Source organism: Manis pentadactyla, chromosome 4, assembly GCF_030020395.1.
Source record: "Manis pentadactyla isolate mManPen7 chromosome 4, mManPen7.hap1, whole genome shotgun sequence".
Lineage (NCBI taxonomy): Eukaryota > Metazoa > Chordata > Mammalia > Pholidota > Manidae > Manis > Manis pentadactyla.
In genome coordinates, this window is record NC_080022.1 from 168,072,709 (window position 1) to 168,182,689 (window position 109,981).

At 51.6% G+C, this 109,981-nt stretch overlaps 4 protein-coding genes, 2 long non-coding RNA genes and 2 other non-coding genes across 19 annotated transcripts in view; 1 reads left to right on the top strand and 7 right to left on the bottom strand.

The window, feature by feature from the left end:
- Positions 1–233: 233 nt before the first annotated feature.
- On the bottom strand, positions 234–4,791 carry LOC130683572 (uncharacterized). Its single transcript, XR_008997370.1, has 2 exons — positions 939–4,791; positions 234–549 (listed from the first exon to the last, which is right to left on the bottom strand). It is a non-coding gene; the product is annotated as an uncharacterized LOC130683572 (long non-coding RNA).
- A 534-nt stretch (positions 4,792–5,325) lies between these two features.
- PLXDC1 (plexin domain containing 1) lies at positions 5,326–64,278 on the bottom strand. 3 transcript variants are annotated; one of them, XM_036930412.2, is made up of 14 exons: positions 63,686–64,278; positions 56,136–56,314; positions 37,340–37,483; positions 36,989–37,058; positions 36,217–36,339; positions 35,478–35,596; positions 34,440–34,539; positions 24,499–24,594; positions 20,329–20,410; positions 16,974–17,031; positions 15,668–15,800; positions 11,634–11,669; positions 9,432–9,592; positions 5,326–6,313 (listed from the first exon to the last, which is right to left on the bottom strand). In XM_036930412.2, the coding sequence occupies exons 1-14, from the start codon at positions 63,759–63,761 to the stop codon at positions 6,068–6,070; spliced, it is 1,623 nt and encodes a 540-aa protein (XP_036786307.1). In that variant the 5' UTR covers positions 63,762–64,278; the 3' UTR covers positions 5,326–6,067. The 3 variants fall into 3 exon arrangements, with proteins under 3 accessions (XP_036786307.1, XP_036786309.1, XP_057357418.1); XM_036930414.2 differs by lacking the exon at positions 5,326–6,313 and adding an exon at positions 6,870–8,176 and having other exon boundaries at positions 63,686–63,965; XM_057501435.1 differs by lacking the exon at positions 5,326–6,313 and adding an exon at positions 8,185–9,160 and having other exon boundaries at positions 63,686–63,985.
- A 1,278-nt stretch (positions 64,279–65,556) lies between these two features.
- On the bottom strand, positions 65,557–66,446 carry LOC130683693 (uncharacterized). Its single transcript, XR_008997577.1, has 2 exons — positions 66,339–66,446; positions 65,557–65,716 (listed from the first exon to the last, which is right to left on the bottom strand). It is a non-coding gene; the product is annotated as an uncharacterized LOC130683693 (long non-coding RNA).
- Positions 65,838–65,909, bottom strand: TRNAC-GCA (transfer RNA cysteine (anticodon GCA)). The gene has a single exon. It is a non-coding gene; the product is annotated as a tRNA-Cys (tRNA).
- Positions 66,447–66,526: 80 nt separating the features above from the next.
- Positions 66,527–66,598, bottom strand: TRNAC-GCA (transfer RNA cysteine (anticodon GCA)). The gene has a single exon. It is a non-coding gene; the product is annotated as a tRNA-Cys (tRNA).
- A 1,532-nt stretch (positions 66,599–68,130) lies between these two features.
- On the bottom strand, positions 68,131–97,884 carry CACNB1 (calcium voltage-gated channel auxiliary subunit beta 1). Of its 5 annotated transcripts, XR_008997371.1 has the most exons (16): positions 97,599–97,882; positions 95,075–95,161; positions 91,973–92,092; positions 91,122–91,244; positions 90,424–90,560; positions 90,126–90,202; positions 89,569–89,723; positions 88,387–88,467; positions 87,927–87,985; positions 87,634–87,743; positions 87,339–87,490; positions 85,230–85,325; positions 84,599–84,784; positions 71,458–71,605; positions 70,668–70,728; positions 68,131–68,405 (listed from the first exon to the last, which is right to left on the bottom strand). XR_008997371.1 is itself a non-coding variant. In XM_036930378.2 (14 exons), the coding sequence occupies exons 1-14, from the start codon at positions 97,680–97,682 to the stop codon at positions 82,395–82,397; spliced, it is 1,797 nt and encodes a 598-aa protein (XP_036786273.1). In that variant the 5' UTR covers positions 97,683–97,884; the 3' UTR covers positions 81,046–82,394. The 5 variants fall into 5 exon arrangements, 4 of the variants coding, with proteins under 4 accessions (XP_036786273.1, XP_036786272.1, XP_036786274.1 ...); XM_036930378.2 differs by lacking the exons at positions 68,131–68,405; positions 70,668–70,728; positions 71,458–71,605; positions 89,569–89,723 and adding exons at positions 81,046–82,859; positions 88,730–88,749 and having other exon boundaries at positions 97,599–97,884; XM_036930377.2 differs by lacking the exons at positions 68,131–68,405; positions 70,668–70,728; positions 71,458–71,605 and adding an exon at positions 81,046–82,859 and having other exon boundaries at positions 97,599–97,884.
- Positions 97,885–100,280: 2,396 nt separating this feature from the next.
- Positions 100,281–104,324, top strand: RPL19 (ribosomal protein L19). The gene is made up of 6 exons (XM_036930381.2): positions 100,281–100,334; positions 101,277–101,383; positions 102,536–102,658; positions 103,256–103,376; positions 103,750–103,860; positions 104,122–104,324. Exons 1-6 carry the CDS (start codon positions 100,330–100,332, stop codon positions 104,243–104,245), a joined length of 591 nt encoding a protein of 196 aa, XP_036786276.1. The 5' UTR covers positions 100,281–100,329; the 3' UTR covers positions 104,246–104,324.
- A 4,252-nt stretch (positions 104,325–108,576) lies between these two features.
- STAC2 (SH3 and cysteine rich domain 2) overlaps positions 108,577–109,981 on the bottom strand; it is an 11,964-nt gene continuing 10,559 nt past the window's right edge. For 3 of the 6 annotated variants that reach the window (XM_057501439.1, XM_057501441.1, XM_036930523.2), the window contains one exon: positions 109,527–109,981. This exon is cut by the window's right edge and continues 187 nt beyond it. Coding sequence is in view for 2 of the 6 variants with exons in the window: in XM_036930517.2 (XP_036786412.2) it covers positions 109,419–109,666 (248 nt within the window). In the remaining 4 variants the exon portion in view is untranslated. The other 3 variants (XR_008997372.1, XM_036930517.2, XM_057501437.1) reach the window with 3 other exon arrangements.

Below are 109,981 nucleotides of genomic sequence, written 5' to 3' on the forward strand. Positions count from 1 at the left end.
CTGCCCCACTGAAGGGCTGTTGGCGTCTGTTTTCATCCTGGGGTAAGTGGGAGGCTTTCTGAGGGGGAGATGCTGACTGCCTGCTGAGTAGCAGATCACCTAACAGAGTCTCCTTTTGGTGGAAATCATGCCCAAACATAAAGGCAGCAGAAAGCTCCAGAAAATCCATTCACCACCCTGGATGAGTTACATTCAGTTAATTAACAAGTTAAAAGGAAGCCAAGATTTTCAGATTACTTACTGAGTGCTATGCTTGGCTCCAAACACTGGAATGTCTAATCCTCACAGAGCCTAATGAGGCAGGTGTTACTATTTTCTTCACCTCCAGTTAACCAATGCTGAAAGTGGGCAGGGATATTGAGGACCTTGTGTAAGATCACAGAGGTGGTGTGTGGCATCACCAGCATTCAGTGCAGGCCTGGTGGCATCAGAATCCATGTGCTTATGCACCATGCATGCTAGCTCCAAGAACCAGCAGCCTGGGCTCTCCTGCTTTCTGGGTGGATGTGGACAAGTCATTCTTGGCCTTCCTGGGCCTCTGTCTTCCCTCTGTAAAACCAAGGGATTGGGTCATTGGACAAGAGAGCCATTCTTATGGACTGGGCTTTTATTTATGAGAACATCAGGTAACATTCTCTGAGATGTGTGGCCCAAAGGCTGGGAGGGTTCATTTCTAGAAGGCTAACACCTAGTGAACTGGGGGTCACCCTATCTGTAGGGCCTTGGAGATTTAAAACTTCCACTTGAAACTGAGGCAATGGGGGCCTCTTCCTCTCCAATTCCACTCCCAGGCTGGGAAGTGAGTCTTCCGTGGAGGACGGAGTCTACTGGGCCTTGGATAGAGGGCAGGTCAGGGTGTTGAGGTTAAGAAAGTGGACAAGCCCTGGCCTCAGGACCGAGCTAGGGAAGCAACCAGAAGCCAACTAATGTCTCCTTACCTTTTAGGAGTTCATTACCTTCCCTGCATGACTAACTGGCGACCTTGAGTAATTCCCTTGAGCTCGGAGTCTCAGCAGCCTCCTCTGTAAGGTAGAGATAACAATATACCTGCCCCCATAGGTGATGATACAAATAAATCTCCTAAAGGAGGGCCTGGAACCAGTCAGCCCTTAGTAAATGTGAGCCACCCCACTCTCTTACCATCTCAAAGGACAAAAGTAAATAGATCAGAGCCTTTTGTAAGTAAGCTTTGTTCATGGCCAATTTTGTTAGTTTTGGTTCCTCCTTCTCAGTGAAGAGAACTGAGTGCTTGTCTCTGGAGGCAAGAAGGAAGAGCAACTGCAGCTGGCAGGGTTTTTCTCGGTCCATAGAGGGCTTGGAGGAGAAAAGCCCCATGGAAGTCAGAGAGGTTTCAGCAGCTCTGGAGAGGGGAGGGGCAGGCCTTGAGGCTGGCTGCCCTGCTGGCCTGGAGTTGGGGGTCTTGGAATCACTGTTCCCTGGGGGAGAGGAGTCAAGGCAAAGAGATCACCACTAGGCACTCAACCCACATCTGAGCTGGTTAAGAGTGTTACTGAATCCAAGCTCATGCTACTCACTGCACAACAGGCCAGTTAGTCGAGAGACAAGGTGTCAGGGTGAGGAAAATGACTTTATTTGGGAAGCCAGCAGACTGAGAAGATAGAGGACTCATGTCCTAAAGGATCATCTTAACTCAGAATTGATTTCAAGCTTCTTTTATGTTAGGGAAAAGGGAAGCAGGAGGGGCTTGAGGTCCGGAGGTCAGGGTCAACTCCAGACACCTGGAGAGCCAGCAAGGGTCCGAGGAGGTTGGGAACTTTTTTTCTTGGTCAGGTGACTTCAGTCATTTTACTGCCATGGTTCTGGTGATGCTATTTCCATACATCTGTGACAGGCATTTGTTATTTTTGGACATACTTCCTTCCTTCCCTGGGCAAGTTTTGGGTAAGAGAGGGCTGTTTGCAAAAGTAGACAGGTTAAAACATGTCTACGTACAGGGCTGAGCAGGAGTTACTGGCTCAAAGGTTAGAGCAGTGAAGGAGGTGGGAACAACATGAAGGCAGAGGTGCCAAGCTTGCTTTCTCCCTGTGACGAGAGCAGCATGTCTGAATTCCCAGTGGGATCTGAACCCAGGGAACCTTCAGGAGGGTCAGTGCACAATAGGCAGGATCTGTTCTTTTTTAAAGATTTTCAGACTTTTCTCTTTGGGACGCTGTGAGTCTTACATTATATCATTTGGATGCTCCATCTGACCCCATGGTGGTGACATTCAGTTTTGGAATAAAAACTGGAGGAAAGACTGAAATTGTAAGGGAAAACTTTCCTAACTCCAGACTGGGAAGGTCTGATGACATTTTATTGGCCTATATTCAGTTGTTCCTTTGTCAGTGCTCTCAGCGTCGTGGAAAACAGTGGGCATTATTTAGCTTATCGCTAGGGACCAAATGTGAAAATGTTTTATGAACATCAGGAAAACTGTCCCCGAAGACTTTCTCTTTGGTTTTAGTAGTTCAGGTCAGGACTGGCCCTTCCCATTATAGCCCCATTAAAGTAAATGAAATAATCACTTGTCCTCCATTCAAGAAGATAAATAGCACAGACGCATGGCCTTGGTGCTTTGAAAAGCCTTGTGGACAGGGCTTCCAAATCTTCTTGTGGGAGGGTCACTGGAGAGGGGGAGCTGGGATGAGAAGGGGGCAGTTAACAATAAGGACATTTTCAAGCCTCAGTGACCTGTGGACTGTGTAAGTAAATAGCTGATAAGCTCACAGTTTCATGAGCCAAGAATGCTATCTGAAACTATCTGAAGCTCTCTACTGCCCGGGAGGCCTCTGTTTAATCTACAATCAGTTTGCATATTAAACTGTGGCCATGCAGTTTGCCCCCAGGTACACAAGGAAGACCTTGGCTGGGAATCTGAAGATCTGAGTTTGGGGATTGTCTGGACTACTTAATAGCTGTGTGACCTTGGGCAAGTCACTTAATGGTGCCTGGCACACAGTAGGTACTTAATGGATCAAATGAATAAATAAACCATCTATCTGAGCCTTGTTTTCCTCATCTGGGAAATGGGGAATAATGCTTCCTCAACCAGTTGTGTTCATCAGAATTGTTTCCGAGAAGCCCTTCTCACACTTTCTTGAGTTTCACATGAGTGACAGGGAGAGGGGTTGCTGCTCAAATGCAGATTCTAACTCAGTAGATCTGGGGTGGGTGGGCCTGAGTTCTGCATTTCCAGCTAATCCCCAGGGGATGCTGAGGCTGCCTGTACTGACCACGTTTTGTGAATAGCTAGGTCCAAGACTCTAAAGTGGTCTACAAGTGCTTGAGATTATTAACCTCTTTCTTCAGCCAATGGGGTCTGGGTAGGCTCCAAGGATAGACTAGCCAATTGTCCCGGTGTGCCCCTGGGGCACACCGATGGAGGGGTTTCCTGGGACCTAGGACTCTCAGTGTGAGAACCAGGAAAGTCCCGGGCAAATGAGAACAAGTTGGTCACCTTGTCCAGGGAAAAGCAAGGGATGCTCTGGTCTGAGCTACCGTGTGAACTGGGGATAAAAAGCAGGTGAGGCTTGTTTGCTCAGGAGAGGGGACTATTCCCACCTTAGATCAATTTATCACCCTACCTGCTTACTTTGCAGAGGCCCAGAGAAGTCGGGTGACTTGACCCATATCACACAGCTCCTTAGGGACATGACTGGGGCTTCAGCTCCTGCCTTCTGACTTGCTGCGTAGTTCGGCACCTTCTCCACCAATCTGCATTGCCTTCTCTTAACACATTCCTCTTTATCTGGCAAGTGCAGCATGTTTATTTATAAATTGTCCTGTTTGGAGCCTGAAATTTGGCATAGCTGATTTTGGCTGTGAGGACTTTAATTTTTTCCTTTGTTTTGGTTTGCTTAACCATGTTTTGTGAGCAAAAATTGCAAAGTAATAAAAACACAATGAGGCTGCTGAGGTGGTTTGAATGCGAAGCCTCCAGAAATGTGGCAGCATGAATTTACACAGATTTATTTTGTTACCTCTGGATAGTAGATGAGAAACCTATGAGGTTTACTTCCAGGGACTTACAAACCCCGAATAAATAAGTAACTGGGGTCTTTTTCCAGAGGGACCTAGGGGTTTCTTCTGGGGGTGGGAGGGGAGGTTGGGAAAAGCACCCATGGGGGACAGATTGTGGGAAGCTGTTCCTATGCTCCTTAATGCAGGTCCTTAGAGAAGATGCCAGTCATCAGGATTAAGGTCTGTGTGGTGATTTGCAGAATGTCACTCAAAATCCTTTGTGCTTTATTTTGCCCATAGCAGAAGTTGTAAAAGAATGTTACCATTTATTACTAACACTGAGAATCCATGCAGAGAATTCACACTAAATACTTGACTACATCGCATTTAGGACTGCTAGGGTGCCCTCGATCCCCAGGTTCTTCTGTTGTAAGTTCAGGTAGTGTTTTGTTTGGAGGGGAAAAGGGGAATGGAAAGAGCGAGAGAGAAAGGAGAGGGGGAGAGAGAGAAGAGGGTGGCTGCATCTTATCTGTGACTCTACCTGGTGTCAGTTCTCAAGGCCTGAGAGTCCGGGTCCAGCTCCTGGTCAGTGTGCTGTGTAAATCTGTTAATCTGTTTCGGGATCTGGAGAAGAGTCTTAGCCCTGCCCACAACCAGGTAAGTGATCGGCTCCAGTGGTGAAAAGCAGTGGTGACTGCTTTTCAAATAGTGTGGTTGGCTGGCAGCTTTTGCCACTGTCTTAATTTAATACACCAAGCTACAGGATGGGCATAGCTACGGCTTCATCCAATGTTTTAGCAGTGAAATGTACATATGTGTGCACACACATGTATGCATACATACATACATACATATATATATATATATATATATACATGCACCTAAATATATATATACAGGGGAGCCCTGGCAACACACACATTTAAGAAGTTGTCTCCAAACTGGGGATCAACAGAGGTGAGGCTTAGAACCTCACCCCCCCTGTTCTGAGAGAAATCTTCTGCATCCGTGGATGTTTTATTGCCCTTGTCTAGCTTGGATTAACACATAGTCTACAGGCACACACCTGATCATCTACATTTGCTCTCTTACAACACTTAACTATGTTTTCTACCTTTATCTTGCATCTACCTACCACTTCAGCATTTTATTAAAAATAATAATAATAAAGAGAGAAATGTGGTATCCACATAAAAATCAAGTATAAAAACCAAATGAATATTTATATTTGAACTGATTGTTTATAGTTCATAATGCATGAGCAAAACCGAAGGTTTCTGTGATGGCTGCCCTTGTACTGTTCACCATGTAAGAACTTATTCACTATGTAAGAATTTATTCTCCATGTAAGAACTTGTTCATTATGCTTCAGAAGATTGGAGACTGACGAAAATTAGGCTTGGGGTGGATTAATGATTGTGCATTGAGCATTGACTCCCCTATACAGAATTTTATTGTTGTTAACAACCATTTGATCAATAAATATGAGAGATGCCCTCACAAAAAAAAAAAAAAAGTTGTCTCCAGTGGTCCATGGAGAACCTCTAATAGTGACAAATGGACATGTTCAACCGCAGGCTCTAGGCTGAGACCTGAAGTGGCCTCCAGACTGAGGGGCCTTCTGGGGTGAGAGGGTGATACCTGATTATGGCAGGAGGGACATGGCCAGTCAGTCAAGCTTGGAAACCCCTCTACCTGGGGCATTCCTGGTGCTGGGGTTGATGGCTGGGCTCATATGCACTCATTTCTAGAATCAGAAACCCTGGGGACCTTACTAGGCAAGCACAAATCTAGGGGTGGCTGATTAAAGGAGAACAAGGCTGGGCTCACAGGCTGATAGGGGTCATGAGACCCCTAGGTCTGGTCGCCCACCCTCCAAGCTTGTCACTCTCAATGGCTACCCAGCTAACCTGCACTAAACCATGGAGTAAAACTCCTGGGTTTGTCTAAGAAACGCTCATTACATCACAGAACCTAAGGAGGGCTGGAGACCAGCATTAACTCGGAGACGCCTAGGCTCTGTTTCTTGGGAGCACTGGGCTATGTGCTTTGGCTTGAGAAATCCAGAGGCTCTTCAAGTCCAGGGCCTCCTCTCAGTGACGCATCTTTAATGTCTGGAGGCCTCTCTCAGTGACATTCTTTTTGCTGTAAACAGACCAGAGTACCTGGTACCACACAGCTCCACTGCCCTCACCACTGTAGTCCCACAGCTCAACCAGGCTTGCTCTGACCCACCAAGGCATCTGAAACCTTCTCCACCTGAAGTGGTTACAGCAGAAACCTCACCCACCACCACCCAGCTCTTCACTCTGTGTTCTTTCCCTTCAAGAACGCAGAACGGTTGGCAGAGCTCCTGGTGGGAAGAAGGATGCTGGAGTTTAGGAGTGGGACAAATGGTACCGTGCCATTTGGCCCTAGCGGGAACTGCCCCTCTGGCCATTTAGATACATACAGGTCACAGGAGCTTTGCTGGTCAGGCAAGGGCAGAAATCACCCTCCTGACGGCCAGGAGTGCTGGGAGCCTGGATCAGTTCAGCACCCGGCTGCTCTTCTCTCTCTCAGAGAGCTCTGTCACAGAACTTCCTGTCCTTCAGGAACCCTGTTCTCCTTGCTGTGTTATCTTTTTTCTTTCTCAAAATCTGACCTTCACTATAGCTCTTCCTTGTCTGGTTTATGAAGCATATATATACATGTAGTCCAGGTCCAGCTCACTTCCTACCCAGATTGTCATTAGCGGCCCCCCAGAGGATAAACCAGGGAACGTCTAGAAAAACCATCAGTCAGGTGTTCGGATGTGTCTGGGTATCTGTGGACGCCTGGGCCCCACCTCGGGAGACCGCATACATAACCAAACTTCTTTCTTTTGCAGCATCCCTCGTGACGTGCATAAAAGGGCATGACTAGGTGGGGACTGTGATTTAACATTTATTTGCTGCTGATATACTCAGCTTTGAATGGGGTTGAGTTATAGATTTTAATTTTAAATGCTCTTCAGAAGCAGCCCCCATTCATCCCCCGCAGAATTCCCTTAAAACCACATTATGTTTGGAAGCCTAAACTCTCTGCCCCAAAAAATTCTGGCTGAGCTGGGGAGGTAGAAGCAGCTTTCCAGGGCAAAGCTTTGCCTAGGAAGTCCCACCAGCTTGCTCTGTCCCAACCGTAAGGTGGCTGTGCTTCTCAACAGGACTCAGCTGGAGTTCTCTGCTGGGTTCGTCTCATGAAATGCTCTGGCTACTCTGCTTCTCTTTAATGACTATAAAAATCCAGCCCGGAGGAGCAAAAATATTACTCAGGCAGGCCCTGCCTTCGGAGGTACTGACTGGCACTGGCAGAAGAACAGGCCAGTGAAGGGGATGGACACTAAAGGTACCCTCTGGGTAAGAGTCCCACACTGTAGATGTGGCCGCGCACAGCACAGCTGCCAGGCCAAGGCTGGGCGTGGCTGGGGTAAAGCCAGAGACAGGATGCACACGTTTGATGCAGAAGTCCTGGCTGTCAGCAGAAAGGGTAAGTTGAGGGAGCAAAGCCTAAAGATGCAATTTTTCCCACAGGTTCTTCGCTCTTCTCTCATCTGGCTTTCCTCTGCTAACGGTGTGTCATTCAGCAGCTTGCCAAGAGGGCTGGGAGCAGCTGTCCCAGAGAGAACCTCTCCAGTCTCCACGGATGCTGGGGCTAAATATGCATGGTCCATAGCCGTGAGGACCAGCTCTGGAGTTATGGACCTGGGAATGTGGCGGGCCCAGTCCAGGGCTTAGTTCTCCTGTGTCATATGCAGGGGCATCAGGGGACTGGGGGGGTGGGCCTCTGGGGCAGCTACAGGCTAGACCACTGACAGACCCGGAGGGAAGGCCCGTGCATCAGAACTGAATGAAATTAGTCTGTTGATCCTTAAAGACTCAGTGAGTCCCGCTCTTGCCTCAGTCTCTGGGGTGCGATGGGCAAACTGCAGCTCTGGTATGGCACACGGTGGCCTCACCTTCCTGGCCCGATGTGCTCAGATGAAACAAGAAAAGCCACTTCTCCCCTTTGTAGTGCCTGGTCTTCGGTGGGGTCGCCAGGTCTTCTTCCTACACTTCTGAGGGGATCCACGGGGCTCTCAGCACTGCCCGGCCTCCACAAAGCCCTCCTTCTCGTGGCCTGAGGGCTCCACCTCCCTGTAGGTGGAGTGGCTGGGGTGGTTGTGGAACTTCATGGCCGGCCAACGGTGAGGTCTCCGCTGTGGGGACACAGACCACAGTGTCGGCAGATGGGACCTCGCCCCTGGGGCATCCCCGGGGGACAATGCTGAGCATGGAGACCCTCTTTACAAGGGTGGCTGGGGGCCTACTGTGAGCCAGGTGAAGTTCAGGACCCCTCTCCCCAGAAGACTCCCCACTGTGATCCTTGGGCCACTGGGGAACCTGTTGGGTGCTGAAGGAGGTTGGAAGGAGGTCATTTTATCCCTCACTATATGGTCTGCCAGACATAGGTGAAACCCTTAGCAACGTACCACAGGCTGTGGAAAGTGAGGGAGGGGGTGAGAAATGGAATGATATTGGAGACTCTGGAAATGCCGAGGGAGCCCTCCAGACAGTACAGGCCCTGCACCAGAGTCAGCTAGGGAGGCAATGAAAAATGCAGACTTCCGGGCCCACTTCGGACCTGCCCCATCAGCATCCCTGCGGCTGGGGATCTGCAGCTGTCCGGGTGAACCCAGGTGTGACTGATGACTGCCTGGTTAGGACTCACGGGAACAGGGCTGTCCAAGGAGAGGAGAGAACCACCGCAGCCTCTGGGTAATGAGATCAGTGGGCTTGTGACCCCCTGGAGAAGACAGCGGCACAGAGGCGCTACCGCTGTGCCACGGGGAGCACAGGTGAGAAGCTGAGAGTGACAGGTGGGGCAGGAGCTGCTAAGCCCTGGGCCCAGAGCAAAGAGGGGCTGGTTTTCTTCCCAACCCCGAGACATTCAAAACCGCAGCATCCTCCCGGGAAGCTCCCAAAGAGAGCAAATCTTAAGATTATTATGGCTTTTCAGTTCTAATCTAGGAAACCCACGCAGCAGGCAAAGAGGTAGAGACCTAGGTTCCATTATGCCTTGGCAGAAGCACCGGCCTGGGATTTGGGTGTGAGAGGCCATAAAACATTAGGGACTGCTGCACAGCTGTAAACAGCCTGGGTAGCACTGTGGGCCATCTTTCCTTCCGTGCAGACTCTTCTGACTTCACGCATGGGGAGTAAAAGCAGACGGGCTGTTCAGCAGGACAGGGGGACTGACGGAGTTCTGAGGAGCACAGCCCTCAGGGATAGGGGCTAAAAGGGCTCCCACCAGTGTGTGATGGGTCAGGGTGGAGTCAGTGAGGGTTCCTCAGGTGGGAACAGGAGCCAGGCATGTCGGGGTGAGGATGACATGGGGAGAGGTAGGTACCGAATGGCGGAGGAAATGTTGATTGAGAAGCAGGTGGCAGAGCTGTAAGCACGTTCCGCACTCACCTCAATGAAGAAGAGCGCAGCATTGGAGGTGGGGTGGCTGTTGATGTAAATCCCGGCCAGGATGATGGCTGCCACAAGGAAGACTGCCAGTACGATGCCCACGATGGTGCCCAGGTGCACGGGGGGGGCCTTTGTCTTGGGGGACAGGTTGTTCTGGAGGCCTGGGGAGAGACCGTTAGGGCAGGAGGAGCTGCAGGGGAGCAGGAAAGGTGGGGCCGTGGCGTCCTGGGTTCTGACAAAGACCCAGAGATGAAAGCCAACAGAACCTTCGGATCTACTTCAAATATGTGAAGGATGGGGCAGGAGGGGTGGGATCATGAGTATGGCATTAGTGTTATTCTTGGCATGTTTCAGATGGTTTTTCAAAATCACCTGGAAGTTGCCTGATAGGATCATAAGAGAAGCTCTCTCTTAAACCTGTGCTACTTAAGTGCTTTTAAGGAATCTACAAGGGATATGTGATGGTAAGGAGTTTGGGATATGGAGTCTGGCTGCCTGAGTTCAAGTCCAGGCTCTGCCACTAAGTAGCTGTGTGACCCTAGGCAAATTATTTAACCTGACTGTGTCTCAGCTATCACTTCTGTAGAACAAGGATAATAATAACTACCTGATAGGCTTATTAGGTCATCAGGGTTAAAACAAGATAGTTCACATTAACTGCTGAGGACCACAGCTGTTATTTTGGACAATTTCAATAAGTGTTAGTTATTCTGATAACAAAATGAGCATATTATACCAGTCACTGTCCACTACTAGACTGTGGCCTTCTGCAGGGCAGGGACAGTGTCTTATTCATCTCTGTGTCCTTAGAATACCCTAAGCATTTGAAATATATTCTAAGGAGGAGACTATTTCCATAGACTGTCAAGCTGGAAGCTCATCAAGTCCAACCCCTTTCTCATGGCTGAGGTCACGGAAATATAGAGGTGAAGTGATTAGCCCAGGGACACAGCCAGCCAGCCACTTGGAAGCCTAGCTCCCCAATATTACCTGAGGTGGCTATTTGTTTCTTCTCCCTACCCTAAAAGGATGTGGAGATAGTGACATAAAGAGGAGAGATGAGCAGTAAGAAATACTGAATCATTTTTACATAGCTAACCGGTGGGATGGGAATCAATGAGGGTGGGGGTGGGGTTTTAACAGGACATTGCATGCATGCAAAATCATTGTCCTGCCCAACTCCTCTTCTCTGGAAGCAGTAGAAACCCAGAAGAGAAACTGTCCTGGGGCACCCCAGTGCATCTGGGCCACTACCTGACAACAGGCAGAGTTGAATGATGCACCCCAGTAGCCCCATCTGACCTGGCCAGCAGCTGGCAGCCTGCAGTGACACTGATGATCGGACAGTCAGGGCTTGGGCTGATGATCAAATGGTGCAGAGCAAGAGGAATGTGGCCCAGCCCGGACCCTGTCACCCCCAAAGCCCCGCACAGCCACATGTGCACACACTCACGTGTGTACACTGAGGAGTAACGGCTCCATCTCTGGTGGAAATGTGACCAAACTGTGCTGCACTAATAGCCTCTCATCTCCTGCTGGAACCCCAGATAACAGCAGTCTTGCAGGCCCTGGAACTGGAGGCACTCCCATCTCCCCCTGCTGTGGCACCAGCAAAGCCTGAGCTGGCTGTGGGCAAAGGGCAGGAGAGGTGGCCACCTCATATCATCAGAGAAGAGATTACCCTTCCAGTTAATCCTGGGGGCCAGGGACCACACCTGTTGGCACCCTGTAAGAATTGTGGTGGACAACTCATATGTTGTCTCTGCCAACCCAGCTTGGGAATCAAATGAAACTGGATATGGGAGAAGCTGCTCTCCACCCCTAGGTGGCTGTGAAGCCCATGGGGACAGGAGGCCAGTGATGGCAGACCCCTTACTGTCATGCCTGCCCTAGCTCGGCCCTTCCCTCCTCTCTCACTCCTTTCAGGGTAGTGAGTATTCAAAACAGAAGATCTCCAGGAGGTTCCTGGTTGAGTGAGAAGCATCTAGATGTAGACGTTCCTTCCATCTAGGAGGCCTGTGCCCAGAAGCCCCCCTACCTTCCGACCCAGCAGGAGGTCTGGGGAGCTCAGGCTGCTGTTGCTCCCCTCCTCCCCACCTCGGAAGGGAAGCAGGGGCCAGGTGGCTGCTGCTCCCTCTCCTGGGGGCATCTATCTGGGAGGCAGTGAGTCTGACGAAGAGGGGCGAGCAGCTCAGTACTCACCATCTTCGCCCGCATAGGGATTCAACTTGGTGTCGTCTTCAAAGAGAAAGGAGAGAAGGCACAAGATTAGTGAACCATTATGGCCTTTGTCACCTTAGGTCCCGATGGGACTTTAGGGAGGTTCAGTCCAACCTTTCATTTTAGAGGCAAGGAAACTGAAGTGCAGAGAGGGGAGGTGACTTGCTCAAAGTCACACAGCAGTGAAATGGTAGAAGTCACAAACAAGCCAAATTTCCCTAGTTTTGTGTTTGTTCATTCAAGAAATATTTATTGAGTGTTCCATACCATGAGCACTGGGAGCAGGCACAGAGGGCAGACGTGGTCCCTGCCCTCAGGGAGTTACCAGGTGGGGAGGATGGAGGGCCAATTAAAACTCAGCAGGGAAGCTCTTGTGGGACCCCTGGAAGGTTAGCTTGACCCCTGCCTCCATTTTGTGTCCCCCATCGCGAATAACTATGTGCCTCCATTTCGTTCTGTGTCCTCCATCTTGAGTAAGAAGTTTCCCGCTCAAGCCACGCCCAATTTCCAAGAGTATAAAAGCAAAAGGGGAACTTTGTTCAAGGTCTCAGATTGTGTCCTGTGTTTTGACGGGCCGCTGGGACCCTAGCTGGAACTAGCAATAAAGACCTGTTTTGTTTTTGCAGCTTGTGACTGAGCTTGGTGACTGTGGCTCCACGCGGGAACTCAAAGAAACGGGGCACACTCTGAGGCGGCCGCCCCGAGACCGAGGGCCTCAAGAAGGAAGAGTGCAGTGTGGAGCTGGCGAAGGTGCTCCACTAGAGGAAGGTGTGTGGGCAGAGGCCCGGAGTCAGCAAGGACTTGGTCGGTTGAGAAATAAAAAGCAGCTCAGTGTGGCTGGAGGTAGAGAGGATGTGAGTGGGGCAGGGTGACAGGTGGGGCCGGGGGTTGGGACACGGCCGCCTAGAAAGCCAGCTCGAGGATCTGTCTCGGTGTCTGAAGGGGCAACAGGAAGCTGAGGAGGGACTGAGGAGGGGCTGTGTGTGTTCCGAGGTCAGATTTGGTTGAGGTTTTCCCCCAGCGTACAGCTTGGAGGACAGATTTTCATGCCGACACACTGTCTCTCTACATGTCAGGGCATGTGCCCGCGGCTTCCTAGGTAAGTTCTAACGGTTGGCCGTTCCTGCGGCTGTTCCCCACAGATTTATAAGGAGAAAGGCAAGCAAGACTTCCATGTCAGGAGAATGCTCTAAATGATTTAAGATGAAAGCTTTAAGCAGCAAACTTTAAACAAACTGAACTGTTCCACAATTTGGGGTTTGTGACAGGCATTCTGTTCCTCCCCACCAGCACCTCCACCATCCATGTCATTCTAGAGGCTCTTACTGGCTCCCCATTGTCCACAGATGTTCAAGGCCCTTTGCAATTTGTTACCAATCTTCTTTCCTCCTGTCACTCACTGCAACTCAACACTACGGCAGTAGCCCAAGGCTCTCCAGACCTTAGAGACCTTAGAGACCTCTGAGCTCAGGTCACTGCATTGACTGTTCCTCCTGCAGGGGATGCCCTTCCTCCCTGTCACTATTCCTTTTTCACTATTCCTCTGCAGGGCTGGAATTAGGGTGACACAAGTGAAGCAGGTCAGAGCCTGTCTTTACTTAGAATTTTGATATTTGGCTCATCATGGAACTTACAGCATTTATCTAGATTTGTATAAATATTGCACTAAAATATAATTGATCTGGATCATGGCTTTTGTGTATGTGGGTATGTGCCTCCTTAAATTTTAGGCCTGAGCTGAGTGCCTCATTGCCTCACCCTAAGTCCTGGCCCTGCCACTTCCTGGAGGACAGATGTGTGCATCCTTCTGTGTCCGACTGCATTTGGTACCTGTTTCTGTAGCATTTTGGGTCCCACTGTTTCCCTAGACTTGCACCCCTCAACACCCAACCTATTTGCATTCCCAGGGCCTGGACATGGCTTCTCGCTGAGCTATACATTTCCAATAAATGTTGAAATATCCCCCCAAAATCACAGTAGATAATGGAAGAATAAGCCAGAAGGAAATTTTGAAGTGGTTCCCTGCAGGGGAAAGAGAATAGAGTGGAGGGGTGAGAACGAGAAATGAAACTTCTTTGAATATATATCTTTTTGTAGGTTTGACTTTGGAACCATGTAAATCATCATTTATAATTACTGCATAATTATTCTAAAATGAACTAAAAAGCACCCCTAAAAATTGAAAGTAAAACAAAACAGACAGTTGTAGACTTGTAATATAAAGACATATTTTCTTCTGGAATTTCAATAAACAGGGAATTTAAATACAACACTGAGTCTATTTTGTTACTGCAAGTTGAAAATAACAAATTGGTTAATCAGAACTGACCAAAGTCACCCTAAACATCATTGGGCGAATTAACTTGATCAGAATCAAGACAGTGAAAATCCAGTGTAGCCCAGTCCACCACTACCACTGGCAGACAAAGGCACACAGTGCCACCTACAGCCGGTCCCTCCCACTGAGTAAGTGAAGGTGACCCTGCTGTGCCCACAGCAGCTTTTCTCCTGTTCGCCAAGGGCTGGTTCCCAGCTGCCATCTTGATGGGAGTCCACAGAATGCAGACTGGACCCCTAATGAACGGACCGTGGTAGAGTCCCACGCAGACTCACAGAGGAAGAAATGTTTGGGTGCTGGTTCAACAAGTGGTCAGCTTTCTGCAGTTGGCTGTCACTCTGCTGCTACAGCGTGTTCTGTTCAGCTGTTCAGATGCGCCCTTATATTGCACACAGTTATTCTGGGTGAGAGGCTGTCTCTCCTTGTAATAAAGGCCTCATAGCATCTTACTACGCTGATGGACAGTGACTGTAATGGGGTATGTGGTGGCGACCTGATAATGGGGGGAATCTGTTAACCACAATGTTGCTCATGTAATTGTATATTAATGATACCAAAATAAATAAATAAATAAATAAAATGCATGGGCTCTATGGCAGCTGCTTGCCACTCGGAGGTCATTCTGGTTCCCTTGAGTGGGTAGCATTTGATTGAAGTGAACAACTCTTACAATCCATCCCCCAAACCTCCTGCTCTCCGGCCCTTCTGCTCCTCTGCCTAGCTGATGCCCCTATGAGCCCACTTCCTTATCTACAGAATGGGAGAGTGGCTGAATACTGTTTTAAAATATGAAATTTTTCCTTCTTTCCTCTTTTCCATTTTCCCCTTTCAAGCAGGTATCTGGCTCAGAGGAGGTGGTAAGAGTCCACAGGTCTTTGAGTCTTAGCTCAGGGACAGGGGCTAAAACCCAGATGTGATGTATCAAGAAAGAGTAAGAGAAAATGTTCTGAGATAGGCAAAGAATCCTGGAGGGGCCTGTGTAAGGCTCCCCAAGGTGCTGTGTGGTGCCTAGGAATGGACACTGGTGGCTTCAACAAGAACAAGGCGCCCAGGCTTCGGGATGGCAGAGGAGCCCCTGGGGACAGCCAGGCCTGTAGAGGCAAGGACGGAGCAGCTGCAACCCTCTTGGACACAGCTGTCCCACCCTGCTCTGCCTGTACACGGTCACAGAAGCAGGGGGCCAAGCCCCAGAACAGCTGAGGAGGAATTCCTCCACTCCAGGTGAGGGAGGGTTGGGAGGCAGAAGCAGAGTTGTAAAGAATCAGGCAACCTTTCTCTGTGACTGAGTGTGTGGACTGAGTTCACACCTGCCCCAGGGGTAACACCTCCCCCGTTCTGTCAGGAGCGCCATTAAGATTCACTGAGATATACTATCTGAAAGACCTGACACGAGACTGGGACATGAATTTTCCCGCGGCCGCAGTGAATCCCATCCCACAGCCTGACGCGGGCCGGCACAGTGGGTGGAGTCTGGGCCTGGAGTTCACTTGTGCAAAAGCTGGCTCGGCCTCCCAGCAGCAAGTGACCCCGGCCCCTTGAGCCCCAGGTCCCTCATCTGTGAAAGGACAGAGGAATTCCTGTTCCCTGAGATAATGCCTGGTAGGGATAGCTATCTCCAGGCAGTAGCTGTTCCCCATGGCTTCCCTCCCCTCCTCCTCGCCACCAGCTCAGGCCTTACCTTCTGTTGGGAGGCTGTCAGTGAAGGACGAGGAGGTGGTGGTGAGGTCTCCATCAAAGGGGCTGAAGGAGCTGTCAGGGGAGGATGAGTAGTGGTGCTCATCCTGGAAGTCCTCACACGTCCTGCCCTCTGCCTGCAAGAGACCCGGGCTGCACTGGGCACAGGTCTCGGGCTGGCACGCCGCACCACAAAGAACCCTCAGACAGGAGGATGGCGGGGGCACCTTCATGCCTCAGTGACCAGAAAATTATAAATTCTGGTGCATGGTCCAAGCGTGGTAAGCTAACCAAAGCTGGACCCTGAACGCATTTAAGCTTTCCACTTTATCCTGAAAGCATCTTATCTTACAGAGCAATTTATCTGTCAGCTGCTTCCTTGAGGAAGGAGCTGAAACGTCAATCTTGAATAAATAAAGCAAATCTGTACAGTCACCGACAGCCAATGTCAGGAGTGGGCTGCTCAACAAGATTTCTTTTTAAGGCCATAAGAAGACAGTTCGCACAGCCTCACTGATGAAATAGGGGGTGCTGAGTGCATAGCAGTGGGTTTGGGGCTTTATGCTTAAATGCTGGGCCCAGCACCTTCACCATCTCACCAGCTATGAGGTGCAGGTCAGGTTGCTAACTTTTTTGAGCCTCCATTTCCTGTTCTGATCAGCAGGGGCACTGGTCCCCAGCAATTGGGGCCGTGGTAGGATTAGATCAGAGCAAGTGTAGGGCAGCCCGCAGTTAGAAGTGCTGGGCACACACAAGGTACTTGCAGAAGGGAGGGGGAAAGGACGCATGGATGAATGTTATCTCTGTTGGCATAAGGTGTGAGAACAGAATGTGCCCCACCCAAAGTGTTTAGCATTCTGGAAAATTCCAGCAATGAAAAGGAACCTGTATGGGATTCTAAGTGGGCGATGCTCGGAACACCTTTCTCCCTTCTGGCATGACTACCTCCCTAAGAAGCCTTAGGGCTGGAGCCAGGGCAGGTGCTCTGCGAACATCACCAGTTGCACAGCCTCTCGGAGGGTCCGGCTGTGGCTGAGGCCATACTGCACGTGCCCTCTGCAAGGACCGGAGGAGTTCCCGGAGAGCTGCGAGCTCAAGGCCAAGTCACAGGATAAGCACTCATCTCAGGGATGCACAGAGCTCTCTAACACCTCCCGGGTCTGGTCTGACTGCTCAGAGCGGACTGGGAGTCGAGTCCCAGGTGGAGGGGAGAATTTCACCAAGAGCCAAGATACCTTGCGAAGAGCAACCTGGGAGGGCCTGCTGGCAGCCCTACCATTCCCACACCCCAGCTCACTGAAGCCTCTCACCTCGGCACAGCCGTAGGCCAGCCACTCCTGGCGGTAGCGGTCGAAGCCACTGGAGCATCTGCAGGAGACCAAAAGGACCGAGTTGCCAGGACATTGACAAAGAAGCCCTCCCCTCATATCCTCCTTTGTAGTAACAGCTCTCCAATGATAGTGAGGAGGGGACTAACCTCCCAGGGCCAAGGTGATCAAGCTCCCCAAAACCACTGCCCAGGTGCCCTCAGCACCCTGTGGCTGTGAGATCGGGAGTTAGGCCTCTTGCCCCCTTTCCTCCTTCTCTGGAAGGAGGGGAAAGTGTCTGTGGCATCCCCACCTACCTCTGACCCAGCTCCCCACCCCAGGCCACATCTGCCTAGATGTGTGTGCGTGTAGGGGGCTAGATGGACTGCATGACCTCTAATGGACTTTAAGGTCCCCTTGACTCTGGGCTGTCATGAAATTGCTGAGAATCCAGGGAACTCACGCATATGTCTTCTGGGGAAAGTCTTGCTCATTCACGGAGCCCCTACCCCTTTCTTTGCAGATGGGACTAAACTTGGCAAGGAGAGGCTGGGCTGAAGGTGGTCCTCAGCAGATTTAGCCAGCACCCATGGTGTGATTATTAAAGGGCAGAAATGAGGGCCTGCCAGAGGCTGGGAGAAATTAAAAACCAACTGACAAGCATCCCTGGAGAGGCCATTGCACGGCTCAGCTGGGCTGGAAGATGCCAAATGCTTCCCTAGGGGTGGCAGCATAAGGATGAACCAGAGACTGTTCGCCATGGCATCACACACACGTTTCCATTCCTCACTCTTTGGTGCCAGGGGAATCCATCAAGCAGAGACAACCGCATGGGAAGAATGATACCATGAACCACCAGTGCTGAGAAAGAACGCATGGCCAGTTCACATTCTGCGGCAGCAACTGCCTGAGCCCTGGTGGGGCTGAGACACTGTCAGTCTTTCCATCTCAGAAGCCTCGGTAGTCTCTGGGGTGCTCCTCCTGCAGCAGAGCTGGCTGAACTGGGCCATCCTCATGCCCCCTCAGGTCCTCCATGCCCACTATTTTGGGAGATGGAGGATTAGGGTCTGGAACTAAAATTTCTTTTAAGTCAGTCAAACTGCTTCTTTCCAGGACTGAGCCTTCAATATAGGTCTAAGAGCATCATCGCATTCTGAGCTCTGAGCTCACCAACCACAACTCTTTTCTTTTGCAGAGAAAAGCATAAGAAAAGGCCATTTATTGAGCACCTCTTGAATTCCAGGTGCTGCCCCAGGCCACATGCTGTTCCTGCACTGTCTCTGGGACCCTCACAATACCACTGTAAGGCAAGGATTAGGACCCTCATCCTGAGCCAAATCCTGAAGTGAAGGTCACCCTTAGACTCCAGAGTGGGCCACAGGGGGGCAATGTGGGATGAAAGGGAAGACATCTCCCATGCTAAGTGGAATTGCCTAAGTTAGATGGGGCCCCAGCACAGAGAAGGGAAGCTCTGGGGGGCCGCAGAGGGCAAGCTGGTGGAGGGGACAGGGAAGCAGAGAGCCCACGTGGTGAATGCAAGCAGCTCTTCATGGGAGAGACAATGGTGGCCACACTGGCCCTGCCCTCTGGCTCTTCAGAGACCTAGAGTTAACTTGTGGTGGAACGGAGTCTCCAGGGGGCCTGTGCTGGGCTGAGACCAAGCCCATGGGCATCAGGGGATGGGATTTCCAGCCCCACATCAGTCTTGCACGTTCTCTGAAGCAGCTTCTCTGTCCTGTGGCTGATGTGACCATAGCAAAAACGGCATCCACACCCAAGGCCCTGCCCTCCCCTGACCTGACCAGCCCTTGTTAAGCTGTCATGGTCTCTGGGCTTGGATGCCTTTGTTAAATGGGAGGGGGGTGGGGATCAGCGCGAAGGTTTTGTTTTCATCTGACCCATTTTGCAGTTCTCATGGCTCAGCTCTCGCTGAACACTGAGTCATGCGGAGGCAGCCAGCCCTAGGATTCCAGGGCGTGTCCGAAGTCATCTGCATGATCTCCCCACACTGAGACAGTGGCTTTCTATTTGAAAGTGCACAAGAGTGCTGCAGAGCTCCATGCCAGGAAGAACCAACCCGCAGGCTAACCAAAGTATTCTCTTCGTTGCTCTGTGCCTTTCATATAAAGTGCCCTGAACGGTGTGCAAAAAGGCTGCTTGGTATTTGAGACATTAAAATAACATTGTGTTTCTCACACACCTCCCTGAACCACATAACGCCAGCCCATTTCACAGAGAAAACAAGCTGAGGCCCCAAGAATGAGAATGAGAGCACAGCTGGTGGGAAGTACATCTGGAGGTCTGAGGTGGGCCCCGCTCCTCCCCGCCCAGAGCTGTGTCCTGTGTGCTAGGCTGGCCGCCCGTAAAGGCGGTGGCTTCAATTTCTGCACCAGGATATTGGAAAGGAGCAAAGGAAACCCTGACAGCTGCACCACAGCTGCACGGAACTCGGAGACTCTGTAATTTGCAATTTGCAAGATTGCCTTAAAGGCTCTTGGAGTTCATAGAGCTTCCCACTCTCATGAGAACCCTAGTCCCCAAAGAAAATTCTTTTTTTTTCCTTCCTGCCATTTATTTATCTTGGACAGGAGAACAGGGCTCAAATTCTGAGTCTAATCTATGAGGAAATGACTTCAGAACAAGGAGTGGGAGATGAGCTGGATTTAAGAACTTTATCCCTGGACCTGAATCTCATCCAGAATTTTCCCTGCTTCCAAAACCAAGCGAACACGGTTCTGTAGCTTGCCCCAATTTTCCATAGATGCCTGAATTTCCACAGCCCTGGTTTTCAGCAAACCCTGTTGTAGCCTGAGAAAGATCTTCCAGTGGGGCTTGGGGGTCCGGGGTCTCTCACCCAATGACAGTGGATCTCTGGATCACTGTGCCTCTGAGCCTGCAGACCTCATGCTTGATGGCAGATGAGGCACCATGTTAAAATGCAGGCTCCTGGGCTTCTCTCCCAGAGATCCTGATGCAGGGGGCCTAGGGTGGGTTCCTGGACTCTGCTTGCCTCATGAGAGCCCTACCTCGCAGCTGCGGGCCACTCTGCGAAGCCCTGCCCCAGGACGAACCAGCCCACCCAGGGATGAGGAGAGAGCTGCAGTAGCTAGAATCTCTGAATGGTCTTCTAGAAACTTAGCATCATCACAGGGACCCTGCCACACAGTCACCTTGATCAGTCACAGGCCTCAGGCAGCAACTCACTTCTGTGACATTCTTGTCCTAAGGGCCACAGTACAGTGGCTAGAGAGACCTTCATGTTGGCAGTGAGGCCGGGGCAGGGAGTGGGGCCGTGCTGCCCTCTGCCCCTCCTCCCCAGTCTGTCCTCAGGAACCAGAGAGTCCGCCAGGGCACAAACCTCTGGAGGACATGGCACCAGCTGCAGCTGAAGGTCAGGTCCGAGGACATGCAGGTGTCACAGCTCTGATACTGTAGGCAGGCTGCAAGACAGAAGGCAGTGGCCTCTCAGAACAGGCCCTCCACGGGCCTCCAAATGGTGCAGCTTCCTTCCGTGCTGGGGCCTTACAGAACTATAGGCTCTCTGACTAGCAGGGACCCCAGAGGTCATTAATGCCACCCTCACTTGAGTCACACCCCAATTCCTCCATCTCTCTGTCCCTTTCTCCCTCCTTCCTCCTCTCTGTCACCAGGGGGTTGGGCCCTGAGCTGGTGCTGGGAGTTCAGCACTTGAGGCCTGGTTCCTGCCTTTTTGGGCTTTACAGTCAGATGGGGAGACAGACACTAAACAGAAAAGCACACAAAAACAATTACATAATTATCATTGGGGTGAATTTTGAAGGAAATTACAGAGTATGATGAGCGTGTCCCAGGGAGCTCACCGAGTCTGGGAAGTTATACTTCTAGGCCATTGCCTGTAGTTACAGGGTTGAAAGAGATTTTTAAAATTAGGACATATTTGACATATTAACATAGAGTCAGTTTAAGACATATTGATTTGATACATTTCTATTAGGATATGACTGCCATTGCAGCATTCGGGAACATCTCTGCTCCATCCCATAATTATTGTTTCTTTTCGTGGTGGGAAGAGATTCTAGTCTCTTAGCAACTTCAATGTTTATAACACAGCTTTATTGTCTATACTCACAGAAAAGGATTTCTTAAGACGTTCTGGTCTGACCCCCACCCAGTGCTAGCTGAGCACCCCTTCCCCAGCCCTGATGTTCGGTTCACGAGGAGGGACTGGCGTCAGAGTTCCGCTCCTGGCCTGTCTGCCTCCTCCTTCGCCACCTCCCAGGGAGGTCTGGGCGCTGAGTCTGTGAGGGTAAACCAGGTGTGCGGAACTCCATTCCTTTCTTCTCCCTCTCCTCTTGGAAGTGAGCTGCCCCAGGGAAGGCACTGACATCTCTTCTCAGACAGGCTGACATCTCACTTGAGAGGTTACTGAACTTCTTGGTGCCTCAGTACCTCATTTTAAAAGGGAGATCCTGATGCTCTCTGCTTGGTAGCACTGCAGTGAGGGGTTGGAACAGTGCTGGCCACACGGTGACTCAGGGCACGCTGCTTGGTGTCCTTGGCTACAGTCTCATTCCTTGCTCTTAATCTACCTATTAGGTATTCATTCACTCATTCACAAATTAATTCATTCCTTCAATAAATACTACGGAGTGCCTGCCATGGGCCAGGAGATATGGTGTGAACAGGAAAAGACAGAGTGCTGCCTGCATGGAGCTTGCAGTCTGCACCAAATTCTACACTAGGGTTTCTGGTGGTGAGTAGGGCCAGGAAAAATGTAGCGCCGAACTAAGAAGTGGAATGATTGTGGAGGTGTGCTCTTTTCACGAAGGATGGGCGAGGCCTCTGAGAAGAGGACATTTGGGCAGAAACTGAGAGAAGGGAGGAAGCAAGCCTGGCAGCTTTCCTGGGGCAGAAGTCCAGGCAGAAGGGCCCCTGCGTGCACAGCCCGGAGTAGCCTGTCCCAGCTGTGTTCCCAGTAGCAACCCGAACGCTAATGGGCTGGGCAGAGTGGAGAGGCGGAGGGTGGTGGGAATGGGGAGGAGCCACAGCTGGGGCCTAGCCTGGGCACAGCCACATTCAAGAGCAGAGAAATCGGTGGGCGCGGGCTGCTGGAGAGTGCATGGACCCCTTCTGGCATCAGCCAGGCAGAGGAGCAGAAAGGGCCAGGGAGCAGGAGGTTTGGGGGATGTATTTTTTAGAGTTGTTCACTTGCAATTAAATGCTACCCGCTCAAGTGAACCAGAATGACCTCCGAGTGGCAAGCAGCTGCCACAGAGCCCGTGCATTTTATTACAAGGAGAGACAGCCTCTCACCCGGAATAACTGTGTGCAATAAGGGCGCATCTGAACAGCTGAACAGAACATGTTGTAGCAGCAGAGTGACAGCCAACTGCAGAAAGCTGACCACTTGTTGAATCAGCACCCAAGCATTTCTTCCTCTGTGAGTCTGCATGGGACTCTACCACGGTCCGTTCATTAGGGGACCATCTGCATTCTGTGGACTCCCAACAAGATGGCAGCTGGGAACCAGCCCTTGGTGAGTGGGAGAAAAGCCGCTGTGGGCACAGCAGGGTCACCTTCAGTCACTTAGTGGGAGGGACTGGTTGTAGGTGGCACTGTGTGCTTTCAAGAGAATGAAAACAGCTCTCTGGCTGTTTTGTTCCCTGGTGTGTCCAGAGGACCTAGAACAGTGCCTAGTACTTGGTAGGTAGTTAATAAACGTTTATTAAATTCATGTATAGATGCTTTTGTTTTCCCCATTTTACAGAGAAGGGAACTGAGGCATAGAGAGAGAGCATCATGGAGCTAAGAGCGGCAGGTCTGAGTTTGAACAGAGGCCTATCTCAGCTGACCTCTTAGCCCCAGGGTCCCACTGTGAGTTCGCCCTGCCCCAGCTCCCACCCTCACCGCAGGCCACCTATTCATGAGTCTTTTCTACAAGAGGGACCAGGAAGAAACAGCCGGAGAGTGCAACCGCTTGGAGACAGCTCTCGGCTGGAACAATCTTGGCTAAGTCCTCCAAGTAAGGAGACTTGGCTAAGTAAGGGAGAAAGCCTGGGGCCTGGGGATGCAGAGTTTTCTCAGTATAACATGAACCGGCCTCCCAGGGGCTCAAATCACAACCTTGGCTGCACTGCCCCCTCCCCGACCAGCTGCACCTATATGGGCACCCACATGGGAGCCCATGACCAGGTCATTCCCAGTGACTCTACAGGCTCCCTAAAAGGCTCCAGTCAAATTGGCCATAAGGAAAACCCTGGGAGCCTCATGGGCTATTCATAAACCCCACTGACCTTTATTTCTCATCTGCATTTCAAATGTCCTGCATGCCATCAAATGCTCAGAAAATTCATTGGAGGAGCGAGAAGTGGCTTAAATGTACACACAGTGTCCCAGAAACTCATTTCCAGGACATCTCACTTCTTCGCCCAGGCAGTCAGCCCTGCCCTTGGGTGTCCTTGCTCTTCAAGGCAGTTTTATTCAAGTCTGATGACTTGAGTGTGTTCTCACCAGTCCTGGAGGAACCCCTGGTTCTCAGGTCCCAGGGCCTCCTACCTAGAAGGAGGGCACTGGAGACGGGGGTGGGGCTGTGACCTGCACAGTGTCCTCGCCCTGCGACCCCGTGGTGTCTGGATCCTTCCTCTTTTCTGGGGGAAGACACTGCTGAGCCCTAGCTGAGACGTGGGCCAGCATTGGAGAAGAACATTCATCCTGCTCTTGTTTCTCCATCCTCTGCTCCCAGAACCTCCAGGGAAGAGGAAGGGAAGTGGGGAGGGGACAGAGGCAAGAAACAGCCTAGAAGGCAGGGAGACACCATGGCTTCAGAAGGAAGTTGAGAGGTACAGTGACACAGGAGAGGAAATTAAAACCGTCTTCTAAAAGCGCGGGGGTGGGAACGCCATCCTCCTTCCCTCTCTCTCCCCAGTTGCCCTGACTGCATCTTGAAGAGCTTCCCACCCCGACCCCACAGGGTCCAGCAGTAGCTGGGGCCTGGGCCGCGGTGTGCCTACAACCGCAGCGGAGTGTGTTTCAGAGGGGGCAGAGGGCCGGGCCCATGGTTCTTAGAGGGCCTCTGGCTAAATCCAGCTATTGCCTTTGGCCTGTGACTCCAGCATCACCCCACCTCTACGGAAAATACAGTGAAAAATTTGGGGACCAATTCATTCAGTCCCTGGATTACCTTTCCAGGTGGCTTGGTTTATGAGTTCTCAGAGACACATCTGTCCTGGGTTTCAATTATGTGTTAATAACAATAGCGGTCATATATCAAGCACAAACCTTGCCCCAGGCCTGGAGGTACCAGTTAGTGTCAGAGCTTCCATTTATGTCCTCAACTCTACCTGCTGTGGTTCTAACCCATCCCATAGCACCAGAAGGAAGTGGAATTTGGCCCATGTGACATATGAGAAATGGGGGCCCAGAGAAGTCAGGTAGCCGTACCCACACAGGGGTCAGCGGTGGGCTTGGGAGTGGAACGCAGTCTGTTTGGCTCTAAAGCTCTTTCCAGGACAGTGGAATGCCCTCCCTCAGTAGGAACGACCCTACTCACTTGGCAATGGGGTGAACTCCACAGCCGAGGTGCTGGCGACCTTGCTGGGATCCAGCTCCACACGGTGGTATTCAAAGATGGTCCTTCGCCGAGATTCTGAAACAGGAAGTAGAAACGGGGATACATTAGGGATACTAAAGTTACCCAAAGAACCAGAGGAAGAGCTGGCACCTGGGAAGACAGGGACCAGGGGAGGTCCCAGGACTCCAGAGCCACCAGGACTTCCTGATCTCTCCACAAGGTGGCTTCCTTCTCTGGCTTTTCCCATGAGACTGGAATGGTGGCCACTCAGACTCCAAGCTTGCATCTTCTCAGCTTCATGACTAGAAGGCAAAGGGCCTTTTGATTACAGGGAAGTTCTCAGATTGGTCCAGCTCTCATCAGATGCCCAGCGCCGGACCAATCACTGTGTGGCCAGGAAGGCAGGCTCATAGAGGGAGATGAGTGCCAGTGCAGACCACATGTAGGAATGGGCTGGGGGCAGGCCCCCCAAAGGGAACGCTGTTTCCAGAAAGAAGAGGGGTGCTGGGCAGACCAACACTAAGTGACCCTGCTCTCACGGGGAAACTCATTCACAAAGCTCTGTGGCTGGCTGCCTGTCTTTCAGAGCTGAAGGAAACCAACTGTAAGTCATGGTTCTTGGGTGGGCATGGGTACAGGGTGGGAAATATCAGAGCATCTCAGACTGCCATTTTAGGCAAAGTCTTTTCATCTACAATTCCAGTTGTTTCTTCCCAACAGTGCTGTGGCAGGTGTTTCTATCTTTCCACACCATAGACAAGAAACTGAAGTTCTAAGTTTATCCAGGGATTCGGGAGCAGAACTTGAATCAGAAATTCAGGTCACTTGACTCAGATCCTGTGGGAAGTTTCTGCAGGGATGGAGGTGGGACATAGCCTGGCTGCAGGCCCTGAACCTCGCTCAGCTCTCCACTGAGGACGGGAGTGGTTCTCCAAGGTCAGCCTCTCCATTTGCAGACATTTGCAGAGTGCTTGCTCTGGGTCAAATTCAGGACCTGCTGCTCACAGTCTAATGGCCCCCCACTCTCCAAACAGACCCTAAATGACCACACAATGTGGTGAGTGTGTTTCAGAATCTTGGCAAAGGATTGTCTCTGAATATTACTGAGTGGCGCTGGACTACTTAAGCTAGTTTGAGTGGGGTTTTTGCCACTTGTAGCTCAGAGCAGGTGAGGAAGTTTCTCACTCAGTTGAAGGTGGTTTGGACGAGTTTCCCAAGGTGGCAGAACTAAGCAGGGGCATCCATGAAAGGGAAGGTGTCTTGGGCAATGGCTGGATGCCCTGTCCCCCTACCCTCCTGAATGAAGCACCTGGGAGAGCATCAGCTGATCAAAACAACATCTCAGCTACATTTCCATTATATATTTGATCCCTCCTCCTTCATCCAGCATTGAACCCCTGGTGGTTGATGCCAAAGCAAGCTCTCTTCCCACCATACCACACAGCCTCGCTGCAGAGTAAAGGTGGGCACTGCAGCCCTTAAACCTGCGGTGATCACAGAATGACCTTGAGATGGCCTGTGCAATGAAAAGGAAACTGCTCTGGTACAGATGCCAGCAAAGCTCCCCTGGTACTAGACACACTCCGCAGCCCCACCTCAGAGGCCTGTGCTTAAAATGCTGGCCCTACCCATTCACGTGGCACTAGGAGGGTCCCCTGTTTACTCACGGATCAGGGCCTGCTCTGGGCTGAGTGGAAGGTGAAAGAAAGATGGGAAGGCTGACAGGAGCATGGGGGAGAGAAGCCCTGCATTGGGAGGGTGACCCCACAGGACAGCAGACTTAGGCTCTGCCCTTACCACCTGTGTGATTGCTGACAAGAGACTTAAAATTAAGCTCAGTGAGTCTCATCCGAAAAATGGAACTAGTTATACTACACTTACGGGGTGAATGAGTTCTTGCTTCTCACCCCCAGCTCCTTTCAGTTACCCGCTGTCAATCTCAGCCTGGAATCAGATGATCTTCCTTCTGACATATCATCAGAAAGCGAGTGGTAGCCTGACACTACGTCACACTGCCTACGTCATCCACCTCACTTCATGCCATCGCGTATGCATTTTGTCATCTCACTTATCACAAGAAGGGTGAGTATAGTACAATATTTTGAGAGAAACCACATTCACAAAGCTTTTTATCACAGTGTATTGTTATAATTGTTCTATTTTATTATTAGCTATTGTTGTTAATCTCTTACTGCGCCCAATTTAAAAATTAAACTTTATCATAGGCATGTAAGTATAGGAAAAACATAGTATATACAGAGTTCAGTACTGTCACGGTTTCAGGCATCCATGCACTGGGTCTTGGACCGTATCCCTGAGGACAAGGAGGGACTACTGTTTTGGGTTTCTTAAAGAGTCAAAGGGAAACATTTACAACTTTTTCTTTGAAAATAAATCATTAAGCCAAAGTCCTGCAGATGGAGTGATTATGTGTTTATTTTTCTCCTAAACAACTCTAAGTTTGAGGGAGAAGAGGCCAGGAGGAAAGCCTCATAAATATCAGGCAGTAAGTGCCAGATGTGTACAGGGTCCCCAAGGCCCTAGGGAGCCCATCAAAAGCTGATGGAATGAGGTTCACAGAGTCCTGTAAATGCATGCACACACACTTTTTTGGTACAGGAAAGGCCCCTTGCTAAGTGGGGTTTGAAAGAGATAGGGGTGAGGAAGGGCACCTTTCATCCACTCAGAGGAGGCACTGATTTTCCTTTCGCACAAAGGTCTGTCTGTGCTGCAGGGCCCTCCCTGCATGACACCAGCTGCTGTGGAAGGTGGCCTGGGCTTTGAGTGAGCCTGGAGGATTCAGGAAGTTTATATCTCTGTGGAGAATGGGGAAGTTCCAGGCAGCTTTTCTCAGCTCCATCCCTCCCTCTATCCCCAGGGGCCATCTCTGTTTCTGAAAAATCACCCCTTTCAGCACCAGAAACCCATAATAGGAAAAAAACTAAATGTGAAACTCCAGGTCTTCCAAGGTGCCTGAGGCTATGGGGTCTAGAGTTTAGTAAACCTTTCTTTATCTGCCTCATCCTTCAAGGCTCAGCTCCTGTCCTTGAAGGCTCCCCCACCCTTGGGCATAGTTGGTGGCCCCTCCTAAGACCCACAGCCCGCTGTACAGTGTCCAGTGTCACCTGTTACACTGCTCAATCAACATTCCCTTTGTTGGCTACCCGCCCCACCCAGCTGTGAGTGCCCCGAGGGCAGAGCCTTGAAGTTATTTGTCTCAGTCTCCCAGCCCTTGGCACCCTGCCCTGCTCAGAATAGTGCATCAAAAAAGGGCTGTGAATGACTGAATGGGTTATAACAAGTCATGAAAACCTCAGTAACTTAGTAAAACTTCAGCTCCCAGCCCAAAGGAAGAGCACGCTTTCTCCCCAGCCCACCACAGATCAGGCTTCTCTTAAAAGGGCAGCAGCCCCCACTGGGTCACAGAAAGCCAGACATGCCCCGTCCTAAGCTAGAGCTCAAAGGAGGAAGAGAACTGGCTTGCGGGATTTCTCCACTGCGAAGGTATAGGGGAGAGCTTGCCCTCGGTCAGAAGGAAGGTGAAATGGGAGGGACAAGGGACTCAGGGTTGGGACCCCATGGAGACAGGCACTCATCAAGGGAGCTGATTTCCGGGATGGAGACACACAAGCAGCAGCCAGGGAAGGCAGGGCTCCCAGAAAACCTCATGCCAGAATCTAGGGGTGGGTCTCCCCACCACCAGGGCTGGGAGCAGAGTGGGGGGGGTGCCTCAAGTGAGGGGGACAGCCACAGATGGTCAGATGTCCTCCAAAAACCAGCACAGCCCTACCAGGAAGGTGGAGACATAGATGAGTGTGGTAGGAAGGGATGCAGGTGGGTATGTGGAAATACATCTCTGATTTAAACTATTTGCTCATTTCAACTGCCAACTTGTACTTGTTTGAGTGCATGGCTTTGGTAATATTTTTATTTCTCTATAAACAGAACCCTTAATATCCCTGAATTATTTGGTTTACGATTATCTCGCCAACATCTGGGGCTTGCCCAAGGCCAATAAACATCTATCTGCATGACCAACAGATCCCTTCCGGATCCAAGACGGGTGGGAGGGGGGGACCAACCCAAAGCCACATTTCCAGCAGTGTGAGACGTTGCTCACTCATCACACGTATCTCTGTTCCCACTCATCAAAGGTTCAGAAATCCTAGGGTCCAGACACAGAAAGCCCTGCCGTCCAATCAAGAACTGTTAATGGCTCGAAAGAAAGGTTGACCCGTCCCACTGTGTTTCAATACCACACACCAGTGGGAGAGAGCTGGATTGGTCAGAAGAAATCAGACTGACAGGTCCTGCTACAAACCTCTCTCCAAATTGGGAGGTTACAATATAAAGCATATAAGATGGTTTGAGAAAAAGTTTCCATTTATTCGTTCATGTGTTCCTTTGCTCACTGGATTATTCATTCAATGGTCACAAAGTGAGCTCCAGCAGGGGACCCCAAAGGTACACACAGTGAGGGTCCTGTACCCCAGGGAGCTTTAAGCCCCAGAGGGAAGACGAGAGCATCCCTCCTCAGCACTGAAGCATTGTAGAGAAGGGGCAGAGAGAGGAGGCAAGAATGACAAGACTCAGCGAGCAGGGTAGAGGGAAAAATAAAAGTGAAAAGAGAGGAGGAAGGGCCCCCAGATGGATAAAAAGCTAAAATGAAGAGCACTGTAAAGGATCCTTTTTCGGGAGAGGGGAGAAGACAAACCAAGCTACCTGCACCCTTTCTCCACTCTTAGCTGCTCCTTCTCACCCTTCCACAGCCAGTTCGGGGGCCTCCCCTGCAATCCCACCCAGCAGCCTGACACAAGGGTACAGTACTGGCCTCGACACATTTCTGGACTCAAGTCTGCTTTGAAAGGATAGTTCTGGTAAAGGAGAAGGCCCACGTCTTAGGGTTATCCGAGGCCATTCTGGGGCCAGCCAAGGGCAGGCTGCAATGTGGCGTCCTCGATAATGGAGTTCTCATTAATTGATTCCGCTAATTCAGAATCTGTCAGTCTTGACGCTGCCTACACTAAAGCTGCTTTTATCCTGTCCATGAAAGAAAGGGTTTCTTAAACAAATGAACAGAGGAAATTATACTGACATTAGGGGGCCCTCCAGCCAAATAAAGAGTGCATATGCTACCCTGTATGTTTTGCATGCCACTGCCAAAAATGTGCTGCTAATTGCACAAGTCTTTTCTCTGCATCAGAGCATGCCCTGCAGACTGCACCAGAGCTGCAGAGCAGTTTATATAAGGAAGTAGGGGTGAGAAAAACTGACTGTTCTCAGCATCATCTTCTCTCAGCCCCAGGAGTGAGACCGCACAGTTCCATCAGCATTCAGGCAGGGGTGGAGCTTGGGGAAGGAGACAGTCCTCCAGGCAGGGTTCAGTGGCTGGGGTATCACAAATAGTGGGGAACCACACTCCACTCCACACAGCACTGCAGGCAGAGGGGGCCAAACATGGGTACGAGGACAGTGACACCACCCATTCTGAAGGGCCAGGTGGGCTTGGACCATGGGAATATCCACAGTGATAGTAGGGTCTGCAGCCCAGAGGGCTCTCCCTGAACTTCTGTATCATGTAAGCCATGTTTATTTGGGATTTACTGTTATTTGCAGCTCAGCCTAATCCAAACTAATTCCCTACTGGCCGGGTTGAATTTGAGACCCAGAGGACTCTGACCTCTTAACTACATAAAAGCCGTCACTCCCCAAAGCAGAGGTGGCAGAAGTGGTGGCCCCATGTAAATCTCAGGGAAGGCCATGCTTGCTGCCCCAGAAAAATGCATGCATGTAAATATGTTCCATCTACACCTCAGTATTCCTCCTCAAATCTATGTCTGGGCACCCAGCTAAAAACTTCTGACAAAAAGGGATAATTACTGAAGCACTTACCACCCCCAGCTCAAGTGGTGTCAGGCCCCTGTTCTCATGCAGGGTCACCACAGAGTGCTCACCCTTGCACTATGGCCTGCCCTGACACACCAGGCTAAGGGCTGGGCCACAGTGAGTCCCTAAGGAGCTCACAGCTAGCTGGGCAGAAGGCAGCTGCATGGAGGAGGCAGCATCTGAGCTGGTGCAGTGGATGAGTAGAATTTTGCCAAGTGGGAAAAGGGTTTAGGGTGGGGGTGTACTTTATACCAAGAACTGCAGCACAGAGATGTGGATAGCCCTTGGCATATTTGGGGAACACAGGACATGCAGACCAGTATGTCTGGACAGGGAGTGATGGATGAAAGGAGGGTCTGGAGATGAACCCATAAAGGTAGGCTATGCCTAGCTGCACAGGGCCTTGAATGCCACACTAAGGATTTTGACCTGGTGCTGCAGGCAGCAAGGAGCCAGAGAATGACATGATCAGATCTGGTGGTGCCAAGAAGCAAAGTGGGGCAGAGGGAATGAAGATTGGAGGCTAAGAGCCTCGGGGCAGTGTCCGTGGGTCAGGTGCTGGCTCCCACCAGGCAGGTGAACATACCTCTGCAAACAGCACCTGGGTCACCAAGTCCAGTAACTCCCACAATAGAGTCCTTGCACCTCCTCCCAGCCTCACTGAACAGGTGCAGCTGCTTTCCTGTTATTTCAGGTGGGCTGTGCTTCCTCCACTGCACCCCTTTACCTCACCTCCCCCATCTCTGTGGCTTGCTCTAAAACAGCTTTTCTTTCCAGAATCACAGAGGAACCTCAGATGCAGGCACTCCCTTGGGGACCTGACTTCCCATAATTCACCCTCATTCCACAGCCAGATCCAGCACACACTTCCTGAGACTCCAGTGCACAAAAGCCTCATGAGGGAGGTGCAGATGAAACAGACAGGGCTCAGTGACGCAACTAGGTGGGGGCACCAGGAACTGCCTTTCCTGCAAAACAGCTTGGGTATGTGCACACAGGGCTGTGAGTATTTGGGGAAATGAGGAAGAAAAGTTTCACCCTCTGGGTGGAATGGGGTGGGTCAGATTTATGAAGTCTTCATGGTGGACCCTGGGTTTTAAAGGAAAAGCAGAAGACCTGGGTTTCGGTTTTCTTTATAGCTGTGTGACGACAAGCAAGTCACTCCACCTCTCTAAATGTCCTCATTTAGAAAGGGACAATGTATAGACCTCACTTACAAAGTTGGGAGGATGACCAAATAAGATCCTGCACAGCTCGGTGCCGGGACAGGATTATAATCAGTGTGGTAGACAGCCTCTAAAACAGCCCCCGTTACACCCTGTGTAATCCTGTCCTGACTATGGTCTGGACCTAGTGATCTTCTCCCAACCAGTAACTTAGGGCAAGAATGATGGGACAGCACTTCTAACATTAGGTTACAAAAAGGCTCGAGCTGCCATCGTGCTCACTGTCACTGCTGTCTTGCTCACCTGTTCTGAGGGAAGCCAGCTGCTGTTTTGTAGGCTGTGCTATGGGGAGGTCCACATGGCAGGAACCAAGGTGAGGGCCTCCTCAAGGAACTGAATCCTGCCAACAACCACAAGGGAGCACTTGGAGTTGCTGAGATGACTGTAATTCCAGCAAACACCTCAAGAACAGCCTTGAAAGACCCTGAACAAGAGGACCCAGCTAAATTGTGCTTTGCTTCCTGATCCACAGACCTCTGAGAGAATATGTTTGTTGTTTTAAACTGCTAAGTTTCAGGGTGACTTGTTATGCAGCAGTAGCTAACTAATACAATCAGGGGAATACTGAGACTATTCAGCAACCAGCTCAGCACATGCATTACCCAGCCAGTTAGAGCAGAAGCTGGCTGGGGCTATGGAGCAGGGGCTTGGGGGCCTTTGTTGAACCACTTGATAGAGCACGGGGAGTTGCGGGGATGGGAGGCAGTGGTCAGAGAGGGACAGGTAGAGTGGTGGGAATTTATTTTATAGAACTACTCACACAGGGGCATAAATGTATGTACTTGCAAGAATATTCACTTTACCATTATTTGTTGCAGCAAAAATTGGAAACAACTGAAAAGCCCATGCCCAGGACTATTAAATAAGGTACACCCATGCAATGGGCTATCATGCAGGCCTTAAAAAGAACAACATGTGTGCAGCTGTGGAATGATGGGTAGGATGTACTTTGCTCAAGAGCAGAGCATGGCATCAAATACCATCGCTTATGTTAAATATATGTACATAAATTTACCTGAAGGCTTGTAGCTCTAGAAATAACTTGATAGCCTTGGTTGCCTCCAGGAAGGGGAACTGGGGGACAGGGGTCAGGGACAGGAGAGAAGCCTAATTTTTTCTGTATGTTTTTTTGCACCTTTTGAATTTTAGACCAGGTACATTTATTCATGAAAAGCCATCATTTTATCAGTTAGGATAAAGAGGAGCATTAGTAAATAACAGAATAATAATTCATGTAAATGGCAAAATTCCCAAAGGTGATGCAGAATGAGTGAAGTTTCATAAACTCTGACACTGTAGCCATATAGTGGCTACTAAGCCACAAAAGCCACATCAAGTGCTGTGGTCATGGCATCTGACCTGTGACACATTTAGCATCAGAACACCACCTACTCTGATTTCTAAACTGTTTATTACTGTACCTGGTATCTTGCTGGGTTATAAAATACTGAGTCCTGTATCAAAGGCTAGCACAGTAAAATATTCTAATACACGATTCACAGACACGATGTGCCAGACACTGGGTCAACACTTCATGTACATTAGTGTATTTATCTTCACAGTTACTGTAGAAGGCCCAGACTCCTTATATCCCCAGTTACAGATAAAGAGATAAGCCTGAAGAGGTTAAATGATTTGCCAGAGGCCAGATGGTTGTGGAGAATTTGGACTCCAACTCATGCTTCTGGTTCCAGAGCCAAGCACCTAACACTGTACTAAGAACCTTGTACATAGAAGATGCTGGATAAAGGTTGGTAACATGAGCCCTGGCCCCTTCCTTCAGATTTCCGTTAAGGACAGAGGCCCTGCTCGGATGATGAATTCCTCTATGTCTTCCTCTTTATCGTTTCTCAACAGCACCCAGAACACGGTAGCCTAGTATACAGTAGGAACTCAGAATATGTGTATTGATTGAACTCAACCAACAGATGTAAGTAAAGAAGCTTCCCCTGGAAGCCCTGGAGTTCCTGCAAGGGTGGTGCCTCAGCAGCTCCCAGGCATGTCTTCTCACCCAGCCTGGTATGCCTAGTGGGAGGTCAGGATGTCCCCAGGTCCCGTCAAGCACAGGTAGACACAGAGAAGAGCAGACAACGGTCTTTTCCTCAGACCTTCTCCTCTGTCCTGCAGGTTACATGGCAGAACTTTCGCATACACAGCTCAGCAGAAGGTCAGGTTCAAAAGTCTCTGAGCCAAGGTTCTAGAAGCAGCAAATGGCACGCTTGCAGCCCCTCCCCAGGACTGTGAATCCAGGGTCCTCATGGGGGTGAGCAGAGGCTTAGAAGCAGGAGAGAAAGAGATGTCCTAACATATCAGAACTGAAGGAGGACCCAGGAGGAAGAAACATCCCTCCAGCTGCTCCCTCATTTTATAGATGAGGTAACTGAGGCTGGAAAGATGATGTGGTTGCCAGAGGACAGTTAACGACACAGCTGAGACTGGCTTCCGGCCTCCTGAAGGCCCCTGTGCTGCTCCTCTCAGCTGGGGGGTGGAGGCAGTGATGGCTATACTCCGGGAGGGCTCAAAAACCCTAATCTGGTGTCTTTGAAGACTTTCTAAATGGAAGGGGTGCCAAAGGGCTCCCCTTCAAAACCCAGACAATGCCTCTCCCTGGAGATTTTACTGGAAAAAAATGGTCCCTCTGCTTTAGTGAAGAAAAGGTGGAGCTCGTTATGCCCCATCCTCCCTCAGTTCCCACTCCACTGTCCACCCTCTGTCCTCTCCCTGCCACTGCCATCCCCCTACCAGCCTGGGTCAGTCTGAGTCCAGCCTGGCCCAGTCGAGATCCCCCCTGGATCACTGAGGACTCACCTGGTAGGTCCGGGGATGGGTTGAGCACCATGAAGGCATCTGACAGGCCTGCTTTGACAGGGTGCTGGGAGGAGCTGATTTCCAGGACTGACATAGGGATCTGGGGTAGAAAAGAGGCTCCATCTATTATGCCCCGACCACATACCCTTGGGCCAGCCTAGATTTCCTCCCTGAGCTCCAGACCCACCTGCCAGCTGGGTGGCACATCTTGGAGGACTCAGAGGACCTCTCAAATCCAGTGGGCCCCATCCAAATTCCAAGTCTCCCCCACACCACCTCCAAGCACATTTCCTTTTTCTTTTCTCCACCTTAGTGAATGGCACCTCCATGCTGGCCAGAAACCTTTCCTTCATCATCTCCCGACTCCTCCATGCAATCCATCTCCAGAGCCTGCTAACTAGCCTGCTAACTGGCTCGCACATCTATCCAGCTCTCTTCATCTCACCCAACCATACTCCAACCTGACACCACTTCTTTCCTAAATCATTTCTTCGCCTTCCCTCTGAGTCCCCAACAATCTGTTCTCCGCTCTGAAGCCAGAGTGCCCATCTTCAAAGGCAAATCTGGTTGTTCTGCTGCCCTGTCTTGTCTCTTACTCTCTCCTTTAGGCCCTGCTGCCTTTTTTCAGAGCTTTGTACCAGCCATGCTCTGTCCTGCCACAGGATCTTTGCATGTCCTTTTCTCTTTCCTCTTTGCTTCCTTAACTCCTGTGAATTCTGCAGATTTCAACTCTTCTCCTCAGGGAAGTTTCCTCTGACCCCTGCTCAGGTAAAGAGCCCCATGAAAGGCTCTCCTGGCACCAGGCACCTCTACTTAGGAGCATTTGTCACAGTGGTGATTCTACCTTTGTCCCTGCAATTACTGTCTATCTCCCTAACCAGACTTATGGCTCTACAAGGGTATAGGGCTCACAGTCATCTCATTAATGCTGTGTCCCCAGCACAAAGCCCTAGGCCTGGCATACTTCAGGTTCTCTGCAGGTATGTGCTGAATCAAAGACTCCAAGACCCAGCCCACTCTATAGCTGGGCTCACTCACCTCTTTGTAGCCGAACACAATGCGGCCGTCACTGTGCAGAGCTGCTTGGAAGGTGAAGCTCCCCCTGTCCTCCCGGCCTTGGAGGTAGACATGGTCCCACTGAACAACAAAGACTGTCCCTGGGGAGAAGAGCAGAGACCTGCATAAACAGGGGAATAGTGTAGAGAGCAGGGCCCTGCAGAAATGGTAGCCAATATGGATTGGCCACAAGTTAGGTCCCTTAGGGATGATGGGGCAGTTTGCAAATTTGGCTGGAGGCAGGAACTTGGCAGCCCACAAACATTGGCTTGGCTTCCAAGCTGGAGAAGAACAAGAAGACCCTGCTTCAGCCAGCCCCCCCGACCCCCTCAGGGAATGTGAGTGCTCATCTTCTCCCCAAGCACGTTCCTTCCTTCCTGTGTATCCTGACCCCTTGAGATGAAAAGGAGAAATAGAAGAAATGTCTGCTCTCCTGCTCAGGGGATGGAGCTCAAGGAACAATGTGGTGAGCATAAGAAACAATAAAGGTCTCTAATACTGATTCCACCTCTACCAAGCACTTCCCTTTTGTTATCTCATCAGATCCCACTAGGAAGCAGGCATTTTGTCCCCATCTTACAGATGAGGAATCCGAAGGGGGCTGGCTGCCTTGTTGTGGCTGTGGGAAAATCCTTTGTCCTCTCTGGACCCTGGGCTCCTCTAAAGGGGCTGGACAAAGGGAGCCTTGGAGCTAGGTGACTTAAATGAGATCTGGTCTCACCATTGTCGAAGTAAGCAACTGTGGAATTGTTGGAGTAGCCAGGGTTGAAGTTGGCCATCAGAGGGGCCACGTACTGGGTAGCTGTGAGCATCCGGTGGATTATGTCACCCGTAAAGATGAAGCCTGGGGTGGGGAGAAGTGCAAAGGAATGACCAGGGATGGCCCGGAGGGGCTGCTTTCTTGTGCAAGAAGGGGCAGTGCAGATGGAGCTGGGAGCAAGACGGGGACCCCTGTCCTCCAACCCCGCCTGGTGGGCTCTGGTGTGTATGGAGCCAAAGGACCTCCATACAAAGAAGAGCCAGAGAAGGTTCTCCCTGCCCCTGCAGGTGGGCACAAACTCCCACCTCTCCTTGTCCCTGGGAAAGTACAAGGACCAAAGACGGGCTCCTCCTATCAGCAAGGGAGGCTGGTCCCAGGACCCAGGTTCTCAGTGAAGTCTCCTTCTCTTTCATTCAAAGGCTCAGAAACCAAGGGACTGCCCACACCGGCCTTGGCCTGAGCTGGCCCAGAGGGACATGCACACATGCACACACGCGCGTGCGTGCACACACACACACACACACACACACACACACGGCAGTCAGCCCATGTGAGGGAGGTAGTCCACCACACTCACTGACATCCCTCCTAAGAGTGGGGTCCCAGGGCCAAATATGGGGCCCTCCTCAGTCCATCTGCTCAGCCCTGCCTCCAATGAGCCTGCCCAGGCAGGTCCCCCAAGTCCTGGCCATGACCTCCAAACCCGCCCCCAGCCCCACTGACACAGCCTTACCTCCAGTTGCTATGGTGATCTGCCGCAGAGGATGTCCGTAGAAAGGGAAATCAAAGGACAAGACCACTCTCTGCAGGTGACGGGACAGAGTCAGCATGGCTGAGCTGTTGGCCAGGGGGCTGGGCACCCACACCACCCCATGCTTGTCTGGATAGGGTGGGGGTAAGGCATGTCCAGGATAGGCCTCCAGGACCACAGGTGGGCACCCCAACTCTGGCCGAGTCCCCCAGGACCCCCTAAAGGCACCTCCCAGATCACAGACCTCAGGCCACAGCCATGCCCACTGACCAGACAGTGAGCTGCCCCCAATCTCCCAGCCCAGGGTCCACTGCTGGATACTGGGGCACTCACCGAAGCCTGCCGGTGGGTGTTGGAGAGAATTCTGTGGACCTTCACTTGGCTCCGGTTGGCCTCGGCCACATCCACCCACAGCTCCTGGCTGCGAGGCTCGCTGGGGCCGTACAGGCGGGACACATAGTAGTTGTGGTTGTCCTCCTAATGCCACCCAGCACAGAGCCCGCAGGAGGCATGAGGAGGCGGGTTTGTCAGGAACCATCTTCTGCACCCCCCAGCCTCCCCATGTTTCTGGCAGTCAAAGGGTTTGGCTGTCCAGAGTGCTGGACTTGAGACCAGAGGGCTGGTTTAGGGCTGGGAGTCCCCGGACTCCCTTTGGCCCCGCACAGCTCAGTACCTGGTCCATAGCCATGCCCCAGCTGTCCTGGCACTGCCAAACACCCACTTGTGTGCCGCACCCATGCTCAGCCCTGCCCCTCCCAGACAAGCCCCAAAGGCTTTTCCTGCAGCCCCTGAGTCCCCACAGAGCACAGACAAGGAAGAGCTCAGCCTGGGCATGAGGGAGAAACAGGCCAGCCCCACACAGAGCCCTTGTCTTCAGGGAGCTCCCAGGCTGAGGGGCAGACCCCAGCCCTGCCCTGGGGAGTACCCTGTTTAAGGGAGAAGAAATCCTGGGTCTTAGAAACCGTCAGTCTAAAACGAGGCAGACCTTTGATCTTGGGCAGCTGCTAGTCTGATGGAGGAGTTGGGCTTATGCAAACAGAATACGTCAACACAGAGCAGACAGATGATACAGGGCCCATACTGCCGTCCCTAGAGAGTTGAGAAGGGAAGAGAGGCAGTAATGATTCCTTCAAGGCCCATTTTGAACGTCTACTATGTGCCCAATGGGAATAAAATAAAGAACAAGCCAGAATACAGTGGGCAGAGAGTTAATTCTGTGAAGCCTCTCCTGCACAGGAGCATTTAGGGCCAGGATTTACAGGAGGCTGGGAAATGGTTAACAGAAAGGGTAGGGAAGCGATGTGATAGCGTTTCAGCCTGCTTGGAAGCTCCAGTCATTAGGAGGCAGAGCAGGCAGTTTCACTTGGCCGCTGCTGCAGAGATGGGGGTGCTGACCTGCAAGGAGCCTTGGTGTTGGGGTCATTAATCAGGCTGCCTAGGCACTGGCTGCAGACACAGCAGAACGGACCATGTTCTCCCTGCCAACCCGCCACCTACCCAGCCAGCTCTTGCCCTGGGCCCAGCATGAGCAGGGCTGAGGGATGCCTACCTTCCCTACCTGCCGGGAGGCAGACTCTGCTCTTCTGACAAGTGACGCACTCCGGGGACCTGGGGCCGGGGCACAGTTCGGGAGGATGAGCAGGAGAAACATGGTGGTGGTACTGGGGGAGGGGGGATTTCTCACTGCCACTGCTTAGTCCTCCCCTCCAGCCTCCAGGCTGCCTGCCCCATCCATCCTCAGCACAGCCCTCAAACAAATCTGAAACACATGCAAGGCCACAGCACTCTGCTAACAAGCCATCTGGGGCTCCCAGTGTCCTCAGGACAAAACCCAAACCTCAGCCTGACATGCAAGGTCTCATCACAAGCCAGCTACACCTTCTCTCTGGCGTCACTTCTCTCTGTCTCTCCTTCCCTTGCACGTCCTTGGCACCCACTCACAGAACCAGGCCCCCCTGATGGGCTCAGGCCACCAGTGATCACACATGCCTTTGCACGTGCTGATCCTCCTGCCTGGAATGCCTTCCCTGCCTTCTCCCCCTCGCAGATTCCTACGTCCTCAATGCTAAGGTTAAACACCATCTTCTTATTGCTCTTCTCCCCCCACTTGCCCAATGAGGAACCCTACGACTTGCAAATGGCCACTGTCATCCATGGGAGTCCTTAAGGGGTGCCTCATTTGTACTGTTTGTGAGAGTCACATGGGCCCACCCTTGCGGACTTCCGGATTTATTCATGAAACCAGGAGTGGCCCACCCTGATGCCACTATTCCTGGGGCGACTTCAAGGATGCCGTCTCCCACCATTGCTGCCGTCATCCACCGTGAGACCCCAGAAGGAGGAGGCAGCCCTGCTCCCCAGCTCCATCTGCCAGCATGAAAGCAGCCACGCCTATGCCCAGAGCTCACGGCCTCTGCAGGAACACAGTTCCTTCAGCTTCTGCCTCTCACCCCAACTCCCCAGGAGATCAGATGCCACGTCCTTTCCTTCCTTGTCTCCATCTCTCCTTTCCCCACCCATCCCCCACCTTCACCAAAAAACCCCATACCCCAAACCCATAAAATCACCTGCCAAAAAGCAAAGTTCTACACACACCAACTCACGCAAAGAGATGTGCACAACAGTGCCCAGAAGTATGATGCCTCCCTGCCTGCTTCCTGGGATCCACATGGTGGGTGGTTTTTATTCCAACTCAAAGCTGAAAAATAGGAGTCCCTGAATAACACAGTCGTATCTGCCAGTCTGAAGGATCCCAACTCTGAAGACAGGTTAGGTTCAGCTACAACCACCTGCCAGAGCCACAGCTATAGTTCACCTTTTCCCCTACCTAGTTCAAGAAAAAAGGAGTTTATTAAAGGCATCGGTTAGTTTAAAATTTTGCCTGAAGAAAGAAAACCAAGTTTAGATGGCCATTCAGCCATTTGAGTGTCTGATCCTCCCAACCCCCCAAACTATGAGGCCCTGACATGCAGAGATGGGCAAGGCCACCTCCGTACTCATGGCTTAAGGTCCTTGTGTTCTTGGTGCCCAAGAAGGTGAGAAGACACCTGTGCTAGGAACCCAGACCCTTCCTTTTGTCCTTTTATATAAGAAGAAGGAGGAACTGGGTCAAAATTTTGGGAATAAACCTACCTCCCTAATTCTTGAGCTGTCTGTTTATGATCTGTGGATGAGGGGAAAACGGCCCAGCAGAGCAAAGCAGAGGCTAGGTGGCACAGTAGGCCTTCTGCGTGCTATATCGCTTTAATTGAATTCTACAAAAAGGTGTGTTCAAGTCCACCCCCTCTCCCACACACCCCCTTACCTATGAATATGACCTTATTTGGAAATAAATCTTTGCAGATTTAATCAAGTTAAGATGAAGTCACACTGGAGTAGGGTGAGTGTTAATAACAGCGAGAGAGATTTGGATACAAGACAGAGAGGGGACACAGGGAGGAAGGCCATGTGACCACTGAGATAGAGATTGGAGTGATACAGTTTACAGGCCAAGGAACACCAAGGATTGCCAGCAGCCACCAGAACCTAGGAAGAGGCAAGGAAAGATTCTTCCCTAGAACCTTCAGAGGGAACATGGATGACTTTACTGACATCTTGAGTTCAGACTTCTAGCCTCCAAAGCTGTGAGAAGATAAATTTCTGTCATTCTAAGCTACCAAGTATGTGGTAATGTACTAATACCACCACTAGGAAACTAATACATAGGCCCACAGGTGTATGTTGTAGCTCAAGGGTGGCAACCCTGAGTTGTTTACCCTGCTATGCCGCCAAGCAGCTTAGAACATTCTGTGGCTCCCCAGCTACATCAGAATAGAGGCCACACTCTGTGACCTACACAGCCCTAGGGGGCAGACGCTGGACAGTGCCTATCTAATACCCATTTCTCCTTTTCTTTGTTAGCAGAGCATTGATCTTGTAGCAAGCAGCAATGTAGCCAGCTAAAAAAACGAATTCCCTGAATGTCTTAAGGGCTACCATGCGACTAAGGCTGGCTAATGAGATAAACAAAGGTTCCAGTGGAACCTTTTAAAAGAGGTCAAATTTGACTGCTTGACCCTCTTGCCTTTGCCCTTCTTCTTATTCCTGCCTGGAATGCAGATACAATGTTGGCACTTCCACAGCCATCTTGTGAGGATAAGGACAAGGGCCATACTCTAAGGATGGTGGAGCAGAGTGCTAGATGGAACCTGGGTCTCTGATGACATGCTGGAGGGATACATGCATTAAGTTCTTGGATTCAGCCCTCTGTTACAAAAAAACACACCTTCCTGATACATGATAGTCTGGCCCCCGTCCACCACCTCCTCCTCTCTCTCTGCTTTCTGTGCTCCAGCCCTGGTGCACTTCCTCAGTACCTGAAATCCCCAAGGGCTAGCCTGCCTCAGGGCCTTGGTGCCTCCTGTGCCTCAATACCTCTGTCCCACTCAGCTCAGTTGACTTCTTGTCCCTCAGGCCTCAGCTCAACATTCACTAGCTTGGGATGCCTCCCTGACTCTCCCTTTGCACACCCATTACACCCTGGGTTTCTCCCTCTCAGTGTGTAGCACACTTGTGATGATTTACTTGGCTTTTGGACTTACCTCCTCACCTGTCTTTTCAGTAAGACCCTAAGTTCCCCACAGGCAAGGTCAGCCTTCATTGACAGTGCTGAAGCATAGAATATGTACTCAGTTGGAGGACATGTTGATGAATGAATGGCCACAAAGCGTAGTTTGTTGAAGACCTGCTCATCCTTTGCATTATTTCTACCACCATGCATTCTGGTGGCCAGGGTGGGATCACGTTACCCTGGAACGCAGGGCAGCAGCAGGTGAACAGGTATAGTGGGAGTCAATGGAACACAGCTCCCCTCCAGGAACCTGAGCAGGCCTGTGTTTAAAACGGCTGCTTGGAGGCTTGGAGAAGGGTCTGGTTTCCATCAGCTGCTTCCTGGGACTCGCCTGGTGAGAGCTCTCAACAAACCTCCAAGTGTTAGAAATGAGGGGCCCTGGACAGAACCCACGCTCTGCAGCTGCAAAGCCCAAACACACGCTGGCGCACAGCCTGCTGCCTCCCCTATGACGCTGGGGACGCATCTCACTTGCCAGTGTTCCAAGCCCTCTGCTTCCCAGAAGGACAGACGGCCCACAGCCCCCGCCGGTGCTGCTCCCCTGAGGAGCGGGCCCTGTGTGCCACCGGGGGATCCACAGACAGATCATCTCATTCTTAGACTTCCCAAGGAGCTTTCCGGAGGCGCCTCCTAACCGACAGAGTTGTCATCTGTGCTGTCTCCAGGGCAGCCAGACACGAAGGGAGCTGCCCCTCTACCTCCCAGGCAGCGTTGTCGCCAAGGAGTCAGCCAGTCCCAGGGAGAGTGAGGGGCTCAATACCTATGGACCCCCCACTCAGGCCAGGCAGGTGGGGCCAAGGCTCTGCTTCAGGCCTCAAAAGCACCAAGTGCAGTCGGCCTGGCAGGGAAGGACTGCGCTAGAGGCATAGCCACGCAGATCTGCCAGTCCCAAACAGGCCCCACCAGGCCACCTCTCCCCACACAGTGACTCGCATTATCCCCAGGACAGTGAAGCTGAGAGCTGTATTTAATCAGAAACCTAGCTTGGGAGGCTCCATAGTGCAGGGTGAGGCCAACTGCAGCCCGGCGAGGAGGGGATGTTGACCTGAAGCTGGGTCACCCCTGGGCAGAGCCAAAACTGATGTCCAGGGCAGGGACATCTGGGAAGGGAAGCCGGCATCTGCAGAGCCACGATGGCTGTGCCGGACACTTCCAATGCATCACTGTGTGACAACCTGGGAGGTGAGTGGTAGAATTAGTCCCATTTTATAAAGGGGGAAACTGAGGCCCACATAACTATCTGAAACCAGGTCAGTCTCACACAAAAACAGTGACTTTTCCTATGTCCACTGTTTCTCAGGCCTTCGAGTAACTGCCTCATTGGAAGGTGACTTGAGCCACTTACCAGTCATTGGTTAAAATCTCTCCCACCAGAAGGACCAGCTTGGGTCCTTTCTAGAGCACAGAGCTCAGGGCCCGTATCGTGTTCCTCTCCTCACCCCAGCAACTACCTGGTGCAGGGCTTGGCACCTGGCATAGGGTTGGTATTAAGGATCTGCCTGCTGAATCAGTTCATTCACAAGGATCCCAAGGCTGACAGGGATGGGGGCTGTGCTGAGAACGTGCAGTGTGGTTCTGACAAGGGCAGCATCCACCCCAAGCACCGATGGCAGGTGACACAAAGCCTCTGGGGAAGGAACCAGTTGCTTCCTCTGGGATCCAAGCATGTGGTAAGCATTCCTGCAACTGAGACGACCTGTACACAGGAAGGCGACTCCTGATTCTTGGAGCTCTTCTCTGAGGAGGTAAATCTAGCCACAAAGGTCCTTTCAGGGCAAGGAAGAGAAACCCTGACTCCACCTGCCTTAACACGGAGGAAGTATATTAGATAAAGTGACCAAGGGTCCAGCAGGGCAGCAAGTGTGGAACACTGGTGGCGCATGTCATCAGGCCATTGTCCTAAGTGTGACTGCCAGTCCGTAAAAAGGAGAAGGAAGACCTTGCATGCATCTGGCTTCAATAAATATAAGCTGGGCGAGTGGAAAAGAGGCAAAGATTGAGGGGGATCTAGAGAGAAGAGAAAGCAGCGCTACTTTCTGACAGGGCCCCAGGTCCTGGAGGTCAGGCAGTCCTTCCGCTCTGGCCCTTGGGCCTCACGATAGGTCTCCGCAGCCTCACTATAAATCCTTCCCCTAACACAGCTTGAATGGCTCCTCAGAACCAAAAGGCACTGGCTTGAACAATCCTGCTCAGAGGATGATCAGAGGAAGGACTTATGGTTAGGCCTCAGACAGTCGTTCACCAGCACAGAGAGCAAGAATATGAATGGCAAGAGGGAAGTGAGAAACCCCAGCATCTGGGAGAACTTCCCCTGTAGCACAGTAGGCATCGTGTTTTTCCTTCTACAAAGCCAATTGCCGCTGGCTTCTTGCCTGACCACCAGGGGCTTGGAATTCCCCAACCTTGTGGGCACCTCCCATCTGCTCCTGCAGGCCCCTGGTCATGCTGCTGCTATCACTAGCAGTTTTGAAGAAGGAAGTCCACCCATGGCAGAGACTGAACTGTCTCCCTAGAACCATTCTCCCCCATCTTCTGTTAGCAGCAGAACCCCCCAGTTTTGGTTAGGCAATGGCCACACAGCTTGACTCTGTTTCCCAAGCACACCTTACGGCTAGGCATGGCTACGTGACTATGACTGGCCAGTGAAAGATGAGCAGAACAGTTGCCTTTAATAGAAAGGAGGGCCCTCCTCTTGCCAGGTTCCCATTGGCCGGGAGGCAGATGTGATGGTGGGGGTCAAAACTGCCGTTTCAGAAGGTATACATTGCAGAGGGCAGAGCAGCAGCAAGACAGAGGGAACCTGAGTCCCCACACCACAGCGACACTACATCAACCCCTGTTTACTTACACCGACACTAGTGCGTGTGAGAGAAAAGTAAAGCCTTATGTCTAAGTGCCACATCACTGGGCATTTGTAGCTGAATCTGTATCTTAATTAATACAAGGTCCTAAGCAGCCTCCTCAAGCCAGGAAATCTGAAGGCTTCTTCACTGTAATCCATATTGACGTGTCTCTTAAAAAGGATTTAGAGGCTGTGCCTGGCAGTGAACTCACCTAAGGAATTCACCCAGTTCACAGCCCGTCACCACATTTGACCTGCTGTCTGTGGCGTAGTCCCATTACCCCAGAGGGCAGCCCTCCAGACACTGTGGACTGGAGGTCAGAAGCTATGATACAGGTGACCTGACATTACAAAGGTCAGGGAACATAGCATGAGCCAGACCTTTTGGCAAGTCCACCAAAGGGAACTGAACTATGTTTCCTTGAAATACATACAAGAAGCTTTAGTCAATAATCCACATTCATGTGCAGAGGCAGCCTCATGGGGATTTCAAACATTTTTGGCCATGAAATCCTTTCTTCCAATTAATCTTCCATGGGACCTCAGTACATAAATCATATCAAAGTAGGCCATTCTGGGGAAAGAAAAGAGAAAGGCCTGGAGCTGGCCAGTTGTGCTACCTCCTTCTCCACCAGCCTCCATCTCACAAGGCCACGCAGCACCTCTGAGAATCCTTAGGGCCCTGCAAAGTGCAGTCTGAAAACCACTTCTCTAGGGTCAAGCGCAGAGACTATGGAGTTAGACAGACCCAAGTTCAAAAACTGTCTCCATTACATAATGGTTGGTGCTAAACATTACTCTCATCTCTGACCTTCAGTCGCTTATCAGGAACCTTTCTCACAGTTCTTGAAAGGATCAGACAAAATGTACCAATGTAAAGCTCTTAGCCCAGTGCCTGATCCACAGTAGGTGTTTGCTATTATGATGATTTTGTTGGACCTTCCCAGGCAAGGTCTTGATTGTAGAGGCTGCCTCCTCAAAACCAACCCCAGCCCCATCCTAAATGTCTGCTGTTACTAAGTCTCTTCTGCCTCAATTATTCATGCTTGGAGCCTGCCAGGCACTTCATTTCTGACAGCAGGGCAGCATTTACCTTGGCTGAGCACAAGACGTTTCTGGACAGGAACTACGGCTAAGCTGTCACCATCGACCCATCAACTGCCAGCCAAGTGGCAGGTGGAAATGCTGCGGCAAGCAACCAAGGGCACCCTGCAGGGCCTGGGGGAGAGGCCTGGCCAGCCAGGCGTGTCAGGATGCCGCCTGAGGCAGCTGGGTCCAATCCAGGAGGTGCTGATAGGATTACTAGGGGAAGGGGCACCCCATCCTCTGCCTCCACCATTCCATGAGGGCATGCAAGACCAGCCGGAATGTTTTTAGACTGCTGCTACTTAAAAGGCGCCCCAGGGACGAGCAGAAACTGCATCACCTGGAAGCTCATTAGAAATGCAGAATCCTGAGCCCAACCCCAAACCTGAAGGATCAAAACTCGCATTTGAACAAGATTCCCAAGGAATTCTTTTGCACAATGAAGTGTGAAAAGCACTGGTCTAGAAGTACCCACTGTCTGGACCATCATGTCACTCATTTTAGTCCACAAGGAGATGGTGGTTAAATGCCCAGATTCTGAAGGCAGAAAGATCTGGGCTCTGGCCCTGGCTCTGCCACTCACTTGCTGTGCAACCTTGGGCAAGCATTCTGTTCCAGGGTAGTTTTAGAAACGCCTGCCTCACGGGGTACATAGTTGAGTGGGTTAAATGTAAGGCCACAGAATGAGACCAGCACTCAGAAAGGGCTCCTTTAACATTATCTGCTAATATGTTCCCTTACCTCACATAGCCACACGATAACTTCCACCTGCTGTCGGGAGGTACTCAAGCATCAGGTTGAAATAAAGCCACAGAGAACGCTTGTCATCACAGAGGGCAGAACATGGGTCTAGCCAGAAAGGGAAGGACCTGGGCTGCACAAAGGGGCACTTGCATTGTGGAGGGTCTGGGGTAAAGGGGTTATCAGGGTGGATGAGGCTGACCTAAGAAGGCTCTGGAAGTGGGGGTTTGGAGCAGGCTTGGAAAGAGGGTGTGGACTGGCTTTTAGACACTGCCTTTCTTAATGCCCCCAGCACTTGATGGCAATGGAAGAATCATCTTACCCTGGCACTGGTTCAACATGCGGGCTTTTGGAGGAGTATCAGCAAACTAGCAGTTTTGATAACATAAATATCTATCATATAACCACAAAGAATTAGGACAACAAGGAAAAATAAAAGCAAAAACAGACATCCTCCGTCCCCCATCTGGCCCCATGCTAGCATATTTTTCTTCTGGTCTTTCTAATATGTATATAATTTCACACAGTTATAATGCTGCTGACCATTCAGTTGTGTAGACTGCTTCTGTCATGTTTCATGACATCTAAAGCAGTTTTTGATGTTGAACATTATCTTCTAACAGTCATTTGCAAAGGCTTCATGGCCATCTACTCAGAAGAAAACCCATAATTTTCTTAACTATCCCCAATTGTTGGGTATTTAGGCAGCTTCCAATTTTTATGTTTTCATTAATACTACTGTGATGAATTTATTGATGTACTTTCCATATCCTGGATTACTTCCCCTGCTTCAAAGCCTTTGGTATAAAGCAGTGCTCCTCAAACTTTAATATGCATATGAATCACGTGCAAATCAGTGTCTGTAGCTGTAGGTCTGAGGGGCCTGAGCTTCTGCATTTTTACCAAGCTGTCAGGCACTGCTAATGCTGCTGGTCCTCACACCTGACTTGGAGGAGTACTGAGTATATGAACCGTAGCACCTGGAACTCCAAGGCCAGGAAACCCTCTTTTGCTACTGGGATCCTATATTTGTACTTCCAGGTAAGATCTGAGGGGGAAAACACTACCCTCTTTTCCTAGACTTTTCTGGTTAACTTTCTCAACCAGTTAGCTCAAGTGATTCTTATAACCACTCTATGAGGCATTCTCACTCCCACCTTACAGATAAGGAAACTGAGGTTTAGAGCAATGATGTGGCAAGCATATACTACCTTACCTGGGACCATACTGTAGTGACCAACTGTCTGGGCTTGCCTGGCACTGGGGTTTCCCAGGCTGCTGAACATTTAGTGCTAAAACCAGGACCATCCTGGGAAAACCAAGATGGTTGGTCATCCTGGACCAGAGCCTAATTCAGAATCAGCTGGTGTTTCTCATTCCCAACCCCGTGCCAGGCCCTTTATGTAGCTTCCTATAGAACACCTTTGCAATTGCCTTTAAATAAAGCATCCCCATTTAAGAATGAAGAGGTGTTAAGAAATTTGCCCAAGAAAAAAGGATGAACAACTCAATTTAAAAATGGGTAAAGGAAAAAATGGGCAAGGTCCTTAAACAGACATTTCTCCAGAGAAAATATACAAATGGCCATAAGCATGTGGAAAAATGATCAACATCAGTAGTCACTAGGAAAATACAAAGCAAACTACTATGAGGTACCATGTCACACCCACTAGGATGCTATACATTTTTGGAAAAGGAAAATAACAAGTGTTGACAAGGATGTTGAGAAATTGGAACCCTCATATATTGTGGGTAGGAATGTGAAATGGTTCAGCTACTGTGGAAAACAATTTGGCGGTTCCTCAAAAAGTTAAACATAGAGTTACCATATGACCCAGAAATTCCACTCCTAGGTATATACCCAAAATAGATGAAAACAGGTACTCAAATATATGTACACATGTTCACAGCAGCACTATTCACAATAGCCAAAAGGTGGAATCAAACAGCCCAAATGTGAATCAACAAATGAACAGATGAACAAATTACAGTATATCTGTACAACCGAATAATATTCAGCCGTAAAATAGATGAGTCTCAAAACATTATGCTAGTAAAAGAAACCAGCCACAAAGGTCATATATTGCATGATTTCACTTATATCTGCAATGTCTAGCATAGGTAAATCCATAGAAATAGAATGCAGATTGGTGGTTGGCAGGGGCAGAAGGGAGTGGGGAATGGGGAGCAACTGCTTAAAGGGCACAGCATTTCCTTTTGGGGAGATGAAAACGTTCTGGAACTAGAGGAAGGTGACGGTTGCATGACACTGTGAGTGTATCAAATGCACTTCACTTTAAAATGGTTATGTGAATATCGCCTCAAGAAGAAAGAAAGAAACCAACCCACCAATCTGGTCAAGGGAAAAGAAAAGAGTCAACAAGTGCAGTCACACGGGAGACAGCCCTCCTGGGCTGAGCAGCCAGGACAGGCCCTGAGGCCCCTGCACCAAGCGCAGAATGGGGAGGGGAGGCAATGGGGACAGAGAACCCCTCGGGTGCCTCCCATGAGGCTCTTGAATCTCAACCCTGCGAGGTCAGCATTTGCCACTCCATTTGGAAAGTTTGAAGCTAGCAGGGGTTTACAGGAGCTCACAAGGCCAAGTTCAATAACTGAGGGGTGAGGGTCCAGCCCAAGGTCACGCAGCTGGATTATTCAGGGGCCAGGGTGGCCAGATTCTTTCCACAGTGCTGGATCCTGGACATCTGGACTCTACCGCCCACCTCCCTGGATACCCTTCTGCTCACAGAATCTGTTTTCTTCTCTGTCTTCAAAACTGGGCTCACGACCTCCCCCTCCCTCCCCCCACCTCACTCCTACTCCCAGAAGTCTGCCGCCTCCTTACCTCATCTCTTCCACAGAGCACACTGTCGTGGAGGGGTTCCTCGAGGGACACTGCTTGCTATTCATGTGCACTACGAGTCTGTCTGTCTGTCCCATCTCCCCCAGGCCCTTAGATCTGGGAGAGGGGCTTTTGGAGGTCTCCTTTTGGGAATGACCTCCTTTGGTAGGTTGTAGAAATCAGGCAGATATTGCTCCTTGTCCCTTTCGCTGCCCAACTGTCTTGGGTGACAGAGCCTGCCCCAGGGCAGGTCCCTCAGCGTTCCCGGACCTGCTGTGGTGGTGGACGAGCTGGGAAGTTTTGCCTGGGCCAGAGAGGAGAGGTATTCAGGGAAGCCAGACCAGGAGAAGACTGGGGTGGGAGGAGGGAGTCTTATCTACTATGGAGTGAACCTATTTTATTATGGGGGAACCTCCAAATCTGAATGTTCTTAACTTGGTTCCTTCCAAACTCTGACTCAGATCTGAACCACAGAACCAAGAAAACCGTGATTCAGAAAACCCCAGGCTGGAAGAGAAACTTTGAGGCCTCCCCTTTCCAACCTCAGAATAAACTGTACTCCATCCCGGGGTGTCTGACTTTGCCCTGTGGCTCCCTGCAAGGCCCACCACACCACCTCCAAAAATAGTCTCCGTGTTTCAGGGCTTCAGGGTTGGTTTTGGTGGAAATACTCTGGAAAGCTCGAGTCCAGACAAGAGTCCTATTTCCAGTGGGATGTGGTGATGAGAGTGAATGTGAGAATAAAATCTAAGGATCTAAGGAGATGGCTCTGACCAGGGGCCCTGAAGCTGCCAGCTCACCCTGGGAGCGCAGGCTGGATGCCTCCAGGCCTCAAAGCAGGAACAGTCTGAGTTGGAAGGAACACTGTGGTGAGGTGGTCAGGCACAGGGGCTGGGCAGAGGGACTGGAGAGGAAGGGAAAAGGGGGTGAGAGGGAAGATGATCAGGACTAAGCTAGAGAAAGCCTGGGGTTGGGGCCTGGCAGAGGGGCGGAGTCAGAAGAGAAGCCAGAGGCCAGGAGGCTGTACTGAGGTAAAATGAAGGAAGATGTGGGGCACTGGGGTTGGCGGGGGGAGGCAAAGGGAATGGAAGCCCACCTGCCAGGCCCTCATCCTCTTTATAAAAAATTTTTTAAATTAAGGTATCATTGATATACAATCTTATGAAGGTTTCACATGAGCAACATTGTGGTTTCAGCATTCACAAAATTATCATGTCCCCCCACCCATGAACCCCATTACAGTCACTGTCCATCAGTGCAGTAAGATGCTATAGAGTCATTACTTGTCTTCTCTGTGCTATACTGCTTTCCCTACATTATGTGTCATAATGCCCCTTAATCCCCTTCTCCCTCCCTCCCCACCCACCCTCCCTAACCCCTTCCATTTGGTAACCACTACACCCTTCTTGGAGTCTGTGAATCTGCTTCTGTTTTGTTCCTTCAGTTTTGCTTTGTTGTTATACTCCACAAATGAGTGAAGTCATTTGGTACCTGTCTTTCTCTACCTGCCTTATTTCACTGAGCATAATACTCTCTGGCTCCATACATGCTGTTGCAAATGGTAGGGTTTCTTTTCTTTTTATGGCTGAATAATATTCCATTGTACATATGTGCCACATCATCTATATCCATTCATCTGCTTATGAACACTTAGGTTGCTTCCATGTCTTGGCTACTGTAAACAGTGCTGCAATAAACATAGGGATGCATATGTCTTTTTGAATCAGTGATCTTGTTTTCTTCGTGTAAATTTCTAGGAGTCGAATTACTGCCTCAGTCTCCTGATATGACCCCAGAGCAGAAGCACAAAGCAGGCTGTGGTATGAATAAACATACCACATAGGGAATGGAAATATTTTCCTGTTGAGACCAAGAAAACTTTCTGAAACAGACAAAATAAAACTTGCTGAAATGTCCTCTTCCTGCCACTCCTTTCTTGCCCAGTCCTTTACCACCGAGCCATTGTCTAGATGGGGTTTCCTTCAGCCTAAGAGATCCCAACTCTCAGAGATGCCGATCAGAGATTCGGGAGAGGCAGGTGTCACTGGGCATATTCTGGGCTCCTGAGCTGCCGAGGCTGCCAGCTATCTAGGTTAGGGTGGGCACACAGCCTGGAGAAGGGGGCAGGACACCTGCTCCATTGAATGTGGCTCAGAGCAATACCTAATGGGTTCCAGGCAGAGTAGGGAATGGAGCGCAGGTCCCTCTGAGAAACTGGACCCGAGACCATCTGGGTGGTGGGTGTGCATACCCATTCTGGTGTGTGTACACACTGACCTCCTCTTACATGTATGGGAACCTGAAAATCAGTCAAAGGTAGAGATTGTTGAGCCCAACAACCCACCTGGCACAACCCCTTCTCTGCAACAGCCCTGTCTTCTGAGACCCTACTTCCTTCGTTCCCTCAAAGGAGGGGCTCCTCCATGTGCCAGGCATGGGTCTCAAGGTATTCTTGTTCCCGGGGGAGGACAGGCAATATAAACTAATAAATACATAATTCAAGGCAGGAAGTGATAAATGCTACAGATAGAAATAGTCTATTCTCCCTGCCCTAGATGCAGCCCTGCAGCTATAAGCAACAGACACATCTAGAACCTTCTCTGTACCAGGATAAATACCCCCAAATTCCTTCAACCATTCAGACTCCTCTGGTATCTAAATAACCATCTAAAATGGGGCACAAGCTCCTCATCTATGGTCAGGCCAAGAAATACCCTGCAGGCTCCCCAAGAGCCGCAGTACTGGTCCCCTGGTTTCTGTTGGGTTCCGTGAGTTGCCGTTAACACAGCCGGCTTTCCCACCTCCGTCCTTGGCAGCCACTTCACTCTCCTGACTCATCTCTAGCCCACAGGCGGTGAGGAGCCCCAAGTCTTCCTCATAAACTGCTGCTAAGCCACATCTCTCCCACCTTATTTTAAACTTAAGTGCCAAGATTTATATTTATCCAATAGTTTCATCTGGCATGAAGCTCTCAGTCAGCCTGCTGAGGGGGTCTTCCCGATCCCAATCTGACATCTGAACTCTCTTCCAGCTAAGGTAGAATTCTGATCCTCTTATCTTCTGGGCAAAGCTGGGCACAGCCCTTAGGGCAGTCAGAGTCCTCCTGCCAGGGGGCCTTGCTCCTTCAGGAGTCTTGCTGTGTGGCTTCACGGCCCCCAGCAGGGTGGAAGTCTTTTAGTCAAGCACAGCCATGTGGTACCTGAGGAAGCTTCATGTTCTGGTGATCAATCTAGTAACAGATTTTTTAATTGGTTTGAAATGTTCCAAATCAGAAGTTCCCACACCTAGACTGCCATCAGAATCACACGGTGGAACTTTAAAAGAAAAGAAATTCCCAGATTCTATCTCCAGTGTTTCTGAACTGGTCAGTCCAGGGTGGAGCTTGGGAATTTGTGTCGTTTTTAAGGTCTGGGGTTATTGAATCCATACTGGCTCTTACTGATCCCCACCGCCCTTTCTGAATGCCCACAGACAATGGCTTCCAGAAGTCTGTGTCTCTGCAAAGTCCTCCCTGCCAGACTGGGAGACAGTCCTCCGATGATGGTGTCCGGCCCAGAGCAAGGGTCACGGCCCAACAAAGTTGGGGCTTGGAGAGGAATGAGCCTCTAGGTGTCCCCTCACTAAGGCGACCTTTCCTGCCCTGGCCTTCCATGCTGTCATCCCACCCGGGCTCACTGGTTCTGCAGGATGGAGGTGACAAACCAGCAAGGGGAGTGAGTGCGGCTGCTTCTTTGAGGTCCACCTCAGGGTGGGATCAGGGTGAGGCCAGTGAGGCCCTGACCTCAGAAGCAACAGTTAGGGTGGCACCAACAAATGCGATCAGCAAGACAGAGACGATTTTAATGCAATATTTTAAGATAAAAATTAATGCAAGAAAATCCATGACGAACAAAATATCGAACCTAAATAAACACAGGATCGGTAATGCTGCCAAGCCATGCTGGAGCCTGAGGTAAAAGGAAAAGTAAGTCACAGAAACAGTGCAGCATGAGGGAGCGTTCAGGGCATTTATTACCCTGCTCCCCGCCTGCCGGGCTTCAGGTTGGCCCTGGTCTCTCCACCCCCCCCACCCCCCCACCCCCCCACCCCGCCACAGCTCTGGTGTGCAGCCCCTCCTGCAGAGGCAGGGCAGCTCCTGCTGGTTGGTGAGCACCCTCCCTGCCAGCTCCAGCGTAGAGGGCTTAACTCGGAGCTGCTGGGCTGTTCCCGAAGGGCCTCACCATCTCCTGTCTTCCTTCTGCCCACTCCTGCCCCCGCCTGAGCTCTTTCCCACTAAGAAGGAAAAAAAGGAAGGGAGGGAGGACAGAAGGGAGGAGGAGGGAGAAAAGAAATCAAGAACGAACGGAAGGAAGGAAGAAGGGAAGGGAAATGATGAACAGAGTAGGAAAAATATATTAGAATTCTAAAAATATCCTTAGAGGACATTACATCCATGATACAAGAAAGGAGAGTTTTTTTTAAGAAAAGAAATAATCAGAAAATAATAAAGAGCTTTTGGAAATTAAAAATATGGTCATAGAAAAAAAAAAAGTAACATTAAGAAACTAAGGTTGAGAAAATATCCCAGAAAGTAGAACAATGGTAACAAGCAAACTAACAGACAACCCAGAAAGCGCAAGGGACGGGCAGCAGAGGAGAGAGGAGAGCCCGAGGGTCAGCCCCTGAGACGGACATCCCGTCAAAGGAAACAGAAAGAAGGGAATATGTAGAGAGATTATCAAGGAAAGAAAACAAGAAGACTTTCCGGAACCAGTGAATATAGGTTGAAAGAGTCTATCAAATGTCCAGCATGGTGAGAAAAAGAGCCAGAGTCGGGCACATCGCTGCTTTTCAGAATTCTGGAGCTGCAAGGGACACCCTAAAAGCTTCCAGAATTGGGGGAAAAGAGAGTGTGCACAAAGATTGGGGGTAAGGATGACATCAAACCTCTCAACAGTGACATTGGAAGCCAGAAGACTATGCTGAGATGCCAGCAAACTTCTGAAGGAAGTTTTTTTTTTTAAGGAATGTATTTTTTAAATTAAAGTATCATTGATATACAAGCTTATGAAGGTTTCACATGAAGAACATTCATAGGTTTCAACATTCACCCATACTATCAAGTCCTCACCAGCCCCCCATTGCAGTCCTTGTCCATCAGCGTAGTAAGATGCTGTAGAATTGTTAGTTGTCTTCTCCATGCTGTACTGCCTTCCCCGTGGCCTCCCTATATTGTGATTGCTAATTATGATGCCCCTCAATCCCCTTCTCCCTCCCACCCTCCCCAACCCCTTCCCTTTGGTAACCGCTAGTCCCTTCTTGGAGTCTGTGGGACTGTTGCTATTTTGTTTGAAGGAACATTATTTTTAATCTAGAATTTTCTATTCAACCAAACCATCAGCCAAGTGTGAGGATAGAATACAGGCATTTTCAGCATGCAAGCTCTCTAGAGAATTTCCCCTCCTGTGTAACCTTTTTCAGAAAGCTAAACAAACAAGGGGAGGGGAGAAGCCGGAAAGAGAAAGACAGAAGGTCAAGAGAACAGGGCTCCCAACACAGGAGTGAGGCAAGGGGCTCCCCATGAGGAAGGAGAGGGAGGTCCCAGGATGGCGGAGGGGCAGGCAGGTGAGCAGCCAGGCCAGGGTGGAGCAGGGCAGCAGGAGAGAGGTTTCCAAGGGGGAGAAAAGAGAACCAACAGGTTTGACCACTGAAGTTATGTTGGAGGCCAATGGGTATATAAGGATCTACAGCCATGGTAAGTAAGGAAAAGTAAGCCCAGAGGTGGGGGCAAGCATCCAGGACAAACAAAATTATACAAGAAAATAAACAATGACATTACTCTGCTTGGATTGGTGGTAAACAATATTTACATGATTATAATGCTATAAAGCAGAACATATGGATTTAACAAAAATATGGAGTATAATGAGGCTCGAGGGAGTCCATAAAAGGCAAATCTTCATATACACAACAAGCAGTTGACAGATAATGTCTAAACGAATTAATTAGGAGGCAGCAGTACAAACAAATTACTTGAAATACAGGGGTAACTGCCAGGAAAGGGCTCAAAGAAGAGCCTTCTGGGCAAGGGGCGGGCAGGTTCCGAGGGGCAGTCGGCTGCTGGGGTTTGTTTTCTGATTCTAGCACTATCTGACCTTCTGGACTAGCTGCCTGCACTCCTTTGACTTGAAACAAATAGTTACTAACCATAAAATAAAGAAAGACGTGCAGAGAAGCACATCCTGTTGTTGCTTGTGTCGCGTCCTGTCCTTTCAGTTTTTCTGAGTCCTGGGAATCCACCCTCTTTCCTCTCAGCTGTGGGTGCCTAGACACACGGCCACAGAACACTCACATGGTCACACATGCAAACACCCACGACGACAGATTCACCCACCCACACACAGTCGCCCAGAAAGCCAGCTAGAGAGCAGGGCCAGACCCTGCAAGGACGTGCTTCCTCCGCCTTGATCCCCTTGACCTCCCTGCACCACCGCCCTCAGAATTGCTCCAAGCCCAGGAGGTTCTCTCCTGGAGCTTCAAGCTAATTGCTTTCTCTGCTCAGTCCTTCCAAGCGCCCTGCCCTGAAGCTGAGCAGCATGAGCCAGGCAGCCTTAACCCTTTGAGGCCTCCCAGTTCCTAGAAGTCACAGAAATAAGGGAGGAGGGGGCCAGAGCTGGCAGCTGACTGTGACTAATAATGCCACCTTCATTCACTTTTAGTGGAGGCCTTAGGCAGTGGAAGAGTCCAGGTTCAAGAATGCTGTGGACATGCTGTGCATCCTGGAGGAAGTCATTTCACCCCTCTGGTCTACGAGGAGGTAGGCAGCCTATGAAACTCTGAGATGCTACGATTTTATGACCCAGGCTGAGCCCTGCTTCCATTCCCTTCCCTGAGATCCTTCTTTCCATGCTGACCTCCAGGGCCAGTCCCCAAAGATATGTGATCTGTGTGTCTGACAAGCATGCATGGGCACCAGGGGAGCCCCCCACCGCCATTTTGCCCCCTCCCTCCACATTCCTATAGCACTCACCACCACTCTGGTCCCGTTATCCTGCAGTGTGTCAATGGCCAAGGTGCCCCCACCCAGGTCCTGGCTCAGCTGGGTCCTGTTGGGCTCCAACACCTGCCCAGGGCTCTCATGGGCTCTGTGATTCCAGACAGCCGTGGTCCCCTTGGCGGCCCATCCAGAGTCTGGGTCTGCATCCTGACCTGGGAGAAGGGGACAGAAAGCTGAGTCACCACAGTCCAGAATGAAGGTCTGGGAGGGGGACCAGCCCACTTAACTCTGCCAAAGCCCCAACACCATGCCATCATTGCTTTGAGGGTACCCGCTACCAGGCAGGAGACACCCAACATTCACTGAGAGCCACGTGCCCAGCTCCACGCCACACACTTTGTGCCTAGAAGACTTTCAATCCTCACTGCAGCCCTTCACAGTGGATATAATGCTCTTCATTTTGCAGACAGGGATCAGCAGCTCACAGAGGTTAAAGAAGGTCAAAGAGTGGGTTAGGGATGGAGATAAATTGCAAATCTCCAAAGGGGTGATTATTCTCAACTTCAGCTACACACTAGAATGATTCAAGGAGCTTAAAAAATTCCTGATGCCTGGGTCCCACCCCAGAGATTCTGATTCAATTGTTCTGTGGTGTGGCTTAAGCATTAGAATTTCTAAATGATCCCTAGGGAAGCTCTTGAGAAGCCCTGGACTTGACTCTGAAGACAAGGGTGAGAACAGTTGCTCCGGCACATTCCAAACCAGTTCCTATTCCTCTGCCAGAAATGGCACATCATCTCACCTTCCAGGGACTAGAAACCAGAGAGCAGAGATATTTTAATGCACAGCTTCTCTACCTTGGAACTATTGATATTTTGGCCTGGGTAGCTCTTTGTTGTAAGGGACTATCCTGGGCATTGTGAAATGTCTAGCAGCGTCTCTGACCTCTGCCCTACCAGATGCCAGTAGCACTTCCCTGCAGATTGTGATAATCAAGGATGGCTCCACAGTAGAAACCCCTGTTTAGTAGTATCACTACCTTCAAACACCTTGGGCAAGTCACTTTCCCTATAAAACAAGGAATTTAGACACCATCCAGGATGGCAAATAGGTTTCCTCTCAAAAGCGATTAGTGACAGCCAGGAGCACTATAGTTGAGACAAATTCTGAAGTTCCATTTGTGTTCAATAGGAAGGATGGTCATGATCAATTAGCAATGTCTGCCATGGGCACCAGTTTGGAGAGTGGCTGCACATAGCCACTTAGCAGCCATTCATAGACTCCATGTGCTCTCCAATTCCCTCCAATCAAGAAATTTACTCTAAATGACACAGCACCATGCTTTTTCCACTTCAGAAAGATTTGGGCCCCTAAAGATGTGTCTTCAATTGCCACCCCAGTTGTCACCCCTACTATGAACATGTGCATGGGACACAGACCAGCAGAGAGGAACATCTGATATTCCCTGTGATCTTCATCAATTTCAGGCCCACCATGTCAGAAGCCCTTCTGAACACCCACTCCTGCCCTCACCCACTCCCCAGAGCTCCTGGATGCAGCCTTCTCTCCTAGACCACTAGTGCTCCAACTATGTGCCTGTCTCTCTGGGAGACTTGAGTTCCCCCAGAACTCTTCCCACCTTTTGCAAAAGCATGTATTCAGTGTCTAGCAGACAGTAGATGCTCAAATACTGTATAAGTGAGGACACGACACTGGAGGTACCTCTTGGGAGACAGCAAGGACAGAGGTTGAGACAAGACTTGGCCAGGACCAGGCCTGCGGCTGGGGCCTGCACTCTGTGCTGTGGGGCCCTGGTTTGTCATTAGACATTTTATCCAATTAAGTCATTCTTGGCTGCTGGCGCCTGCTGGACCCTTGCCGGCCCCCACTCATTTCTCTGCTCCTAATCACAGCCAGATGCTCTGGAGGAGTTGGAGGGAGCAGTTCCCAGACCCCTTCCTCAAGGTGCCCACTAGCTGAGATGGACCTGCGCCCAGTGCTTGGAAGGCAGCTTGCCCGTGGCTCAGACCCTGAGCCAGGACAGCCTTGCCTCTCATGGGTGGGGCCCAAAGCTGCCTCTGGAGACAGAACTGTTTGTGCTGGGCTGCTCTGCCCAGCTACCCAGGTCCTTGGGCCTGGGCTGGAGCCAGAACAGGAAAGGAACGTGTGCAGGGCAGGCTCAGAAAGGGATGCTGGGCACCTAGAGACAGAACAGTCCTGTCACTGAGACAGGAAGAGCCTGGATGGTGGGAGCCTGGCCTGGGGACAGGGCAGGTCAGAGAGGGGACCTTGGATCCATCAGTTTACCTCTTTGAGCCTCAGTTTCCTCATTGCTAAAATGGGGGGTGGGAGGACAATCCTGCTAATGACACAGGCTGCCATAAGCATCAAGTGAGAAACATAAATGAGAACCCTCTATAACTAGAGGGTTCAGGGCCAGGGTCAGAGGCAGCCTGTGAAGGAGAGCAGGCAAGGGATAGAGAGGGAGGTAGCCCAGGAACTTGCCCCATCCTGGCCTAGCCCTGAATCTTCCTCTCCCAGCCCACACCACATCTGTCTCCCTGCCACCCTTCCCTGTCCCAGTTGGCTAGGACAGGACATCACCCCTAAACATGTGGAAGGAGCCAACACAGCTGTGGCTCACGTGTGTGTGTAGGGGCCCACGTGGCTATACACACACAGATTTGCCTGAAAGCCCTGGCCTTCCTCCCTGCGTGCTCATGCACGTGTCACACATGTATCCAAGCCTTGGCCGCTCCCCGCCCTGCCTTCTGCCTTGCGCTAGGGAGCCCCACCTTCCCATTCCGTGCCTCTGCATGCGAGCGCACACACCTGCGAGTGACGGCAAGCAGCCTCCAGAGCACTTGCTCTCCAATCACTCACCTCTCCGTCCATTGCTGCACCCATGGTACCAAGCAGCACACAGACTAGTGAGTGCTCGGTGCCGGCACTACTCCAAGTGCTTTAAGCACATTAACTCATTTAACCCCCACAATATCCGCGTGAGATGGGTGCTCGTATTAGACCTATTTTACAAATTCGGAAACTGAGGCACAAAGAAGTTTAAGGGATCTCCCAAGGTCACACAACTAGTCTGTGGCAGGATTTGCACCAGGAAGCCTGGCTCCAGGACCTGTGTGGACCACAGAAAGTGCAACTGGAAGTGACTGGCAACCCCAGGCTGCTTCCTGAGGTGCAGGGGCAGCCCCAAGGCAGGACTGGCAGGTAGGCTGGGATCTGGAAGCTGCCCCCGGACACTGTGTCCTCTGGCATGCAGGGGGTGCTGCCCAGAGGTGGTAACCCAGCCCCCTTCACATGCCACTGCCTGCTCTGTGGCAAGAAGCAATGTGCTGATGTCAGGAGGCCAGGCTGTGGCACCATGTGTCTGGGCCAAGCCACCCTCATCCCACCCATCACCAAGCTTGCCATTCCAGCCCCATAGCCACCACTCAGTCCAGTAACTAGTTTACTTGCCACCCTTAATTACCCCGAGCTCATCTCCCACACACCCACCAGAGCATCCCATCTAGGGGACAAACTTGATCCCATCTCTTCCATGCTCCCAGCTTGCCACAGCCCTCCCGTGGAAGGCCCAGCTTCTTCACCCGGCATCCCTGACTCTTCGTGACCAGATCCTTGCTCTCTCCTCCAGCCTCCTGTCTCCCTGAAGCCCTCTTTAGGACCCAGCCCTGCTTTTTCTGGCCACAAGTCTTCACACACTGTTTTCTCAGCCAGGATCAATCTGCTCCATAAATAAATGCTTCTCCTGATGAGCTCCTGCTCATCCTTCAAGTCTCATGAGATGTCACTTCTTCCCAGCATATCCCCTGACACCCTTCTTCCTTGCTGCAAATGCTACGTGCAGCACCATTCCAGCCCTGATCCCAACATTTCACTGCTGTCAGTGCATCCGTAAGCTCCAAGGGTCTGACATACAGGAAACGCTCTGTAAGCACACCCGGGTGATGGATGGAAGGAAGCAAGGAGGAAGGACGGAAGGAAGGAAGATAGGTAAGTACCTTTAAATGCACTGAGTACCTGAGATCCACAGGGCTGAGAAAAACCTTCCTTCGAGCCACAGCCCCACTGGAAACCCTCACTGTAATATCACAGGAATAAAAGAGCACAGGTTTGGAATCATACAAGTTCCGTATTGAACCTAGCATCTGCTTCTTACTGACTACGACATTGGACAAATTGCATTATCACTTTAAGCCTCAGTTTTCTCATCTGCAAAATGGGGATAATAAAACCTACCCTTGGTAGATCATGTTGAGTCTTTAACAAAATAATGTACACAAAGCAGTCAGGAAAGTCCTCCTGTTGTCCCTGGGTTTCCTTGCACCCTCTCCCCTCCTGCTGGTAGACAGGCTCCCAGTGAGGACTCTTATCTGGGGAGGGGAGGGGGGCATGGGGAATTGGCAGGAAGGGTCCACCAAGTAGCTCAGAAGAAGAGAGGAAAGGAAACAGTTTGGCTCTCTGTGAGTTTATCTTGAAGGGAAAGTCTGGGGTCTGGGACCACCTCTGATTCACTCACTCATTAAACACACATTCACTGAGACTGCTGTGTCCCAGGCACTGTGCTGGCTGCTGGGGCAACAGTGACCAGGCACACACGAGCCTTGTGCCCATAAGGACTCTAGATAGAAAGACACGTAAGAAATAAATGACATGGCAAATAAGGCAGTGTGAGGTGGCCATAAGTGCTGCAAAGAAAATAGGACAGACGAAAGGTTTGGGGTTTCGTCTACTCTGGACAGAGCCATGAGGATGCGCCTCTCTGAGGAGGTGGCCCTTGAGCTGACTGAGGCCTGGATGAAGAGAAGCCCGTTACTTAAACATCTGAGGGGACTGGAGGGCAGCCGGATCCGTGTGAGGGAGGGACGGGGCGGGGGGTGGGGAGAGCAGGGCTGGGGTGGGGAGAGGCTGTTTGCCAGCCACTGGAAGAAGTTTGGATTTGAGTTTCAGTTTGTTTGGGAGTCCCTGGTGGGCAAGTAGGAAGCTGGAAGCAGAACCATGACTTCAAGGGGCCCTAGAGACAATCTGGTCCAAGCCCCATTTCATAGGAGGGGCAACAATGGCTCAGAGAAAGGAGGAAGTTTCCAGGGTCACCATGTGGTGGGCCTGATCTGACTGCCAGGCCAGCAACCACCTCCAGCTGCCTCTTCTGTGCCTGTTTTAGGCGCCTCTGGTTCCACCTGGCCCAGACCCTCAATGCCCCCTGCCTGCCCTGTGCACTCCAAGGCCATCTTCTTGCCCATTCACCTGTCTGTCTGTCAGCCTCTCCTGGTCTTCCCTCACAGCCTGAGTATTTCTTTGGGTCATCCATCTTTCTCCTGCTCCTGTTCTAACAATGGATAAAGTTTTAAGGTGCCATCCAACAAGTTGATCCATCAAGAGGGAGGGGAGATCGCAGCCCCCTTCTGAGGTGCCCCCAGCCCAGAGGACTCTGCTCCTTGGGCTGGATGGCAGCACCACTTTGGGTCCAGCTTCTGGCTGTCCTTTCACTGGTCACAAGGACTCTACCACCAATGGAAACTGGCTGTCCCTCCTGAACAGGCCTCCCCTCGAATGTCCCTCCCCTGCATCTGTTCTCCCCAGCTGATACCCCCCTGCCTCCACACAGGCCCTCCCTCAAATCCAGTCTGGCCTTGTGACAAACCACTGCACTGAAAGTCAACAGCTGTCCCCTCTGGCTTCCCAAAGCTGCTTTAAGTGTAACCAACCTCCCCTGCTGCAGAGAAAGTCTCTTTCTCCATGTTGAATCTCTATCAAAATTGAGCAGACATTGAAGTCTGTAGTAGAAGTGTGTCCTCTACTTAGAGATGTGACAGTCTCTACCTGTCCCCCTCTTCCTATCCTCCCTAGGTGTCTATTATCCCAACCAACTCTAAAGAGGCAGCCCTCAGCCAGACCTGGGTCTGGCCACCAACCCCCAGCACCTCCTTGGTAACTCCAATGCCCTTGTCCCCAGCCCTCTCCCAATTCTAGTTCTCCCAAATCTGTCAGGGTCTCAGAGCCCTCGGTCATCAACCCAGTCACATTCTGAATTCAGAAGATTCCACCAGGTTGGGGCTGCAAAGGACCTCAAAAATTGACCTGGCCAACTTTTTCTTTTATGTGTTAATTTTTTTATTATCAATTACCCATACATATCACAACAAATCTGAAAAGGAAAGACACTCATAAAAAAGAAAAAAAAAGATCTCTCATAATCCCACCACAAAAAGTCAGAGATTTTGCCTACAACTTCACTTGGTGAGGAACTGGCCCAGAGAAGCAAAGTAACTTTCTCAAGGTCACAAAGTGAGATGCTAGAACTAGAAACCAAGTCCCAAGCCACTCTCAATGTGGTCTCCCTGAAAACTGGTGGTTCTGCACCAGCAGCCCCTTGCCACATCAGATTCCCCTGCTCTCTGCCCACATTCCCACCGTCAGCACCCTTCCCCATCCTCCCTCTCAAAAGGGGTCCAGTCTGTCTCAGCTATATACAGATACCATTAAAGTCAAGAACACAGTCACTGACTCTTGGCCTGATGCTAGCACATCCCTGAGGCACAGCAACCCAACCACAGCATCCCCCTGGACAGCCCTCCGCACCCAACCTGCTCTGTCCCATCCAAGGGACCCCTTTGCCAGTGAGACAGAGAGATCAATCTTCCCAATTCACTCTACCAAAAGGCTTAAACACAAATACGGACCTCCACAACCCCAGAGAAGGTCTCGGTGCATGAGGAGAAAGTAGGAGAATTTGAAATTACATGTTAAAAAGTGGCTCTTTTATAACACGAGAGACTCAAGGTAGATCTCAGAAAGGGCTTCCAGGTGGGAAAGATGATTATGGAGAACTGGTGCCGGGGAATTGTGTGTAGATAGGAGCCCCCTTCCCCATCTAGAGCCAGGGCAGCTAAAGGCCAAAGGTCACTAGGGCAGAGCAGAGCAAGAATGACAGGAGGACCCTGGGGGCTGGGGGTTAGGGGAGCAGCAAGTTGCTTCTTCCTAGGCCTGGGACCACTCTCGAGGCATCAAACAGTGAGCAGAAGGCATCAGGCCAGGCCACTACTGCCCTTCCTCTGGGAGAGATGCTGGGTCTCCACCACCCCCTAGGCTGCTCCCACTCAGCCCTAAAATCTGGCTCAGACCCAACCTGGGTCAGCTTGAGGGTGGGGGCAGGGAAGAGAAAGAGGAGGCAAAGCTGGGCAGGAGGTGCCTCAGGCTCCCCATGTCATCAGAATTTAGCCTCACCTGGTGTGACCAGGGGTCCCTATGACTCTCCTTTGGGACCAAAATCCCACTGCCTTATGAAGTCCCCTCAGCTGAGGTCCCTCCAGTGTCCTTCCAGGAGGAAAGACGAGGTCCAGGCCATCAGTCCACCCTCACATACATACCCTATGTGTCTAGGAAAGTGGGGTCCCTGTCCACCTGCCACCGCCCCCAGAGCTCCTGGTCTCCCTTGGGGGCAACCCCCACCCAACACACCCGGACACGGCCAGGCTGCCGGTACTTGCGCATCCCACCCCTGCCGGCCTGCCCACCCTCTCTCCGCACCCTGGCCCACCCAGGCCAACTCCGGCCAGTCCTACCTGCTCCCGGCTGGGGGCTCAGCGCCCTGGCAGTCTCCCTGAGCACCAGCACAAGAAGCCAGAGCTCACCCCGCATGGTGGGTGCCAGGACCCGCCCCCGACCCGCTGCTGCCCGGGCCCTGGCGAGGGAGGGGGGCCTGGGCTCTGGCCGCGAGGTCCCGAGGGCTGGCAGGCGGAGCGGTGAGCGACGAGGCGGCGGGGCGCGGGGCGAGGCAGCGGGAGCGCGGAGAGCGCGAGCCGGCGACAGGCTAGCAGAGCTGCGTCCTCTCGAGGGGACGGGGCGGGGGCGGGGCGGGGGGCGCGGCGCCGCCGCTGGAGCGCTCCCCGGTCTCCCAGCCCTCCCAGAGCGCGCCCGAGAGCTCCCGCAGCCGCCCCCAAGGGAGGGGCAGCAGGGGGACAGAGCGGGGGGGTGCAGGCTGGGGGAGCCCCTGAAGAGGTTCAGCTGCCCGCCGCACCACACCTTAGCTCTTGCCTCCCTTCTCCTCCTCCACTCCCCTGGGTAAAGCCGCAGAGAGATGCCCCGAGGGCCAGTCTGCCCCAGGGAGGCACCGGCGCCCCTTCCTCGCTCTGTCAACTCCTGCCACCACCCCTCGCCCCCAGCTCCACGAGGCTTCCCGACTTTCTGGGCTGCTCCTCAGATCTCTGAGGGTTTGTGATGCCCACCCCAACCCCAGTAATCTCCCCTTGCAGCAGAGACTTCCCCCAGCTTCTCTCCCCAACAGAGCCCTGGGTTCCACCCCTTCCCGTGGCTCCTCTCCATTTCATCCCGCCACCCCCTATTTCCAGCACCTCTTGCCCCGCAAGCCCAGCAGACATGGAAGAGTGGGGCCCTGGGTCATCCTACTTTGAAAGAGCCGGGACCTTCCCCGGCCCCCATAAGGTAACCGAGACCACCCTCTTCTCTGGGGACCTCAGGCCTGCTCCGGGTCTCGCCCAATCAATCTTCAAAGCCAGCCCCAGAGCAAGAAGACGTCTCACGCCACCTGCCACCACCTTAAGACAGGCTCTGGGGATAGATCTTTTTTTTTTTTTTCTTTCAGGGCAGAATAAAAATACCCGTAATTTAGATTTAATAGAACAGCAGGGAATCAGGTCAGGACACAGAGGTGCCTCTTCCCTCCCCTGACCTATTTCGCGCAGAGGCAAGGAGCTGGAGCACCGGAGGGTGGGAGAGTGAGGGGTGAGAGGGGACCTGGTTTCTACGGCGCTGGAGCCTAGGGACTGGAAGGCCGCGGGGAGGAAGGTATGGACGCTGAAGACCAATGGAGGAATTCCCCAGGAAAAGGGATAAGCGTGGGAAAAGGCGAAGGAGCACTGTGGGCTGGAAGAGTTCCCTGACGCCGAGGCCAAAGAATGGACCGGAGAGCCAGACTCCCTCTCAGAATCCCAGTTCTCGTTCCTCAGGACCCAGGGTCCCTGAAACGACCTTTTCCAGCCCTAACCCCTCTATTCCCTTCCAACGGGGGGAGGCAAGGCCTGTCTGTAAGTTCTTCTTGCTGTCTAAGTTAAATACCGATCTTGCCGACTCTCAAATAGCCCCAAATAGGCTGCCGCTTCCAGCTGCGGCTTCTTGCTGCCCTCTAGTGCCGCGTGACGACGCGCGACGCGAGGGCTTTGAGGTTTCCCTCACTTTTCCGGACCTGCCCAGGGGCCGGCCCCACCTCCAGCCCGGGCCCTGCGGGTCCGCGTCTCCTCGCCCCTACCTCCCGCGGGGGCAGGGGCGGAGGTCACGGGATGGAGTTCCAGTTCCGGCCCGGGTCTCCGTGCATTTTTCCGTCCCGCGTGCCCCGCGGTCTGTCTTATACGGTCTCCTACAAGGGCTCAGGCTGAAACAGCAACTTGAATGGAAATAATTAGAAGCAAACGAAGTGTAAAGTTTTCCAAATAGAAGCCTCTGGAACTACAGTGTTCATCAGAATCACCTGGATGACTTATTAAAACAGGTTCCAGGGCTCCATCCCGAAGTTTCTAATTCAGTAGTTCTGGGGAGGCCGAGGATCTGCCGTTTCTCAAACATTCTCAGGTGGTCATCTGCCCAAAAGAGAGGTGGCGAAAGAAATGTCATTATAAAAATTAGGAAGAAAGAAAAAACTTCAGAGAAGGTTGTAACTCGCCGCAAAATACCTTGGGGAATCTCTTAAAAGAATGCCCAAGGGGGCACCCGGATTTGAACCGGGGACCTCTTGATCTGCAGTCAAATGCTCTACCACTGAGCTATACCCCCTCTGCTGGCGGGGGTTGTGCGGGTAGCTACTTAGTGCCATTACCACGCAGGCGCCATGTGCTCGTGAGAAATAGGTTCCAAGGTACTGTATTTGGAAAAAATATAAATCATAAGATGTTTTTCTTTTGGACGCAGAGTGTCTCCCGGAGCTCTGAGCTAAAGATTTCTATTGATGGTGTAAGAAAAAGGCAATTTGGGAATGTGGAAGGGTAAAGTCCCTCGAGATTCCTCACTTCGGGGGCTTTCCTCTGGGCCAGGGTCTCCCTCCACTATCCTGCGAGGGGCCGTCTTACTGCTTCTCGGCGCCCCTCTCTCCGTCCCACACGTTAACGAGGGCTTCTCTTGACTTTCCTACACTAGCCAAACCCAGCCCTTAGAAACTCAGCCTCCCTCCCTGGGAAGTGCCGTCGGGTCACTGGCCAGACCAACCGTGCGCTGCGTCCGCTCTACCAGTACAAGAGTGGGCAGTCAGGGCCTGGGACTCCACCGTCAGCCGCCTGCAAAAGTGATCGGTCGCTGCCCCACCCGCACCCGCACCCGCACCCGCACGACTGGCTAAGAAACTTTTAAGAGGTGGACCGCGGGATTATGAAAACACAGGAAAACCCAGCTTTGCAAGGGGGCACCCGGATTTGAACCGGGGACCTCTTGATCTGCAGTCAAATGCTCTACCACTGAGCTATACCCCCAGCCATAGCAGCAGTCCTTTGTTAAGGTAATTTTCTGTGAAATTAAAGAATTCTACTAATTTCTTCTATTGTCTGTATCTAAGAACTGTGCCACAATAACTTAATAAAAAGAACACTGACATCAGTAAATGAATAGATAAAGAAGATGTACATATACACAATGGAATATTATTCAGCCATAAGAAGAAAACAAATCCTACCATTTGCAACAACATGGATGGAGCTAGAGGGGATTATGCTCAGTGAAATAAGCCAGGTGGAGAAAGACAAGTATCAAATGATTTCACTCATCTGTGGAGTATAAGAACAAAGAAAAACTGAAGGAACAAAACAGCAGCAGAATCACAGAACCCAAGAATGGACTAACAGTTACCAGAGGGAAAGGGACTGGGGAGGATGGGTGGGAAGGGAGGGATAAGGGGTGGGGGGAAAGAGAGAAAGAAAGGGAGCATTATGATTAGCATGTATAATGTAGGGGGGGCACTGGGAGGGCTGTAGAACACAAAGAAGGCAAGTAGTGATTCTACAACATTTTACTACGCTGATGGACAGTGACTGCAATGGGGAATGTGGGGGGAACTTCGTGATGGGGGGAGTCTAGTAAACATAATGTTCTCATGTATTGTAGAGTAATCATACCAAAAAAAAAAAAAAAAGAACACCGAATCTGAGAGGAGATGGCATTCCTGGGTTCTGCCTCCAAAATCACACCTCGGGAAAACCACAGGGTCAAAAAGTCCTTGGCCCTCTTTGTCTGTGTCCAGTCTCTCGAGGAGATGTTCCCTTAACTTGGGAAGGAGAGAGACCCACTGACTCCAGGACCATCCCAGTTCTTCTGGGGTAATAGCACTTCTGCCTGTATACAGATGGCCAGCCAGTCTCCAGCTCTGCCTGGGTAGGACTCCCGGGCTTTACCAACCCCCAAGGGTCCCTCCTCCACTCCTCCAGGAGTCAGCATCAAACCACTCCCTCCTTTAGACCCAGGCAGAGCCGAGAGCTCCCAATGCTGGCACACTAAATGTCTGTCACCTGGAAGAGGGTGGAAAAGCCCAGGACCAAAGAGCCAGATGGACCCTGAGGCAGCCCCCTTCCATTTCCAAGGGGGAGAGTTCCCCTTGCCTGAGAACTTTGTACAAAAGCCAGTTTGAAGCACAGGTAGAAGGAGCAGGCAAAAAATAAAAGGTGAGCAGTTTTCAATAGCATTTATTACACCTTTGTAAAAATCCTAAAACAATGTAAAAAAAAATCATTACAGAAATGGTTCAACAGACAGGATAAGCAGATGCTGGAGGAATCTGGGACATTTGGGAGGAGTGAGTTTCACACTGGAAGGACACTTTAGGGTCCACAATGGGGTGGCCTAAAGTTCAACAGCTGTGGTTGGAGCCAGCATCTCAAGAGGGATTGGAAAGGTGAGGGAGGAGTGGCACCCAGAACCTTTTTCCTACTGAGAGGCTGAGGGTCAAGGGGAGGAACTCCACTTCCTAATCCCCCAACACATCGGACAGCTTCTTTGGTGACTCCAAGGACACCTGCTTCCCTGGAGTGAAGGGTGGCTTTTTCTGTTGTCTTGTCTACAGCAATTCAGGGTGGCAGTCTAGCTTCTCGGTGGGGGTTGGGTGGACTGTGGCAACCTCACTGTCCATCCCTGATCCTGCTCCCACTTCTTATCATAAAAATGTAATAGTCACTTGGGTTTTCCATCCACATAGTCCAAGCAAAACTTCCAGAGTTTCTGGTTGGCCTCAGGCTGGGACATCAGTCGGCAGTGGCCTGAGACTGCATCCACTGGAGCCCAGTGGGCAGCCTGCAGGGAAGGAGGAACAGGGCTAGAATCAGCATGTCGCATATGATGGCCTTCTAGCCCTCAATACCTACCTGGAGGTGACCACAGTTACATCCACTTGTTGAATATACAAATATAAATAGACTGAGTGCCCGCTATGAATCAGGTACCGTGCTAGGGGCTGCAGTTACTAGTGAAAACACAGATATGCCCATTGGGGCTTACAGTCTGGCCAAGGAGATGGGTATTATATAAATGATCAAACAAATAATTCTATAACTTCATATTGTGATTAAGGTTAGGAAGGAGATGTATGGAAGTCTCTGGATGTCTGGGAATCAGAGAAGGCTTCTCTGAGGAAGAGGCCTGGAGACATGCCTTAGCAATGTCTCTGGGCAAGGTGCCTATGCCCCCTTCCCACCCTCTCCATGCCTGAGGGTAGTACCAGGGTGACTTCAAGAGCTTGGGAAGAGTCTCCGTAAGCAAGTGCTGCCCTTAGACTGTGAGCAACTCCAGAGCAAGGGTGGAGTCTTGGCCATATCTGCACTGCCTGACACAGGGCATGGCACTTGGCAGGGGGATACTTAGGAAATGCTGGTTGAGTTGAATTGACTGTGAGTTGAGGAAAGGAGGTCCTCCTGATCCAGGGTGGCAAGGACACTGCCAGAAATGTATGGTTCCTTAGGCTGACCTGCCAGGGTCTCCCCTTCTTTAACCAGGCATCTGGGTCCCCAGCCTCTTCTGATTCCATTTGAGAAAGGAAGGAAAAGAGAATTTTCCAGGCTCATGCAAGGCTCTTTCTATGTGACCCAGCTCCTTCACATACTTCAGGTGTTTACTCAGCAGTTACCTTCTCAGTTGCCCCTGTCTGGATACCTTATCTAAAATTACAACATTCCCCCCCACATACTTCCAATCTCCCTTTCCTACTTGAGTTTTACTATGAGCACTTACCACTATTTAACTTGCTACATATTTTTCTTATGTTCATTGTTTATTGTCTGCCCCTGCCCCCATCCCACCCACTGGGCAGCGGTTCCATGCAGGCAGGGATTTTTGTCTGTTCACTGCTGTTTCTCTGGTGCCTAGAACTGTGCCTGGCACAAAGTAGGTGCTCAATAAATGTTGAGTGGATGGTATCACTTACTCTATACAGAAGCTCTAGGAGGGAGTAGGTAGTCACCCTCCTTTTCTACATAGAAGGAAACTCAAGATCAGAAAGAGTCTGCAATTTTTGCCTTGTAGGCTTGTCCCCCAGGTCTTCCCATGGCTGTCTCTTTATTCAGGTCTCAGCTCAAAAGTCACCTCCTAGTAGAGGCTGTGTCTGATTACCAGAGCTAAATCAGACCCATCCTTGCCCCTCTATCACTATTATTCAATTTCACTTTCTTCCTATACTTATCAGTACCTAAAAATGATTGTATTTAGGTAGAGCATCATCTCTTTCCCTACTAAAACAGGGACTCTGTCTGGCTCACTGCTTACCCACAACATCTCAATTGTGGATAGGGGCTTGACTGACTTGGCCCAGGAGCTGTGAGCCAAATTCTGGCAGGAGAGACAGGAGAAGGTCCTGTGGTCAGTCATAGGTGGGCCAAGCCCTGAAGGTCCAGGTGGGGCAGCCACTAACCCTTCCCCGATGAGGGCACAGCAGCCCTGTATGTGCCATGGGTGGTCTTTGATGCCACTGAGAGTAAGGAATCAGGAAATCTCCACAGCGGTCATGGCTTCCTCCATATCCTACTTGCAGCAAAGATAAGGACAGAAGCATCTCGTAGAGCCTGTGGACAGGAGCCTATCCTCAGTCAACCTGCCCAGGCCCAGACTCCCTTCCCACCAGCTTCCCCTTCTCAGTCCCCACTTGCTCCCCTGCTGTCCCAGCAAGAGAGGCCCAGGTAGCAATCAATCAAATGACACCAACAGCTCAGAATACCACCCAACCAGCTCATATAATCCTTATGACAATCCTATGAGATGCGAGTTTGATGATCCTCCCCATTTTATTCTTGGGGAAACTGGGGATTAAAGAGGTGAAGTGACTTCTCAGGAATCCCACAATGAATGAGAGATGGGGTCACGACCTGAACCAGCAACTGGTTTCTGTGATCAGTTGTGCTGAGGGAATTATTTTCTTTCATCTGGGATAAACTAGCCCTGCCCAAGCTGCTGGATCAACATTCTCAGAGACTGAGAAATCGGGAATGTAGCTCAGAGAGGCTAAGTGACTAAGCTGAGGTCTCATAGCTAGTAGGCTGGGCCCTCTCCCAACTTCAGGGGGCTTACCTCATGACCCAGCATCTTAAATAGCTCCTCCTGTGCGGTCAGCAGCCGATCCCGGTCTGTGCTCTCAATTACAAGGATGATGAACGCCAGCAGAGGGGAACCATGAGTGGTGGGTTTTCTCTTTGGTGAATGTGTCTCCTGCCCACCGTGCCCCCCCAGCCCTGGCCTTGACACTACACTGATGCAAGCCCCACAGGAAACAAACTGTCCAGTCTCAAGATCTCACTGCACTAGTTCCGCTTTCATTCCCTTTTCCTTCCAGACAGAAGAGAGCATGGCACAGCTATGCTAAGCCTTGGGCATCACCGCACCCTGTGCACTTGGAACTATTATTATCCCCATTTACAAATAGGAGACTGAGGTTCAGCAAGGTGATGGATCTTGTCCTCTGCCCCACAACAGGGGAGTGGCAGTGCTGAAATTTGGACCTGCCTCAGTCTCACTCCAGGAATGAAACCACTGAATTCTACTGTTGCCAGAGAAGGAAAGTAAGGCCCCTGGAGACAAAGGAGGGCCTACCCCATCCAACCCTTCAAACAGAAAGCTGCCAGCAAGCAGACATAGCTGCCAGGAAGTAGTCAAAGATTTTAACAGACACTGTGCTGCATTTAAGATTTGACACATATGCATTAACTATTGTGTTACTATTTAATTTTCACATCCACTCAGGGAGGCCATTATTATGATCTCCATCTCACAGGTGGGGAAACCAAGGCTCAGAGAGGTTAAGTGGCTGGCTAATGTCATACAGCTGGCTTGGGGGACCCTTCAGCTCTGACATTCTCCTCACCTCTGTGTTGGAGCAGTATGTGTTCCAGGTGGAGCACAGAGCCTCCTGTCCCCCCGTGTCCCACATGAGGAAGTGGGTCTTCTGCAGAACAATCTCCTCCATGTTGCTACCAATGGTGGGACCCATGTGGACCACCTCATTCATCAAGCTGAGGAGGTAGGAGAGGGAACAAAGAGCTCAGCCCAGTCCACTGCCAGCTCTGGCCCCCAGCCCTCTGCTCCCAAGTCAGGCTGAATCTAACTCCAGACGACTCAGCCCAGGTTGACCAAGCCTCTGCTGGGCACAGCGATATGGAGACAGGAGTGAAACCAAGTCCTGCCCTGGCTTGGACCCCAGAGAAGGGAGGCTTATTAGAGCAGTCTCCCCAAACTTTAATATGCAATTGAATCATCTGGGAATTTTATTAAAAAGCAGATGCTAATCCAGTGGGTCTGGGCTGGGACCCAGGGCTTTGCATTTCTAACAAAGTTCCAGATGATGCCAGTGCTGCTGGTCTGTGGACCACACTCAGAGTAGCAAGGGATTGCAAAAATGAAAAAACAAGACAGACACAAGTGAGGGCCATCAGAGAGGCACTTAGTTTAAAGTGACAGAAAACACACATTTTTGCATGTAGGGAGGGAATGCCTCTGGAAGATCTAGGGAGTAAAATGCAGTTAGGGATGAGAGGGAAACTTTTCGCTGTATACGTTTGTATTGTTTGAATTTCTCTCTTCTTCTGATTTTTTTTGTATCATTAATCTACAATTACATGAGGAACATTATGTTTATTAGGCTCCCCCCTTCACCAAGTCCACCCCACAAACCCCGTTACAGTCACTGTCCATCAGCGAAGTAGGATACTGTAGAGTCACTTGTCTTCTCTGTGTTGCACAGCCCTCCCCATGCCTCCCCCCAGATTATACATGCTAATCGTAATGCCCCCTTTCTTCACCCCCATCCCCTTTATCCCTCCCGTCCCACCCATCCTTTCCCTTTGGTAACTGTTAGCCCATTCTTGGGTTCTGTGATTCTGCTGCTGTTTTGTTTCTTCAGTTTTTCTTTGTTCTTATACTCCACATATGAGTGAAATCATTTGGTACTTGTCTTTCTCCACCTGGCTTATTTCACTGAGCATAATCCCCTCTAGCTCCATCCATGTTGTTGCAAATGGTAGGATTTGTTTTCTTCTTATGGCTGAATAATATTCCATTATGTATATATACCACATCTTCTTTATCCATTCATCTACTGATGGACACTTAGGTTGCTTCCATCTAATTCTTGGCTATTGTAAATAGTGCTGTGATAAACATAGGGGTGCATCTGTCTTTTTGAAACTGGGCTGCTGTATTCTTAGGGTAAATTCCTAGAAGTGGAATTTCTGGGTCAAACGGTGTTTCTATTTTGAGCTTTTTGAGGAACCTCCATACTGCTTTCCACAATGGTTGGACTAATTTACATTCCCACCAGCAGTGTAGGAGGGTTCCCCTTTCTCCACATCCTTGCCAGCATTTGTTGTTGTTTGTCTTTTGGATGGTGGCGATCCTTACTGGTGTGAGGTGATACCTCATTGTGGTTTTAATTTGCATTTCTCTGATGACTAGTGATGTGGAGCATCTTTTCATGTGCCTGTTGGCCATCTGAATTTCTTCTTTAGAGAACTATCTGTTCAGCTCCTCTGCCCATTTTTTAATTGGATTATTTGTTTTTTTGTTTGTTGAGGTGCATGAGCTCTTTATATATTTTGGATGTCAACCCTTTATCGGATCTGTCATTTATGAATATATTCTCCCATACTGTAGGATGCCTTTTTGTTCTATTGATGGTGTCCTTTGTTGTACAGAAGCTTTTCAGCTTGATATAGTCCCACTTGTTCATGTTTGCTTTTGTTTCCCTTGCCTGGGGAGATATGTTCATGAAGAAGTCGCTCGTGTTTATGTCCAAGAGATTTTTGCATATGTTTTTTTCTAAGAGTTTTATGATATCATGACTTACATTCAGGTCTTTGATCCATTTCGAATTTACTTTTATGTATGGAGTTAGACATTTTCTTCTGATTTTAAGAACCATTTACATATGTTACTTTTTCAGAGAATAATTTTCCTATGAAAATACTCTGGAGTCCCCAAAACAGGCGAGATGCCATCCAGAGTTTGAATATCATCTGGAAAAGCTCGCACGGGTAATTAGTCGGCACGTGTGCGGGACTCTGCTAAACCAGGAACTACAGTGCTCAGCCGGACCCAAAGCTGGCCCTCTCGGAAGGGTTTGAAGAAAGGGGGAAAAGTTAAGCGACAAAGGTCGCGCGCAGAAGTTAGAAAGAAGGAACCTGCAGCTATGGGGACAGGAGCAGAGAGGCGGGAAGAAGACGGAGATTGCGATAGCGTCAGGCTTGCAGCCGGGTTTGGCAAGGGACCCGGGGTGGATGGCGGGGAGCAGTGGAGTTACCGGGCAGGATTCAAATGCCTGGCGAGGGGCCACTGAATAAGGGGGTCACTATACCAGAAAGGTCACACCGGCTTTCCCATCATCCCTCCTCCTGGCTCCAGGGAACGTGGAACCCTCTTACAAGTGGTAGAGAGTGGTGGTCTTTTCTGCATTCTCCACTCCCACGATGACAACCTTGTGCTTTGGAAGCATCCGAGAGAAAGGCTGAGTCAGAGCCAAACCTGATGACCAAGGGACTATGTGCCCCACGAGACCTCCCAGGAAGGAGACAAGTGTCAGCGTCTGCCCCCCGTACCACTTTTGCTCCCCCTCCTCCTTCCCCACAAAACACCAACAACACAGCTTTCCTTCCCCCTGGGCTCCGGACACCTGCGCCACTCCCGGACAGTGGAAATGTCCCCACCTTCCTCGCTCCACATTTCCAGAAAAGTGATTGTCCGAAAGGGCCGGGGCCCTCTGGACTTGCCAAAAGAAGGGGTCTGGGGAAAGAGCCGAACGCAAAGTCACAACTGCAGGAAACCGGCGCAGCGTTCAGCCGGGGGGAATGAGGCTCACCCAGCCCTGCGCCCCGGAGAGCGGGGAAGCGCGCGCCACCCGCGAAGAGTGGACCGGGCGGCAGCAGAGGAGACTGCAGAGACGGCCAAGAGCACCGGCGCAGGACCCTCTGAGCCCGAGATCCCCCAGCACATCAGCCCGGACGGTCCCAGATCCGGAAGCCACAAGTGGGGGTCGAATCAAGGAGGTCCCTCGGATGGGATGCACTGTGCCTCCCTTACACTGTTTCCCGAAGATTCCCATCAACTTGGCGATCAGTTGTCCCATGGTGCGTCCCGGGCCGGGCAGGGGCAAGACTCGGCGATCTTCGGGGGGCGCGGGTGGAGCCCGGGTGCTTGGAGCCCCGTCCACTGGGGAGGGCTGGCGGGCTTCGTCTATAAGGTCATCCAAGTCCACGAGTCACCTGCGGGGCCTGAGAATCCCCTGGGACACTGGCCCCCTCGCGGGCGCGATGGACATCACCGTGAAAAAGAGCTGCGTGTTCAGAGCTCCGGAGGTGCAAGGAAAGTGGGGTCTGGACTCCACAGCCTACCCCTGCCCTGAGAAACACCAGAGTTGCCCCACTGCAAATCGGGGAGACTAGACAACAGTGGCCTTAACTGGATCCCAACTCTCCCTTCTCCAAGTGCCGTGTCTAGGCTGAAGCTAAACTCTAGGCCACCCTCCTTCTGCACCCTCCTTCTGGTGAGCTGTGTGAGGCAGAAGAGCTTACTGATCCTCTCTGTGCCAAAAGAATATTCCAACCCTCAACAGATCTCTAGTCGTTTCACTAGTGTGGTGGGTTTTGTAGGCGCACTCAAAATGAGTTCCCTTGAGGAAGAGCAGGGTCTCCCCTCCTTTTGCAGGTCCCTTGGTGCTGTGCAACTTCAGGAATAAATCAGTGCTGCTTCTACCATTAACAAACCAACTGCTCAGGCACAACTCCCTCTTCCCTGAGTGTGAGCATCTGAACATAGGGATAGAGCAAAAAGAGAGATCTCCCACCCCTACAGAGGGGTCCATATGGAAAAAGTCAGCAGAGGAGAATCTGGACCAGGCGACAGCCAGGCTGGAGGAGGGAGAGGAAGGGGAAGGCTCCTGTTGTGAATTTCCTTCTTTGCTTAAACTGGGAAAACCCAGAAAACAAAAAGAGAAACGGAGAAGCGAAACCAACCTCAGGCTGAGGGGGCGGTTAGGAAGAGAGAATGGGCACCTTCCACCCCCTTGCCACTGCCCTCCGACAGCCCGTTAGTGCCCCCCTCCACTAGGGAACAGCCCTTTAACTAGTCTCCCTGTCTTTGCCTCCCTCTTAGACAAGGCATTCTCCTCACAGCCCCTTTAACCATCCTAAAGCACAGCTCAGAGCCTGTTACTCCACAGCTCATAAACCTTCAGTGGTTCCCCGCTGCCCACTGGATTCAGATCAGTCTCCTCACCTGACATTCAAGGCCCTCCATGAAGAGCCCCCACCTGCCTTTGCAGGTTCTCATCTGCCATGTTCTGCATCCACTGGTCTTTGCCCATGCATGCCTGGCTCTTTCTTATTGGGCTTTTGCTTCTGCATTTCCTTCTCCTGAATGCCTTTCAGCTTATCAGAAAGATGGTTCCTGGGACCTTTTACTTGCCTCCATAAAAGTCATCTACTTCCCAAACCTTGTCCTGGTTATCCAGCAAATGGGGCTTCTCTTTACACTGAGACTGTATAGCCTGGCATGCCTGTTTCCTCCATTCAATGGTGAGTCCTAGAAGGCAGGCTCCTGTCTTGCTGTGTGCCCCCTACTCCCTGTGTGCCCCCTACTCCCTGCTGCCTGGTCCAGTGCCCCACATGTAGTAGGAAAGTGTCAACTATTGGATGATGTACGGTGAGTTAAGCTCTAGCCTGAGAAATGGTGCTTGAAGTATTAAAAAGGGAGTTTGACCAAAATCTTACAACTACAGACTATTTACTGTTAAAAGAACATATGGGATGTGAACAGTCCCCAGGAATGGGTTGTTTTAATTTATCTGATTTCTCTCACACTGTTCAAGTTCAGCTGGACAATATCCACCATATCATAGATAAGTTTTCACAAATGCCTAAGGTGCCTAACTGGTTTTCTTGGTTTCACTGGAGATGGCTGGTAATTACAGGTATGCTTTGGTCACGTAACTGTACTCCTATTATGTAAATGTGTGTGCACAATTTAATTAGTAGTTTAAAACCTATCCATGCTGAAGTTACTCTACAAGAAGATATGTCAAAGAAATAATCAATCTTCCCATGTTTTCTTCCGCTTGCTACTTCTATAGCTTTTCTTCTTCCTTCCTAATTACAACCCTTAAATAGAATTCGTGCCACATATCGAATTTACCGAGTATCATAATTCTTCCAAGTGGTAAAGACACCTCGAGACAAATGCTGGGCATAGAAGCCACAGGGCATAAATATGCAAAGAAGTAAAAAGCTAACCTTTTCAAACAATAAGGCTTCTCTCTCACTTACCAATTTAACATTTCCCTGTATGTTCCCGGAAGATGACTGGTTAGCCAGAGACGGGTAAGATTCCTCAAGGGAGGAACAACCTAAGACAGGCACAGTCGCAGGGGGGCCATCAGGTAAGAAATTGGGGATCAACAGAGGTGAGGCTTAGAACCTCACCCCCCCCGTTCTGAGAGAAATCTTCTGCATACGTGGATGTTTTATTGCCCTTGTCTAGCTTGGATTAACACATAGTCTACAGGCACACACCTGATCATCTACATTTGCTCTCTTACAACACTAAACTATGTTTTCTACCTTTATCTTCTATCTACCTACCACTTCAGTATTTTATTAAAAATAATAATAATAAAGAGAGAAATGTGGTATCCACATATAAATCAAGTATAAAAATCAAATGAATATTCATATTTGAACTGACTGTGTATAGTTCATAATGCATGAGCAAAACCAAAAGCTTCTGTGATGACTGCCCTTGTAATGTTCACCATGTAACTTACTTACTATGTAAGAATTTGTACTCCATGTAAGAACTTGTTTGTTATGCTTCAGAAGATTGGAGACTGATGAAAATTAGGCTTGGGGTGGATTAATGATTGTGCATTGAGCATTGACCCCCCTATACAGAATTTTATTGTTGTTAACAACCATTTGATCAATAAATATGAGAGATGCCCTCACACACACAAAGAAAAAATATATATATATATATACACACACACATATATATATATATATATACACACTTCCAATTGTAAAATAAATAAGTAACTGGGATGTAATGTATAGCATAAGGAATATAGTCAAAATATTGTAACAACTTGGTATGGTGATAGCTGGTACCTAGAATTATCATGTATATAAATGTTGAATCACTGTGTTGTACACCTGAAACTAATGTAATACTGTGTGTCAACTACCCTTCAATAAAAAATAATTATCCGGAAAAAATAAATTAATTAATTAATCAATTAATTAAAAAAAGGGAGTTTGAGCATGAATTGAAGAGGACTGAGAAAGTATGGGAAGAAAAGAGGGAGAACGGTTCACTAAATACAGAGTTTTCATCCCACTCACCTCGGTGCCCAGGGAGAGAGAGTTGACTACCCATTTCGGCCCTGGGAAAGAAGGAACTGGGGATTTGGCAGGGTGCAGTAGGGTGGGGACACAGAAGGGTGCTGGAAGCAGCAGTAATGTTTTCAGCATTGTTACCATCTGTTTCCTGGGGGGGATGGAACATCTTAGTGCGTCCTGCCCCCCACCCCATCACCAAGTGCAGAATGAAAGTGACGTTCTGCTGGCTGGAGCACTTCTAGTAAACAGCCAAGAGCCACCTCTGCTGTGAGGCCCAGAACCTGAATCTTAGGAGGTTTTCATTCATTTATTCATTATATATTCATTTGACAAATATGATTCAGAAGGTAGAAAACATGCCATGTGGACAAAACAAACCCAGTCCAAGTCTTATGGAGTTTCCCCATTTAGTTGGCAAGACAAATACATGCAGCAAAACGAACAAACAAACAAAAAGCCCTGAGAGACAATAGGTTGGAAAGGCCTGAATCAGAAGGGAGACAAGGCACACCTCTCTGAGGATGTAGGTTTTGGGGATTAGACAAGATTTCTCTCTAGGTTACTGGGCTAGAACACCATGTAGCTCCTCCGTGGTGGCCCCAACTCAGTTCCCTTGCAAATGGTAGAAAGCTTCAGCCACACCTGGGACTGAGGTCTGACCTCAGCTCACTCAGGGGCAGCACTATAGCAAAGATAGAAGCAACTAGTCTGGGAAGGAGAGGAGGGGTCCCCAGTGGCTCAGTTCCCGAGACCTGAGGCAGCTGTGGTCATAGCACCAGCCTCTTTGGGTTTAGTCCCAGCCCACTTTAAGGTTGTTAAAATCCCCACATGCTGACAACCACCATCGAGTGACTGTATGTCAGTTGGGGACATGGGGTTACCAAGAGACAAGAATCTTTTTCTCCTCATCTCTCAATATCGTTAAGCCACCTAGAAATGTCCCTGCCTGCCAGTTCTGGGCAAATTCAATTTCAGGCAGAAGGCACATGCAGAGGATACAGAAACGTATTCAGACACCTGTTTCCTCCTCCCTAGCCCCCTAATTCTCTCAGAAGCTGGGACATCCTGGGACAGGCAAACTAGTGCTAGACTTAGGGTCATGGACACCGAAATCCAAAGATCTGAGCTCAAGTCCTTGCTCCATGGCTGTGTAACTATGGAAAGGTTGCTTAACCTCAATGACCTTTATCTGTAAACCAAAATTAATAACCCCTGCCCTTGATTCAAAATACCAGGCTCCACCCCAAAATGGAGCTGTCTGTGGTTCTCTGATTCTCCAGACCAGGCTCCCAACTGTCCTCTGCTCTTCTCTTCTTGGATGTCCTCATACAGGTGCCATAAATCTACCCTGTCCAAAGCTAGGCATCATGTTTGCTTCCATCCTGGCTTTTTCACCTGCTTTCTCTATGTTTGGGGTGACAGTCACCCAGTCACCCCAGATGCCTCCTTCTCTCTCACTGGCCTCCTCCAATTGCTCTCCAAGGGCTCTTGATTCCAACTGCTGGCTGTCTCTGGAAACCACTGCCTCTTTTCCCACTCCACTCTTGTGGCTGAAGCAAACCCTCCGTATTTCTCACCTGGAGAATGCCACCTGTTTCCAGGCAGGCCTCCAGTCTCTGCTCCAAACTGCAACCAAGGCAATCTTGCCATTGATGCTTATAATCCTTCAATTTCTGCACACCAGCTTCAGGACAAAGCCCAACTCCTTAACATGACTTGAGGCCCACTGTGATCTGCTCTTGCTGACCCCTCTCTGGACCACCACCTTGAGAGCACACTTTGCTAGTGAAGTGCCAAGAACATGTGCCTGTCACTGGCTTCCTCTGTCTTGAACACTCCCCCTACTTGCCCGCCCAGGTTAACTCCTAACCAGCCTTCTAGACTCCACTCAAGCCTCACCTCCTCTGGGAAGCCTCTCTGGGCCTCCCCAGGTTGAGGGAGTGACCCTTCTTCCAGGTTCCCCCAAGACCCAGTGATTCCTGCCTTGGAGAACTCATTGGCACTGTCCTGAATTGTCTGTGGCTCCCATTTAGACTCATGCTTGGTACATAATAGGCACCCAATAGACATTTGTTCAGTGAATAAACACAGGAATGAAGGATTGGTTCCATTGACAGGCAGTGAGAAGAGCACAACCCTGAAAGGCAGAGACAGGACTTCAGTCCCAGCAGAGCTAGCTTTGCTGTCAACTCCCCGGGAACTTTGGGCCAGCACTCGACCTGTGGGCCTGCCCAGTTCCTCTTTCCTTAAGTCTGCTAACCCCTCAGCAGGGAGGGTGCAGGTGTCTGCTGCCCTCTACTCACACACACACACACACACACACACACACACTTTGGACAGAAGCATTCAGGTAAAGGACCAGCTCTAAACCTCTGGGGCCACCACCCCAGAACAAGAGCCCAGAGAACAGAGCAATGGTTTGTGGGTGCCCTGCAAGGCAGGACCCAGGTGACAGCTGTAACAACCGTCAGAGGTCCACGTCCTGCCCACTGGTGATGGCAGGAACTGGCAGTCACCTACTGACTTTCTTCCTCCCTCTTGAACTTTCTCTCAGGCTGGGACTGGGGGTGTCCCTGATTCTTTCTGCCCCTCCCCCCAAAAGCTGGTTAGCAGGGTCTGGGTAGTAGTGGGGTCACTTGTGGAGGAGGGGGCCAGGAGCTCAGCCACTCTCTCCTGAGGTGTTGTGCCATGGGAGGCCACAGGAGCCGAAAAACAAGCACATGCCTTTAAGACATTGTGCATGGGTCCAGATCTCACCCACTGAACGACACCCACAGTACCCCATTTCCCTGCCTCAGCTATGTTTTTTCTGGCTCTACTTATGGGGAGACGGGTAAGGCATGGGGTTTGGGGCTGAATAGGGAGCTGAGACTGGCCACGTGTTTCCTACCAGGCTTGAAAGTAATGCATCAGAGAGCCACAGAACCAAGCACCACCATCTCACTGAGTGAACAACTCAGGGCACAGTACATTACTGCACCCACCTCCTCGCACCCCCTGTATGTCGGCAGCTCCCACATGCTAGGCTGGCAACCGTGTGGTGGTGACAAAGCAGGCTCGGGAGGCAGCTGCAAAGGACAGGACAGTGCTTTTATATGCGCCAAAATACTTCTCATAGGGGAGTACAGACAAGACAGACAGACAGATGAGGGCAAAGGACACCAGACAGGAGAGGGGAAAGGTTGGGCAATGGTGTCTCTAACCAGGAAGTGGAAGCTGCACCCCACCCCAGGTGGGGATGGGACATTGGCACAGGAGGTGGCGAGATGGGCATGAGGCCCCCATTCCTGAAGTGGGCAGCCCAGCAGGGCCCAGTCCTTGTTGGCACAGTCAGCTCTCTCTGGCCCAGCTGGGTGCTGGGAAGGGGCTGGGCTGCTGGGCAGAGGGGGTGCCAAGGCCTCTCCTGGGGGAGTGGACATCAGTACAGGACAGGATCACAAGAGGCAAATACAGCAGCAGCAGCCAATCCCCCCAGGGGAGACCTGACGTCCCGAGGCAACCCCTGGGGGGCTGACTCCTTCTTGGGCACCAACCCACAGGGTCTCTCCTCTGGGACTTCAGGGTGAGAGTGAACGAGCAGTTTTTGGTTTCAAAATGAGGTGGACTAGTGTTCCATGGGCTCCACACCCAGGTAACAAAGGGATCCAGGGACAGGGGGCTCAGACGCAGAGGGGCCCCCCTCTTCTGATGGCAGCAGGCAAGGGATGTACGCAAAGCTCATTCCTGGGGTAGGCAAAGGCTGAGGCATGGAAGTGGTGGGTGGGTGGCAGTGACTCAGGCCGCCCACTCTTCAGGGTTCTAGGTCCTTGGCAGGCAGAGGGTTCGACATCTGATGCCTGCTGGTTTCCACCCAGACCCCTCCCCAAGACAAGCTCCCCATGGGACTACCGGGCTGTAGCTGTCACCCACCAGACAAGGCTGCCAGGAAGCTGGGGAAAGGGGTGGGCACAGTGAGGGACCCTGGATCTGGGGTCTTGGGAAGAGAGCCTTCAAGGTAAAGAGTCTGTGGTCTCCCTCTCCAGGAAAAGCCCCCTACCCTTCCCAAATACTCCAGGCTGGGAAAAGAAAGGGCCACCCCATTTAGGACCCTCACTAAGAGCCCCAAGTAGAAAGTTGAAGTGCACCTTATCTCTGGGAGAGTGAGGGGGGAGAGAGCCCCCTGAGGTGGGGAAAAAGGGACACTGCAGAAAGGTGGGCATCACCCCGTCCATTCACAGCAGGTAGGTAAAAACCTTGTTACAAGTAGGACTTAAGGGACTCCCAGGAGCTGGGATGCTAACCACCACGGAAACCCCGAACATTGAGCAAAGGCATCTGAAAGGAAACAGCGCCCCCTGGAGCCAAGATACGTCCTCGGCGGTGAGCCGTCCCTCGCCTCCCGAGGGCTGAGCCCTTCCTCCCACTGCGTGGTCCCTGCTGCTCAGCGGATGTAGACACCCCGCCCCCAGCCCTCCAGCTCATTCTTGTTGCGCCCCAGAACTGGACCCCCGCCCTCGGCGCAGTAGCGGGCCTTATTCCGGCCGCGGTTGCGGTTGTCGGTCAGCTCCTCTTCATAGTCTTCTTCCTCATCCTCCCAGGATCCCTGCCGGGCTGGTGGGGTGCTGCCCCCTGCAGGGTCTCCAAGCCCTGGCCCCTCTGAGGGGTCAGTCTCCATGTCCACACATGAGTCTCCCAGCTCCGTGTAGGCAGAGTTTCGGTTGCCAGGGGTGTCAGCATCAAACGTGTCTTGGCGAGACAGTGCCCTCAGCGTGCCCACCCGGCCTGGTGGGTGGCTGCTGGGGTAAAGGCCTGGGGGCTGGCCCAGCTCTCCGGGATACTCGTGCACACTGACGTGCTCCCCGGTGGCCCGTTCCAGCGACTGGTCCCCAGAAGCAAGGTAGGGTCCCTGGTTAGCAGACGGACAGCACACACCATGCAGATGAGGCAGGGGTGAGAGAAACATAAAGCAAGACAAGGTTAGTGACGGCGCCAGGACACCCAGCCTGGCAAGAGGAGGAGGGTGCGGGCTCTAGGGGATGGGCAACCGGCAAACAACACTAGAGGCCGGCCAGAGGACAGGCCTCAGCACTTGTTCCTCTAGTGGGACAGAGGGCTCCCAACCTTCATAAGGCCAGTGAGGAGGCATGAACTCTCCTGGTAACCATGATAGAACAATTAGTCATTGCTTCCTCAATGCAATTATTAATGCTGTATTGAGGTAAATAAACCATCATTAACAGTAGTTAGTATTGCCCCTCATTAGTGGTTGATTGGGTTAGTCATTGCCCCCGTTTTCCAAATATACTACAAGGATTTTAGCTCAAGCTCATGAACCCCAGCTCCTTCAGCCCAAACCAGACCCTGATCACAGACTTCCAGTGCCCCGCATTCCCCACCCCGCTCCCTAGTCAGATGACAGAGTCTCCAGGGTTGATGGGATCCCTCCCCCGCCCCCAGCGGACTCAGCAGCAGGCTGCACACTGCTGACGGGGCTCTATCCCCACTGCAGACAATGAGGTGGCTCGATGTCCTCAACACCAAATGCTACATGAAGGTGACCTGATGGTCACTGCCACCACGGAGGCTGCTGGGTGAGGGGCAAAGAGGCCTGGGTTCTATCTAGTCCCATCCACTGCCACTTCAAGCTGTATGACCCTGGGCACATGACTCCCCTCTCTGTGGCCTGTTTTCTCTGGGGTATAGTGATGGCGCTTAGACCAGAGCAGCAGTTTTCAAACGGTTCCCTGGAGATCTGGGGTGTGGTAAGGAGAGCACAGAAGTGCTTCAGGGGTTCCCCAAGAGGATGTGGAGGCTAAGCCACTTGCTCCCTCTGAGCAGAGCAAGGATGCCTTATCTACATACTGAGCTTCAGGGAACAAATCGGCTCTGTTGCTGAGAACAAATTTGAAAACCCAACAGTCTAGAATGATTTTGTGGGTTTCTCCTGGCTCTAATCTAGAACCAAATACTTAATGGTGTGATCTCAGAGTTGGGCTGTGGCTCCCATGGGAGGAGGTCCAGGCAGGGCAGGAAACCCACAGGAGAGCCTTTCCTGGAATCTGTTTGACTGGGAGGACGACGGAAGGTACGGCAGCAACCCATAGAAGATGCTTCATTCTGGGTCCCTTCTGAGGGGCCTCCTTGAATTAGGGTTCTGGGAGAGGAGACAGTCTCTCTGGGCTTAATGGCCCTGTTCTGTGGGATTCCCTGGGTCTGAGGGCTCCTGCTCTATTGGATCTAAAACGGGTGTGGAGTCCAGCAAAAGAATGTATCAGTCTTCTTCATGTTTTCTGCCTAGTCACTTGTCTTATAAGGCCCCCGGTCAGGCTTCGTTTCCAAAAGGCCCCAAGGCAACAAAAGCAGTCCTTTGGGACCAAGCCCAGGGAGGCACCACCAGAGCCCCAATCCCGTCAAAAACCACAGACACCAGAAGCTGCCACTCACCACATTTTTTACAAAATAAAGCTCTTTCCTTCCTTCTCCCTGGCCCCTGTGCTCCAGTTCAGAGCCCTGGACAGGTTGGGGAGACAGGCAGGGCGCCTACATGGCATGCTCCTGCTGCTGAGGCACTGCCCTGGCCCGCTGCGAGGTGTCCAGCCCACCCCAGAAACTGAGATTTCTCCTGAGTGAGGTGAGCACCTGTACCTGGAGGTTGGAGACGGGGGCAGGGCTGGCCGCCAGGGCTGCTGTAGCCATGGTACGGTTCAGCAGCGGATTGGGTGGAGTGCTGCTGGGCGGGTGTGTGGCTTTCCAATAGGCTTCCAAGTACTCGGCCAAGTGCTCGCAGGCATCCTCCAGTTGGTTCTCATCCAGGATGATGTCAAACATTTCCTGTGTAGGCGGGATTGGGGCGGGGCTGGGATGAGCGGGTGAGACCAAGGGAGTGAGGGGGTGGCCTGGGTGCAGCGGGTGGAGTCAGGTTGAGGGACAAAGTTAAAAAGAAACTTCTGGATGTTGGGGAAGAGAAGGAGGGCTTCTCATACATATGCATTGGCAGAACTATAAGAGGTCTGAACCCAAAGAGTCCAACTTCCTCATTCTATGTATAAGTAACCAAGGCTTGGAGGAGGGGCCTGACTTCCCACAGAGAAGTGGTACTTCTGGGGCTGGAGCACAGTCTCTGGCTGCCTGTCCAGGACTCTTCCCAGAAGACCAGTCTGCGCCTATAGACTCAGCCCAGGTGTTCCTGATCACTCTGCCTCTCATGCAGGGCAGAGGAAACCAGAAGAACCCAAATGCCCCCACCAACCCCGCTCCCCTGGGCCCGAGCACTCACCGGGGGGCACTGCGCCAGCTTCTCCGAGGCTGCTATTTGGACATTGAGGTGCTTGGACTGAGACTTCCCTCGAGACTTGATGAGCCTCTGAAGTACCTGGTTTGTGGGGAGAAGAGGAGCTGGAGGGGCCCTGCGATGCACTAAGGCAGAGAGGCAGGTCTCGGTTGGAGGCAGTGTGGTGAGCCGGCGTCAGGCCGGGGGACTGTCCCTAACTCTCAGCCCTGGCATCTCATCAGAAATGACCTCCCCAGCGCTGTGTCCACGCTGCCCAACACTCGGCTCTTTCCCTGGACTCATGCCAGCTGCTCCTGGGAAGTTCTAGTGGTGGCTGTAGGAAAGGCAGTGTGGTTCTCGTTGCCAACCACCCTGACCTTCTTTACAGGTCATTCTCTGGGCCACCCTTCCTTCCACGTTAATAACAGCAGCCATCCTTCGTGGAACAACTGCTCTTCTGTGCTGTTTGCTTGATAAATTCATTTAGTACTGACAGTAACCCCACTAGGTAGCTACTATTATTACTCTCATCTCAGTAATAGTTAAACATAAAGCCACAACACTTCACTAAGTGATCAAAGTCAACATCACCAGGGATGCCACAGCCAATATCAGGGATGTGCCACCTGACGCAAAAAGATATACACATATATACACCTATACACATACACATACATACACACATAATAAAAAGATACAGTAAATGTGGCAAAATGCTCAAAATTAGGGAATCTGAGAAAAATTGAATCGTATACTTTAAATGGCTGAATTGAATGGCACATTAATTATATCTCAATGAAGCTGTGAAAAAAATTAGAGAGTCTGAGTGAAGGGTATTCAAAGAATAGGAGCTCTTGGTACTATCCTTGCAGCTCTTCTGTAAATTTGAAATTATTTCCAAAAAATATCTTAAATAAAAATAGAATTGATAAAGTACTCAGTCATTTATTTAACCTTCCCAACCACCACCTGAGGATCCCTACTTTGCAGGTGAGGTAACTGAGGCATTGAGAGGTTAGGTGACTTGCCAGAGGAGCACAGAGCTGGTGAGTGGCAGACTGCAACATAAACCCAGGCAGCCTGGCTCCAGGGTCCCCACCCTGAACTTTATTTGTGCTCAGTGTGGGAAATGGAAGTATCTGCTAGTTTCTAGTTTACAAAGTATTTTGCATCTGTTACCTCATCTAATCCTTTCACCCACCCCAGGAAGTACTTAAATCGTATCAACTCCTTTACGCTCATTAGAAACTAAGGACTCAGAAGGTTAAGGTCATGTAACTGGGAGTTCAGCTCAGAAGTACTATCATGAGATGATTACCAGTCGCCATCCCAGCTGCCATGACGAATCAGACCAAACCCCATGCTCTTTACATCATTACCTCCAATCCCCCCAACGGTAACACGAGAGGGATTATAACTCCCATTTTATAGGTGAAGAAATTGAGGCTCAGAGGCTAAATAACCTCCCCCCAAGATCACAAGCTCACTAATAAAAAAAATCCAAAACATCAAAATTGAACCAATTAATTAGCCAACCAGAGTTAGAATTTGAAACCCACACTACCTCCTAATTCTAATTCCTTCACTAAACTCCCCCTCCATGTTTCTCAAATCCCCACCAACTTCCAGGAGGCAACACTAACAGAGCTGCAATATGACAAAGTAAATCAGCCTTCCTACCGATTTCCTCTCTATCAAGGTTCAAATGTGGACAATGAAGCAAAAAAAAAAGTCTGAGATCAAAAGACAGGAAAGACCCTCCCAACAGCCAAGTAGTTGGTGGCACTGGGACAAAAAGCACAGAATTCTTTCAGTTTTCTGGACCAAGGATGGGAGGTTCACTGAAGTCAGGACAGGGAACTGGCCTTAATAATAATAATATCTATAACAGCTAATATATGATGAAGAACATTATACCAGACCCTTTGCTCAGTGCTAAGTATTCACATAAGGTTGAATCTTCACAAGATCCATGTGATAGAGTTTCACAGAGAAGGCAACTAAGGCTTGGGGAGACTAAGGCACCCAATCAGTAAGCAGTAGCTGGGATTTAAACTCAGGCAGCCCAACTCCAGAGCATTTCTGTCCCCACTAGAGTCAGGCTCCTGCACCCACCTTGGGAGAGGTGATCTTGATGTAAACAATGATGGGGGCCAGTGAGGTCTTGGAAAGCTGGGCCGGGTGGTTGATGGTGTCAGCGTCCAGGGCAACCAACTGAAGGGTCCGGGCCAGCTCGAAGATTCGCTCAATCTCACTCTGAACCTCAGCTGGGGGACATGGAGTCATGGGGAGGGGGGGATGTAAGGGAGTCCCCCAGGAGGCAGTGGTGGATAGAAACCTTCTGGAGGGCCCTCTACTTCCAGCCCCTCCCACCTGGTTTCAAAGGGGGACGGGTGAGGGCTGAGCTCACCCAGGCTGGAGCGCGTGTTGGAGCGCTCAATGATGATGTGTTTGCTGGGATTATTGAGGACTGAGCGCTTAGCCAGGGAAATGTCCGCTGTCACCCGAGTGATGGAAATCCTGGAAGATGGAGCAAGGGGAGTCAGGGTAAGCGTGGGCTAGGTGCCCTGCCTGCTCCTCTGGCTCCCCAGGCCTGCCTCCTATCCCTCAGTCCCACAGTCCCAGGATCGTCATCAAGCCATCCTGCCCACCCCCAGCAGAGAGGACCCAGCGGCAGTGGGGAGTCAGCTCCCAGGGTCTTACCTGCCATCAAACCGATGCTTCAAGAAGTCAAATAAAGCTTTCTGCATCATGTCTGTAACCTGAGGTCGGGGGTTGGAGGTGGGGGAGAAGTCAGGCTACTTAGGAAAGCTGGACTCCTGGGTATTTGCACTCACACATACCATTTTCTTCTTAAATGCCTGAGATGAATGAGCCCCTATGGGGGCTTCCTTCTGGGTCTGAGGGACCTCCAACAGGGTCTCTGATTCCAAAGGTCCTTCTAGGTGGTATTTCTGGGAATTGGGGGGAAACTTAACCCTTCTTGAGTGGGTCTCCCTATGAGTCATGCCCCTCTGGGGGGTTTCTCTAAGGTCTACAGCCCTCTGAGGACACCCTGGGTATCTGGGCCCTTCTGGAGGATCTCTCTGGGGTTTGAACGCTTCTATGGAATGACTCGGAGGTCTTGGCCCCTCTGGGTCCATTCCCCTCTAGGGGCTCCTACCTCATAGCCCTTGAGCGACGGTCCCACCAGGATGATGGGCCTCATGGAAGGCACCACGTCATAGGGGGGCACATGCTCTGTCTGGGGGGGAAGCAGGAAGGGGAAACCCCAAGGTAGAGATGACATTAGTCCCTCTCCCCCAGCCTCTGGACTCTCGCATGCATCCTTTCCTCCCTCTGGTCCCAGAACCCAGATGTGGGGATCGGGAGAGGATGGGGAGGGATGGCAAGGGAGAACCAGGAAGGGTAGGGGAAATGGGGGACAGATATGGGAATGGGTGTTAGAAGGCCTCCCAGCTCATCCCAGGGATAGGAAGGGGGACACAGAAAGCTGTGATACTCACCGACTTCTGCTTCTGTTTGGCTGGGTCCAGAGATTGCCAAGAGGGGGAGGGGAAGGAGAGAGGGGAGGGCACCCAGGCAGGGGCAGAGGGCAAGGAAGGAGCCAGGACAAGAGAGGGAGGGAGAGCGGGCAGACGAGGAGAGATAACAGGGCATGCGTGTTAGTGACAGACAGAGCCAGAGAGAGGGGACGAGACCCCATGCCAAGGGGGAGCCAGAGACGGCCCTGGGTCAGGGCTGGGAGAGGGACTGTCAGTCCAGTGGACCTGGTAATATTTAGACATACTCTGCCCCCTTTCTGGGTCTTGGAAAAGAGCTGGGAAGGATTGCAGCCCCTAATTCAGTGCCCACCTCCTGCCCCCGTGCAGAGTGCAGGCCAACCTGCCCACTTTAGGAGTTCCCTTCACTGTCCTGCTCTGAAGCCAGCAGATCCCCCTAGCCCCATGGAGTCTGCAAAGGACAATGAAGGGTCACCATTCCACTCTCTCCTTCACATACTGGGGGTTAGGGTGGGGGTACACAGGGAATATCTTGCTGGTAGTGAGGGGAAAGGTCAGGTTTCATTACTACCAGACCCTGCTTGGGGTGGGAAGCAGCCTTCCAAGGGAAGGGGCTTCCAATGCAAGAACCATCCCTTCCTGGGGAGTGGGCCAGGGTTGGGCTGTGTGTGGAGATGGATGTGCCCATTCTTGGTGCCATTCTATCCCTCCCTCCTCCTCAGCAGGAAGCCCTGATCCCCAAAGAATCAGATTGGTACCACCGAATCCATTCCAATCCCTTCCCCCTGCCAAGAGCTGGGCCCAGAACCCCTCCCCTCCTGCAAGAACCCAGCAAGAATTACCTTCTTGAAGAAGGGGATGCGTTTGCCATGGGGTGGCGGGGTGGTGACACTGCTAACACTAGTCTTGGCTGAGCCACTCTGCTCGCCAAGCTCTGCCTCCTCATCCTCTAACTCTAGGGGGTCTAGTTCAAATGCTAAGTTAGTCATTTCATTACCTGGACCGGAGAATCAGGAGAGGGAGGAGGGAGGCAAGGCAGGGAGAAGGAGCGAGATGGACATGGAGACACAAGCACAGGATGCAGGGACGGGATGGGGAAAAAAGAAAGAAGAAGAGGTGAATGGAACAGACTGGGAGAAATGAATGGGGGGGTGTGGGCAGGGGAGTCAGGCAGAGATGCAGCTACCAAAGAAATGGGAGAGGAGAGGCATGAGAGGATGGGCGCTGACAGGCCCAGCTTGAGGGGCACCCTACTCTTCACAGAGGGGGTACCACTGAATGTGTTCGGAGGACCCAGTATTGGGGTGCTCCCTACTACAGAGAAAGGAGGGGACAGGCAGTGAGGAGACCATCCCACCCAGGAGCTCCCCCTATTCCCTGGGGTGGAGGCAGCTCTTACCACTGGCGGGGGGTGTGGGGCGGCGGGTGCCAGTCACCACATCTCCCAGACTGGAGCTGGAGTTGTCACCTGATTTGCTGTGTGGGCAGAGAGGCAAATGGAGCTGTGAGCAGTGGTGGGAGTGAAGCTGGGGGGATCTTGTTCTCTCACAGGCTGCCTGCAATCCCCCGAGATTCTCACAGCCCCAGGTCTGTGCGCTCAGGGTCATGGGTCAGCCCTTAAGGCCTGGTCCTGGCTGGCTGGCCTGTCTTAGGGCTGGGAGTGTGCCCCCCGCCCCCGCCCCCACCCTGCCAGGCACCTGGAGCTGAGGCGGTTCTGGCGCAGCTTCTGTTCCTGCAGCAGGCGCAGGCTGTCCAGTTTGACAGGGCTGGGGATGAAGCCGACCTCACAGCCTTCCTTCACCAGTCGCCCGATCCACCAGTCATTATTGTATTTCTGCAAACAACAATAGCAGGTGGGGTAGGAGAGACCAAGAGGGAGACTAGAGGTGTAAGCCAGCAGCTACTCTCCAGGGGAAACCACCCCCCGGCTTGTCCATCCTGTCCCTGCCTCCAGGCCTAGCACCCTCAAAGAACACTGCCCCTGCCTCCAGCCTCTAGGTACAGCCCCCAACTCTCAGGACATCTCCGGGACCAGCATCCTCTGGGGCCATGGCCCACCCTGCCCCCAGCATGTTCTAAAGAGTCCTCCCTCCCCCCATGTGCCCACCCTACCCTGGAAAGGCAGAAAGAGGGATAAATCCAGACACCTATATGTGCCTGGCACACTGCCACTTCACTTACAGGCCTCATACAAACCCTCTCAATGACCCTGTACCTAGGCATTACCACCCCATTTTACCTATGAAAAATTAAGAGTCTCAGAGATGTGGAGAGATTTGCCTAAGGTCGCACAGCAGATTCAGCCCAGCTCTGCCTGGCTCACTAGAGCTCTGGCTGCCCCTCTCCTGGCACCCACTGCCTTGCCCTCCCTCCAGTGGCCAAGCACTCTCTCCACCTCTTTGATGTGCAGGAAGTCCTTGGGCTCGAAGGTGATGGCCACTCCTTGCACCGGCACCTCATCCCCCGGAGACGGGTTGTAGCCAACATTTGTCCGCACAGCAAACGCCACCGGCTTGGTCTGCAGGAGGAGCATGGGGAGGATGAAAACCAGAGGGTTAAACCACCTTGTAATGTACAACTTCCTGACGGGGGTGGTGATTACCTGGAGCTTTGCTTTGTAAATTTTTCATTAAAAGGTACACTGAATGGTTTATGTGGGGATTTTTTTTTGTATGTATGTTAAATTTTATAACAAGAAAAGGAAAGAGAAAAATAGAATTCAGCCCTCTCAGGGCGGAGGAGGGCACAGGGTACAGAAACCCAGAATGACACCCGGAAGGAATAATAGTAATAATGAAAATAGTGGCTACTGTTTGGTGCACCAGGTACTGTGTTACCTGGTGCACGAGTATTATCTCATTTATTCATCATAAAAACTCTATTAAGTTAAGTACTATCATTATTTCATTTTAATAAACGAGGAGACTAAAGTCCAGAAAGGTTAAGTGACTCAGCTAAGATCACACAGCTAGTAAGAATCAACCCAAGAAGTTTGACTCCCGGAAGAAGTGGAAATTTTTAGTACTTCTCAAGCTCCTATTATGTGTGGGAACAGTATCAGGAATTTATTATACCATATAAGGCAGGGATTTAGCCCACATCTTACAGGTGAGAGGTACATCGAGGCCTGGGGTGTACCAGCTAGGAAGTGGCTGGGCCAAGACTTGTCCTGAGTCTGTCCAATCTGTCTCTAAGGCCTGGGCGGGGAGGAAATAATGCCAGCACAGTCCCTCCCATCTTCTTCACCTTGGCTTTCTCAAGTTGGGCTAATGCCTGGCGCTCTGCTTCCTTCCTTAAGGCTTCCCGGTCCTCCTCCAGAGACACATCAGAGTCCGACGGACGGCTGGTGTAGGACTCCGCTGAGCCCTGAAAACAGATGGGACCAGCTCGGGGCCGATGCTGCCTCCTCTGCAACTGAGCCTCAGAAGGGCATGGAGGTGCCACTAATTCTGGATGCCTCAAGCTCCAGCCAGCCCAGCATATGCCACAAGCACTAGGAGAAGGTAGTATCAGATGGGAGGCATCAGGGACTGAGATTGGCACACCCAGCACAGGAGCCAGGAAGAGTGCGGCCCCAAAAAGGGTGACAGCAGCAGGCAGGGGGTTGAGGCAGGTCCAAGGACAGCTGCTTGGGGCCCAGGGAGGGGTGGGAATCTGATAGGGGCACAGGGCAGGGGAGCAGCGCCAGGGGACGCGTCTCCGCTCCCTGCTGCTCCTTCCCTCCCCTGCTCCCAGCACAGGCCGACAAAGACTCAGAAGAGGCCCAGTGAGTCCTTCCAGGGACTACAGCCACCAGCTTAGGCCTGAGCTCTCTTCCCAGGTGGCAGTGGGCAGTCTGCTTGGCATGATGGGGCCACCAAAAATTTTGCTACCTTCTGCTCAAGGGTGAGGGAAGACAGACTCCTACCTCTCCTGCCAGAATCAGGGAAGCCCAACCATCAGGCACTCAGAAGATACAAAAGGGAACCCAAGATTCCTGGGAAGGTGCAGGCAGAACAGGTAAGTTAAGAGCAGAATATGGGGTAGGCCTTTCCCCAGTACCAGGGCAGCCAGGGTTCAGGCAGGTTCAGAATCTGCGTGTGCCAGGCAACTGGCCTTGAACCTCCTTCAGGGATGCAGGCACATGTGTAAGAGATGCATCCTGTCCAGGCCTGGAGGGTGAATGACCATGCCGACTGACAGGTGTGCTTGAAAGTGCAACTTCAAGTGTGTCTGTTTAGGAGGGTGTGTTCTCGATATGTGCTGGACGTGCAGGACAGAATGTATAGAGGCACACATGAGAACGTACAGGGTGCACCCGAGGTGTCTGTGTTCCCGAGGGTGGGTGCCGTGAGGGCAGGAGCCAGGAGGTATGGGTTTGTGTGACTGTGAAGTGGTGGTGTTGCTATGAGGAGTGGGAGGTGATGTGGGAAAGGAGCGGACTGCGGCCAGTGGCCAGTGGGGGTTCTTCCCTAAGGGTATGAAAGGGTTCCTTGGGCAGGAATGTCCCTTAGCTTGGTGTGGAGGGGACCTAGGAAAGAGAGAAGGCAGTCCCAGCTCCCCCAAGGGCCCTGGTCATTAGCTAGTGCAGTTGCCCATCCCTGTCCCAGCCAAACCTTGACAATGGGAGACTTGTGAGGGGAAAGGTTGGGGGTCAGGAGTGGGGTCACTAACAGAAGCTGGAAAAGAGACACAAAGGAAGAAGTATGAAAACCAGCAATTCTTCACGCTCCATCCCTCGAGACAGGAGTGCTCAGAGTCAGAGACAAATGCCAAGAGACAGAGTGACAGAGAGGCACTTACTGACCCCAACACACACACACACACACACATGCATGCACACCAACAAACCAGAAGTGGTGGGAAGCAGGGAAACAGTGAGGCAGCCAGGAGACGAGCTGGAGTGAAGGTCCCCCACCAGCTCTCCTGAGGGGCTGCTCCTGGGACCCACCCGCCCACCCCAGGCCCATCCCCAGCTCACCACTACAAGGGTCCGGCTGGGCACCTCCATCTCAGCGCCCTCAATGCCTGGCCCTGCTGGCCTAGGGGGTGGCCCAAACTGCCCGTTCCCCCAGGGGGTCAGGTTACAAGCAGAATTGCTACATGTACAAACTGCTAGGGTATATTTAGCTCAGAGATGTGGCAAGGACGGCCCCCCCCACCCCCGTCACCCACTGGGGGTCAGAGCTGGGGAGCAGAGAGGAAGGACTGGAGACTAGAGCTGACCCCCTGGGATGGCAAACACTGAAGGAACCAAGGCTCTTTTCTGTCAAGAGGGGTTACACCGAGCACAGTGTCATTCTTCCTAACCCCAGCCCTAGCCCAGCCCTGCAACAGGAGGGATGAGGGAGACTGAAGAAAGGATTTCCTGTCGGTGGGCTTCAGAGATGCTGAGATGAAGGACCCCTTTGCTGACTCTCTCAAGCCAGACCTGGGCTCACACGTGCCAAGTGTTGTGGAGACAGAAGAATCAAAAAGGGTCTTGCTCTAATCAGTGGTGGATCTGTCTGGCACTGCCCTCTCTCTCCTGGCTCAAGCGGACTGACCTCCCTACTGTCCTCTGCCCTCAAATGCCCTGCCTACTTCTTCTTCAATGTACTCCTTTTCCTCATCTGATCGCAAGCCCCCCTTGCCTTTTTTGGGTACCAGGTTGTGCTGAGATGCTCTGTAGTCATAGCAACCACACGCCTCTCCCGCTGCTTCTCCCTGAGCCTGAGATGGCCTGGGATTGAGAGTCAGAACAGAGATGAGAATGGCATCTTCTTGACTGAGAAAAGAAGACCCCCAGAACGTTATTCAGTTCCCCCTTCAGTCAGGGGTGCCAGACTAAAGCCCTCTCTAACATCAATTATCTCCTACCTCTACTCCACCTCCGTCAACACACTTTGTCTCCGCATATTAAAGAACAGTTATATCTGGATGTGAGGAGGGTGTTTCCCTGAGCCACACCTAACTAGGGTGCCAGGGACTCAAATTTCCTGGCTTCTCATTTCTTAGGACCTGCCTCTACCCCACACTGTCACATTCTGGGGGAGGACATGGAAGGAGACAGCCGGCAGGGGGAGTGGGTGACAGCCCGAAGCAAGCCAGAAGGAGGCAGGCCAGGCTGTCCCTGAATGAGATGACGCAGGCAGGCAGCAGGGGCTGGTTGCCTGGTGCTGGGGGAAGGGCCGGGCGGGGGCTGAGGGAGTGGGTGCAGCTGACAGTATATGCAGGAGAGGTTAGGGGGTGTAAGGATGATGGAGTGTTTCCAGGCAGGTGCCAAATGACATGGGGGAGGGTATCTGGAGACAGCCTCAGACCCAGCTCACCAATGCTGGTCTCCACCAACCAGCCTCCTCTTTCCTCTCAGCCTGGCCTCCCCATTACCTGGCGGACAAAGCTGTTGGATGTTGTATCCGAGGAAGTGCTCCCATCCGACCTTTTGAACCGCCCTTTCCTCTTGCTGTATTTGCCCTGGAGAAGCCAAGAAGGGACAAAAGTGGAATCAGAAAGACCTTTCCCAACCCTCATCCCATCAGGCTCAGAGCTACAGCCAAGCCTTGGGAATATTATTCCTTGATCTGAACACTACCACCCCCCACCTTCTTCCTAAAATGGTACAACCTGAAGAGGAAGGAAGGCCCAGACCAAAGCCATGGGGTGGGGAACAGGGCAAGAGAACAGCTCACAGAAACCCCCAAACCAAGCCAGAGAGGCCGGCAAGGGGAGGCGCGGAGAAGCTGGAGGCTCATTAGGCAGCAAAGCTAATTAAGATGCTGGGCAGGCTGCAGAGGCCTCAGGGGAAGGGAGAGGCTGCCTGCAGTGCTGGGGGTGCAGAGAGAGCCGGGGAAAGTCCCCCTCCTTCTCAGCTGGAGCAGCGCAGGGCTGAGTGCGGCTGTGGCCCCAGAGAGGAGAGGAATAGCCAACAGGGCCCAGCTTGGCTCTTTCTGGACCCAACTCCTGCCTTTGGTTTTCTGCAGAGTGGGAAGGGGAGTGGCAGCTCTCAGGTCTTGGAGACTCAAAATTAGAGTTCTGGGGAGGCAATGGGGGGCATGAAACTGTATTTGAAAGGTAAACATCTAACCCCACCCCTCTGCCCAGTGGCAGGGGGGCAGATTTAGCCCCCCACTCCAGGGATTTTTTTTCTCAGACCCTCCTGATAATCACAGTGGCCTCACCTCTCCCCCAGGGGGCAAGAGGGGTCACTCTTCCACCCTCTAATGCCCAGCTGGGACTGCCCCTGCCCTGTTCCAATGGCACCCACACAGGTGCATCAGTCTAAATGCCCCTTGGCGCTGCCCCAAGAGAAGCCTAGGACACAGCCCCTACAGGTCCCCAGAAAAGGCTAGCTCAGCCACCGGCTGGGCTCCTGGCTTGGGTGGAATGGATGCTGCCTGACCTCTCAAGCAGCCACACACTCAGGTATTTCCAGGCTTCCTGTAAAGAGGGCTGCTTCTTGGCCCTCCGAAGCTCACATTCATTGGCCCCAGGCCAGTCCAGAGTTGGGGAATTATAGAGGATTCAGGCCCTCCAAGCCCCTGCCCCCAGCCTCCAGCCTAGAGTTTCTTTGCCAAAGAAGCCAGAAAAGCCAGAGCCCAATGAGGGGCTTTTGGCTGCTAGGGCGTGAGTAGAAGGAAGATGTCCAGATGGCAGAGAAGGGCACCTGGGGATCCTTCAAGAATCCTCCTTCCCATCCTCTTCTCTCAGACCAGACATATACCCTACCTCTAGGATGGAGGAGCCCCATGAACTCAAGAGGATCCCCCAGTGAGCCTCAGATTCTCTTTCTTACCACCACCACCACCACCCCCACCCAGGCCGGAAAAAGGGAGTGGCACCCACAGGGATAAGGGACAGCTGAAGGGAAGGCCCGAGTCAGCTGCCTCCCAGGCTCCAAGGGGCCTGGGTTGGGGAAGGGAGGTATTTTTAGGTCTGACCTGGCCCCCCACCCCCCACCCCATATCCATCAACCATATTATCATTGTGGTTACAGTTGCTCCAGGCTGGCCACAGCAAGAAAAGAGTTAATGCTATCATAGCCTTGGGTGTTGCCAGATTGGAGAGGGTCTTGTCCCACAGAAATCCCATAGCACAAACACCCCAGACCTCACTGGTCACTTCACAGGCACCCACCCCGCTCTATAATAATTCCTCTTCCTGTGGGGAATCCAGAAGCACAGCAAAAGTGTAAGTGGAGGTGGCGAGGGAGACCCCTCCCCCACGTAACACAGCTTCTTCCCCTCCAGGATAGTGGGTTGGCATCTGCCCAACTTTCCAAACTTTGGAGGCGTTTTCTGGGCTGGGGGGGTTGAGGGATGGGAGGGAGAGATAACGTGGGTGTTGGGGGAGGGGAGCTGGTCCAATATATAGGGGTGGAGCTGATATGGGGGCCTGGACTGGGACTGGCCCCTTCCCCACACTGAAGGGCCAGCGTTTGCGGCTCCGAGGGCCTGCTGGCACCGCCCTCTGACCACCGCCTCGGCCATCTCCCAGTGCCACCCCCGCTCCACCCACAGCCGCCTGGCGCCCCTAAGCGTGCTCTGCGTCGCTCCCTTTGCCTGAGCGCGCTCTCCAGCTTCCCTCAACCGCCGATTCCCTCTCCAGAACCCGTATTCTCAACCCACTGGAGCCGGTACCCGAGCAGCAGGGACCCTGACGCGGGGGAGACTAGGAGGCTAGGGTGACAGGCTGTCCGACTGACCCCTCCCAGCTCCACAAAAACACAGCCCAACTCCGGGAGAAGCACCCATACATCACTCATTACCGGCAAGGCTTGGGGGCGCGCAGGCACCCCTCTCCCCTTGGTGCCGGGCATACAACCCCCTTCTCCCCGCCTCCCCTCAAAGCCAGCCCCAAAAGGTCCGCGGGAGTTGTCTGTCCCCTTCCCTCGAGCCTGGCCACCACGCCTCACCTGTGGGCTGGGGTCGAAGACCTCCATGGGGATCTCCTGGGAGGGTGGGTAAGGGCCCCGGGACATGCTGGTCTTCTGGACCATGGAGAGGAGCCTCTCCTCCGGCCGCCGGTCCGGCCCAGCCGGGCGCCCTCAGCACATGAGAAAGGCCGTCGGAACCGAGAGCAGCGCAGCACAGCCAGCAGCCGGCCCAGCCACCTGGCCCGGCCTCGGGTTGCCCTCTTCCTGCCTTCCCTCCCTCCTCCCGCTCTCTCCTCTGCCGCCGCCGCCTCCTCTGCCCCTGGAGGCTCAGCATCTCCCCCGCCTCTCCCTCCCTCCTCCCTCTGCCCGCCCCGGCCCCGCCCCTCGCAGCCCCTCCGCGGGCTCTGCACGGACAAAGGGAGGGCGGTGGGAGGGAGGCCGCCAGTCCTCGCTCTGGAGTCTCCGGTCCTGGCCTCCGACTGTCGGGGGGTGAGGGTAGCCCACACCGGGGGGAGAGTAAAAACCGGCCTTGGGGCGGGGGGCGGGGGATGCAGTTTACCAGCGGACGCCTAACGCTGTTGGAGATGAAGCACAGATTAGCATAGCTGGCACCGCCCCCCTTACGTCCCAAACTGCTCTTCCGAGCGGGTCTCTCCATTCCATTCCAGTTTGTGCCACCGGAACTTCCCGGTCCCGGTGATCCTGGGGCTCGGCTTTAACTCCTTTCTGCCTAGCGTGGGCCAAGGCCGCCCTGACCCAAACATAAGGGCCCCTCCCCCTCCAATATGGCCGGAGGCTAAGGCGGGCAGTGTCCAAAGGGAGCCCCAACATAGACAGCCACAAAAATCCCAGGGACCCAGGACTCCTGCCCTTGTTGCTACTATCCCCCAGGCCCTTCCAAAAGGCCAGGAGTAGGGCTGGGTGAAGTCCCATTCCTTGGAAGAGAGAAGAAAGGAAGAAGAAATGTGGAACTGAGAGGAGTGGCTAAAATCAGATCTAATGTCCTTTGACCTAGAATCACTCCCTTTTCATCCTTGATTTGTAGACAGATGTCCAAGGCCTGGACCCCACCTGCCATGACCTGTGGGAAAAAAAGGAGTAGAGGATTCTGGCAGGAGACCTTGGTACCAATTTGGCTCAGGCTCTTCTGGTTGTGTGGTCCTGGACAAATCACTACACCTCTCCTGTAAAATGGGGTTGGCCAGTTCGTGGTGTCTTTGACATCTGGGATTGTTGGGAGGATAAAGGATAATGAAATTAAATGATGGCTTGCTGGGGTATTTGGAGATGCTGTAAGGTACTGTACCGTGATCAGTTATGACAGCAGGAACTCTTGCCTCCCTACTCTGCCCCTTCCCCTGATCCACAAAGAGAAGAGATAAGAAGTAGAATGGAGATTTTCCCAGGTGACCCTAAAATAAGGCCAGCCTACTGAGTTCTGCTAGAGGGGAGGCTATGGCACACACTGACTCCTCCTCACCCTGCGTTTTCCAACAAGTGGATGGCCAGCCTCAGGTTTCTCTGGTAGCATCACTTTGAGAGACAGCAAGGATGAAGCATTTCCATGAACAGATCCAAACCTGAGCAGGGCTCCCATCTGTTCTTTGGTCAGAAGACAATCGACATGACAGTGAAGACACCGGTTTTGCAGTCAGAAAGACCTGGATTTTCAGTTTCTGCTACTACACTCAACTGTAAAATGAGAATGACACTAATTGCGTTGTTGTGGGGAGTGTCATGATTTTTGCTTCCCTTCCTCTTATTTTGACTTTCTCTGCTTTATTTAGCAGCCAGGAAAGTTCAGATGATAGAGACAGGGTTGGGAGCCAGAACACAAATCTAGGTTTCTTGGACCCCAGAAACCTCTTTCTTAGTCTCTGGTTTCTTCGTTTCCTTGCGTTTCTGCACTGGGTTCTCCAGAGCAAGAGGAAAGAACTATGGATGGCCCCATCATTACAACTTTAAAAAAATCCTTCACAACTATTCATTCATTCAGTAAATTCTCTATTTCTCAAGTGCTTACTATGTGCAAAGCTCCATACCTGTAGTACGGTGTGAACCAAACAAGACTGGTTCCTGCCATCAAAGACCTTGTTATCTTAATGCGTTCCTTTGCAAGTTGCAAACGTTAACTCATGTGATTGTCACAGCTAGCTGACGTAAATATTAGGATTAGGTATGCTTTACAGATGGGAAATCGAGTCACTAAAAAATTAACAACTTCAGGAGCGCAGAAACATACTGTCGTTGGTGATCTATTCTGAGCTCCAGGGGCTCCCAATCTACTGGGAGAGTTAATAAAAGGTTGCTTTTGTCTGAGGTATAACCTCATTATTCTCTCTCGCTTCATTCACTAATTATTTTTTCCCCGCTAATAAAATATCCTTCCAGAGAATGCGTCCTGCATGGAGAAGGCCACTCCAGCAAAAGCCCTCATCCAGCCTGCGCAGTACAGCCGTGACTTCCGGCTTACCCCCCACGTGGTTAGGCACTCTTGCTGCGCATGCGTTTTAGGAAGTAGGACTATACCACTTTGCCACACCGTAGGGGTACTTTGTCTATGTTTTTAAGTTTAAAACCGATCCTCTATATTAAGCTTCTATTATCCTAGATCTTTACAGAGGATATAAGTAATTTAGGGTGGGGTAAGATGAAAGGACTGGAGGGGAATACGGGCGAAAGCGAAGAGGGGGATGGGCTCTCCCCTTCACAATAATGGGAGGAGCCTGGGCGGAGGGAGTTCTTTTCTTTCGCCGCTGCGGCCGCAGCCATGAGGTGAGGACGTGTGGGTCTCCGATCTGTGTAGTTCCAGGCCGTCAGGGCATGGCACGGCTCGATAACGCAGCCACGGGTGGGAGAGATGAGGTGGAGGCAGCGCTAAAGCAGCCTGTGCCGGAGCCTGGGGTAGGCCGGAGCACACTAGGCCCAGGGGTCGAGAGGATGGGTATGGGAAAGCGTTCGGAGAACTCTAGGCCCGGGGGGAGGGCAGGCTCCGCGCCACACATACCTGGGCGACGCACGCGCGCAGAGGAAGGAGCGGTGGGGACTAGGCCGTTGTCCCCTTAACTCGCTGGGCGTACCTGGATCCGGGCCGATCTTTGCTTCCATGTGACGTAGACGTAAGACAGGTCTCTGACATTGGAGTGAGGCGATCCCTTGACGCCTTCCACCCGGGAGACCACTCCTAAGGAAACTGGCTAGCTGAACGTAGTTTTCTGCTGTGGTAGGAGGAGGTAAACGAGGGCAGGAAGCAGAGGATTAGACTAGATTAGCAAATTAGGCCGCTGGCCTCGGATTCTTCATGTTTAACCCTTGTTTTTACCAAAAAACTACGGAAGCCGTCCTTCGTCCTATTTTATCTTTTAACCTTGTTTTCCAGAGGAGAAAACTGAGGCACAGAGAGGTTAAGGCATAACTTGGACTTGGTCTAATACCAGAGTGGCCCCTTGACGCCTCAGGGGACGCGGACGCAAAGCCCTCAGCTTTAACAAAGACCATAATACAGGAACAATTTCTTAACCTAGGGTTGGCTTGCGGGGTGGCAGAAGTCTCGGAGAAGGGGTGATGTTTGTCCTTAGTCGTAAGTGCACGTACACATCCACTTTCCCATGTATTGTTCCCAGCTTTAGAGAACTTTAGAGGGCAGGTGTTTCTGGGAATGCTCGTTCTTGCCCAGAAAATGGCTTCCTGGGCCTGACAGTGTTGTCTCTGTCACAGTATGCTCAGGCTTCAGAAGAGGCTTGCCTCCAGTGTCCTCCGCTGTGGTAAAAAGAAGGTCTGGTTGGACCCCAATGAGACCAATGAAATCGCCAATGCCAACTCACGTGAGTTCTTGGGGTCTGTGCCCCTTCTTCGCCCATTCCTCATCTTTCATGAGGGGGTCGGTGACACAACTGTGTTGACTCTTAACTCATCTAGGAAAGCTGCCCTTTGGGATCTTATAAAATGGAGGAGTCTCAAAACTGGAGATGCCAGAGGTTTTGTTCTTGCTGTTTTTCCAAAACAACAGGATGGAAGTTCATGGAGGCACCCAGTGTTGTATCAGTGAATTGTTAGCACGGGTATTCTGTTTTATAGCTGTATGACGGATATGTGAGGAGACAGGAGAGGGACTTGGGAGTAGAGATGGCCAAGGAAATGATGAAGTGATGGATTGGGAAGACTTGGGCCCCAGACAGTAGACACCTGTTGGCATATAATTACTCGAGAGTTAAGCAACTGTCAGTCATACAGGTAACATGAACATTACTTTCATACAACATTGTTATTGGGGAAAAAAAAGGTATTTATTTAAAATGGTAAGGCAGAGTTTATTCCGGACCTCTGATAGGTGCAGGGACCACAGCAGGGAGATTTTACAGTAGGGGAAAGATTGGGCTCAAATCTGAATAAAGCACGGGTAAGTAGGAATTGAGAGACAAGGAGCATCATGCGGGGGTCAGTGGATGATTCCCTTTCTCTCAGACTTGGTGGAAACGTTAGAGCTAAGGGGGATTCTGGCTAAAACGGATCTGAGGATTCTTAGCTGGAGCCAGGCCAGGGTGATCAGACACGACCTGGGGAGTGGTGGTAGATGAGATCATCTGACATCAAGGGTGAGGGGTTCCATTTAAACTGATTTAAGCACGGTTTTTACTAAAAGAATTTACAAGGAAGTGCATAGGTATGCTCAAAAACTCATCTGTTGTAGACCAGTAGTAGCTAATCGATGAGACAGGATCTGAAGGACTGGGCTGTATCTGTACACTGTTGATCACATGTCCCCAAATATATTTTAAATATGCTATAAGACATAAAAAAGAAATTTAAATTTTTTTAAATGAGAAATAGACGTTCCAATACTTCTGCCATTTGGAGAACATTGGGCCAGGGGCATGAGCAGTATCAGTGGCCTCTTCTGTCTGGACTCTTGGTTGTGACTAGTGTTCTTGGGGCTAGGCCCTAGCTGATCAACTAGGTGCTTAACATTTTACCAGGTCAGCAGATCCGGAAGCTGATCAAAGATGGGCTGATCATTCGGAAGCCTGTTACAGTCCATTCCCGGGCTCGGTGCCGGAAAAATACCTTGGCCCGCCGGAAGGGCAGGCATATGGGCATAGGTAAGTGTGTTTTCCTCTTTCTCTAAGACTTAAATAATAGATGCTTAAGTCTAGACTGAAATATATTTAGGATCATTTTCTTCCCCTTCTGTCTCTTCTTGAGCCTTTCACTTCTTGATGTTTGATGTGTTTTCTGTGCAAATCAGAAAGTTGGCACTACTGTTGAAAACACAGTTAGAATGAAGTCATGTTTACTGAACACCTGTACTGTGCCAAGGGTTTTACTGGGTAGTTGAAAATGTCCGATAAATCCTAAAATCACTTTCTAGAGTCAGGATGATTTAGGGAGATGAAGGTCATACCACCTTTAAAGTCCTTTCCAGCTATCATACTGCCTGGTAGCACGCCCTGTCAAATCTACATTCTGTGGATAGGGAATAATCACCTTGTTTAAAAAACTGAGAAAGTGATACATACCTGGGACCATCAACTGTAATATGTAAATAATAAAAATACTTAAAATGAGATAAAGCATTTGGGACACAACCCAATGAATTGTTTCAGAAAGTGACAGCTATCATTGTGACCAGTCAGCTGGCTCCAGTAACTGGTGAGATTGGGAAGCACTACACTGAGCCCAACTCCTTTTCCCTGCAGGTAAGAGAAAGGGTACTGCTAATGCTCGAATGCCCGAGAAGGTGACGTGGATGAGGAGGATGAGAATTCTGCGCCGGCTGCTCAGAAGATACCGTGAATCTAAGAAGATTGACCGCCACATGTAAGTACACCCTCCTCTTGAGCCCACCAAGACCCATTTGCTACATTGATGGCTTGTTCGTTACACAGATACAAGCTCTTGTCTCATTGGCCTTGGGGAGGGAGCCATGTGTCTGGGCTTTTTTTAAGAAAGTTCTTCCATTCTGTCCTGTTTGCTTTTTTGCCACCCCATCTACCATCAGGATAACCCAAGGTAAATTTTCCTCCCTGTCCAATTCTTTCTAGAAACTATACACAAAACTGCCTATCCCTGTGGTGGTAGGAGAGAGGAAAGGACCCGTACACTTAGGGGCCTTGTGTAGAGAAGCAAATCACAGGGGCCAACCTCTGTGAGCCCATTGCTGACCAGAACCTCTGCTCCTTACACCCTGCAGGTATCACAGCCTGTACCTGAAAGTGAAGGGTAACGTGTTCAAAAACAAGCGGATTCTTATGGAACACATCCATAAGCTGAAGGCAGACAAGGCCCGCAAGAAGCTTCTGGCGTAAGTTTCTTCAGGAACTGGCCTCTGTGTCACGGGCAGGTTCTTCTGCACCATTAAAAATACTCTAATGCCTCATCTTGCATATACTCATTCTGTGCAGAACACAGCTGTCTTGTTAGAGGTATATGCTCCTCGTCCACATACACAACCCCTACCATCATTGTTGGGGTACAGCTGTGGGCTGTTAGATGCAGGAGCTCTTGGTAGCCCCAGCAGCTCATCAGTTCTCAAACTGACCGTCTTTTCTCTTCCATTACCCAGTGACCAGGCTGAGGCCCGCAGGTCTAAGACCAAGGAGGCACGCAAGCGCCGTGAAGAGCGGCTCCAGGCCAAGAAGGAGGAAATCATCAAGACTCTGTCCAAGGAGGAAGAGACCAAGAAATAAAGTTCCCCCTCTCTTGTCTGTACATAGTGGCCTCAGGAGTTACATAGATCCGTCACTCAATAAAACAAGCTGTCCTGCCTCTGCTGCTTCCACAGCTTCTGGGTGGTTGGTGGTCTTCGTCTTCATGATGTAGCAGGCCAGAGCTGAGCACACCCTGGGGCCTGGGTGCAGGCCCTTCCCAGGGTGCCTGTTCCATTTCTTCCTGTCAGGCTCATGCCCCTCTGTACATGGGAGATGTTTTTACCTTGTCTTAGTGGGGGGGTGGAGTCTGAAGGGATGGTTTCTACCCACGCCTCCAAACTACTGTGCTTGCTCAGAGGTGATCTCAAATGTAGGTTGAAAACCAATGGTCACTTTTGACATCAGGTGTATCATTGCTTAAAAAGCAACAGAAAATAGCATGCTTGTACTTCCCAACTGTGCACTTAAGTCCAAGGTTGAAATCTGTCCCATGACTCCGGGATGCTCGTGGTTTCCAGCCAGTCAAGAAGCTGTGACATGCACAACCACGGCTTAGTGAAGCCATCTGAACAGCATGATTCAGGTTGAATAAGATGTTCTGAGCATTCCAGTTTGTAAACCTTTTTTCTTAAAAAGAGTGGTGGTTTTGGGGGTGTTTTGGGGTTGATAGGGAACAAAGGAAAAGGTTTTTCTTGGCAAAAACAGGTTAAGGGGTATAACAAATGAAAGCTTGTCACAGTCATTCTGAGTTGCTTAATGAATTTGTATCCCCTTCTGCCAGTAAATTTGTGTGAAGTGTCTGCTCTGTAAGCCAAGAACTATTAGACACTTCACATTGATATTCTAATCTTCCCGAGAGTGTAGAGTTACCCCCATTTTGCAGGTAGGAAGCAGATGAAGTGGCAGGCTGGATTCACAAAGCCTGAACCAACGTTGCAGAGTTGGTGCGGGTCGGGGGAGGGATTCAAGATGTTAAGGAAGTAAAACAGGACAGACATTGGGGAGGCTGAGCTTTGGAGGGCTGGGCAGATGTGTTTGGTGATGAGAAGGCACCAACTGGGGAGAATGTCTAGAAGAGGTGAGTTTGGGATATATTGAGTGCGTGCAAGTTTGAGGGACAGGTGTAGAGGCGGAAGGAGTGTCGGTCAGTTAAATGCAGGAGTGTTAAGTGAGGTCTGGGTTGTGGAGGAAAGTTGGGTAGACGGCCACCTCTAGTATTGGACACAGCTAGGACTGGCATGCTCACCTCCCTTCACTTTGTCCTCCACCCTTCCCCTTTTGAGGAACTCGTTTTGGGGGTAGTAATAAAAGGCCAATCAGGGTCCTTCAAGGGCTGGGCTGGGCTGGGCAGATGTTCCCCTGCACATGCGTGGGAAAGGCAGGCTGGAGTGGTCTTGGGGGCAGCCAACTCCACCAGCTCTGCCTTTAGTGTCCTCAACCAGTCTGGACAGGGTGGGGGAACTGGGAAACAAAGGTAGGGAAGCCCAGACTCAAAAATGTCCAGAGGCCTGAACCTCCAGCACCACCACCAAGCACATCAGAGCCTGGGATGAGAGGACACTGATATTTGGGTTCCCTGTTGCCACTGTAGCAGCCTGTGCACTTTATCCTTTAGCTCTTGCTCTAATGCTTGGCCAATTCCAAGGAATCTGTGGCCCAGAAGGGGAAAGGCCTTGGCCAGGCTCCCTAGACCTGGACCAGAGGACAAAGAGCATTGAAAGCCACCCCATCTCCTCCCCTAACCCCTTCAGTCAGAGGGAGGGCAGGAAGAAGCTAACCCAAACCTGGGATCCTCACCAGGACTCCTGAGGCTGCAGCTCACAAACCCGTTTCCACTCTGAACCAGGAGATGGCGCTGTTCTCTCGCAGGTCCCTGCAGGTGTCCGCTGCCTCACTTCTTGGGGGGGGGTGTGGGAGGGGTTGTGGGTTGTAGGAGCCTGTCTCAGGGAACACGTTGGGCTTCGTCACTTTCTGAAGCTCACCCCAGGCCTGCAGATCACTTCTTTCCAACGTGGGCTTCCAACCCTTTCCCAGGGCAATGCCTGGGAGTGCCCCCTTAAGCAGGCAGATCCCCTGTATAATCTGCCAGATCTCTTCCAGGTTCGGGATTCTTGTGAAATTCTGATGGGAAGATAGATACATTTTTTCAAGAGCGTACAGCTGGGCCCATCATACAATTCTGCATGCTGTTTAAAAGGATCCTTGGCCCCCAGATAAAGAATGAGCAAGTCCAACTCCTCCTCGGAGGCAGCTGAGGCCAGGAGGGGCCAGTGACTACCCAGAATCCCCAGTGTTGCATGAATGTTAGCATCCGCCTTGGATTCCTCCAGACGTGGGAGGGTGTGACTCAGAGAGGGCTGTAGTTGAGATGCTGAGCAGAACTGTCTCTGGCTGCAGGGCCCTGAGCTAGAGAAGGGGAATAATACGGTCCTTGGCCTCCTTCCCCATGCTCTCTCTGAGGCTCAGAGTGGGCCCATCTAGGCTGGCTTCCGGAAGAAAAAGGAGGGCAGGCTGAGGCTGGAAGTATTGCTGCCTTCCTTGCACTCCTCAGCAGGTGCCCCCAGCCTGTCCCAAGCACTGGGGCAGTGGTGTGTGTGTATGGGTGCGTGTGAAGGATCAGGGGTAAGGAAGGCTGAAGGGGCCAAAGGGAGTGGTACTAGCAAGATGGTGGAGTTGCACAGAGGAGCTCACTCCATCTGTGTCTCCCCCCCCCGACCTCTGGTATCCATCTCTGTCCTTTTAGGACTCCCGTTTCCAGCTCCCAGACTCTCCCTTTTTGCATCTCCCCTAAGCCCAGATAACCTTTATCCCCACACAGTACCAGTCAGGTTAAGCTCAGGCTGAGACGGAGGGGTGGAGGGCATGTGTGGGTCAGAAGACAGAGCCAAATGGTGGGTTGGCACCACCAGCAGGTTCCTGGGCATCCTCTGCCTTGGGCCAATGGTGCTGCTGGTCCAGCCACCCCCAGAATGTGCACAGAGTCGGGCAGAGGCTATGGTGGGGGCAGCAGCTGTTCCCAGCCTCCAGGTTGTGAGCATGCTGTTAGTGGTTCAGCCACCGGAAAAAGCTGCTGTGCTCGGCAGTGCGGCAAATGGGCTGGGGAGGAGGCGGGGTCCAGGCCAGCTGCCTGCTGGTGGCAGACACAAGTGGATGTGCTGAAGGCTTGACTAAAGAGCACCCGCTGTGTCCACTGGATGGGGGCTTGATCCCTACAGCCCTTGGCCCAGCATCTCAAGGCACTGAGGGACCCAGCGTTGAGTGAGGGAAGAACTGAAATGGAAAGCAAGAGACGATTTCCGAGACGGGCTTGACCACTGATTTACTGGGTGACCTTGAGCAAATTATAGTTCACCCTGGGCCTCAGTTTCCCCATGCTAAAAAGGGGCAAGGTTGGGCTGGATAATCTGTATCACCTTGGGTAAACCACCTAATATGCCTCAGTTTCTGCATGTGTGGAAAGGCGATACCACCACTTTCCTCATTGGGTCATTAACAGGACTAAATACATTTCCTGGCACAGGACTAAATAAACGCATTCCGGTCTACCTTGCTATGGGAGTGGGGGTGCTGGAAGGCAGATCCGGGTGGGTGCCTATCAGGAGGGGCAGGCCCCCTCCCCTCGGCATTCTGGCAGGCCCGGCGTCGCCCTGGCACCCCCGCAGCTGCCTCTCCCTCCCTCCTGACTCCCCTCTGCCTATAAATAGCACAGGACGTGCTCAGCGTGGCTATGACGCGGCTGGGCGGGCGGAGGGGAAAGAGGCATCTCTGCCGGAGCAGGTGGGCGGCGGGCACCGCTGCGGGAGGGGCGCCGCCGCCGGCCCCCTTCTTGCCAGGCTCCCGATGACGGCCGTGAGTGAGTCATCTCAGGCAGGGCCGCACTGTCTGCGACTGTCCCCGCCGCCAGCGATTCTGCCTCGGGCCTGTGGGCTGCGGGCCGAGGCCAATCTCGGGTGGATATTGAGCCCCCCGGGCTGGTCTGTTCTCGGAGGGCACCGCTGGGTAGGCAGAAACGGCCTTGGCGCGCGGAGGTGTGTGTCCAGGGCCTGAGGGACCCAGGTGCGCGTCGAACGGCAGTGACGACAGCCCCACCCTCTCTCCCTCCGACCCCTCCCGCCTTTCCTCGGGTCCTTCCCACATCATTCGCCCCTTTTGACTCTCCCCAGCCCTCTCTCCCAAACAGCGCCCCAAATCCCCCAGCTCAGGATGCTCGCAGAGAGGGAGTGAGGAGGCCTGCGGACCCCTGCGCTGCCAGGGCCAGCACCACACCCCTTCTCTCCGAGCTCAACGAATTCTTCCACCCTCAGGCTTGTCCCCTCTCAGCGCCTCCAGCTCCCATCCCGGTACTTGCCTCTTTCCTTCCTCTCCCAAGCAGACACAGAGCAGACAGGTTGGGACAAGAAATATTTAATCAGGGGTCTGGGAGCTCAGCAATGCCCCAGGAGACCCATCATGCAGCCTCATGTACAGTGGGCATTGGGCCCGCCCCTGGGATAGTGCTTGGGGGGAGGGCCTCATGGCAGCAAACAGGGCAGTATGGCTACAGCCCCCCTCTGCAAGAGAGAAGTGGGGCAGGGCCATTGGGTAGGAGAGTGTGACTGTGCCCAGGATGGGAGGTGGCATTGGCTGGCAGGATCAAGGGCACAAGAGGAGGCTCTGAGCTTGTGGGGAAGGAGATTGGCACCAGAGAAAAGCAACCTACAAGGGAGGGAGGGGTACTGTTCGTGTGTGCTCACCCCACCCCCAGTGCCCACTCCTTCCCCCTTCCTGTCCTGGTGGCCAAACAGAATGATCCACCTTCCTTGTCTGTCTCCCACTCCCTCCTCCTCCCTACGGCTCTGTGTCCAGGACAATCAAACATACAGCCAGAAAGGGGACCCCTCCAACAGCAGCCCTGGTCCCTGCAGAGTCCAAAGCGGGAGTAAGGAAGGTTCAGCCCCGAGGGTGTGGCTCCTGGGGCTAGCCTGACGGGGCCTGGGACAGGGGCTGAGAATCACAGACTTCCCTGGCCGGGTGGATCTGCCACTGCAGGCTTTCAGAGTCCTGACAGGGAAACGGGGATTGTTCAGACCAAGCATGGGCCGGTTTTTTGTTCTCAGTTGGGTTGATGTGCTCAGGCTGCTCTTGGGTGTCCTCTTCCAGAGACAAGGTTAGGATGAGGCTGCCCTGCAGTGACAGTTCTACTTGAGATAGTCTCTGATTTGCTACCCCCTCCTCAGACCTCAGCCCTCCCCTCCTCTGTCCACCAGGTTTCAAGTAATGGGAGAGATTCCCGCAGAACTTCCTGAGAATTGATGGAGTGACAGAGGCGGTGAGACCAGAAGGTGGACTCAGGATCCTCTTGCCGTCCTGAATCCCCTCCCAGCCTAGGGCAGAGGGAAGGGAACTGGGAAGGCACCTTCCCTGAGGCCCCACTTCCAAAGGGGTGCTGCATGGTCACACACGCAGACCCAAGAAGAGGCCCTATGGGGAGAGGGGAGGTGTCAGGCATGCAAAGGTGGTATGGGTGTGGGAAGGCTCTCTGGATGAAGTGGCAGGGAAGCAGTCCAGGAACTGCCCCCCAGCTCTGGCAACTGGACTGGGGGTGTCTGGACACTGAGTGGACCTACCTGGGACTTCCCCATTCCCTCCCACCTTCTCTTCCTCTCCCAACCCCAAGTTTCAGAGGAGACACCTCCCAGGGCCCTCTGGGGCCCAAGAAATAAACCCTTCCTCAGTACAGAAGGCTCTGAAGCCATGGTAAGTGGCCCCCAGGAGAGAAGCAGAGGGAAAAAGTGT

What these genes read in the sequence shown, in the direction of transcription:
- PLXDC1 (XM_036930412.2), bottom strand. Translation starts at nt 63,761, where the DNA reads ATGCGGGGTGAGCTCTGGCTTCTTGTGCTGGTGCTCAGGGAGACTGCC. An exon ending in AGTTGCTTACTTCGACAATG is followed by an intron (nt 35,597 to 36,216) that starts GTGAGACCAGAT and finishes TCTTCTCCCCAG; the next exon opens with GGACAGTCTTTGTTGTTCAG. An exon ending in CCCATCCCCGGACCTACCAG is followed by an intron (nt 24,595 to 34,439) that starts GTGAGTCCTCAG and finishes TTCCTGTTTCAG; the next exon opens with AATCTCGGCGAAGGACCATC.
- CACNB1 (XM_036930377.2), bottom strand. Translation starts at nt 97,682, where the DNA reads ATGGTCCAGAAGACCAGCATGTCCCGGGGCCCTTACCCACCCTCCCAG. An exon ending in CCCAACTTGAGAAAGCCAAG is followed by an intron (nt 91,245 to 91,972) that starts GTGAAGAAGATG and finishes CTCCTCCTGCAG; the next exon opens with ACCAAGCCGGTGGCGTTTGC. An exon ending in CGTCGCTCAAGGGCTATGAG is followed by an intron (nt 87,986 to 88,386) that starts GTAGGAGCCCCT and finishes CCCCGACCTCAG; the next exon opens with GTTACAGACATGATGCAGAA.
- RPL19 (XM_036930381.2), top strand. An exon ending in AATCGCCAATGCCAACTCAC is followed by an intron (nt 101,384 to 102,535) that starts GTGAGTTCTTGG and finishes ACATTTTACCAG; the next exon opens with GTCAGCAGATCCGGAAGCTG. An exon ending in GCCCGCAAGAAGCTTCTGGC is followed by an intron (nt 103,861 to 104,121) that starts GTAAGTTTCTTC and finishes TCCATTACCCAG; the next exon opens with TGACCAGGCTGAGGCCCGCA.